At 47.9% G+C, this 140992-nt stretch overlaps 5 protein-coding genes and 1 long non-coding RNA gene across 8 annotated transcripts; 2 read left to right on the top strand and 4 right to left on the bottom strand.

The window, feature by feature from the left end:
* Window positions 1–879: 879 nt before the first annotated feature.
* On the bottom strand, window positions 880–13006 carry GOT1L1 (glutamic-oxaloacetic transaminase 1 like 1). Of its 2 annotated transcripts, XM_070364144.1 has the most exons (10): window positions 12271–13006; window positions 6068–6157; window positions 4768–4949; window positions 3797–3908; window positions 3430–3539; window positions 3112–3204; window positions 2868–3018; window positions 1889–2054; window positions 1306–1448; window positions 880–1045 (listed from the first exon to the last, which is right to left on the bottom strand). In XM_070364144.1, exons 2-10 carry the CDS (start codon window positions 6147–6149, stop codon window positions 894–896), a joined length of 1191 nt encoding a protein of 396 aa, XP_070220245.1. In that variant the 5' UTR covers window positions 6150–6157; window positions 12271–13006; the 3' UTR covers window positions 880–893. The 2 variants fall into 2 exon arrangements, with proteins under 2 accessions (XP_070220245.1, XP_005906168.1); XM_005906106.3 differs by lacking the exon at window positions 12271–13006 and having other exon boundaries at window positions 6068–6182.
* A 14939-nt stretch (window positions 13007–27945) lies between these two features.
* Window positions 27946–31107, bottom strand: ADRB3 (adrenoceptor beta 3). 2 transcript variants are annotated; one of them, XM_070364426.1, is made up of 3 exons: window positions 29253–31107; window positions 28707–28768; window positions 27946–28525 (listed from the first exon to the last, which is right to left on the bottom strand). In XM_070364426.1, the coding sequence occupies exons 1-2, from the start codon at window positions 30521–30523 to the stop codon at window positions 28723–28725; spliced, it is 1317 nt and encodes a 438-aa protein (XP_070220527.1). In that variant the 5' UTR covers window positions 30524–31107; the 3' UTR covers window positions 27946–28525; window positions 28707–28722. The 2 variants fall into 2 exon arrangements, with proteins under 2 accessions (XP_070220527.1, XP_070220528.1); XM_070364427.1 differs by lacking the exon at window positions 28707–28768 and having other exon boundaries at window positions 27948–28525; window positions 29253–30679.
* A 35421-nt stretch (window positions 31108–66528) lies between these two features.
* EIF4EBP1 (eukaryotic translation initiation factor 4E binding protein 1) lies at window positions 66529–88997 on the top strand. Its single transcript, XM_005906105.3, has 3 exons — window positions 66529–66719; window positions 86103–86282; window positions 88529–88997. The coding sequence occupies exons 1-3, from the start codon at window positions 66575–66577 to the stop codon at window positions 88558–88560; spliced, it is 357 nt and encodes a 118-aa protein (XP_005906167.1). The 5' UTR covers window positions 66529–66574; the 3' UTR covers window positions 88561–88997.
* A 12020-nt stretch (window positions 88998–101017) lies between these two features.
* On the bottom strand, window positions 101018–105179 carry LOC138985976 (uncharacterized). The gene is made up of 3 exons (XR_011462910.1): window positions 104961–105179; window positions 102628–102842; window positions 101018–101457 (listed from the first exon to the last, which is right to left on the bottom strand). It is a non-coding gene; the product is annotated as an uncharacterized lncRNA (long non-coding RNA).
* A 145-nt stretch (window positions 105180–105324) lies between these two features.
* Window positions 105325–131195, top strand: ASH2L (ASH2 like, histone lysine methyltransferase complex subunit). Its single transcript, XM_070364385.1, has 16 exons — window positions 105325–105558; window positions 106211–106277; window positions 107275–107420; window positions 110656–110744; window positions 111007–111101; window positions 115048–115143; window positions 115844–115939; window positions 116609–116684; window positions 118836–118929; window positions 119626–119843; window positions 126672–126839; window positions 127132–127325; window positions 128157–128249; window positions 129520–129618; window positions 130302–130361; window positions 130463–131195. The coding sequence occupies exons 1-16, from the start codon at window positions 105368–105370 to the stop codon at window positions 130568–130570; spliced, it is 1890 nt and encodes a 629-aa protein (XP_070220486.1). The 5' UTR covers window positions 105325–105367; the 3' UTR covers window positions 130571–131195.
* Window positions 131196–133483: 2288 nt separating this feature from the next.
* On the bottom strand, window positions 133484–140746 carry STAR (steroidogenic acute regulatory protein). The gene is given in 8 exon segments (XM_005906101.3): window positions 133484–135137; window positions 135860–135953; window positions 136680–136864; window positions 136982–137140; window positions 139024–139151; window positions 139424–139537; window positions 140508–140543; window positions 140546–140746. Coding segments are annotated over 8 exon segments (855 nt in total). The 5' UTR covers window positions 140571–140746; the 3' UTR covers window positions 133484–135023.
* Window positions 140747–140992: the final 246 nt, after the last annotated feature.

Genomic DNA, 140992 nt, shown 5'->3' with positions numbered 1-140992 from the left:
CTGCAACTAGAGAAAGCAGCCAAAATAAACAAATAAATAAAAAGCATAAATAAAAATGTTGGAACCTAATCTCCAACGTGATGGCATTGGGATGTCATTAGGTCATGAAGGTGGGGCCCTCGTGAACAGGGTTAGTGCCCTCATAAAAGAGGCCCCTGGGATCCCTCACTCCTCCCACCATGTGAGGCTGCAGCCAGAGCTGCTTATGAACCAGGAGATAGGCTTTCAGTAGGCACCAAGTCTGTTGGTATAACTTGATCCCGGACTTCTCAGCTTCCAGAAATCTAAGAATCTTAATGAATTTCTGTTGTTAATAAGACACCCAGTCTATGATATTTTGTTACAGCAGCCCAAATGGACTAAGACACCAGATCAGGCCTCAGTATGGTATGTGAAAGTCACTCAGTCATGTCCAACTCTTTGCAACCCCATGGACTATACATGTCCTTGGAATTCTCCAGACCAGAGTACTGGAGTGGGTATTTCCCTTCTCCAGAGGAGCTTCCCAATCCAGGGATTGAACCCAGGTCTCCAGCATTGCAGATTCTTTACCAACTGAGCTACAAGGAAAGCCCAATATATGGTATGCCAGGTGCTCAACAAGGAGATACCAGGCAGAAGCTTCCAGTTTCCTCTCCAGCTGTCGTGTTCCAATTGCACAGACAGTGCTCAATTCTCAATGCTCAATATGAGATAGTCAATGAATGCAAACATTCCCTTCTTCTCTGGGTCTTTTTTACCCCTCTTTGCTGAGGCCAGGCCAATGCTTTATAGATAGATGGGGAGAGAGAGAGTGCTCTGCAGAGAAATGAACTATAGCAATGAATAATCAGCACAGGACTTTTGTAAAGACTAAAGCTTTATTCCAATCAGGGGTCATTTACTTTCAGAAGCTATCTCTCTGAGTCCTTTGTGAAGCAGACAGCCTCATTGATGCTCGAAGTGATGTAATCTATGTTGTAGGAATTGATACAGGTGAAGTTGATCCGACCATTCTTAGGGATATAGATATGCTTTTCACTGATCAGGTATTCCACCTGTTGGGCTGGTGACGACCATAGGGTCTCAGATCCTAGGGTGGTCCCATCCCGCTCCCCTCTAGCCCAGGGTGAATTATGGACAGTAGGAAGTGTCAGTATTTCTGGGGAGCCACAAGGGTCCCAAAGCAGCTCCACTTTCCTCAGGAAAGAATCAAAGTCTGAGGTGAAGCTAGGGACGGGTTACCTGGTCCATGAAGTTTATGCTCAAATACAAGCCCAAATCCAAGGTCAGAAACGAGAGAGCTGTCCCTTCCTAGGTACTTACAGTTGAGTCCAAGATAGCTGTGGGACCCTTTCTGCTCAGTGATGTGATCCCAGGAGCCAGGGGTTCCCAGAAGCCGGAGCTTCTCCTTCACCTTTTCCTTGGTCATCATGACGTTCTCTACAACCCCTTCCAGACTCTGTCTCCTGCCAAGGGAAGGACAGCAAGAAATGGAGAGCATAAGGTCTCCCCAGGCTCTCGACCCTTCATTGCCTTTCCCCTCTTCTCCCTTCAAGAGTAAGCACCCATCTGGGATGGTTATAAACAGGAGGGGGTTTCAGCCCATATTAATGTAAGCAAGGGAAGCAGACTCTCCGGCCAACTTTGCCAGAGAAGCAGGTCCTTGGTGCTTCCTCATCTCCTCTTGCCACCTGAGAGCATTCAAACAATTCAATAATAAGCTGACCTGTGCCCCCAAAGAGCATCCCGTTACCCACTCCCCCAACCTTCAGCATTGCCACTGGGGCTCCTCAGTGAAAGAGGCAACATAGGCAGGAAGGGAAGTAGCCGGGGCATCCTGTGAGTCAGCGGGTCTGTGGGAATGCGGAGCCTCTGCCCACCTGTCCTGCTCCTCTCCCTGCCTTACCATTCTCCCTGCATAGCAGGGTTACAGAGGACAGAGGTGATGATGCGAGCGCCCGTGGTGGGAGGGTTTAGCCACAGGGCCCGCGCAAAGTTCATCAGCTGGGAGAGGACGCGCAGCAGGAGCTGGTTGTTGAGGGCCACCACCACGAGAGTACCCACTCCTTCATCTGCAGCGATGGGACAGACGGCCTGTTTCAGCACCCCCACCGTTCCTGGGCAGTGCCCTCAGTCTCTGCCTCCAGCCTTGCAGAGGGGAGGGCTGGACGACAGGGCCCTCCACCCAGCCACACCAAGAAGGCCCCATCCAGGCCCCAAGAAGTAGGTGCAGGCTCTTCTTGCCAAGAAAAGTAGCTGCAAGTAAGAGTCTTAAAGGTGGAAGGCAGCCCCTCCCTGTGGTCCAGTGGTTAAGAATCCGCCTGCCAATGCAGGGGACACGGGTTCAATTCCTGGTCCAGGAAGATCCCACATGCCACGGAGCAACTAAGCCCCTGCACCACAACTACTGAGCCTGGACTCTAAAGCCCGGGAACCACGACTCCTGAGCCCCTGTGCCCTAGAGTCAGTGCTCTGCAACAAGGGAAACCACCGCAGTGAGAAGCCCGTGTACTGCAACTAGAGAAAGCCCAAGCACAGCAACAGAGACCCAGCACAGCCAAAAATAAACAGATTGCAAAAAGTCTTTTTTTTTTAAGGTGAAAGGGACTTGAAACATCGCTAAGTCCCAGCCCCTCATCTTCCAGTTGAAGAAACAGAAGCCTAAGGGGTATGAGATGATTTACCCAGAGTCAGCTTTAGCAGCTGAGCTGAGACCGTACCACAGACCCTGACGTGTAGCTCAGTACCCTTCCCTCTGCCTCCAAGGTGCCCTGGGGTGCTCCGGGGCTCTGGGCTCTCTCCAGAGGGCAGGAGACGTCAAACGTGTCCTGTGCCCCAGCTGTGGCGCCATCAGGCCCTCCCTGCTCCCCCTGCCCACGACGTACCATAAATGCCAAAATTCTTGGATAGAGACTGGCTGCAGAAAAACTCAAAGCCTTGAGACACAAAGTAGTGTAAGAATCTAGCATCCTCCTCCAGGTCACCAGTGGATAAACCTTGATAGGGAATGTCAAAAAATGGAAATATCTCCTTGCTCTGTCGGATAAAAAGAGAATGAGAAGTGGGAGGGACTCCTGGAGGCATGGGAGGTGCTGAGACGGAGGAGAGCCGGGCGGGAGGTGCACTCACCTTCATCAGGGTCATCAACTGTGTCCACTGACTAGGGGTCAGCTGACAGTTGCCCATACTCCCGATCACAAAGACGCAGCCATGCGGGGCATGCTGCAGGGAAAGACTGTCCTGTCGGTGCCTCCCGGACCACACAGGTCGTGACAGGGGGACGCTGGGAGAAGCCATCCTCCACGTGGGTTCCTACTAAAGGGCTGTGAATCTGAGCCTATAAAGGGTCTTGGATGACCAGAGTCGGGGTAGAGGGGGTGATTAGGAGAAAAGGGAAGCTGTAAACCAGGTCTGGGGAGACACTGCTGAGAGCGGGGGCACCTCTACCTTCACCACATCGAGGAGCATGTTAGGGTCCAAGCACAGATGCGCAGAGTCCCAGAAGGTGTGTTCATAAACTGTAAAGCCCATGTCCTGGAAGATGAGTCCATGAGGTTCTGTGGGAACACAGCACCCCCTGCCACCAGCTGGCATGCGAGAAGTGGAGAGATGGGAGGCAGACACACCAGAGAACGGGGTCCGGGGCAGGGGAGGGGGATGAGTCGCCAAAGGGAGGACAGGAACAGGAAAAGGACAAGGATACCGCAGCCCGGCGACCATTTTTCCCAGGACAGAGTGAGGAGGGAGAGCGGTGAAGACTGCAGGTGGTGGGGTGGGAATCAAAAACGGGGCGGGGCCAGGGGCTGCCACTCACCTTTTTGAGAAGAAACGATGTAAACTATCTGAGAACTCTGACACCAAGATTTGAGGAACTGAGCCCCGAGTTGGAAAGCGCCGCTGTCCCCGACGGTTTGCACACCCCCTGCCTGCCAGCAAAAAAACGTGCCAGTGTCTCCCAACACTGGGGAAGGAGGACCTTGCTCTAGGAGGTCAAGGCCACGTGCTCCCACACGTGCACCTCCACTGACTCATCCATCCGGGTTTACTGAGCCCCTACTGGGTGCCAGACACTGTGGTGGGCACTTGGGATACGTAAGGGAATGGAATGAACCCCCTCCACCCCTTGTGGTGCTCACGTTCATACCAGGCATGGGCAGCCTTTGTCTGCAAAGGACCAAACAGTCACTATTTCATGCTGAAATGGCAACCCACACTCCAGTATTCTTGCCTGGAGAATTCCAGGACAAAGGAGCCTGGTGGGGTACAGTCCATGGGGTCCCAAAGAGTTGGACACAACTGAGCTACGATCACTTGATCGCTCGCTCACTCAGGTCGTATAACTACTCAACGCTGCCCTTAGCACAGAGTGCCACTCTTGACAAGTAAATGATTGTGACCATGTTCCAATAACATTTTTCTGGACACCAAAATTTGAATTTCATGTCATTTTCATGGGTCCCCAAATATCACCCCTCTTTGATTTTTCAACCATTAAAAATCATAAAACCATTAAAAAAAAAAAAAGAGCGATGGTGATATCAGCACCACTTCAGGTTCGGATCATTCCCTTCTTGAAAGAGCTGGCACCGAAGCAGTGGGGGCTGGTGTGGAGACCCCCGGCTTTGGGTCTTGATCCCGGCTCTGTCCTCCAATGCAAGGACTTGGGTCACTCTGAACTTTGCGGGGCCCCTCTAAACTCTTTTCATGTTTGCGATTGTACAATCCCAGACCCCCAGTCTCTACTCCTCGTGTCTCAGTGAGCGAGAGAAGAGCCCTGCTTCTCACCCTGTTCTCCACAATGACTTGGCTGTTCTTTCCAAAGAGGAGGTTCAGGGAAGCCTGGACGAATGATTTCATGCCCATCACCGGCGTGTACTCATAGTTCAGGGAGGGATCTTGGGCAATCTGCATTCGAGTCTTGCGCACCACGGAGGACACCCAGGGTCTGCCTTTGCTGGTCATGCAGACTGTGACGGGAAGGGCAGAGGGGTCTCTGGAGGCCCACCGCGGTGCCTGCAAGCTTGTGGGCTCTGCAGACAGCCCACGAATACTGTCCTGGTTCTCCTGGGGCTTTGGGAAGTTGCCTAGGAAAAGACAACTTTCCTTTTCTTCCCTCAACCCCTTTATAAAAAACAATGTGTTGTTAGTGGGTATGTCTAATTTTCATCTTTTTGGAAAAGACAACAGAAACCTATGCCATTTTAAAGGGCAAAGATGATAGACAATGGGAGAGTTATAGGTTGGGCTTCCCTGGTGGTTCAGACGGTAAAGAATCTGCCTGCAATGCAGGAGACCCAGGTTCGATCCCTGGGTCGGGAAGATCCCCTGGAGAAAGAAATGGCAACTCACTTCAGTATTCTTGCCTGGAGAATCCCACGGGCAGAGGGGCCTGGTGGGCTATAGTCCATGGGGTTGCAAAGAGTCAGACATGACTGAGTGACTAACACTTTCACTTTTCATGTGGGACTGAACAAAGGTGACACTGACTTTCACCGTGGCAAGGGCTGGCTGCATCCCCGAACAGTCTAGGGGCCATTCCTGGTTCAGGAGCAGAGGAGGGAGAAGGGGAGAATGAAGAGGCTGTAGGAAAGGCAGTGTCCTCATAGGCTCGAGCACAGAGCTGGGGGAAAGGATACATGTGTGCTACATTGATTCAGTCGTGTCCAACTTTTTGAGACCCTATGGACAGTAGCCCGCCAGGCTCCTTTGTCCATGGGATGCTCCAAGCAAGAATACTGGAGTGGGTTGCCATGCCCTTCTCCAGGAGATCTTCCCAACGCAAGCATCGAATGAACCCTGGTCACTTACGTCTCCTGCATTGGCAGGTGGGTTCTTTAGCGCCACCTGGGAAGCCCGGGAGAGGATACAGCCCTTATCAAATGCCAGGAACCCGCAGAGAAGGGCAGAGGGCCCAGACCCACCCACGAGGTTTTCTGCTCCTTTCCCCTCTAGGCAATTCTGTTCACAGCAACAGACCTCTCTGTCTAGGGAGGTTTGTGCTCTCTCTACCCCTCTGTGGCAGTGGGAACACTGCCCTCCTAGAGGCGGTCATGGCACCCTGCGTCTCAAACGACGAGGCTTCTACCTTTATAGGCCAGGAACATCTTGTTAGGGTTGTCATCTTGCTTGTAGGTCTTGAGCAAGCTGCCCTCTAGCTTCTGGGCCATGGGCACATCTGTGAACACAGACAGAGTGGGCATCGCTGAGGGAAAATAGAACCAGGACTGTGCTTCTGCTCCTGAGTTTTTCTCCTGAAGGCTCCTGCCTGCAGCCTGCCTCCAAGTCTGGGCCACCCAGATCTGCCTCTTTCCAGAATCTTGGCGGCAACCGGTCACCAGAGCAACAGAACCCCATCACTCACTGTGTCCATGGTGGCCCTCCCCAAGGGCTATGGGAGTATTCCAAGACGCTTGGGAAGGACCCTCTGAGAGACTGGGCTGGAGGAAGTCACAGTGAGGACCTAGAATTCCCAGGCGCATCTCCCTAACTCACTGCCTCCTCTAGTCACCTAATCCACCAATACATTTTTTGGGGGGAGGGGGGCTGCACAGCATGTGGGATCTTAGTTTCCTGACCAGGGATCGAACCAGTGACCCTTGAAGTGGAAGCACAGAATCTTAACCACTGAACTGCTCATCTAAAATAACAGATCAGCCCCTTAGAAGACGTGGAAACACAAGCAGCCATGAGCCCGGACAGGACTTCTTCTGCAGACGTGAAACCTCAGACCCAGCAGTAATGTGAGTCTAGGGATACATTTAAAAAGCTTCTACTTTCATTTTACTCAGGAGTCCAGGTGTTTAAAAGAAAAGAAAAACAACACTGCTTTCTTCCACAATTATTTTCAAGAGTCCTATTTCTAGAAAGAGTGTAATTTGCCATTCCTGCTGTTGTCTTAGTCAGTCACGTCCGACTCTTTGCGACCCAATAGACTGTACCACACCAGGCTCCTCTGTCCATGGGATTCTCCAGGGAAGAATACTGGAGTAGGTTGCCATTTTCTCCTCCAGGGATCTTCCCGACCCAAGGATTGAATCTGAGGCTGCATTGCAGGTGGATTCTTTACCACTGAGTCACCAGGGATGCCCATTAAGACAATCCTATTTCTCTGTTATTTACAGTGAAGTCTTCTACATTTACTAACTCTTTCAATGGTGTCCCAGCAGCAAGTGTAGAAGGCAGAGATCAAGGGCAGAAAGCATTGGCCTCTGTAGGATGTCCTATATATATTCTTTTCTTTCAAATGACTCTGTGATTGTTACAGATGTAGTTGGTGTCTCACCCAGATACCTTTACCAGCCCTGCTGGTGGATAAGGATTTTCTTTCTCATCTACCTTCCAGATTGTTCTTGGCAACAGGACACCACCTGGCAGGTTACACTCCCACAGGCAGCAGCAGCCAATTACTACCTGATCTTGCATACAAAAAGCCAGCCGTGGGACTTCCCTGGCCGTCCAGTGGTTAAGATCTCAAGTTTCCACTTCAGAGAGCACAGGTTAGATCCCTGGTGGGGGAATTAAGATTCCCACATGCCTTGGTGTGGCCAAAAAGATTTAAAGATAACAATAATTTAATTTAAAAAGTCATTCCTCTTGACTTGGGGGATGCACGTGGCTCATTTTGCACTTCAGGGCCCATCCCCCAATCAGGCCATGGCTAGACTTGCCCCAGGGCCCCTTGTGTGGCCCCCTCCTCTTTACAATCCTGCTTCCTTCACTTCCTTGTGGGTTCCTCCTACAGAGCACTCCCTCTGCAAACCACATGCCCCAAATCCTTGTCTCAGCCTGTGTTTCCAGGGAACCTGCCTTGAGACAAATGATTGTGCAAGTTATCCCTATTACTGCAGAAACCTTTGGAAGCATTTATTTTTGGCTATGCTGGGTCTTCATTGCTGTGCTTGGGCTTTCTCGTGTGGCGAGCTGGGCTACTCTCGAGTCGTGGTGCGTGAGCTTCTCATTGCGGTGGCTTCTCCTGTTGCAGAGCACAGGCTCTAGGGCATGCGGGCTTCATTATTTGCATCACAGGGGCCTAGCAGTTGTGGCTCCAGGGCTCTAGAGCACGGGCTCAGTAATTGTGGCACACGGGCTGAGTGGCCTCTTGGCATGTGGAATCTTCCTGGACCAGGGATTGAACCCGTGTCCCCTGCATTGGCAGACAGATTCTTAACCACTGGACCACCCAGGAAGTCCTGTAGAAACCTTTAAAACTTAAATATATATAGAACACAGATGTCTACAAGCAACCTACAACCACAGTTAACCTTTTGGTGTACCCTTTCTGGTTTCTTCTCTAAGATGTTTATATTTTAAGATGATGGATATCAAAAGCACCATGTCATTTTTCATCATACTTTTTTCACTTCACATCTTGGTTGTGAGGATTTAATATCTGTGCCAATGAGAATTTTTTATGCGACAAGAAACAACAACAACAACAAAACCATCCCAAACTAGCATGAACAGGAGAAGGAATTCATTGCCTCTATAAGTGGGCAGGCTCAGGTACATCTGACTTCAAGCATCGTTCAGACCACAGTGTAACGACTCGTCAGGGTTCCAGCTTCATTTCCTGTAGTTCCCTTGGCTCTCCTTTTCTGGAGGCTTCCACTTTGTTCTTGGGGTGACTCTGGGCATGGGAGCAAAAGCGAACGTAGCACTGACGCAAAGGATACACATTTGAACAATTTCCATTGCAGCTCTATTTGCAAATAAGCTAAATGCTGATTACTGAAGGAATGTTTACACTGGAATATCCATATAATAGAATTCTGTGCAGCAGTTAAAGGCAGCCCTACAGATACAAATGTGTAATAATATCCAAGATACATCATTAGGAACAAGGAGGTACACGTGGAGAGCAAAGTAGAGACCACTTCGGGAGAAATAAAAGATCATTTGCATGTATATGCACAGAGAAGCTCTGGAGGGGTGCCAGAAGAAGCAGGTAACTGTGATCACCTCTGGAAAGTGGAACAGGCTGGCCGGTGGACGAGAACAGGAACTAACGCTGACTTGCTTTCCACGGCATCCTACTTCATCCCTTGGAAATGATAGACCACATGCAGATGACTGTTTATTTAGAAAGTGTTTTCAAACAATAGCTGCAGCACTATCCAGAGGAAGAGAGAGCATCTCTCCTCTTGGCTCCTTGCAAGAACCAGTAAGTTTCCCTCCCAGAACCCCCCACCTCCTTTCTCTCGACTGCACCAAGTCAGTCACTGGCCCATCCCTGACCTTATCATGGCCGAGGATGGGACACTCTGGTGAGTGTAACCCAACCACCTAGAGCTGAGGGGTGTGTTCCTCCCTCCCAAACTGCACAGCTAAGAATGGACAGAACTAGGCGAGCATGCTCAGTCGTGTCCAACCCTTTGCAACGCCATGAACTGTAGCCCACCAGATTCCTCTGTCCACGGGATTCTCCAGGCAAGAATACTAGAGTGGATTGCCATTTCTTTTTCCAGGGGATCTTCCTGACTCAGAAATCAAACCCATGCCTAGAAGAGTTCCCTAAAAGAGTTTCCACAAATTGTCAGAAATGAGAGAGGGGAGAAGGGGTGCTGGGAAGGAAGTCAGAGAGTGTTCACAGAATTATCCAAGTCTTAAGAATCACCATCTTGGAAATTCCCTGGCAGTCCAGTGGTTAGGGCTCCAAGCTTTAGGGCCTGGGTTCAATCACTGATCAGGGAACTAAGATCCCATAAGCCACGAGGCATGGCAAAAAAAAAAAAAAAAGCCACTCTCTTTTTATTATTTTTTTAATTATTTATTTATTTGGCCACATCAAGTTTTGGTTGCAGCACACAGGATCTTTAGTTGCTACATGTGGGATCTAGTTCCCTGACCAGGGATGGAACCTGGGCCCCCAGCAGTGGGAGCATAGGGTCTTAGCCAGCTGGACTACACAGAAGTCCCAAGAAGAAATACCATTTTTAATGTTTTTTTTTTAAAGACTATTTATTTTTTGGCTGCATTGAGTCTTAGTTGCAGCATGTGGGATCCTGGGGACTGAACCCTAGACTCCTGGGTTGGGAGCTTGGAGTCTTAACCACTGGACCACAAGGGAAATCCCAAGAAGAGCTGTCATCTTTAACGGCTATTTTTATGTTCGTTGGCCTTGTGCTTCCAAACCTGTCCAACATCCGTATCCCAGCAGAGGCAGTGGGGAAGTCTCCTCTCTGGACTCTCGCAGGCTACAGAGAGTGACAGCCAGCAGGGAGTAACGGAGGTGGTGGTTGGCTTGTGCCTTGAGGCTCTACCCTGAAGGTGATCAGCCAATAACTGGGGACAGAGTGCTCGTGGCCCAAGTTCCATCCCTCACCAGCCCAGGTACAGATGTGGTTACATAAACTAGAATATCCTGTCTTTTCCACAGACCACAGGACCACAGGCCTGTCTTAGTCTTTACCAGCTGTTTCTGGCCATTCCTGGGGTGTTCTCAAGTGACTCGGGGCTCACCCTCACATTCATCCAGTCTTACCCCCTCATTGACACTTGTTTCTTAGCCTGCCATTGGCTCCAGCACTTCCACATTGCACAGGGACTGGCAACCACGCTGACAATCACGCGGTATCAGTGTGGACGCCAAGGGTTCATTCTTCTGAAGCCTCTCAAGCCACAACACCCACCTACCAAAGCAGCCAGCACACGCCTGTCACCCTCAGCGTCCACTGAAAATCCTTCATTCCGTTTTTACCTGCCTCCCCTTTTTGGCCACAGAACCGAGACCCTAACTAGAGCTTCGTGGTGTTTGAATGGAGGAGGGTCTTTGGTCCTAGGCAGCCTGGCTTTCCATCTTACTTCTTCCCCTTAGTACCTACAGGGCCTTCGGTAAGTAATTTAAAATCTCTCCATCTCAGTATATGCATTTTTTTTTTTTTTTAAATTCGGCTCCACTGAATCTTAGTTGCAGAACGTGGGATCTTCGATCTTTGTTGGGGCATGCCAGATCTTTTCGTTGTGGCACATGGGATCCAGTTCCCCGACCAGGGATCAAATCTAGGCCCCTTGCACTGGAAGTCTCAGCCACTGGACCACTAGGGAAGTCCCACGATATTTATTTTTAAATCAGGAAAACAAACATTATAGAATTGCGTGACAGTTATTATGGAAAGGGATTTGTCCCCTGGGCCATCACAAGGAGAGAAGAACTATAAACATAAGACCTAAATGCAAGAATTTCTGATTATAGAGTTTATACTATAGAATTCTTGGGAGGTCTCTTGAAATAAAATGGACATTTGAACAAACTAGGGCTTTGACATTTCCCCCCAGAAAATTGCAGATTCCGGTAACCACACTCACAGAAGCTAGCTGCTAAAGCAGAACAGTCCCCTTTACCAACCCACTCCCTAAGCAATCTTTACTTAGCCACTCTCAGGCTCAGCCAGGGAGATCAAAGGATAAAGGAAATTCCTGATAGGAGGCTGGGGGAAAAGGACACCCTCATTAACTGACCTCAAACACTCACTCTAGTGCCAGGACACTTTATGTCCATGTCCACACAGTTGTGGGGTGTGCTGCTCTGGGACCAGGGACTGCTGTACGTCACTTCCCTTTCCTGCTTTTCTAAATGGGGGCCTTATAGCAGTTTTCCTCCAGGCACGGAACACTGGGTGTACTGAGGAGTGGGTAAATTCATTTTGGGTATGTAAGCTACAGTGTCATACGTAGCTACTTTCAGATGAAGAAAAGGCACCTCACCCGGAGATCCTAAACTCCACATTGGATGTTGGATGTGACCTGAGTTGTTCCCTTTAGGGAGAAGACCATGAGTTTCTTTGATGTAGAAAAACTGCATCATGTGAGGTGAGACCATTCCTGGAATTACATGTTGGAGGAAAAGAACACTGGCTGATGAGCTGCCAAAAGTAAGGTAGTGGTTTTTCACAAAGTTCGCCCAGAAACCCTCTTCCTACTCCTTCCAGTAAGGAACCCCACTCAGCTCCCCAGCCTTGGTTCCCAAATCCTGGGGGCTGCTCTGAGAAGAGGCATGTGACTGAGCCTGGCCTATTGGAGTCCCGTTAGAACTGGCAGAGAAGAGCCTTTTGTTACCCCTCTAGTCACGGAGTTCTCAGAAAATGACCTCAAAGTTTGAACCTACTGGCCCCTGACATGTAGGAAACCCTGACAAATGCTGCCAATCGAATGAAAAGAGAAGCATGTTACTGGCCTCCAGCCTTTCCTTCCTCTCAGTATCAATCTGGATTTCCGGTTGCAAGCGACAGAAACTGACTCTTGACCGAAGCATAAAAGGCGGGTTTATTGAAAGGATATCTGGTAACTCACATGCTGGATGGGGAGGCTGGAGATCTGGGGCCAAACAGACGAACAACAGACAGTGCTCTGACTAATTCCACCCTCACGTCCCTCTGTTGGCCCCGCTGCCCCTGCAGGTCCCAGGACCAGCTCTTGGCCGCCGCCATCTTTCCATCCTAACTTCACAGAGTTCCGGAAGCACAGACCCAGGAGCCTGTTCTGATTGGCTGAGCCCACTCACGTGACCCACTGGCCCCACCCTATTTTCCAGCCAAGGGGTTCAGTTCAGTTCAGTTGCTGAGTCGTGTCAGACTCTGCCACCCCGTGGACTGCAGCACGCCAGGCTTCCCTGTCCATCACCAACTCCCAGAGCTTGCTCAAACTCATGTCCGTCGAGTTGATGATGCCATCCAACCATCTCATGCTCTGTGAGAGAAGCGAAAGTCTGTTGGTTTCAGCTTCATTCCTGAGAGGTGGGCTCTGCCTCCTGCCAGACTGTGAAAGTGGAGACTTCTCTAAACCTTAGAATTGAAGTGAAGTGAACTCGCTCAGTCGTGTGTGACTCTCTGCGACCTCATGGACTGTACAGACCATAGAATTCTCCAGGCCAGATTACTGGAGTGGGTAGCCTTTCCCTTCTCCAGGGGATCTTCCCAACCCAGGGATGGAACCCAAGTCTCCTGCATTGCAGGCTGATTCTTTACCAGCTGAGCCACAAGAGCAGCCCCAAGAAGAGACAACGGTGGCCAAAAAAGACAGAGTGTCACAATTATATCACACTTTCTCCTTTCTCTTTAAATATCCCACCTTCCCCCCTGGTAGTCTCAACTACCGCTCTTACTTCTGTTCACAAGGACAATAAAAGTAATTGCAAGAGGCTCTCACATGTTCCCATCATAGCTACCAATCTCCTTCCATGGGTACCCACCCACAACTTAGCACCGTGCTTGAGCTCACCTCTCCTGAGCCCCTGTTGCCTCCAAGCCTTCCCTTCCTGCCCTGGGTCCCGGGCTCCATGGCCCGTGCTGTTGGGCTTTCTCCGCCCTTTCCTCCATCTCCCCTCTCTATTAGAACATCCTCTGGAGCATACAAACAGGTGCGAAACTTGAATCTTGAACACAAATACTCCCATGACCTCACATACCCTCTCCAGCTCTTACCCCATGTGTCCTGTAGGGTTCAGCCAAGGAAACAGGACTTCTGGGAGTGATGTGGGTGTTACAGGAACTAGAGCTTGCAGGAGTGGAAGAGAATCTGGGGGAGTGAAGGTCCAGAGGGAGCTGGAGAATGAGAATAATTATGCATCAGGCTGCCTGAAGCCCCTGTATGTGAACATCTTAGAATGTACAGGGAAATTCGAGAAACCAGACACATCCAGCTGTGTGGGGGGCTAGAAGAGAGGGTGCATGGAGGGGTCTATGAGAAGATGCTTAACCCCGTGTGGGGCGGCAGCCAAGTGTCTTGTCGTGGGGTTGAGTGCTGCGTCACTCAGCAGGGCATCGGTCTGTGAGCAGAGCTGGACATGAGCGGAGGAGTCTGAAGACAAGTCGGATCCCACCCAGCGCCTCTGCTTCCATATCTCACCCTGAAATCCTTCAGGTATTAGTGAACACTGCTTCATTTCCAGCTCTCAGATCTGAGGCAGGTTCCTCTTTTGGCCAACGCTCACCCGGAATCTAACAAGGATTCTGGGAAACAGGGGTCCCGGATTTAACCAAGGTGACAACAGGGTCATCAACCACACCATGTTCTCTGATCTTCAGTGCCACAGCTGTTGAAGCAGCATGTGTAGTCTGTCTCCTCTTCACTTTCCAAGGTCTGCTGAACCCACTCTGATCAGCACTTCATCACCTCCGTCAAAGCTGACTTTGGGGGCTTCTCTGGTGGCTCAGTGGTAAAGAATCCGCCTGCCAATGCAGAGGACACAGGTTCCATCCCTGATCTGGGAAGATCCCACCTGCCTCGGAGCAACTAAGCCTGTATGCTATAACTGCTGAGCCTGTGCTCTAGAGCCCAGGAACCGCAACTACTGAAGCCCTTCCGCCCTACAGCCCTTGCTCCACAAGAGAAGCCACCAAAAAGAGAAGCAATATGGATGAGCCAGACTCATCACAGCCAGAGGAAAGCCCGCCCAGCACCCAAGACCCAGCACAGCAGAAAATCAATCAATCAATCAAAATTATTTTTAAAAAGCCGCTCTTGTCAAGGTCACACATGACAGATCTCTGTACTGTCTAATCTAAGAGCACGTTCTCAGCACATGCACAGAGAAGGCCCTCCATGTGGGGGAAGGACCAAAGGAGAGAGAGATGCCAGTTGGAATCCGTCCTGACTGAGAGATGCTCACCCACACCAGGACCAAATCTGGAGACGATTGGCCAGAGACAACCCAGAAAATTGCCCCCATACAAGCAACCTAAGCCACTCCTGTGGCAGGTAACTCACTCTGAGTCTGCCCGTATGTTCTTCCACACGTACGCTGCCTCTAATAAATGCTTTTATCTTTTTCACAGTTTTGGTCTCTTTTCTGAACTCTTTCTTCAAAGAAGACAAGAATCGACATTTTTTTTTTCTTCCAGCCTTTCACTGCCAAAATCCATCTATCAAACTTACTGTTGGGCTGCACCCGAAGGCCTGAAAACCCTGTACTTGCCCAGCCTCAAAACCAAAGAAAGAGCCCAGAGTTGGCAAAAGAGACATCAGCAGCGTAACGGATGAGGGACCTTACATGTCTGAAGTGAGGTCCTGGAGCGACACCCCACGGTGTGGGGCAGACAGCGGGTAAGACAAGGTAGCAGTCTTTGCTCCCGGGGTAATAGAGAGATTGCAGTTCCAGGGGGAGCTAACATCAGGTTGGCTTATCAGTTATTGCAGAAACCAGCAGAAGAGCGTGCCCCGCCCCCCACTGGCCCCTTTGATGCACTATCATAGCTGAAATAGTTCTGATCTAGAGATTAGAACTATCGCTATCTGGGGCTGAGGCAGACACATAGGCATTTACTGATGAGGCTCCATGATTAAGAGGGAAGGTCAGTCAAGGGTGAAGTCTACAGGTGAAGCAGGTACTGGTCAAGGAGGGGAAGTACAGAAAGCAAGAGAACAGCCATCTTGGGTGGCCTGACAATACACCTATACATCCAACTTGGCTTCTTTCCTAAACTTTAGACTCGGGAATCCAAATACCTACTTAATATTCCAATAAATCTTGAACAGACTTTTCAAACGTACGGTGTTCAAAAGCTAACTGGTAGTTTCACATCCTCCATTATTTCCCCCCGTTTTAGTAAGTGGCAAGTCCCTTCTCCCAGGTTCTCAGGCCAAAACATCCATCCCAGACTTCTCTCTTTTCCTCTTTCACTCAACACCCAAGTCATCTGCAAACCCTGCAAGTTTTACTTTGTAACATATTTAGAGCCTGTTCACTTTAAGTTTATTATTTAATTTATTGCCGGGAGGGATGGATGTGTGCATGAGCAGAGGATACAGTCTGTGTGAAGGTACAGTGACAAAGTTGAGTTCTTTGGTCAATTTAAGTGTGGTTGTGGGACTTCCATGGCAGTCAGTGGTTCTGACTCTACACTTCCACTGCCAAGAGCCTGGTTCAATCTCTGATTGGGGAACTAAGATCCCAGAAGCTGCGCCCCCCAAAAAAAATTTTTTTTAAGTTCAAAAAAAATTAAATCTGTTTGGAATAAAAGTGTATAGGAGAGGGGAGTGGTATGAAATCAGATTGGGAAGGTAGGCACTTGTCCATCTGATGCTAAGCCCTTGCATTAAGGGGTCTGAATTCTGCCCCAAGCACTTGAAGATCATTGAATGATTTTAAGAAAGGGAATGACACTGTCAGATTTATGTTTTAGAAAAGTCTCTCTGAGGGCTGTGGAGGATGAACTGGAGAGGAGCCAGAACTAGGCAAGAAGGCCACGTGAAGACTATTTTAGTTAATTCGGTTAAGAAGTGATGAAGGCCTGAGATATGGCTGTGGGTACCGGGTAAACTTGCCAGATGTCCTCCATAAAAATACCAGGCACCACACCAACCCTGGAGGGAGATGTTAGTTCTGCAAAATATCTGCTTAATGTAAACAATATCTTATGTATCAGTGCTAATGTCTGCTTACTTGTGTTCAAGTTTTCTACCTTCTTTTATTATTAAGAAACAGATCTTTTTCATTACAACGACTTGCAAGAAATGGTAAAGGAACGCAAAGGCAAAGATTTTTAAAAACATTTCACTCTCTGAGGTCAGATGGGCAATGCCAGAGCAGGTGAAACCAACTAGCCAGCAAGCCTACTGAAGGGATGGGCATGAGGGTGGGTTGGGAAGGAAGAACTAGTTTGCTCTTAAGATGAGTTCTTCCCTCCAGGTGTTTGTTGCAGTGAAAAGGAAAAAGGAGGAATGAGTTTTTCTCTTTCCCTTTCCTGAGGACAAAGAGTATAAAGAGAACAGTGAGCAGGCCTGAACATTCCTAGTTTTTTTTTTTTCCTTTAACTGATCCTAACTGTGAATGTCTGTGACTAAGTTTGCATTTCTGCCCCCTAACTCTGCAGGAGCTACACTTCACACCTATTTTCCTTTGACTCTGTGCTAAATACATCCCCTATCTGATGTTTACCCCAACAACACCCTTCCCCTTGGAGTTACACGCAGAGCCACCCAACTGCCAGCCTCAATTACTGGGTTACTGACGCCAGTTTATGACTGTCTTTGAAACAATGCAAGAGGAAGGAATCAAGATCCTATCGGCTTCGGTCCTCATCACTGACTCCTGACAGCCAGCCCTTGCCTTATAAAAGCCCCTAGAGCTCCTTCTCATGGAGGTGGGGACATAGTTCTTGAGGCTTGACCGCACTGTGTTCCCCTCTCCACCCACTGAGGATAAAAGCCACCTTTCTATTTCCTCCAGTCTCTGTCTCTGTATTTTTCTTTTGGCTTCGGTGGGCAGAGTAGGCCAAGGTTTTGGCCAGCAACATCTTGACAACTGCAGTGATGTTTGCCATCAGCCCCGTGTGTTTCTCTTTCCCCCAAGATGGTCAGAATGTCTCCATTGGGAAAGCAGTTGCCTGTGGTTCTGGGACAGCATTCCAACGTCAATTAGATTCAGACCTGGGCCCAAGGGGAGCCCTCAGGGGAAGGGCTCGAGCACGTGATCCACTGACCGGGAGAGAAAACAGAGACACCGCAGGTGGCGCCCAGCTGATGCAAAGCTCTCCCATTCCCAGCAATCTCTTCTCTGGGAAGAAGTGGCCCATCCGCTCTCCCTCCTGGGAATACCAACAGCATAAGCTGGAAGACTGCATCTAGTTTCTTCCTGAAGAGGCTTTGAGAACTGTGTTCCCTGCGTTACAAAGTGTGTCTCCTCCCTAGTGAAGTCACTTAGTCGTGTCCAACTCTTTGTGACCCCATGGACTGTAGCCCACCTGGCTCCTCTGTCCAAGGGATTTTCCAGGCAAGAATACTGGAGTGGGTTGCCATTTCCTTCTCCAGGGGATCTTCCCAACCCAGGGATCAAACCCAGGTCTTCCGCATTGTAGGCAGATGCTTTACCATCTGAACCACCAGGGAAGCCTAGTCACTGTTCGGCTCCTCCCTAGCAACTCAGAAATGAAAACTGTAGTGAAATGGGTTCTTTAGTTCCTAATTTTCTTAAAAGATGGGGGAGGAGTCACAGAATGACTGGTCATTCTCTTAGGCGTGAAGGATGGAGGCTGGGATGCTCTTCCTGGACCAAGCAGACAAGAGGCTCCCAGAGTCCTTTGGAGAAGAGCAGACCACAGCAGATCTTAGGACCTTCCAGAGCTCAGAGTCCCATTGTATTCTGGTCTCTGATAGGAAATCTTTAAAAACAGGACCAGAACTGGATTCGTTTTTTGTTGTGTAACAAATTACCACAAAGCAGCTCAGAGCAACACACTTCTTTTTCTTTTTTCTTTCTTTTTTTTGAGGGGAGCCACAACTTACCACATGCAGGATCTTAGTTCCCCCCAACTATGGATCAAAACCTTGCCCCTTGCAGTGGAAGCATGAAGTCTTAACAACTGGACTGCTACGGAAGTCCCAGCACACATTTATTATCTCAGTTTCCATGGGTCAGGGATCTGGGTCTCCTGCTCAGGGTCTCAGCAGGCTACAGTGATGGTGTTGGCCAGGGATGCAGTCTTATCTAAGACACAGGGTCCTCTTCCAGGCTCACAGGGAACCCATTTCCTTGTAGCTGTAGAACTCATGGTGGTGGGCTTCCTCGAGGCCAGCAGGAGTGTCTCTCTTCTATCTTTGACCTTATCTTAAAGGGCTCACCTGATTAAGTCAGGCCCACCCAAGATCATCTCCCTTTCTGCGAAGTCAAATGATTAGGGACCTTAATTACATCTTCAAAATCCCTTCCCATCTGCCATATAATATAACATAATCACAACAATCACATCCCATCACCTTTGCCATTTTCTGTTTGTTAGAAGCAAGTTATGCCCCCACCCACATTCACGGGGGAGGGATTATGCAAGGACATGGGTGTTTGGAGGTCATCAGAAGCTTCTGGAGAGAACAGTCCTTCCATGAGAGGTGATTGGGTTGGATGATAATTTCAAAGATCAGAACTCTGTAGAGTTTACAAGGATCTCTCACTTTAATGGGATGAACAGTAACCCCCCTCCCCCAACAAAAGATATGCCACCCAGAACCTCAGAATGCGACCTTATTTGGAAGAAGGGTCTTTGCTGACATAATTAAGGCAAAGATCTTGAGATGAGATCATCCTGGTTTAGAACAGGCCCCAAATCCAAGTCTGATCTGTCTCTTACAAAGTCAGATCTGTGTCTTTAAAAGAGAGAAGGAGAGGCCACACAAGGACACAGGGAAAGTGATATAAGAGGTAGACATCAAAATGATGTATCTGTAAATCAACAAAAGCCAAGAATTGCTGTAGCCCGGGGCCTGGAACAGAGTCTCCTAGGGGGTTCTCTAGAAGGAACTAGCCCTGTCTACTTGATTTCAGATGTCCGGCCTCCAGAACTGTAAGAAAATAAATCTCTGTTGTCTTAAGTGACCATGGTTGTGGTCATATGTTGTGGTCGTCTCGGGAAACGAACACACTCATGGATCATTGTCCCCGTATGAATCAATGTCAAGGAGATGGACTTGGGGGCCACAGGCGTAATACAAACTCAGACTTTATGGAGATGCCAGTTCCCAGAGATCAGAAGTGCCCTAGGGGTGCCAAAGCAAGAGAGCATTGTAAGACAAGCCACATTCATTACAGAAGGTAGGAGATGCCCATTCATTGTTCTATCTTGTAGTCTCCCTTCACTGATGAATGTCTTTGATTCAGATGATGTTTAAAAAAAAAAGGCTAAAACAGCTGCAGCTTAAACAAGATAGAAGTTTATTTCTCTTTAAGAGTTGGTGATGGACAGGGAAGCCTTGCGTGCTACAGTCCATGGGGTTGCAAAGAGTCAGACACGACTGAGTGACTGAACTGAACTGAACTGAAGAGTCCTAAACATAAGCTATGGTTTTTCCTGTGGTCATGTATGGATGTGAGAGTTGGACTGTGAAGAAAGCTGAGTGCCGAAGAATTGATGCTTTTGAACTGTGGTGTTGGAGAAGACTCTTGAGAGTCCCTTGACTGCAAGGAGATCCAACCAGTCCATTCTGAAGGAGATCAGCCCTGGGATTTCTTTGGAAGGAATGATGCTAAAGCTGAAACTCCAGTACTTTGGCCACCTCTTGTGAAGAGTTGACTCACTGGAGAAGACTCTGATGCTGGGAGGGATTGGGGGCAGGAGGAGAAGGGGATGACAGAGGATGAGATGGCTGGATGGCATCACTGATTTGATGGACATGAGTCTCAGTGAACTCTGGGTGTTGGTGATGGACAGGGAGGCCTGGTGTGCTGCGATTCATGGGGTCACAAAGAGTCGGACATGACTGAGTGACTGAACTGAACTGAACTGAAACATAAGCAATTTAGGACTAAAATGGTAACTTCACACTGTGGGACCCACAGGCTCCCCCTGACTGGTTCTTCTGTCATCAGCAATATATGGTTTCCATCTCATGACCCAACACGGCTACTTCAGTCCTTACCATCACACCTGCATTCCAGCCAGTTGGAAAGGCGCAATCAAATGTGGAGGATATACCTTTTCCCTTTAAGACCCAGAAGCTTCACACTTCATTCAACTAGAATTTAGTCACTTAGTCACAGCAGGCTGCAGGGGAAGCTCCAATGTGTTTTTAGGTAGGCCATGTGCCTGGTAAAACTTAGGTGTTCTGTTACTCAAGGAAGGAAAGGAGAATGGACAGCAAATTCTGCCAACAGGAGAAAACAAACACAAGGTCTGACTTGATGAGGCCTGTGATCAGTCGTGTCCGACTCTTTGCAGCCCTGTGGCCTGTAGCCCACCAGGCTCCTCTGTCCATGGGATTCTCCAGGCAACAATACTGGAGTGGGTTGCCATTTCCTCCTCCAGGGGATCTTCCCCACCCAGGGATTGAACCCCTGTCTCTTGCATCTCCTGCACTGGCAGGGAGATTCTTTACCTTTGAGCCACCTGGGAATCTCCTGACTCGATGAATCACCTCTCAAATCTGGGACCCAGAGAAAAGGCTTAGAAGAACCCCACCGCCCTTCATTATAGATGAAATAGCCTGTGAAATGTGGGTTCGAAACAGCAGGAATAAGATGAGCATGCAGAGGCTGGAGTGAGAGTGTTCCTCCTTCCCCATTACACCCTCAGCTGTGGGTTGAATTGTGCCCCCCGAAAAGATATGCTGAAGTCCTAACCCCCAGAACTTGGGCATGTGACCTTATTTGGAGGTAGGGTCTTTGTACATGTAGTCAAGTTAAAATGAAGTCACACAGAATCAAGCTGGACCCCGATCCAATGGCTGGTGTCCTTACAAGAGGAGGGAACTTTGGTCACAGACACTCACAGTGGGAGAAGGCCAGGTGAAGATGGAGGCAGATGTCGCCCTGTGGCAGCTACAAGCAAACAACACCCAGGAAGCTGGAGGCAAAAAGGGGCTTCCCCCAGGGCTTTACCTTAGTCTTGGACCTCTAGCCTCTAGAACTGTGACGATACCTTTCTGTTTGGGATAATTCATTATGGAAGGTTTAACAAACTAAAATACCATCTCCCTCTTCTGGCTCTTTAGGGCCCCGTCCTCATGAAGATACCATAAGGCACTGACACCTGGAAGTGTCCTCGCTCTTAAACCTTCCATCCATCATTTTTTTTTCTTTTTGGCCACGCCACACAGCATGTGAGATCTCAGTTCCTCGTTCAGTTCAGTTCAGTCGCTCAGTCGTGTCTGACTCTTTGCGACCCCATGGACTGCAGCACACTAGGCTTCCCTGTCCATCACCAACTCCTGGAGCTTGCTCAAACTCATGTCCATCGAGTCGGCGATTCCAACCATCTCATCCTCTGTCATTCCTAAACCAGGGATCAAACCTAGGCCCCCTGCAGTGGAAGCTCAGAGTCCTAACCACTGGACAGCCAGGGAAGTCCCTCTCTGTCCTTAAAATTAGCTCATTATAGAGACTTCCCTGGTAGTCCAGTGGCTAAGACTCTGCACTCCCAATGCAGGATTCCCAGGCTTGATCCCTGGTCAGGGAACTAGATCCCATATGCCACAGCTAAGACTCAGTGCAGCCAAATAAGTAAATAAAACTGTTTTTGAAAAAAAAAATTAGATCATTATAAATGCTGCAACCCAAAGATAGGGTGAGCCAAACCATGACCAAACGGTCAGGCACAGGCTAGACCAGGGTCCGAACGTGAAAAGAGGGCCAGAGGGGGAGGTATACAGTGAAATGGGTGTGACACCAGCGGGATCGCTGACACCTGAGGTGGGGGTGAACCTGCAGAAGGAAGACCAGGCAGGACACACGCACAGTGACCAAAGGTCAGTGAGTCCAGGATCTGGGCTGTCGATGGAAGCAGGACCAAACAAGGGCTGCAGCCAGGAGCCCTGGGACTGAAGCCAGGAGCCCTGGGACTAGTCGGAGCCCCACACTCAAACGACACCCCTTACAACTGGAAGGACCCTTTCAGTTTCCAAATCTTTTCACATACAGTCTCTCATCTGAGCTTCAAAACCAGTCTGCAAGAATTGAGTAGAGCAATTATATCATCTCCATTTGATTCACAGGCCAAGAGAGAGGCTAAGTCCCTTGTTCTGTGTGACTGATGGTGAACAGTCAGTGCAAAGAAAGTGAACTTGGGAGTCTGGTAGACTGGGTTAAAAGCAGCACAGCAAGCTCTTTGATTTCTACACAGCTGTATTTTTTCCTTTTTTGTCACTGCAAGGTAACATTTGGAGAGCACCTCTTGCAAGGTTGGTATATTTATTGGTACTCCTAAAAAAGGTCACTTCCATCCTTATTTGTTTTTTCCAGCTCCAAATGCCATGCAATTTATACTGAAAACACAGTATTGCCAAGTAATCTTGGCTACTTACAATTCATCTTGCTAGAGATCAATTGCTTCATTTTATCAAGAAAGTGAAGTTGCTCGGTCATGTCCAGCTCTTTGTGACCCCATGGACTGTAGCCTACCAGGCTCTTCCATCCATGGGATTTTCCAGGCAAGAATACTGGAGTGGGTTGCCATTTCCTTCTCCAAGGGATCTTCTCCACCCAGGGATCAAACCCAGGTCTCCTGCATTATAGGCAGACGCTTGACTGTCTGAGCCACCAGGGAAGTCTCATTTTATCAAAGGACTAGGCTAAACCATTTCCAGTTGAGCTATTTCAAATCCTAAAAGATGATGCTGTTAAAATGCTGCACTCAATATGCCATCAAATTTGGAAAACTCAGCAGTGGTCACAGGACTGGAAAGGGCATTTTTCATTTCAATCCCAAAGAAAGGCAATGCCATAGAATGCTCAAACTACCGCACAATTGCACTCATCTCACTTGCTAGCAAAGTTATGCTCAAAATTCTCCAACTGAGGCTTCAACAGTACATGAACCAAGAACTTTCAGATGTTCAAGTTGGATTTAGAAAAGGCAGAGGAACCAGAGATCAAATTGCCAACATCTGTTGGATCACAGAAAAGCAAGAGAGTTCCAGAAAAACATCTACTTCTACCAAAGCCTTTGACTGTATGGATCAAAACAAACTGTGGAAAATTCTTAAAGAGATGGGAATACCAGACCACCTTACCTGCCTCCTGAGAAATCTGTATGCAGGTCAGGAAGCAACAGTTAGAAATGGACATGGAACAACAGACTGGTTCCAAATTGGGAAAGGAGTACATCAAGGCTGTATATTGTCACCTTGCTTATTTAACTTATATGCAGAGTACACCATGCAAATTGCTGGGCTGGATGAAACACAAGCTGGAATCAAGATTGCCGGAGAGATATCAATAACCTCAGATACGCAGAGACACCACCCTTATGGCAGAAAGCAAAGAGGAACTGAAGAGCTTCTTTTTTTTTTTTTTTAAGAGCTTCTTGATGAAAGTGAAAGAGGAGAGTGAAAAGGCTGGCTTAAAACTCAAAATTCAAAAAACAAAGATCCATCACTTCATGGCAAATAGATGGGGAAACAATGGAAACAGTGAGAGACTTTATTTTCTTGGGCTCCAAAATCACTGCAGACGGTGACTGCAGCCATGAAATTAAAAGGCACTTGCTCCTTGGAAGAAAAGCTATGACCAACCTAGACAGCATATCAAAAAGCAGAGACATTAACTTTGCCGACAAAGGTCCCTGTAGTTGAAGCTATGGTTTTTCCAGTAATCATGTACAGATGTGGGAATTGGACTATAAAGAAAGCTGAGCACAGAAGAACTGATGCTTTTGAACAGTGGTGTTGGAGAAGACTCTTGAGAGTCCCTTGGACTGTAAGGAGATCAAACCAGTCAATCCTAAAGGAAAGCAGTCCTCAATATTCATTGGAAGGACTGATGCTGAAGCTGAAACTCCAATACTTTAGCCACCTGATGCAAAGAACAGACTCATTGGAATAAGACCCTGATGCTGGGAAAGATTGAAGGTGGGAGGAGAAGGGGATGAGGATGAGATGGTTGGATGGCATCACCAACTCGACGGACATGAGTTTGAGCAAGCTCCGGGAGTTGGTGATGCACAGGGAAGCCTGGTATGCTGAAGTTCATAGGGTTGTAAAGAGTCAGACACGACTGAGCAATTCAAGTGAACTGAAACCATATCCATTTATTGAAACTTACTTATTTGGGGCCACACCACGGGCATGCGAGATCTTACTTCCCTGACCAGGGATCCAATCAGGGCCCCCTGCAGTGGAAGTGCGCAGTCTTAACCACCAGACCGCCAGGGAATTCCCCTGACCAAACCGCTTCTAGGGTCGCTTCAAGTTTTTCCAGCTCAGGCCAGCTTGTAAACTCGGTCTACACCTGTTGTACTTCAAACAGCCATCAGGGGGCGCTTCGCACCGCTTATGCCTTGAACGGAGCACAGCCGCTTGCAGAAACGCTGAAGAGGCAAAGCTCTGCCTAGGGCTTCCCAGAGGTTGATAAGAGCCAGCCATCCCAGTCACCTTCATTCCCCTTCTAAAGGCAAGAATGAAGAGAAAAATTTATCCTCCGTTTACTTTATAGAGGCTTCCCTAGTGGCTCAGAGGGTAAAGCGTCTGCCTGCAATGCAGGAGACCCAGGTTCGATCCCTGGGTCGGGAAGATCCCCTGGAGAAGGAAACGGCAACTCACTCCAGTATTCTTGCCTGGAGAATCCCATGGACAGAGGAGCCTGGTGGGCTACAGTGCACGGGGTTGCAAAGAGTTGGACACGACCGAGCGACTTCATTTTCACTTTCTTTCACTTACTTTATAGATGCGGAAACTTAGGAATGCGTTTTGATTTTCTTTCATCCCATAATAGGATGAACTATGAAAAAGCCGATGGCTTTCTGGAGTTGCTGCTAATCAAACAGTTTCACATCACACCTCAACTACTCACTAGCTGGCCTAAGGCAGACTATCCCCAGGGGGTTTGGCAGGGGGCTAGGGAGGCCATTGGCAGGTCTGTACAGCCTCTGCCAACTCCCGCTTCTCCGCTGGACAGACACACAAACACAGACATACTGCCCCTGCCCAGGGATCTGAGAAGGGAGCCTACATCTCTGGCTTTTAGGATGGAGCCATAAAGGGCACCATTTCCATGGCCTTTACCTGTGCCCGCAGGCCGAGAGAAAGAAACTGCTAGACGCCGTAAAGGCTGAGGAATGAAGCTGGTGTGGAATGTTCATCCCGTGACTGCCCACGAGGACCACAGACTGCATTTACCACTGTTCCCCAGAACAGGGGTGCCCAGCCTCTGGTATCTAAGGTCTGACTATCTGAGGTGGAGCCGATGTAATAATAATGGAAATAAAATGTACAATACATGTAATGCACCTGAGTCATCCCGAAATAACCACACACACCTCCCCCCCGACCAACCACCACTTTGTGAAAAAGTAGTCTTCCATGAAACCAGTCCCTGGTGCCAAAAAGGTTAGGGACTCTGCCGCTAGTGGTAAGGAACCCGCCTGCCAATGCAGGGACATAAGAGACGTGGGTTTGATCCTTGGGTCAGGAAGATCTGCCGGAGGAAAGCATGGCAACCCACTCCAGTATTCTTGCCTGGAGAATCCCATGGACAGAGGAACGTGGTGGGCTACAGTCCATGGGGTCGCAAAGAGTCGGACACGATTGAAGCAACTTAGCACACGTGCACATCACAGAAGAACCTACCACGGGAGAGTCCTAGGAAAGCGTGTTATCAACAACACCCTCCCCCTAACTCTGCCTGCTCCTCAGCGGTCTCAGAGGTTGCAGAAGGCAGGTTCCCTCTGAAAAAGCCAGTCACTCCTCATCCCGTTTCCTCCCACCTTGTCACTTCTGCTCAGGCAGAGCCAGCGGTTCCATGGACCCTTTTTCCCTCACTGGTCCCAGGTGGTGCCGTGGTAAAGCATCCACCTGCCATTGCAAGAGATGCAGGTTTGATCCCTGAGTCAGAAAGATCACCTGGAGGAGGAAAGAGCAAACCACTCCAGTATTCCTGCCTAGAAAATTCCAGAGGAACCTGGAGGGCTATACAGTTCATGGGGTCGCAAAGAGTCAGGCACCACTGAGCACACACCACCACTAGCACCATCTGCAAGTCTTCACATCTCTAGGTTCAGACGATGGTTGTTTGTCTTCCCCAGTTCAAGTGCTCCGGGCCCGTGCTACAGAGAGCAACCCACTCAACATCCAAGGGTATAAATCTCCCTTGGCCTGACACCTGACAGCAAGTTGCTGGAGAAATGACCGGAGTGGCTGGCTGCCTCTCCACCTGTCAGACACAGTGGTGACAATTGGCAGACAGAGTCCACAGCTCCAGCGCAAGTCTAAACACTCCAGAGGAACCTGACAGCTGGCACACGGGTGCGTATCGAGTAAGACTCAAGCCCTGTGAGCTCCTGGATGGCGTTCAAGGACCATTCTACAAACCAGAGCACCCTCCTGCCCCCAAATCATTCTTCTCCCCCGCCTAGCACCCTGGCACCGACTGGACAACTTCCCTCAGCGATGTTGGGAAAATATCCAGAGATGGGGAGAGAGAAGAGGCCCTCTTACTTATGCTCAGGCTAAAGCGAGACTTCCTTCTCCACTAAAGGTTCAACAGTTGAGTCTTTGCCAAGAAACCTTCCACACCTCAGACACCAGAGACCTCGTACTGCTGAGTGAAGGAGAAAGTCATCTTTGGTATGCAAACATCCTAAGAAATAAAACCTGGACTCCTAGACAGAAGAAAGCAGCTAAGGCCAGGACCAGTTCACAGGGAACACCCATATGTGGAAATCCACTGAGCTTATCCTCAGGGCCAATCAAAGTTTTATAACCCTGGAGCCCCTGAAGGTAGCCAATGCATTGTATGCTGCCGTCACCCAGCTCGTTCAACTTTTACTGATTTACTGTCTCTCCCGTAAATCAGCCTGGACAATGGTCTCTGCTCACGGAGTCTAAATAAGAACTCACAAATGACCCGGGGGGTTTCCATAGAAATTTTCTTTCCCTGGAAACTGCCTGATAAGATTCATAAAATTGGAATAAGGGGGGAAAAATATTATCAAGGAGCTCAAACTTGGAACTCCAGTTTTAGTTCAAGAAGATAATACAGATTTCTGCTGCCCAGGAAAGGGAGTGGGAAGGTAGAGGTTAATAGAGGTTATGGAAAGGATAAGAAATGTCAGAATATATTTATAACCCAAGAACATCTGCCCAACACAAACAATGGTCTGTGCTGCCACACACACGTACAGCACAGGACAAAGCTGGTTCCTGGTGGCAGCGGGATGTTATGAATCCACCTCTGGCTTGTAGCGCAAGAGCTCCATGTGCCCTGATCCCTGGCACAGCAAACCCCACCCTCCTGCGGGCACTTCAGTGAATCCCGAGGGCAGAACGGCCTCCAGGGTCGGGAGATCGGAGTGTCAAAGGCTCACTCTGCCTCCTTCACCCCAAAAGACTTTTCATTCTTTGTTTCAAGAGGATCAAGAAGAAAGGGACAAGGATTAGGCCTAATTTATTGCCTCTGTCACAGAGGCAGCTCTATGAAAGGATTAAGTGGATTACACAGAGAAAACAAAGGGAGAGAAAGAGGGCGATGGATAAACTGCATTCAGTAACATTTATTAATTTGATTTCAAAAGGAAAAGGGACCCATTCTAATGGTTCACCTTCCCAGGAAACCAGGAGCGCCCCCCCACCCCCACCCCAAAGGCTAAAGTAAAGTCCTGAAACTGCTGTGAGGTAGGTGTGTCTACAGTGAGGAAGCCAGGGACAGAAGCCCAAACCGTGACCTTCCCCACCTTCCTCTTCTCAGCCTGGGCCTCCAGCACCCCGGTGGGTTCCTTAGGGTCTGGGCGGCAGAAGGAACAGAATGAAGGTGCCCGCCTTGCCCCTGCGCACACAGCACCCGAGTGGGACAGGTGCGGGTTCCGGGGCTAAACGCAGCCCAGCTCCTGCCCGGGCACCTGGGCATGGGAAGCCAGACGCGGGAGCTGCTGAGGTAGCGGTGAAGTTCAGGGCTGGGGTGTAGAAAACTTCTCTCAGAAAGAGAGCGAAAACCCACTTGGTAAGGATTTCCCCTCCCCAGTCAGCCCCCGCGCCTCCTCCCAGGACCCAGTCGTCAGGCTGGGGAGGGCAGAGTTTTCCAGCTGGGAAACTCCACGGGGCTCATTCTGAACCGAGGCCGGCCAGAGGCTTTCCAAAGGTTCCGGATCAATGGAGTTGTTTCTTCAAGGCCTAAGAAAGTCCGCAGGAAGCCCTGAAAAAACGGAGATAACAGTACCTTGGGGTGAGGGGGCAAAGGGTGGGAACGAGGGTTGGGGGTGGGGGGGGGCGTTGGTCAGGGACCTTGGGAAGCCCCTCTGGGATCCACCGAGCCATAAAGCCCACCCCCAACTCCAACCCGACCCGCTTCCTACTGGGGAAGAATTTGCACTCACAGCTTCCTCAGCCCGCCTAGCCTTCATTCCGGAAGCGAATCCTCACCTTCAGGGCTATCAGACTTTTCAAAGAAACCAGAACTAAGCCCGAAGGCTTGGGGACGGGCGCGGGGGTGGGGTGGGGTGGGGTGGGGGATGGGGGGTTGCCCTCTAGTCTTCTCGGCAAGTCTAAGCCAGCCCGCGAGATGGTAAGAAATTTGGGCAGAGAAAGAACTAAGCTAGCAAACCAAAACTAGAGCTGACCGGTCGAGCCGGGTGCCCTCCGCACCGCGGCACCTTCGGGCGCACTGTTGTTCCTGGGCTGGAGAACCACCCGGCCGCCTCCTTTGCTTCCACCGCCCCCCTCGCCCCGCCCTGGCAGGGTGGGTAGGAAACGGGAAAGGAAAGGGCTCTGGGTTCCACTTTGATTCCCTACTCTGTGCCCCCCTTCTCTTGATTGCAAAGACCCTCCTCAGCCCCATCTTCTCCTCCCGAACCCCGAACTCAAAAAAAATTGACCAGCGGAGATACAGAAAGCTTCCTGATCCCTTCGCCTCGATTACCTACCCGTCGAGCTGTGGGGGCTGCATGGGGCCAGCGGGGCTGGTCAGGGCCGTGGGGGCGCCGGAGGGGGCTCGGGGCGGGGAGGCAGCGGCGAGGTGCTCCTCCGGCCGGCAGCGACACAGCAGGCGGCGGAAGGCGCTCCGAAAGTCCGGGCTGCGGCAGTAGATGAGCGGGTTGAAAGCAGAGTTGGCATAGCCCAGCCAGTTAAGGGCGAGGAAAGTGGGGCCGGACACCAGAGAGGGGCCCCCGAGGGCGCGCACCACGTTGACCACAAAGAAAGGCAACCAGCAGAGAGTGAAGGTTCCCATGATGAGCCCCAAGGTGCGCAGGGCGCGGTGTTCCCGCAGAGGCAGAAGGCGCGCCGGCCGCCGGCCGTAGGAGGGCACCCCTGCGGGCGAGGCGCACGGCCCCGCCAGGCCAGGGGATCCGGAGCGAGAAGGAGCCGGCGGAGACTCCTCTGGCGGGAAGCGACCCAGCTCCCGGCGCAGCAAGCGCAGCTGGCGCGTGGCCACCACGAAAACTCGTGCGTAGACGAAGAGCATCACCAGGAGCGGAAGATAGAACGAGACCGAGGAGGAGAGCAGCGCGTAGGGCATGTTGGAGGCGAAGGTGCAGCAGCGCGGGTTGGAGTGGCAACGCTGCGCCTCGGCATCGGCCCCGATGCGCCACCATTTGCTCATGATGGGCGCAAACGACACCGCGGCGGACACGACCCACACCAGGACCACGGCTGCTAGGGCGCGGCGTTTGGTGACCAGCGCGCCGTAGCGCAGCGGGTTGGTCACGGCCAGGTAGCGGTCCACCGCCAGGGCGCACAGGGTTTCGATGCTGGCGGTCACACACAGCACGTCCACCGAGGTCCACAGCTCGCAACCGGTGACGCCCAGGGGCCAGTGGCCGGTCAGCGCCAACGTGGCCCCCGGGGGCACGACCAGGAGCCCCACCACCAGGTCGGCTGTGGCCAGCGAAGTCACGAACACGTTGGTCATGGTCTGGAGTCTCGGCGTCCGGGCGATGGCCACGATTACCAGCAGGTTGCCTCCCACGGTGGCCAGCACCGCTAGCGCCAACAGCGCGCCCGCCAGCGCCACCGCCCAGGGCACCCCTGGCAGCCCACTCGCGTTGGCAGTATTGGGTGCCAGGGTGGGGATATCTGGCCACGGGGTCAGAGAGCTGTTCCCAGGAGGCCACGGAGCCATCCCCGCGTCGCGCGTGGGGCGGGAAGGAATGAGGGAAAGGGTCTCCCAGCTCACCCTGCTCAGCGGCGGGGGCATCGGGGCGTGGGAGCGATTTCCCTGGCCTGGGCCATCTTCCCCAGTTTGACCGGCCGAGAACGCACAGTCTCCCCGCCACCCCCACCCCTTGGGTGCCACCGCTGGGGAGGGGTGGGGGTGGGGGAGTGGCGGCTCTTAAAGGGGCCGCGGCCAATAGGCTCCACGCTGGGCCTCCGGAGCGGGAATCGAGCCGTGGGGACTGAAGCCAGATGGACGCCCGCCTTTCCTATTAGTCAAACCCTCAGTAAGATTCGTAAGAGTAAAGTCACGCCGTGTGTTTTCTGCTACGACGTGCCCCTCTCCTGCCGTGACAGCTCCCCGCTCTCTGGCGGCACTGGCTTTCTGGAACTCTGTATCAATTTCCCGGGAAGGTCCGGGAGCATCGCTCGGGGAAGGAAGAGCCCCCGCCCCCTTACCGCTTAGGAGGGAAAGGTAACCCCCTGGAGGCAAAGGAAAGGACCCACAGCAGCCCCTCCTCCACGCAGGCATCCTCCCCTGAGACTCTGTAAGTCATAGAGGACACCGGCTTCTTCCGTCTTCTCCCAAGACCTCCTTCCATGAGATCTGGCCTCTACCCTTCTATTCACTTACCTCCCCTGTCATTCTAGTCTTACTTTTCTTTCTCTTTCTTTTTTCCCTTTTCAGCTACTGGAAAAAAAAAAAATCTTCCATTTTCCAGGAGTCTTTATGATTGCCTGCTCATTTGAGTTTGGATTTGACCTCTGAACTGAGCCCAGGATGCTACGAGTTTCCATTTCTCTGTTTTCCCCACTCCATGTTGCCCCTTCCCCACACTTTCCACGGAGAAAACTTCTAGATGGACCCCTTCTCTTAAAACGCTTCTCTTATAGTTGTGCTGAAAATGAATGAATGGGGATTTCTCTGGTGGTACAGTCCATACCCTGGTAGCTCAGATGGTAAAGAATCTGCCTGCAATGCGGGAGTCCCGCGTTAGATCTCTGGGTCGGGAAGATCCCCTGGAGAAGGAAATGGCAACCCACTCCAGTATTGTTGCCTGGAAAATCCCATGGACAGAGGAGCCTGGCAGGCTACAGTCCATCGGGTCACAAAGAATTGGACACGACTGAGGGACTAACACACACAGTGGATAAGAATCTGCCTACCAATGCAAGGTATGCAAGTTCGATCCCTGGTCCGGGCAGATTTCCGCATGCAGGCAACTAAGCCCCTGGGCTGCAACTTTTGAGCCCATGCTCTGGAGCCCATGAGAGACAGCTAATGAGCCCCTGTGGTACAACGACTGAGCCCAAGTACTGCACCAAGCCACCATTTTGAGGAGCCTGTGCACGGCAAGGAACAGTAGCTCATGCTCACCACAACTAGAGAAAGCCCAGCAGCAATGAAGACTCAGCACAGCCAAAAGTAAAGAATGAAGGCGACTTCCTCGGTGGTTCAGTGGCTAAGACTCCACACTCCCAATGGAAGGGAGCCCAGGTTCGATCCCTGATCAGGGAACTAGATCCCACCTGCCACGACTGAGACCCAGGGAAGACATAAAAAGAACCAATGGCTTCCAGGTTGAGTCTTATCCACCATCACTCCCAGCTCTCCACAAATCTTCCATCACCGTGGCAAAGTCTTCTCTACTTCCCTGAAGATTTTATTCATGAACTTTTAAAAATTAGAAGACACTGAGGTGAGGACTTCACACATGGCATCTCGGAGTGTGTGGCACCGCAGGCCTGGCACTTGAATGCCTGCTGGAGTCTCTCCTACAATGACATCAAAGGTTCCCCGAACCTAAGAAGCCCAGGGCCTCCTCCCCCACCTCCCCTCCCCCAGACCGAAGACTGGTTCTCAGCCAAGCTCTGTCTCTAAGCCAGTTCCTCTCAAACTGGGTGTGGGGAGATGAAGCTGAAAAACACGCCCCTAGGTTAAAGTTGAAGGGCAGGAAGATCTGATACCCTTATTAAATCCTACCAGAACCTGATCCTCGAGCCATCTTGCTTCCTCTCCAGAAACAATGGGAGAAAAGGGGGAAAATATCATGGAAAAAGCCTCCAGGGCCATGCCTTAGCAAGTCTCTTTTGAAGAGCTCTATATTTCAACAGTACCCTGTCGAGTCACTGGTCTCAGCAATCCCTCTGGGAGGCCGAGCCAGGGGCTGGGAGTTGGAGAGACTGGAGGCGAAGTGAAGACCTAAAATTATCCCCAAGGAAAAAGAACCCGTGTCATCTCCCAGGGACCCTGTGCTCACCCGCGAGCAGGGCTGGTCAGTGGCTCCCAAGCAAATGCCTTCCGTGCCCAGGCTGTACCCCCGGCAGGCCCAGCCTCTCCTCCTCACCCCTCGCACAATCCTGCCGAGCAGCGCAGGTCACACTTGGCCGGAGTCTTAACCTCTTGACGGAGGCCTCTTGCCCACCGTCAGGGCAGTTCCCCCAAAGTCAGGTTTTGCAATACCCCAGAGTGTTGCCAGTTATCTCCAAGGGGTGTCAGAAGATTCTCAAAGAGTAACCTCTAAAACAAATCCCAGCCATTCAGCAAGGTTTGGGGTGTTTTTGTTTTCAGGACATCTGAGTTGGTTGGGGGGAAAGGAGAGGGGTGCCAGGAAGTCAAGTCGCTTCAAAGGCTGCCATGGCTTTAGGGGTGACCTTGTTAATCTGAGGAAGTGTGTTCCAATATTTACGTTCAAGAAAGACAAGATTTCCCAAACCACATGCGTGTGCCTGCCTTTAGGGAATGATTAGGCCTATAACCAACGGAGATTGTGGGGAGAGGAATTCTGGCCCCTGTTTTGAAGGCTTTTACGCGCCAGCAGACAGCAGTGCCCAGCACCTGGAGAGCTTTTCCTCTGCTCTGGCCCATCCCCTCAATGTTCTCAGTCTGGCCGGCCCATCCCCCACCCCACCCACCGTCCACCCCTGGCCTTGGGGCTCCCCGGCAGGAAGGAGTCCATCTTTCATCACTTGGGTCTCTTCTTCTTGTGCTTTTGTGTTTCTTCATTTTATGTTTTGAATCTGTAATGCATTCACGTTATTCAGCCATCAAAATACACGAAATCATTTACTAGAAAATTGCCATCTCAGTTTTCACCTCCCTAATAGTAGCCACCATTAGTCTCCTGTTTATCTTTCTGCTAATATTTTACGTAAGGTCAATAAAAAATATATATGCCTTTGTTCTTTATTTTCCTTTCTTTTCGACCCAAATAGTAGTAAAATATACCCACTGTCCTGAACCTTGCTTATCTTAATAATATATATCTGTGATTCTTCCATACCAATGTGCAGAAGCCTCCCATTTTCAGTATTCCATTGTGGGGATATACCATAATCTATGAAACCAGACAGCTACCGATAGACATCTCACTGACTTCCAATCGTTCCTAACAGATGATGTTGCAGCTCATCGCTTGTAATCATGTCATTTCACACCTGTGTAAGTATATTTGTAGAATAAATTCCTGTAGAATCACTGTATCATGCAGTATACACGTTTGCAAATTTAAAAGATACGGCCAAATTTCCCTCTCCAGGCGATGTACCCATTTACCCTCGTGCCAGTGTTTCTGACGGCCTGCCAAGGGTGGGAGGCGAGTGACCCACTGCCGGGAAGTCATCCTAATTGCTGGCCGCAGGGGAGTTAGGCTGCCCAGTCTATAGGGGTCATCCAACTGTGGACAGAAGTGTGCATTGCCCAGTGAGAGTTTACCCTGGCCCTGGGCCCCCAGATGACCTTTGTCCTGTGCCCTTGGAGGCAGACTGGGAATGTGGGCCTCTGAAGCTACTGAGTTCAGGCTGCTGCTGTTTCTGTACTGGGGGCTCTGAGGATGCAACAGGTCATCCTATCGTGTCAGGGGCCAGTTGTGTGATGGTCTGTGATTGGAGAACGCTGTCAGCAGAAGCAGAAGAGGCAGCCACTGCCTTGCTCTGTCGGCAGAAGTTCTAATAGCAGGACGTGCTCTCTGCCCTTGTTGATTGTAGCTCATGGTCAATCCCCTGAGCACCCCAGCTGGGTCCACATACGTGTGTGTCTGTGCGCGTGTTTGTAAGGATCCTAGCTCAGGAGGTTGAGCCTTGTGCTTTGTCCAAGACTACCTGTGTTCAAGCTTTCCCCCTCTGTCCTGTCTTTCTTCAAACATCATGTGTAGGTGTGACTTCTGAACAGCTGACCTTCTAATCTTTGCTTCTCCTTCCGTCATAATCAGTCTGGGAGGTTAGGATGATGGTGGCATCAAAGAAGAGCTAAAAGTTAGGAACTGAAAGATCCAGTCCAACACCAGCATTGGGAAGAATGAAAAAGTTGCGGTCTGGGGGACTTCCTGGATGGTTCAGCAGTTAAGAGTCTGCACTTCCACTGAAGGGGGTGAGGGTTTGCTCCCTGGTTGGGGAACTAAGATCCCACATGTCACAGGGCATGGCCAAAAACTAAAAAAAAAAAGAAAAAGCTGAGGTCCAGAGGGGAAACTGAGGCTGGACTGAGATCACACAGGAAAGGTTCACTCGGGGCATCCCAGGGTCAGGAGAGTGAGGGAGGGAGAGAGCAGGTGAGGGTGCCCACCAACCCCCAGATCCTGCAGTCATCCTGGAGACTGGCTGACTTCAGTGCAGCCCACGTCTCTGACTGGCCAAGGAGGCAACCAGGAAGAGGGCAGATCTGCTGTGCTGCTTGGATCCGTGGTTTCTTCCATCCCTCTCCCCGAGAGGGAAAGCTTGAACAAGGCAAGAGCCTGTCTGGTACTCGGGCCACACATTCTCTGGCCTTTCTCTCTCATCAGCCCATACTTTGCCTCCGGGAACAGGTGCTGAGTCAAAGGTGGCCGGTGCTTGGAAGGACAGGGAGCAAAACAAGAGGATGGCTTCTTCCCTAAACAGGAAACCCACGCCTCAAGTATGAGACCCTCCAATTAAGACAGAGCCTGGAGTTTTCTTTCCCATCTGGAAAGAGGAAGGAAGCTGAGCCTCACAGGGGTTCTGGGGTGGCCAAAGCCCATCAGAAAAGACCCCCGTCTGGGAGTGGTCAAGGTCCAGGTGTCAGTGGAGAGGCTATGACAAGGGAAAAATGTTTCTTGTTTTTAATAGGGAAATGCCACTTTTTTTTTTCCCCCAATCCCAAGGGGAGAGAAGGCATTTTGCTGCAACAGGAGGAGAAAGAGGAGGAAGAGGAGACTGCCTCCGGGCTGCCATGTGGACCCTGCTGGTGGGGGTGCGACAGCCTGGGGCTCACTGGGCACTTTCCTCTCTGCCAGTACCCACATGGCCATCTGATGCAAAGAACCGACTCATTGGGAAAGACCCTGATGCTGGGAAAGATTGAAGGCGGGAGGAGAAGGGGACGACAGAGGATGAGATGGTTGGATGGCATTGCCGACGTGAGGGACATGAGTTTGAGTAGTCTCCAGGAGTTGATGATGGACAGGGAAGCCTGGAATGTATAGTGCATGGGGTCACAAAGAGTCAGACATGACTGAGCAACTGAACTGATACAAAGGTGATCAGGACCAGTCCAAGCTCCTGGCAGGAACTCCCATCCCATAGAGAAAGTCGGGGTTCACTTCGTTCCACGGAAGCAGCACTACCAGTGTTTGACCGGCAGTTTTGGACACAGACATCAGGCAGGGCAGCTTTGTCCCGTGGTGGAGAAGGGAAAGAAAGCAAGGAAGAGAATCCCTTGGGGAAACCAAGGTGATACCATTGAGGACAGCCTGCTGTACCTCAGATCCCCCTCCCCCACAACAGACAGGTTCTTCCCACACTACTGGAAAGACAAAGGCATTTAACTCTTTCCTTCCAATTCTGGCCACACCTCCTGCCTCTCAGTGCCTGAGTCCCCTCACCCCCTCACCGCCCCGCGTCCAGGTTTCCTGGGCTCCTGTGAAAATGCTGCTTCGTGGATGTTCTGCGGGAGGCAGGAAGCAGAAGGAGGCTGGGGTGATCCTGTCTCCTTTACAAACCGCACTATTGGGATTTAGTAGGAGACTGTCCAGGGTCACAAAGGAAATGACCAGCCTGGCTATCTCCTCTGGCCGTGGCTGGCAGCTTGTTCCACCTTCTCAGCTGGACAGGGTTTGGGAGCTGAGGGCAGGGAGGTGGAGGTGCAGGGCAGGCTGGAGACTGGGGCCAGCCGTTAGCACTGACCTTCGCTTCCTGGAATCTGGGTTGCTCCCTGGTTCGTGGAAGGAGATGAAAGGGTTAATCCAGGGGTGCTGGAGGGTGTAGAAGAAGAAGGGGTGAAGAAAGGGTGGAAATCGGAGCTGGTGGCATCCCGACAAACTGGGGTAAGGCTGGGCATCCTCCCTTCCTCCCCAAGCAGGAAGGTAGTCTTGTCTCTAGGGGCACAGTCTGTCTGCCAGCCCAAAATAAGGAGGACCTAGAAGGGATGTGGGACGGGGCAGCAAGAAAAAGAAAAGAATGTAAACTGTGCTGGGAATGTCAGCTCTCTCCTGGGGCGGGGGCTGTGGAAGACAGCCCCAGATTTCTAAAGAGCATCCATCTTTCCTTTTTGGCTAAAAAGCATCTTCCTCTCTCCCTGTCAAGGTTCAGAGCTCCTCAAGGAGAGAGGATCACCCCAGCGTCCTTAGGTACTCCAGCCTCCCACGAAGCAGCATTTTCACAGGTGCGCAGGAACTGGGCAGACTCAGGCACGGGGAGGCAGGAGGTGTGGCCAGGATTGGGAGGAGAGTTAAATTCCTTCCTCCTTCCAGTAGTGGGGAAGAACCTTTTTATTTCCTATTCCAAATGGTGCCACAGACACTCAAGGTTCAGGGCTTCCATGGCTCTCAAAGCCGAATCAGAACCACAAAATACCAAAGAAATGACATGATCAAGGAAAAGAGTCCTAGCTAAAGGCACTGTGGTCTTCCTCCATTTCTTCATCCCCAACCCCGGAAGAAGGAAGAGCTAGCGAATGGATCAGGATCTATTTCACATTGTGCCGAGGTCGGGGTCTGGGGACAGGAGGGATCCATCAGTTCTTGGGAACCAGTTGGAGAAAGGCTCACATTCTTTGCATAGCCATCCACATGTGAAGGCAGGCGGCGCTGATGTACACAGTCAGCAAAGCATAAGCTCAGATGGGAGAGCACGCACACACAGGCCCACACAGACGGGCACAAGTGTAACACACACATACACACACCTGCAAATAGGCACACCCCATCGTGAGTCCTGCAGCGCTGGAGACGTGAACACACAATCCACAGAAAGTCAATCAGACGTGCACCCTCCCGGCCTGCAGTGAGTCACTGCATCCATATTTTTGGTCACGTGCACCCAGCCTAGGTCCACCCGCCCATGGATGCATGCCTCCACCCCCGAACCGAAGCCCAGAGCCTGTGCTCCACGTGGGCAGGCTCCAGCTGATGAGCTGGGAATGAAACAGCAAACATCAAGGCTGCAAAAAGCTTCAGCCCCATGCAGAAGCGGAACCAGGTCAGAGGCCGGCACCCCCGACAGCATCGTCCCTACTCGTCTCTCCATAGTGGTGCTAATGGCACAGAAGGCCAGGTTCCCAGTCTGTCGTGGGAAAGTCCTTTCAAAGCATGAAGGGCAGAGCAGCCTAAATTAAACCCAGCACCAGCCCAGCTTGTTCAGAGGGGACAAGTCCCTGACTGACCAACTGTCTGCTTTGCCTTGTCATTCATCCCAGGGAAACTGCTCAGGCCTGTCCTTTTTTTGGCAGATGATGGCTGAGAAAGAATGCCTGTGCAATGGCATCCATTACTCATTCATCAATCAACACCTACTATATACAGCCCTGGACTGGGCCCCCAGGAGAGATGCTGGGAGACCCCAAGAGGTATCAGACACGGTGGCCACCTTCACACAGAGTCCATTCTAGAAGGCAGGGCTTAAACACCAGAAAAGAAGTGTGGCTTGACAAGGACAGAGGAAGGGCAGTGAGCGCTGGGGTGTGCTGGATTCTGAGAAAGAAGAAATTACTTCCAGATGAGGGTGATTAGAAAGGAACTTCGTGAAGACAGGGATCGGATTGAGTGTGAACAAGTGATTAGGACTTGGAAAGGCATAGAAGAGGGACACGATGTCCGAGATGTAGGACGGCCATAAGCAAGACAGGAGAGATTCAGACTGGCGGCTTCTCGGAGCGGCCGTGCGCACCTCGTTTAACATGGCGGGCACCCTGGAAAAGGGCTCCACGGGCATTTATTCATCGTTCTCAGCCTCACTCCCAGGTGCCTTCATTACTTCACTCCTAGTTACACTCACAGAATTGATGTTCATTACATTTGGGCTCTTGTTTTAAATGTGACAAAAGCTAATATCTTCCTACTGAAAAGGTTTCTCTTTCCCAAGGCCAGAAATCCCACCAAGGTGTTCCTTGAACACTCTTTCCCCAACTGACTTGCTCTTAGCAACCTGGTCCACCATCATGTCCTCCCAGGGTAACTCTCTCACCTGATTCACCAGCCTAGGAAGAGGGTGGGAAGCCCCTGCTTCCCCCAGCACAACTCCTGAGAGGTTGTAGCACCCCAGGAAGAACAAAGCATCAAGAAATGTTGTTAGAGGGCGTTCCCTAGGGGTCCAGTGATTAAGAATCTGCCTGCTAATGCAGGCAACTGGGGTTCAATACCTGGTGAGGAATCTAAGATCCCACATGCCCTGGCATGCAGCGACTAAGCCTGTGAGTCACAGCTACTAAGCCCACACTCTAGACCCCATGAACTGTAACTACTGAGCCCCAGAACCACAACTACTGAAGCCCGAGCACCCTAGAGCCCTGCAAAAGAAGAGGCTACCACCATGAGGAGCCTGCAAACTGCAGCTAGAGAGTAGCTCCCACTCTCCACAACTAGAGAAAAGCTGCACGCGGTGGTGAAGACTCAGCGCAGGCAAAACTAAAAAGAGGGGAAAAAAGAAAGAAAGAAATGTTGTTAGAACCATTGCAGTGAACTGCTGCTTTAAGGATAGTACAGCATGTGGATTCGGGAGAGATAGAAAGATGCCCTCTCCAAGGGAAAACAAAATCCTGAAAATCCCCTCACTATAAATACATGCTTTTGACTGGTCTTACCTCTTTATTAAAATGAAAGGACCCCAAAAGAGAAAGTCTCTTGGTTGATTATACCTTAGGGCGATTGATTTTACAGGCTCCCCCAACCCCGAGAAGTTTGCCCAACTGGTAGAGCACGTTAGGAAACCTACATGCTCTTGGGGGAAATGGCAGGAATTTCTCTCTGTACCGCCCAGTCCCAAGTGTGGGCAGTGTTTGAGGGACTGAGCCCTTTGATAAGGGAGAGGTATGGTCCCTCTGAGCAACTTGGGTGGATGATGTCTCATGCGCTAAGCATAACCAGTAAGATACTATGGACTGGATCTGGATTCTTTCATAAAAGTTTGAGACAAGGGTCATTTTTGGTAATATAAGGGATAGGTGACCTGAAATCTACTGACCGGTCATAACAGTGATTACATGTTAAATTAAAATAATAGACCTCTGCAGAGTGCAACCGTGAGGTGCTTTGATGGGTCACCTGTGTTCTTTAAAACATCCACATCCCCGAGTGAAATCATTTCCCTCCCATTATAGTAAGTGGCAAATTGCTTCTGCCAGGTTTTCCAGCCAAAACTCTTGGTCCCATCCTGGACCTCTGTCTTTCTTATACTCTACACGGGAGGCATCAACAAACCCTGTAAGTTTTACTTTGTAACATATTTATAGTCTGTTCACTTTAAATTTATTATTTATTGCTAGGAGGGAAGGATTTGTGGGTGAACAGAGGGTGGGTGATAGAGGTATAGTCTGAAAGTACAGAGACAAATAAAGATGAGTTTTTTAGTGAATTTAAGTGTGGTTGGGGGAATTCCTTGGCGGTCCAGTGGTTAGGACTCTACTCTTTCACTGCAAAGGGCCTGAGTTCAACCTTTGGTCAGGGAACTAAGATCCCACAAGCCAATGCAAGGTAAAAAAAAGAAAAATATCAATACACAAAAATCCGTTGTATTCCTATACATTATCATTGATCAATCCTTCCCAAAAATTGAAAAAATAATTCCATCTCTAAGAGCATCAAAAAGAATAAAATATTTAGGAATAAATTTAACCAAAGAGACAAAAGACTGAAAGAAAACCCTAAATAAATGGGAAAATGTCCCACGCTCCTGAATTGGAAGACAATATTATTAAGATGATGATACAACTGTATAGCACAGAGAACTCTACTCAATAGTGTGTAATGAACTATATGGGAAAAGAGTCTAAAAAGAGTGTATATATGTACACATATAACTGATCCGCTTTGCTGCACACGAGAAACTAGCACAATATTGGAAATCAACTATACTCCAATTAAAAAATAACAATAAGAGAAACTTGAAAAAGCTGATGATACAACCCCAAACAATATGCAAATTCAGTGCAATCCGTATCAAAATTCCAGTGGTGTTTTTTGCAGAGATAGAAAAACTCATCTTAAAATTAAAATAAAATCCTTTGTATGAATTTTTTTGCAGTCTCAAGGGGCTGCAAATAGCAAAAAAAATAAAATAAAATAAAACAATCTTGAGAAAGACGAACAAAGTTAGGGGACTCATTCTCAATTTCAAAACTTACTACGAAGCCACACTAATGAAAACAGCACTGTGCCTGGTATAAGGATAAATGTATAGATCAAGGATTTATCAAACTAAGAACTCAGAAATAAACCCTGACATAGTCAACTGATTGTCAAAAAGGTAACACAGTCATTCAATAGGAAAAAATTCTCTTTAACGAATGGTGCTGGGAAAACTAGATATCCACGTGCAAAAGCATGAAGCTGGACCCTTACCTTACACCCTTAAAATCAAACAGAGACCAGACTTGAAAGTTCATTCCCTAAGCAGACAAAACCAGTTTTGTCAGAAAAACAAAGTTTAATTTAGCTTATTGTGCAAGACAAGCAAGACTAACTTGCCCTGGATCATCTCTTGCTTATGCCTCTGAAAATCATAAGTGAAACTTAAAGTCTTCCCCGAACTGATATGAAGTAACCATTCCCAATCATTTAAGAAAACTCTATAACCAAGCACTGTGAAGAATAAACAGTCACTGCCTCCCTACTGTATAAACTGCCATACAATGACGTATCTCTGCCCCTCATTCCATGCTACATTTGAATGCTCCCAGTTCAAAAACTCTCTTTTTCTGGTGTGTGCACAATGAACTTTTATTAATTACTGCCTTTGTGATTCACTTCTGCTATTTCTGAACTTTGGACACACTACAAAGAAAAATTAACTAACAATGGATCGAAGACCTAAATTTAAGACATAAAACTACAAAACTTACAAGAAAACATAGGGGAAACTCTTTGTGACCTAGATTTGGCAACAATTTCCTAAATATGACACCAAAAACACAGGCCTCAAATGGAAAAGTAGATAAGTTGAACCTCATTAACATTAAAAACTTTGTGTATCAAAAAACACTATTGAGAAAATGAAGTGACGATCCTCAGGATGGGAGAAATATTTGTAAATCATATCTGGTAAGAGTTTAATAACCTGAATATATTTTTTAAAACTCCTGCATCTCAACAACAAAAGATAAACAGCCCAGTTTTAAAATGGGCAAAGGACCTGAAAAGATGTTTGTCTGAAGAAGATATACAAATAGCCAATAAGCACAGCAAAAGACAACATCATAAGTCATCAGTAACGTGCAATGAGATATGACTTCACACCTACTAGAATGGCTGTACTTTTTAAAGTGGAAAATAACAAGTGTCGGACAGGATATGGAGAAATTGAAATCCTTCTGCGTTTCTGCTGCTGCTGCTAAGTCGCTTCAGTCGTGTCTGACTCTGTGCGACCCCATAGATGGCAGCCCACCAGGCTCCCCCGTCCCTGGGATTCTCTGCGTTTCTGGTGGGGATGTAAAATGGTGCAGCAGCAGTCCTCAGAAAGTGAAACATAGAGCTGCCATATGACCCAGCAATTCCTCTCTTAGATATGCATCCAAAAGAATTGAAAACAGGGACTCAAACAGATACGTGCACACCAATGTTCATCGCAGCATTAGTCACAATAGCCAAAGGTGTAAACAACTCAGTGTCCATCGACAGATGGACACCAGTGGATAAACAAAACTTGGTATATCCATTCAATGCAATACTATTCAGCCTTAAAAAGGAATGACGTTCTGATACAGGCTGAAACCTGGATGAAACTTAAAAACGTCGTCCAAGCAAAATAAGCCAGAAACAAAAAGATAAATATGGTAGGATTTCACTTACGTGAAATATCAAAAATAGGTAGATTCACAGAAACAGAAGTTAGATTAGAAATTACCAGGGTAAGGGAAAGGAAGAGTTATTGCTTATGGGTACAGAATTTCTGTTTGGGATGATGAAAAAAATTTTAGAAATAGTGGTGATAATTGCATAACATTGAGAATGTAATCACATAATTGCACATCTAAAAGTGATTAATGTGGCAAATTTTATTTATAGATGTTTTACAACCATAAAGATATCTTTAAAAATTCAGTAAGAAATACGAGACAATCCAAGAAATTTGAACACTGACAGCATGTTTGATAATACTGAGTTATTGTTGACTTTTTAAAGAATGACAATGTTATTGTTGTGTTTTTAAGATAAGAAGCCCTTCTCCTTTGGTAACAGAGACTATATAATTACAGAGGAAACGGTAGGATGGCTAGGAGAGAGCTTTAAAATCATCCAGTGGGTGAAAAAAGGCAGGGCATTGACCATTCCGGAAGCTGGGTGATGGGAACACGGGAGGGGAAACACTATTCTCTTCACTTTTGTATGTGTTTGAAACAAGACAAAAAGTAAAAAGACCCCAGTCATTGTGTTGTTACAATTGAGCTTAAAAGGAAAAGGTGTTTGTTAATTCCAGCCCAGCAGCTTTACGTGGGAATGGCCATGATGTTGGTGGTACAGGAGAGCTGCCTGGCCCCTCTGGGCTGGGCAGACAGAAGGTGGGATCCCAGAGGAAACAAGGAAAGGGCCAGGACCCTACACTGCAGGTGAAATACCGACTTCCTGCCAGCTTTACGCCTTTGACAGAAGGCACACCCACCCAGCTCCTCTCCCCCTACCCCTGGGGACTGGCTGCAAGAGTTTGTTTCACTCTCTCTCACTTCTAAAGATAACCTCTGTTTACTGCACCCTACACTCACCTTCCTTGTAAACTAAGCAGGGACGCTTACACACCATGGAAAGCTCAGGGCGATTTCCAGTTCATTGGGTTTTTAATATTTTCTGTATGCCAGGCACCTTGCTATGTGCTTAGGAAACAAAAAGATAGTTAAGATGTGCTTTGTGGAAAAAAGGAAACAAAAGTGTGCTTTCTACCCTTCAAGGGGCTTACAGTCCAGGACATCAAAAAACATATCCCTAAGTTAAAAAAAAAAATTGTTATGTATGAATCCTCTCTCTTGGAACCAGGACTCTAAGAGGCCCACGTTTGAAAAATCTATCTGGAGTCTTCGAGGCAGGCAGCCTTGCCCCAAGTCTGTCACAGCAGACTAGCGTGAGTCCAGCCTCAGGAATGCAAGTCCAATGGACCGTTCTGTTTTCTTGCTTGCTTCCAAATCCCCTCTTTCCTGTCTGCTCCCTTCCCCGCCATGTCCCCAGTGTCGTAAGTACATTTTGTAAAAATAGAGCGAGAAACAGAAAGTTCCCCCCTGACAACCCCGCAGCCTGTCCCCACCACTTCCCCAATTTCACGCCAGCAGACGATGGTGTCCAAGCTCTGTCCTGCTGGGGAGGTCATCCCCAGGGACCGCCCCCTCTCGGTTCCTTGTTGGTTCCCACGGGTGAAGGAGGAGGCCTGAGAGCCGAAAGGGAGCACGAGATCTAGGTGTGATCTGGCCGGTCCTCCTCTGGAGGCCCGTGTGAGTGCTGTGAGAAAGCTGGTGAGTGGGAAGGCGGAAGGGAGCCACCTGCAATGCCAGCAACTGCCCAGACGTGGGTGGGGAGCCTTTTCTGGGGGCCTCTGGCTAAGATGCCCAACTTGTAGGGAGTGCGGAAGGGACCAGAAGCCCAGCCCAAGGATCTAGGAGGGCCATGAGCGGCAAGAGCTATGAAAAACACATGGAGAGAGAAGAATTCTGACAAAGGCAGCCGCTCAGCCCCACGGTGTGCTGGGCTCTGGATACAAGCACATCCACCCAGGTCTTGCTTGACCCATTATGCATCACTTAGGACTCATTTCTTACTTGAGCTTCTTTGCTTGGTTTGGCTTACTCTCCGCTCACATGCCTGGACTCACATCTCCCTGCCCGCACCCTCCCCCCGCCCCCCCACAGATGAGAAAATTATTTCACTGCCATGATACCATTTAAGACCAAAGGCAGGAGCCCCAAGAGCCAGCAAGGCATTCCAGGATGCTCTGATCGGAGTGAGGAATTCCTGGGCTTGCAGGCAACAGGAAGTGCACACAGACACCATCTGTGGTCACCAGGGAAACAGGACAGGGCCGGAGCAGGGGTGTCATTTTAGCCACTTCTAGCATCTCTCTCCGGAGAAGGCAATGGCACCCCACTCCAGTACTCTTGCCTGGAAAATCCCATGGACAGAGGAGCCTGGTAGGCTGCAGTCCATGGGGTCGCATAGAGCCGGACACGACTGAGCGACTTCACTTTCACTTTTCACTTTCATGCATTGGAGAAGGAAATGGCAACCCACTCCAGTGTTCTTGCCTGGAGAATCCCAGGGACGGAGGAGCCTGGTGGCCTGCCGTCTATGGGGTCACACAGAGTCGGACACGACTGAAGCAATTTAGCAGCAGCAGCATCTGTCTCTCTCTTAATGTCGCTCAGTCTGTGTCCGACTCTGTGTGACCCCCTGGATTATAGCCCTCCAGGCTTCTCTGTCCATGGAATTCTCCAGGCAAGGATACTGGAATGGGTTGCCATTCTCTTCTCCAGGGGATCTTCCCAACACAGGGATCGAACCCTGGTCTCCTGCATTGCAGGGCAGGTTCTTTACCGTCTGAGTCCCCAGGGAAGCCCTCTAGCATCTGGAATCCTCTTTCCAGGCTGCAGGAAGGGCAGTCCCTCCAAAGTCATCCTGCCAGGCCCTCCACCACCTCCTCAATATAAAAATGAAACGCTGGACTCCCCTGGTGATTCAGTGATTAAGGATTTGTCTGCCAATGCAGGGGACGTGGGTTCCATCCCTGATCTAGGAAGATCGCACATGCCTTGGAGCAACGAAGCCCAGGCACCACAACTACTGACCCTGTGCTCCAGGGCCCACGAGCCGCAACAAGAGAAGCCACCGCAGTGAGAACCCCAAGCACTGCAATGACGAGCAATGAAGATCCAGCACGGCCAGGAAAAAAAAAGTAGAGATTCTGCCTCTTCCAAGTGCTTCCGGCCTGGAAACCAAAGAGTCACAGGCTCCTGCTTTTCATTGCACTGTTCCCATTTCCCCTGGCCCCAACCCAAGCCCTCCACCCCGTCATGAGCCATTGAGTACCGGAAGAGGAACTGCCACAGAATGGACAGCCTGGTGGCCCCAAGGGTTCCAAAGCAGAGCCTGGCGGAGGCCAGAGGAAGACTCTCCTGACATCATCAGTTTTCAGGAGACCTTGGGCGCTTCCTGCCCTGCTTTGGGTAATGGGATCAGCAGCTGGTGCTGGGAGGTGAGGAAGCCTCTGAGATCTAAGCTGCGATTTTGGATTCCTGATGCACCCTGGAGACAAGGTGCCAGGTGGGAGCCAGGAGGCCCTGAGAAGAGTAAGATGAGAATAATCATCTCAGTCTGTTCTGGCTGCAAAACAACTGAATGCCCACTAGGTTCAGAACGCCTTCCTGGGCCTGGTGAGAAAAGCAAAAAGGCAGAAGCCATTATAATGCCCTCACCAAGCTCTGTGTATGGCAGATTATTGAATACATAGCTGAGAAATAGGAATGCTCACCAATTCCCATATTAATAAAGGGAAAATAATTTGATACAGTTCAAGTAGGGTATATACCCAGGGGCCAGTGAAGTATAGGAGCTAATCCAGGAAGACTGTTTGGAGGAGATGCTATTTCTACTTTCAGGAAAGGGCTGGTCAGTGTTTGATCCTTCCTTTATTTCATCCTGGTCTCATACAATATCTTATATGGGGTAGTTCCTCACAGTTTATTCTTTTGTTTTTTAAAATTCCTTTAGTCATTTTAGGGCTTGTGCTTCTTCATGTAAATATTAGAATATGCTTATCTATGTCTACAGAATATCTTGTTGGGATTTTGATAGGAATTACATTAAACCTATAAATTGGGGAAGAATTGACATGTTTACTATGCTGTGTCTTCCAGTCCGTGACCGCAGTATATGTCTCCATTTATTTACATCTTCTTTGATTGACTTTATCAGTGTCAGTAATTTTCAGCATACAGATCCTATGCATGTTTTGTTAAATATGTAACTAGGTATCTCATTTTCTTTGAAACAATTAGTTTCTGCCTATTTGCTGTTGCTATATAGAAATGCAGTTGTTTATGCATCGATCTTGTATCCTGTGACCTTGCAGAACTTACATAGCAGTTACAGGAGCTCTTCTGTAGAGTCTTTGGGATTTTTTTAATAAACAATTGTAACATTTGCAAATAAGGACAGTTTTACTTCTTCCTTTCCACTCTGTATGCCTTTTTACTTCTTGTTCTTGCTTTACAGCGACTAGAACTTCCAGCACTGTATAAATAGGAGTAGTGAAAGCAAGTGAAAGCAAGTCTTCCGCAATGACTCAGTGTGAAAAGAGTCTGCCTGCAATGCAGGAGACCCAGGAGACTCGAATTCGACCCCTGGAAGAGGAAACGGCAACCCACTCCAGTATTCTTGACTGAAAAAAAACAAAAAAAATTCCGTGCACAGAGAAGCCTGGCAGCTTACAGCCCAAAGGGTCAAAAAGAGCTGGACTCGACTGAGCGAGCACGCATACAGTGAGAGCAGATATTCCTGCCTTGTTCCCAAACTTAGGGAGAAAGCATTCTGTCTTTCACCATCAATTATGAAGTTAGCAATAGACTTTTTGCAGATGTTCTTTATCAAACTGAGGTTAGTTCCCCTTTCTTCCTAGCTTGCTGAGAGTCTTAAATCATGAACAGATGTTGGATTTTGTCAAATGTTTTTTCTGTACTAGTTGATATGATTATGATTATCTTCATGAAGGACTTCCCTTGTGGCTCAGCTGGTAAAGAATCCACCTGCAATGCGGGAGACTTGGGTTCAGTCTCAGCGTTGGGACGATCCCCTGGAGAAGGGGAAGGCTACCCATTCCAGTACTCTGGCCTGGAGAATTCCGTTCAGGTATGACCTAAATCAAATCCCTTATGATTATACAGTGGAAGTGAGAAATAGATTCAAGGGATTAGATCTCATAGACAGAGTGCCTGAAGAACTATGGATAGAGGTTTATGACATTGTATAGGAGGCGTTGATCATGACCATCCCCAAGAAAAAGAAATGCAAAAAGGCAATGGTTGTCTGAGGAGGCCTTACAAATAGCTGAGAAAAGAAGAGAAGTGAAAGACAAAGGAGAAAAAGAAAGATATACCCATCTGAAGGCAGAGTTCCAAAGAACAGCAAGGAGAGATAAGAAAGTCTTCCTCAGTGACCAGTGCAAAGAAATAGAGGAAAACAACAGAATGGGAAAGACTAGAGATCTCTTCAAGAAAATTAGAGATACCAAGGGAACATGCACAGATGGGCACAATAAGGATAGAAATGGTATGGACCTATCAGAACCAGAAGATATTAAGAAGAGGTGGCAAGAATATGCAGAAGAACTATACAAAAAAGATCTTCATGACCCAGATAACCATGATGGTGTGATTACTCACCTAGAGCCAGACATCCTGGAATGTGAAGTCAAGTGGGCCTTAGGAAGCATCTCTACGAACAAAGCTAGAGGAGGCAATGGAATTCCAGTTGAGCTATTTCAAATCCTAAAAGATGATGCTGTGAAAGCGCTGCACTCAATATGTCAGCATATTTGGAAAACTCAGCAGTGGCCCCAGGAATGGAAAATGTCAGTTTTCATTCCAATCCCAAAGAAAGGCAATGCCAAAGAAAGCTCAAACTACCACACAATTGCACTCATCTCACATGCTAGCAAAGCAATGCTCAAAATTCTGCAAGTGAGGCTTCAACAGTACAGTGAACCAAGAACTTCCAGATGTTCAAGTTGGATTTAGAAAAGGCAGAGGAATCAGAGATCAAATTGCCAACATCTGTTGGATCATAGAAAAAGCAATAGAGTTTGAGAAAAACATCTGCTTCTGCTTTATTGACCACACTAAAGCCTTTGTGTGGATCACAACAAACTGTGGAAAAGTCTTAAAGAGACTGGTGGTCTTATCAGACCACCAGACCACCTTATCTACCTCCTGAGAAATCTGTATGCAGGTCAAGGAGCAACAGTTAGAACTGGACATGGAACAATAGACTGGTTCCAAATTGGGAAAGGAGTAAGTACATCAATGCTGTATATTGTCACCCTGCTTATTTAATTTATATGCAGAGTACATCATGCGAAATGCTGGGCTGGATGAAGCAGAAGCTGGAATCAAGATTGCCAGGAGAAATATCAATAACCTCAGATATGCAGATGACACCACCCTTATGGCAGAAAGTGAAGAGGAACTAAAGAGCCTCTTGATGAAAGTGAAAGAGGAGAGCGAAAAAGCTAGCTTAAAACTCAACATTCAGAAAACGAAGATCATGGCATCCGGTCCCATCACTTCATGGCAAATAGATGGGGAAACAATGGAAACAGTGACAGACTTTATTTTCTTGGGCTCCAAAATCACTGCAGATGGTGACTGCAACCATGAAATTAAAAGACACTTGCTCCTTATAAGAAAAGTTATGACCAACCTAGACAGCATATTAAAAAGCAGAGACATTACTTTGCCGACAAAGGTCCATCTAGTCAAGGCTATGGTTTTTCCAGTAGTCATGTATGGATGTGAGAGTTGGACTATAAAGAAAGCCGAGTGCCAAAGAATTGATGCTTTTGAACTGTGGTGTTGGAGAAGACTCTTGAGAGTCCCTTGGACCGCAAGGAGATCCAACCAGTCCATCCTAAAAGAAATCAGTCCTGAATATTCATTGGAAGGACTGATGCTGAAGCTGAAACTCCAATACTTTGGCCACCTGATGTGAAGAACTGACTCATTAGAAAAGACCCTGATGCTGGGAAAGATTGAAGCCGGGAGGAGAAGGGGATGACAGAGGATGAGATGGTTGGATGGCATCACTGACTCAATGGACATGAGTTTTAACAAGCTCCAGGAGTTGGTGATGGACAGGGAGGCCTGGCATGCTGCAGTCCATGGGGTCGCAAAGAGTCCAACACAGCTCTATAGCTTGATTATATTTAGCTTATTGCTATGATGGACTTTTTTAAACTCAACTTTATTAACCACTTGATATCCATGGAATTTTGAATAATGAATCAGACTACATATCTGGAATAAATCCTATGTGGTCCCTTTATATAATCCTTCTCATATTTATAATTATTTTAGAACAATTAATTAAATTTGCTAATATTTTATTGAGGATTTTGAGAGTTATTGGTCTAAGTTCATGAAAGATATTGGTTCCTAGTTGCTTTCTTTAGTACTATCTTTATCTGGTTTTGATATCAAAATAATACTGGCCTAAAAGTAAGTTGGGAAGTGTTCCCTCCTCGTTCATTTTCTGGAAGAATTTGTGTAAAATTGGTGTTTAGTCTTCTTCAGGTTTTGGAGTGAAACCATTTGAGCCAGGAGATTCCTCTTTGGGGAGGGGAGAATCTGTTCTATCTTGATAATAACTTGTTGTGCACTAGAATCACAAAGGCAGTGGCCAAGTTACAGACTCTAGAATTGCAGAAGACCTTGGAAATCATCAAGTCCCACATCCCTCATTACGTAGGAAGAAACTGAGACTTGGGGGTAAGAGAAAGGACTTGCCCATAGTCACAGAACAAGTTAGCCGCAGAAATGAGAAGAGCCTGTGTACCAGGATGCTCTGTCCAGCTTCCTCTGCTCCTAAGTTAATGGTAGCGGCTCAAGAAGTGGAGACTTTTAACTTTCAGACACTCGAGCATCCATTGCCCACTCGCTCTCTCGTTGGCGATCAGAGACTTCCCAGTATACAAGAGCTTGGTAAGAAGGTTCCCCAAGCCCCTTCCAGCCCACAGTTAGAACCAGAAAGGGCAGAGGTCAAGAGCAGAGCTGGCAACCCAGGACCAAGGGCACAGAGAGACAAACCTTTGGCAACTGAAGTCTCCCAAGAGAAAAGCAACCACAGGGTTGATCAGCCTGGGACCCAGCTCTCTCTGTTGGTCTGCTGTGCACTGGGGTTCGATCCCTGGTCAGAGAACTAAGATCCTGCAAGCCGTGCAGTGAGGCAGAAAGAAATGTTTGTAATAAATCGATAAGTAAAATTAAATTTTAAAAAAAGAAGAAGAAGAAGAAAGAAGGGGGCATATCTCCCAACTGGCTCAGCAAACAGTACAAAGTTAGGTCTTCTGGCTCACACCCCTCTGCTACCAGCCAGAGGCCACTGTCCAAACTGCAGATAAGAAGGTAGAAGGAGGGGACTTCCCTGGTGGGCCACTGGTTAAGAATCTGCCTGCCAATATGCAGGGGACACAGGTTCAATCCCTGGTCCAGGAACTAAGACCCCACATGCTGTGGGATAACTAATCCTGTGCACCGTAACTACTGAAGCCCACACACCCTAGAGCCCACACTTCGCAACAAGAGAAGCCACTGCAGTGAGAAGCCTGCTCACCACAACTAGAGGAAGCCTGTGCACTGCAACAAAGACCCAGCATGGGGAAAAGCAAACAAATAAATAAGAGCAATCCTTAAAAGAAAAGAAGCCAGAAGGAAGGAATGGGTAGATCATACCTTCACACTAACTCAACATTCCTCGAGCCAAATCCCCATCACGGCTACAGGGTCATCCAGTTGAACCTTCTGCATTGGAAATATTACATATCAGTGCTATTCAATGAGATAGCCGCCAGTCACACGTGGGGAATAAACACTGGAAATGTGAGTGGTGCAAATAAGAAACTACATTTTTAGTCTTATTAAATTTTTAAATTAATTTAATTTAAATAGTCATGGGTGACTAGTGGCTACCGTATTGGATAGCATAGATCTAGTAGAACCTCTGCAAGTGCTCTCATGAACAAACTTAAAAAGCAGGGGGAAAGCAAATTCTCAATCTATAATAAAGGAAAGAAGTGCTAAGAGACAGCAAGTCACTTAAAATTGAGCAAAATACCTCTCCCCTCAGATTTGCCCCCGTATTACCCAATGCTCTGGTTTCATCTTATTTGGAGGTCTATGCATGCTAGTTTCTTAAAATTTCATCTTTGGCAATACAAAAGGAGGAGCAGATAACAGCCTTCAGGGACCCAGATGGAAGTTGCTAAGCAAGTGAAGAATTAGTGTAGGAGTTTGTTTTGTTCTCTGCTAAATCTCCAGTGCCTAGACTATCTCCCCCCTGGCAAAGAACTCTCTCAGTAAAAACTTGAGTGGGGACCTCCCTGGTGGTCCACTGGTTAAAAATCCACCTGCCAAGGCAGGGGATGTGGGTTCGATCCCTGGTCCAGGAAGATGCCACGTGCCACGGAGCAAGTCAGCCCATGGGCCACAAGTACTGAACCTGTGCTTTAGAGCCTAGGGAGTCTCAGCTACTGAACCCACACTTTCTAGAGTGCTCTCTCTGCAACTAGAGAAGCCTCCACAATGAGAAGCCCATGAACTGCAAGTAAAGAGTAGCCCCGATCACTTCAACTAGAGAAAGCCTGCCTGCAGTAACGAAGACCCAGTGCAGCCATAATAAATAAATAAGTAAAAAGTCATATGCTTTTTAAAAATTGAGTGAACTTAAAGTAGGTCGCACAGAGTCGGACACGACTGAAGTGACTTAGCAGCAGCAGCGACTGAGCGACTTCACTTTGACTTTTCACTTTCATGCATTGGAGAAGGAAATGGCAACCCACTCCAGTGTTCTTGCCTGGAGAATCCCAGGGACGGGGGAGCCTGGTGGGCTGCCGTCTATGGTGTCGCACAGAGTCGGACACGACTGAAGCGACTTAGCAGCAGCAGCAGCTAAGTAGGACAGACTGCCAAAGAAACTGGTCTAATTAAAAAAGACATCAGGAGGACCACTAGAGGGCGCGCCAGCCCAGCAGCCGCGAAGCTGCGGATCAGCAGCGAGTAAATTGCTCACCGTGTTGGAGTCTTCGGGTTCTCAGCGCTTTCCACGCCCCGGAGTTGCTTCAAAAGGGTCAATTCAGCCACCTCGCTTCCATCACACGATAGATCTTCCTTTCCTTGTTATTCATCCCCACGTTTTCTCGTATGTGCAACCAGCCCACTGACTCCAAAATCAGGATGGCCAGCTACTGATGGACAGTGAAAGGCCCCCAGTCCCTGGAATGCTTAATAAATGCCACATTTTGCCCCTCGAATAAAGGAAATGGAAAGTCAAGGCAGAGCCCAGGCCTGGAAACCAAGAGGTTAGCTTCTAGACAGCTCTTTACACTCACTGGAAGTCCACCAAGTCCCAAAAATTGTGCTGCCCGTTTTAACCCAGGTGGCTAGTGTTGCTTCCATTTTGTTGCTGTGGTTTGGTCACTAAGTCTGACTCTTTGTGACCCCATGGGCTGTATAGCCTTCCAGGCTCCTCTGTCAGTGGAATTCTCCAGGCAAGAATACTGGAGTGGGTTGCCATTCCCTTTTCCAAGGGATCTTCCCCATTCAGGGATCAAATGGGATCTCCTGCATTGTGGCAGATTCTTTGCCATCTGAGCTACCAGGACAGCCATTCTACATATAAGAAAGTTGTACTTCCAGACTTCCCGGATGGAACAGTGGATAGGAATCCACCTAGCCTACCCAGAGGACCCCGGTTCGATCCCTGGTCCAGGAAGTTCCCACAGGCTGCAGAGAAACTAAGTCCTTGCACCTCTACTACTGAGCCGGCATGCCCTAGAGCTGGTCCTCCGCAACAAGAGAAGCCACCACAATGAGAAGTCCTCCAACCGCAACTACAGAGTGGCCCCTGCTCACCGCAACTAGAGAAAGCCCAGGCAAAAGCAATGGAGGCCTAGTGCACCCAAAAATAAAATAAATAAAATTAAAATTTATAAAAAGATGCTACAGAAAATTGCATTTCAGAGTGACTGACACAGGTCGCATAGATCATAAGTGGATTGTGAGCCCATGATATTTTCTTTACAAAACTTGTGGAATTAACACTATGCCATCAACTTTGAGTTCAAAGATGTTGCTACTGAAAGCACTGCTTTCTGTGGGGTCTACTGAGTTAGGAAGCATGAATGTCGAGTCCAGGGAGGGGAAAGAGAGGCAGTTATGTTGGATCCCTTCCCGTGGGGGCTGGAGGGAGGCACAGTCACCACCCAGAAAAGCAGGGTGAACCCACCCTGGGCAAAAGTCTTTAAGGTTCCTTTCTGATATGGATTGAATGTGTCTGGTCCCAAATTCATGTGTGATGGTAACTCCCCCCGTGGAGTGATGGGAGGTATTTAGTGGTATTTAGTGATTAGACCTTTGGGAGGTTATAGTTAGGCTTAGTTGGGGTCATAGGGTGTCCTGGAGAAGGCAATGGTACCCCACTCCAGTACTCTTGCCTGGAAAATCCCATGGACGGAGGAGCCTGGTAGGCTGCAGTCCATGGGGTCGCTACAAGTCGGACACGACTGAGCGACTTCACTTTGACTTTTCACTTTCATGCATTAGAGAAGGAAATGGCAACCCACTCCAGTGTTCTTGCCTGGAGAATCCCAGGGATGGGGGAGCCTGGTGGGCTGCTGTCTATGGGGTCGCACAGAGTCGGACACGACTGAAGTGACTTAGCAGCAGCAGCAGAAGGGTGTCCCACCCCCACTGTGATGGGAATGGTGTCCTTATAAGGAGAAAGGAGAGACAGAGTTCTCTTTCCCCGCACCATGTGATAATGTTATTCAGTCCAAGCTCACTTTGCTTGCCTCAAGTTAAGTCAATGAATCGGAGATGAGATGTTGGGATCAGGAAGGGACTTTATTTGGGAGCCAATTGACCGAGAAGACAGCAGGCTAGCGCCTCAAAATAACCAATTAGCCAACTAGTGGGAGCCTGGATGTCAGATTCTTTTATGGATTAGAGATGGCAGGAGGTGAAGAAATGAAGCCTCAGATAGGGGGGATATGTTAGTTTCATTTCCTACCAGTCATTTCATGGGTGGTGTGAAATGGAATATTCCCTGTCACATCCACAAACAAAGATGTCACATCTATCTGTGATTCTGGCCTCCCCAAATGTGAATTTCTGAGTCTCAAGCAGTGGGCACCGGGCCCAGAGCCATTTGCCACACAAAGGATTCAAGAATGTCACAGTCCATCACCGGTGGGCGGGGTCAGGTTATCTCCCTGAGGCAGGCCATTATGTATGCTTATAATAACAAAAAGAGTTAAAGTCCTGGAAGCAGATCCAGTGCAAATTCAAAATTAGCGCTTCCTGGTTGAAGGAACACACTGAGACAGCAGCTGTCTGCAAACCAGGAAGCCAGGTCTCACCCGGAGCTCTGTCTGCCGGCACCCTGATCTTGGACTCCCAGCCCCCAGAAATGAGAAGTCAATATCTGCTGCTTAAACACCACCCTTGCCTCCACTGCAGCCTTTCCTGTTCTCTGGGATGGTTCCCCCCTCCTCACGTCAAGACCAGCTCCTCAGCTCCTATGGAGTTTGGGGATCACAGGGGTGGTGGTGACCTGTATGGGCTTTGGACTAAGTGGGTTATAAAAACATCTAGATGTGGGCCGTGGTGTGGGGCTGGCTAGGCCCCCCAGCCCCACACGCCTCATGTGTGAATTAGTAACACTTGTCCTGCAAGGCCATGGGACCACGTACCTGTCTCATCAGCGTCAGATCTCTCTCACTCAGTGCAGGCCCAGAGTAAGGACACAGGAAGCGTCTGCTGCTCTTCTCCCTTGCTGCTGCTGTCTTGGAGGTCACTTCACAGTTAGCAGAACCTTTAGCTTGGAGCAGAGAGCTTTTCGTTTTATTATTTTATATATTTTTCATTTGCGGATCTTAGTTCCTCGACCCAGGGATTGAACCCGGGGCTCTCATCAGTGAAAGCTGGGAGTCTTAACCACTGGATCATCAGGGAATTCCCAGTTCCCTGCAAAAAGTTTTGTGTGTGTGTTTTTTTTTTTAATGAGGGGATTTCAGGTATCAAGCTGGGAGCAGAGAATATTTAAGGACTGAGAACCTTGAGCGTAAGGGTTCTGTGGTCCCCACTCTCACCCCAAAGCAAGAAGAGTGCATTGTGGGGCTACACACACACACACACACACACACACACACACACTTGCTCAGGACCTGCACTCGCTTTGGGCTGCCCCTCCTGCACCCTTCCTAAAGCCTTGTGCTGCCCCTTCCATCCACTCTCCACCTTCTTCTGCCCTGCTCGGTGCTCCAGGAGGCTAGCCCATAGGGCAGCATCAGTGGGCTCCCTTGTCCTCTGTCTTCCGGCTGGATGGGGCAGGTGGGTTGCCAGCAAGGGCAGGAGGGCAGGTCTACCTTCCAGCTCTTTCCAGCCTGGACAGCAGGTGACAGCTCCTGTGAGCCTCTCCTCTCCACCTCTGTCCATGTGTCTCTCTCTAGATTCCAGTAAACACGCCTGTCTTACTCCTTCAGGCCCAGCTCCCAGTTCCCACGACTTCCCTTTTGGTTTGCCAACCTCCCAGCCATACCTTTGCAGATCATCCCGCTATTAAACTCAATTACCCCATGTGAGTGACCCTGATGGATACATCTCTGAGGGCTGGTTAGGACCACGGATCTGACACTGGTCCCTCGTGGCCTCCAGGCCATGCTCCTTCAGCTGCCACCAAAGACTCTCAGCTGTCCCGCTCTCCTGGCTAACACATAAAACCTTCTAAGCCTGCATGGCCACAGCTCAGGTAAACACACAGAGGGTCATTCACAGAGGCCACCCCCAACCCTCTCCAGCGCCTTGCATTGTTCCCATACCCAGAAGAAGAGATCCCCAGGGATGCTCTCAAAGTCCAGGTAAAGATGGCAGAGCAAGTTCTGATGGCAGATGGCAGAGTGACTTTAAAAAAATAAAATGTTTTTTTGTAAACTCTTTAGCCCTGAAGTCATATTAAAACATTAAATTCATCATTGGGAACCCGTCATGTCAACTCCTGTGTCCTGTCCTCCCGGCCCTGTGTCCTTTAGAGGCTCCTTTGCTATATATTTCCTGCCTCAGATGGAGATACAACCATTGACAAAAGAGATGTTTAAAAACAAACAAGCCCAGAGACACAGAGAACAGATGGGTGGTTGTCAGAGGCAGGGAGTGGGGGTGGGAGAAATGGGTGAAGGAGGTCTAAAGGTACCAAAAAAAAAAAAAAGACATGTTGAAGAAAACAGGCAGGACATGCCTGGTGGCCCAATGGTTAAGACTCCACGCTTCCTCCCACCCGCCAGGACAAGGAGCTGCTCACAGAACCCCACCAGCCAGACCTCCTCTGCAGAAGGTGGGCGTTCAGTCCCTGGTTGGGGAACTAAGAGCCTGCATGCCCATGGTGTGGCCAAAAAAAAAAATAGTATACAAAGGAAAACAGGCAGATTCTCCACTGACAAGAGGATAACAGAGGGCCGTTGAAAAGAGCTCTTGGTGTAAGAAATAGTCTTGCCATTGAGTTTATCGGAGGCCAAGCATTGCTGAGAACCACGAGTACCAAAAAGGGGCTAAATCCTGGGGTGACCAGAGGCATGGCGTGGAGGCGTGCATCCGCCACCAGCTCAGGTTTGGCAGCGGGGCCATCCAAAAATGAAGCAGGAGACGGGGAGGACGAGAGACAGACAGAGGCCAGGCAGGATCAGGACCAGCAGCCACCAGGACAAGGAGCCTCCCACAGAAGCCCCACCAGCCAGGCACGCACAGATGTGTCTGGAATGGAAACCAGAGCTCTGGGAAGAAAGGCTGTGTCTACGCCTGGGGCAGGACGTACAGAACAGGGGCCGAGAATCCCGAACTGGACAAGAAAGGATAGGAGCCTCCCCAGGCCACTGGGGGCTTAGCAACAGAACATGCTCGCTAGTAGAACGGGCGCTTGTCTAACTCTTGGAGATGATTGGTCTCAGGAGACACATGTGCTGATAAAGCAAGAGACTTTGGCAGGGAGGGGGGCTCTGGGCGGAGTTGTAAGGGAACCCAGGAGAACAGCTCTGCCACGTGGCTCACAGTCTTGGGTTTTACGGGGATGGGATTAGTTTCTGGGTGGTCTCTGGCCAAGTCATGCTGACCCCGATGAGTCAGGGTCCACACATTGTCCAGCCAATATGGATCCCAGCGACAAGGATCCTGGGAGGTTGGTGAGACCACTGGCATCTCCTTTTGACCTCTCCCGAATTCTTCCAGTTGGTGGTGACTTGGGAGTCCCATGTATTCCCTGCCAGGACCTCTGGTCTTAAAACAGCTCAGGCAAATGGTTACACTGGTCCTAGCCAGGCTGGTGTGGTTTCAGTCGTGTTTCCCCTAACAAAGGGGGACCATTTTCAGCATCAAATAACATGAGGAGTGGATTCAAACAGACAAACATACCAGCTCCCTTCTCTCCCACTACTCCCCCACCCCCCAGGACCCCCTGGCTTCCACTGTGACTTCCCCCAGATTCTGGAAGCCTTACTTCCTCTTGTGGACCCTGCTCTGTCCTCCCCAGACAACCAGTCCCACGACCCTCTCCCAGCACCCCTTCCCCACTCTGGTCCAGCTCCACTCAGCCGGTGTTGAGATGGATGCTAGGGAGGGCCAGTGCCCTCTTAGGGCCATTCTTGATTACCCCAGATGTTATTTGGTAACCTCACAAAGCATTTCATCCTGGAAGGGCTGGGCCTGTGTGCCTGGTTGCTATTCAGAGAAATTCCACTTCCTTCAGCTGATAAGATGGGACCCTTGGCCTTTCCTGCCTATAGGTCAAGAAGAGCAAACTGGGATGGAAACTGTTTCCTCCCTCCCCCATTCCCCTCCTTATCTTTCTTCTAGAAAACAATCCTTGGCTCACTCTGTTTTCTTTCTTTTGACCTTCCCTTGCTCGAAGGGAAGATAGAAATAGATAAGTCTGGCTTTTGGTAGCAGCACCCAAAAGGATTCCAATGGCCTCTGTCAACATCGACAGCAGGAACCTCCCTCGTGGTCCAGTGGCTAAGACTTGGTGTTCCCAATGCAGGAGGCCCAGGTTCAATCCCTGGTCAGGAAACAAGCTCCAACACGCCTCAACTAAGAATTCACTTGCCACAGCGAAGATTCCACATGCTGGGATCTTATTTATTTGACCATGTGCCGTCAAATGAATAAATATTAAAAACAAAAACGAGTGGGGGTAAACCCTTGGTCCCTGCCTGTGGGAGCTTATACCTGATGACAAAACTTCCTCTAATCAAACCCCTGCTCCATGAAGAAGCAGAAATCACCAGAGGTGAACTGTCTGGGCAGGAAACAGAATTCAGCAGTGAGTTTATCAAAGACATAAAATATCATAAAACACTGAGGGTCCTCAGAGATGTTCAAACACTGGCCGCCTCTCCTGCCATCTGACAGGAGATGCTGGGGGAAGAAAGGCCCAGAGAGGGAAATAGCTCTTCAGTCTGGTCCAGGACTAAAGAGTTATTTGCTCTTGGCACCAGGCCCAGGTTGTGGCTTCCCAGGTAAGAACCCACCTGCCCATGCAGGCGACGTGGGTTCAATCCCTGGGTCGGGAAGATCTCCTGGAGGGGAGAATGGCAACCCTCTCCAGTATTCCTGCCTGGAGAATCCCCATGGACAGAGAAGCCTGGTGGGCTACAGTCCATGGGGTCGCAAAGAGTCGGACATGACTGAAACGACTTTGCACACAGCACACACACACACATGTGCACGAGCCCACCAGGCCCATGCTAGTGTTCTTCCTAGATCTTTGAGGGGCCCAGGTCTAGCCAGCCCCAGCCCTCTGACTCCGCTGCAGTCCTCCGACTCTCCTCTGCAGCTCCGACAGCCCTCGGGCAGAGAGGTCATAGTGAGTATGGAGTTCTCTAAGCAGGCCCCTTCCCTAAAGCTTCCACTGTAGCCAAACCTGCCCGTCTGATAAGGCAACCAAACAGATCTTCACAAAACAGTCCTCCCCAAGGGAGGGGGTGGGCCCCTGTGTTTTCTTGTGGGCTGAGAAGGGGGCTGGCCAGGAAGGGAGGAGAGTCCTGCTCCACCTCAAGCATTTCACAGCTGTGTGATCTTGAGCAAACCCCCATTCCTCTCTTGAGACAGGAAGGAAGCAGGGCACAACCCCTAAAAGAATGACACAGCCTGGGAACAAGATTCCCAGTTGGCTCAGTGGTAAGGAATCCACCTGCCAATGCAGGAGATGCAAGTTTGATCCCCACGTTGAGAAGATCCCCTGGAGGAGGAAATGGTAACTCACTCCAGTATTCTTGCTTGGAAAATTCCAGAGATAGAGGAGCCTGGCGGGCTATTGTTCATGGGGTCACAAAGTCGGACACGACTGAGCACGCACACACACACAGACACATGAGGAGGAGACATAAGCCAATAAGAGCAAAGTAGGTCCAAGATGTCATACGAGTTGACTTCCTCTAGACCTTGAGCCTCAGCACACGCTCATTGTAACACATCAGCAAACTGAAAGACACACCTACAGCTGCCATGACATCCCCAGGATAACCACAAAGAGTCAAAAAGTGGGCAGTGGCCCAAACCCGGGAAATTCCCATCCCTTCCCGCAAATAGCTGGAATACTGCTTCCACTCATTCAGTTCAGTTGCTCAGTCATGTCCGACTCTTTGCAACCCCATGGACTACAGCACGCCGGGCTTCCCTGTCCATCACCAACTCCCGGAGCTTACTAAAACTCATGTCCATCAGTGGCTGATGCCATCCAACCATCTCATCCTCTGTCATCCCCTTCTCCTCCTGCCCTCAATCTTCCCAGCATCGGGGTCTTTTCCAATGAGTCAGTTCTTCATATCAGGTAGCCAAAGTATCGGAGCTTCAGCTTCAGCATCAGTCCTTCCAATGAATATTCAGGACTGATTTCCTTTAGATGGGCTGGTTGGATCTCCTTGCAGTCCAAGGGACTCTCAAGAGTCTTCTCCAACACCAGAGTTCAACAGCATCAGTTCTTCGGTGCTCAGCTTTTTTTATGGTCCAACTTTCACATCCATACACAACTACTGAAAAACCATAGCTTTGACTAGACGGACCTTTGTAGGCAAAGTAATGTCTCTGCCTTTTAATATGCTGTCTAGGTTTGTCATAGCTTTTCTTCCAAGGAGCAAGCATCTTCTAATTTTATGGCTGCAGTCACCATCTGCAGTGATTTTGGAACCCAAGGAAAGGACGTCTGTCACTGTTTCCACTGTTTCCGCATCTATTTGCCATGAAGTGATGGGACCAGATGTCATGATCTTCGTTTTCTGAATATTGAGTTTTAAGCCAGTTTTTTCACTCTCCTCTTTCACCCTCATCAAGAGACTCTTTAATTCCTCTTCTCTTTCTGCCACAAGGGTGGTGTCATCTGCATATCCAAGGTTATTGATATTTCTCCTGGCAATCTTGATTCTAGCTTGTGATTCATCCAGCCAGGCATTTCTCATGATGTACCCTGCATATAAGTTAAATAAGCAGGGTGACAATATACAGCCTTGACGTACTCCTTTCCCAACTTGGAACCAGTCCATTGTTCCATGTCTGGTTCTAACTGTTGCTTCTTGCAGATTCTTGAGAATCTGCATACAGATTTCTCAGGAGGCAGGTAAGGTGGTCTGGTATTCCCACTTCTTGAAGAATTTTTCAGTTTGTTGTGATCCACACAGTCAAAGGCTTTGGCATAGTCAATAAAGCAGAAGTAGATGTTTTCCTGGAATTCACTTGCTTTTTCTATGATTCAACGGATGTTGGCAATTTGATGTCTGGTTCCTTTGCTTTTGTTAAACCCAGCTTGAACATCTGGAAGTTGTCGATTCACACACTGTTGAAGTCTCACTTGGAAAATTTTGAGCAATACCCACCCCTTTGCTTCTTACTGCAAAATTCAAGCTTTTATTGGAAAAGGAGGGAAAACCACTAGGCCATTCAGGTTTGACCTAAATCAAATCTCTTATGATTATACAGTTGTAGTGATGAATAGATTCACGAGATTAGATCTGGTAGACAGAGTGACTGAAGAACTATGGACTGAAGTTTGTAACAATGTATAGGAATCAATGACCAAAACCACTGTGTACAAAGGTTCATAACATAGTACAGGAGTCAGTGACCAAATCATTCCAAAGAAAAATAAATGCAAGAAGGTGAAGTGTTTGTTTGAAGAGGCTTTACACATAGCTAGGGAAAGAAGAGCAGACATTACTTTGTCAAAAAAGGTCCATCTAGTCAAGGCTATGATTTTTCCAGTAGTCATGTATGGATGTGAGAGTTGGACAGTGAAGAAAGCTGAGCGCTGAAGAATTGATGCTTTTGAACTGTGGTGTTGGAGAAGACTCTTGAGAGTCCCTTGGACTGCAAGGAGATCCAATCAGTCCATTCTAAAGGACATCAGTCCTGGGTGTTCTTTGGAAGGAATGATGCTAAAGCTGAAACTCCAGTACTTTGGCCACCTCATGTGAAGAGTTGACTCATTGGAGAAGACTCTGATGCTGGGAGGGATTGGGGGCAGGAGGAGAAGGGGATGACAGAGGATAAGATGGCTGGATGGCATCACCTACTCGATGGATGTGAGTTTGAGTGAACTCCGGGAGTTGGTGATGGACAGGGAGGCCTGGCGTGCTGCAATTCATGGGGTTGCAAAGAGTTGGACACGACTGAGCAACTGAACTGAACTGAACTGAAGGAAAGAAGAGAAGCAAAAAGCAAGGGAGAAAGGGAAAGATACACCCAACTGAATGCAGAGTTCCAGAGAATGGCAAGGACAGATAAGAAGGCCTTCTTAAATAAACAGTGCAAATAAGTAAAAGAAACAATAGAATGGGAAAGACTAGAGATTTATTCAAGAAAATTGGAGATAACAAGGGAATATTTCATGTAAGGATGGACACTATAAAGGACAGAAATGATAAGGACCTAACTGAAGTAGAAGAGATTAAAAAGAGGTGACAAGAATACACAGAAAGACCTATTCAGAAAAGGTCTTAATGACCCAGATAACCACCATGGTGTGGTTACTCAACATGAAATCTTGGAGTGTGAAGTCAAGTGGGTCTTTGGAAGCATCACTACAAACAAGGCCAGTGGAGGTGATGGAATTCCAGCTGAGCTATTTCAAATCTTAAAAGACGATGCTGTTAGAGTGTTGCACTCAATATGTCATCAAACTTGGAAAACTCAGCAGTGGCAACAGGACTGGAAAAAGTCAGTTTACATTCCATTTCCAAAGAAGGGCAGTGCCAAGCAAGGTTATGCTCAAAATCCTTCAAGCTAGGCTTCAGCAGTACCTGAATGAAGAACTTCCAGATTACAAGCTGAGTTTAGAAAAGGCAGAGGAACCAGAGATCAAATTGTTAACATTCGTTGGATCATAGAGAAAGCAAGGGAATCCCAGAAAAACATCTACCTCTGTTTCACTAACTCTGCTAAAGCTTTTGACTGTGGAAAATTCTTAAAGAGATGGGAATATCAGACCACCTTACCTATCCCCTGAGAAAACTCTGCAGGTCAAGAAGCAACAGTAGGAACCTTACATGGAACAACTGACTGGTTCCAAATTAGGAAAGGAGTACAGCAAGGCTGTATTTTGTCTCCCTGTTTATTTAACTTATATGCAGAGGACATCATGTGAAATGCTGGGCTGGATGAATCACAAGCTAGAATCAATATTGCTATGAGAAATACCCACAGACTCAAATGTGCAGATGATATCACTCTAATGGCAGAAAGTGAAGAGGAACTAAAGAGCCTCTTGATGAAGGGGAAAGAGGAGAATGAAAAAGCTGGCTTAAAACTCAACATTCAAAAAACTAAGATCATGGCATCCAGTCCCATCACTTCAAGGCAAATAGATGGAAGAAAAAGTGAAAACAGTGTCAGACTTTATTTTTCTGGGCTCCAAAATCACTGCAGACAGGGATGGCAGCCATGAAACTAAAAGACGCTTGCTCTTTGGAAGAAAAGCTATGACAAACCTAGACAGCATATTAAAAGGCAGAGACATTACTTTGCCTACAAAGGTCCGTCTAGTCAAAGCTATGTTTTTTCCAGTAGTCATGTATGGATGTGAGAGTTCCACAATAAAAAAGGCTGAGCGCCGAAGAACTGATGCTTTCAAATTGTGATGCTGGAGAAGACTCTTGAGAGTCCCTTGAACTGCAAGGAGATCAAACTAGTCAAATCTTAAAGGAAATCAACCCAGAATATTCATTGGAAAGACAGATGCTGAAGCTCCAATACTTTGGCCACCAGATACGAAGAGCTGACTCACTGGAAAAGACCCTGATGCTGGGAAAGATTGAAGGCAAAGAAGAGGGTGGCAGAGGATGAGATAGTTAGATAGCATCACTGACTCAATGGACATGAATCTGAGCAAACTCTGGAAGATAGTGAAGGACAGGGAAGCTTGGTGTGCTGCAGTCCATGGGGTTGCAAAGAGTTGGGCACGACTTAGTGACTGAACAACAGCAAAAATAAAAACTGACAACCCCATGCCCTGGGGCCTCACTTGCCCACATTCTCTCTAAGGAGTGTGTTTCCTTCCTAAATAGCCCTTTTTGAAAAAAAATAAAGAAATTGTGGTTGCACTGGGTCTTCATTCCTTTTTGGCGCGGGCTTTCTCTAGTGGCGGTGAGTGGGGGTTACTCTGTGGCTGGGTGTGGCCTCTAGGCTTGCAGGCTTGTAGCTGTGGCCCACGGGTTTAGTGTCTTCGAGACATGTGGAATCTTCCTGGACCAGGGATGGAACACACGTCCCCTGCACTGGCGGGTGATTCCTATCCACTGCGCCCCCAGGGAAGTCCCTGAGGAACTCTTCTTTCACTTTACTCTGACTCGCTCTTTAATTCTTTCCTGTGAGAAGCCAAGAACCCACACTTGGAGACCATCCCAGGGACTCGGATGTGACCTGGGGATGTGACCGTCCTCTTGGGCCCCACTTTCTTTCCTGTAACACTCTGGGCCTCTGTTTTATGTTTGTTCTGTTTTTCAGTATGATCGAGGTAAGTATCGTCCTGGATGAGCTATAATGTACCTGGCCAGAGCTAACATTTGATGAGTCCATAGTTTTCCGGGAAGAAGTTTTGAGAACTTAAGTATTGCTTTCATAACACCTCATTCTAGAGCAAGGTTGTCTAATAGCAATACATTATGATCCATATATATATATATTTCTTCTAGTCCTATCAAAAAAAACACAAACGGGTGAAATTAATTTTAGTAATAGATTTTACTTAGCCCAATATATTCAAAATATTATTTCATTATTCAATTAGTGTAAAAAAATTATTGAGATATTTTGCACTTGTGGCCAGTGGCTAGCATGCTGGACAGCGTAGGCCTAGGGTTTAGCTCAAGAGTGACCAAATCCAACCAGTCTTCCTACCTCAGGCCTCACTCTCCTGTAGTCCATTCTAAGATCTTGTGTCACTCCCCAGCTTAAAAGATCTCTGAGCGACTTCCCTGGTGGTCCAGTGGTTAAGTCTCCACCCTACCAATGCAGTGGGCATGAGTTTGATCCCCAGAGAGCTAAGATCCCACATGGCATGAAGAGTGGCCAATAAATAAATTAATTAATAATAATAAAGATCTCCAGCTGCTCTTGGAGGACAAGGTCTGCAACACACCGTCATGATGTGAAAGACCCTTCACAATCCGCCCAGATTTGCCTTTTAAACTTCTTTTCTTGGAGAAGGAAATGGCAACCCGCTCCAGTGTTCTTGCCTGGAGAATCCCAGGGACAGGGGAGCTTGGTGGGCTGCTGTCTATGGGGTCGCACAGAGTCGGACACGACTGAAGTGACTCAGCAGTAGTAGTAGTAGTTAATGGTGGGGAGAATGGCTGCAACGGAGGAAGGGGTCAACTGTATGATGATGGATGGTAATTATTAAAAAGTAATAATCACTTTGTAATGTACAGAGGACTAATTACAACGGTGTACATCTGAAACTTTTATAATGTTACATATTAATTTTACCTCAATAAAAAAGGGCAAAATAAATAAATAAATAAATAAACTTCTTTTCTCTCCCCTCCAAGAAGTGATCACTGCAGGCTTTTCTGTCCTTCACTTGGGGACCTCCTTGAAGATTCATTCGTTGGTTCATTCATTCAAGGAGCACCTACCAAACTTCAGGCAGCGCGGCGGGCTACGGACCCAACCCAAAGGGTGTCAAGAATCTTCTCTGACCAACTCTTAAGCCTCCCCGCAACACCCACCTCACCGAGGTCCAACCCCACCTCGCCCCACCTAGCTCCAAGGTTAGCTCTCAGTCAACCAACTGGGTGGTTGGTTCCCGGGTCCTTCTCCCCACCCTCGGGCAAAGGAATGTGCATTTTTCGCCATTTCTTCCACCCCTGCCACACGACCGATGTTCAACCAGTTGATGAATGACCTACCGACCAACGCCCACCTTCTGGTCTGAGGAACTAGAACACGGAACAGGGGCGGGCTGAAGGAGGACTTCCGCTGAGGTCCCAGTGTTGAAACTAGCCAGGGTGGGCTAGGATCCCCGCACAGCCTGAGATGCGCCCCCGACCCAGCAGCAAGGCATTAACCAGGGCAAGCTCGCGACCACCACCCCCGTTCGACCAGTCCCTGCCGGCGTGTCAACGGGGACCCGAAAGGACTAGGGACATGGCTGCGAGGGATCTGGAAGGCACTGGGGCCGGGCGCAGGCTCCGGCCGCCCGAGAGCAGGAGCCTGCGCTGGGGGCGAGGAGCCAGCGCTGGGGGCGAGGAGCGCCCGCGCCAGCAGCCCTGAGGAAAGGTAGGCGGCGCGGCGGCGCGGCGGGAACTACAAATCCCAAGGGTCGTCTGCCTGAGAGGCGGAAGGGGCGGTCTCGGGCGGGGCGGAGCGAGGCCCGAGGGGCTCTAGGGCCACGCCCCGGCTGCGGGCTCAGCGTGCGGGGCGACCATGTCCGGAGGTAGCAGCTGCAGCCAGACCCCGAGCCGGGCCATCCCCACCACTCGGAGGGTGGTCCTCGCCGACGGCGTGCAGCTGCCCCCTGGGGACTACAGCACCACCCCCGGCGGCACGCTCTTCAGCACCACCCCTGGAGGTAGGCGCGGGCTCCGGGGAGGTGGCCCGCTGCGCCCAGGCTCTGGGTGCGGGCGGTGGGGAGTCCGGACTCAACAGGAGCGGGGAGTGCTCGGGAGCCGCCAGCTGGACGGGGCGACCGAGTTCCGGGGCGCGATGACTGGGAAGAACGGAACGGGGTATCAGGAAGGCAGTAAGAGTCCGGGAGGTGGCCGCAGGGAGCGAGCATGGGGGTCGCCTGCGATCGCCAGCCCTCGGGCGCGAACTCCAGTGCAGCGTCTGCCAATGCCAGGAGTTTTCTTCTTTCTGAGAGACACCTGACTCCCCCGATCGTTGACAAACGCACAAACACACTCTTCCAAGACCACCACATGCTGAGGTGTGCTGCCCCTTGTGGGTATTGGGGGCAGTTCTGAGGCTGAATAGGGTGGGGTCAGGGTGGGCCACGCACCACGGAGAGGCCGGGCCAAGGGTTTTGTGGGATGGGATGTTGGGATCAATGACCCTCGCAGAACCCTTCTTCCTTCCCGAGGCCCCCGACCCCACCCGACCCCCAGCCCAGGTTTTGGGCTGAGGGTGCTCGCCTGCCCCTGCGGCGCCTCGGCGGCACGGGGAGCAGATGGTTCTTTCAGGCGCGCGGCGGTTCTCCGCGCAGGGACCTGGGGCCGCGAGGCGCGCTATGCAGAAAAACACGTTCTTCTGTCCGCGGGGGAGGGGAGGGAGGGAACCGTGTGACCTCCGGGAGCGTGGATGAGGAAGAGGAAGCTGAGCTGGCGCGGGTGGGGGCCCGCTTCGCGCTGCCCTCGGGAGCCTGGCATTCGCTCCCAGCTCCGGAGCCCGGGTGCTGATGAAACCTGCCAGCGCGTTTGAGTGATGAAATCCCCGAGCTTGTCGCTTTGCTCCCTCCCTCGCGCTGTCCTCACCCGCTCCTGCCCTTCTCCCCTTCCCTTTACGCCCTCTCCCGCTTCCCAAACTACTCGAGAAGAGCGCCGCACATTCTGGCGTCCGGCCTGAGACGCACGCACTCGGGCGGGGCTGCCCGCCTTGTCGCCTGGCAGCGTCGGGGGCCACTTGCTTCTTTTCTCAGGCAGCTGTCCCACCCCCGGCGAGCACAGCCAGATCCGAGGCCCTGGTTTTGTTTGACTCAAAACATACAGCGTGCGAGCTGTTAGCCAGCTAAGTGGTTCCTGGACAGCGGGGGCCGCCTTTTTTTATGGGACGCGGCACCGAGGCCCCCAAACACATGCCCATGGTCCAATCTAACACCCGATTTCCCAAACTGAACAAGAAAACAGCCGCCAAGCGCAGAGGGGAAGAAGTGCTGCCGCGTCTATTAAAAATGATCCAAGGGAAAGTTCGCAGTGACTCTTGCTGTCTCTCTTTCCATGCTGGACCTTATGTAGTCCATGCTACTCAGCTTTTTCTGTGCTACAATGTGTCTACTGGGACCTTTCGGGACAATTTTGGGGTCCCTTCTAGTGAAGGTGTAAGCCACTGCTTCATCTGTTCAGGGTGGGCACTGACTCAGGCCTGAAGGCTTAAGTGGCCCTATTTTGCACCCTTGTTGCTAGATGGGGTGGATCAGCTTGGAAGCAACAGCCGGCGGTGCTGTTTATGGGAAACTCTCTTCCACTTCTCCCTTTGCACTGGTAAATTGCGGTTTGGGGCAGACCTCAGCCAGTCTCCCTCCTTTTGAAGGTGTTCATTTGGGAGAGGGATAAGGGGCTTCTGCCTCAGTGTGACAGTTTCTGAGGCCAACTGGAAGGAAGCTAGCAGTGCCAGGAGCCTAGAGAGTGACTAGCCTAGTGACCAGCGAGGGAGACGCAGCTCACAGTCCATAACCCAGAGAATCCAGGCTTGCCTCTGTACAACCAAGGCGTAGAGTCTTCCTCCAAGGCCCACTTTAGCACAACCCTTTGCCTGGGCGGAGGAGCTTGACCTAACGAGTAAAGGTCATTCCTGGCCCCCTTCTGCTTCAGTCAAGAGTGCTGTTTCTCAGTCTTCTAGGGGGCACATGAATTACCTGGGGACCACATCTGATTCAGTAGGTTAGGGGTAGGGCCTAAGATTCCACATTTCTAACTAGCTCCCAGTGACTGGTATAAGGACTGTTCTCTGAGCTCTCAGGAATTGGTGGAATGTGACAGCCCTCACCAGGCTCTCCTCTGTGGTCTGACAAAAAAAGTGATGCATCCATCCAGGTAAACTTCTCGTGAGGTTGGGTTTGGCATCTGTCTTTAAACTAGACTCTGAAGAGCCAGGCTCTTGGCAGAGTCTGCGTGGTTGGATTGTGTCAGAAGCTACTGGAGTAAACTATCTGCTGGTCACTCTTGCTGGGAATGGCTCTGCAGTGTGTGTCTCAGGGGAGGATAAGAGCAGATGACTTGAGCCATCTCCAGTCCTCTGACTCCAGTTTGCTTTCCATGCTCATTAACCCTACACAGGCTGAACCACTGATCTGAAGAAGCTGGAGAACTGAAGAGAAATTTACTTAAGAAAATTACTTAAGAGAGTGTCACTGATGAACACTCAAGTTTGTAGAATCTTATGGTTTTGTTTTTTCCAATTTTATTGAAATATAGTGCATTGACAGTGTGTTCATTTCTGCTGTACAGCAAAATGATTCAGTTATATATTCTTTTTCATATTCTTTTCCATTAAGTTTTTTTTTTTTTCCTTTTTTGGTCGTGCCATGCTTCTTGCAGGATCTTAGTTTCCTGATGAGTGGTTGAGCCTGTCCCCCTTTCCTTGGAAGCGTGGAGTCCTATCCACTGGACCACCAGGGAAGTCCCTCTGTTGGGGTTTATCACATTGAATATAGTTCCCTGTGCTATACAGGAGAACCTTGTTCTCTATCCATTCTGTATATAATAGTTTGAATCTGCTAATCCCAAACTCCCAACCCTTACCTTCCCCACCCCAACCCCTTTCCTTTGGCAACAAGTCTATTCTCTGTATCTGTGAGTCTTAAAAGTCTTAAGTAACACCATAAACCACCAGAACCTTTGAGTGGGTCAGAACCCTTCATCCACCCTTCCCCCACCAACCTCTACATTCCCAGTTCCTTACTGGATGTTTGACCCAAAGCTACAGGAGTTGTGGCTTGGGTGGTAGTCGTACCTAAGCCCTGGGTCTGGATAAGGTTAATCAGAGGTAAGCAGCTAGGACTGCAGGTGTTACTGGCACCCTATTTGGTTAGACAAACAAAGCCTGTGCCCAGGAAGCTTACCTTGGGGCAGCTCCCGGGTCTGGCCCTGGAACAGAGAGTGCCAGGAAGAGGATAGGGTAGGCTGGGCACTGAAGCCGGAGCGCGGCCAGTGTCCTGAGGCCTCAGTTACACTGCCTCTTTATTACAGGTCAAGAGAACTTGACATTGACATTAAGGCAAAGAGGGAACTATAATGGGTCTCTTTTTATACTGACCCGACCTTCCTTTTAAAGCATTTAGAACATTCCATACTATGTGCTTCATTAAAGACTGGCAGGGACCCTGGTGTAGAGCACCCATAGCCTTCCTGATCTTACGGCCATGGCACTGGAAGACAAAGTGTGACCTCGAGGGCTTCCATTGCAAGCTAGAAAGATGAACACACCCGAAATAGAATTATAAGCATCAGAGTTGTATCTGAAGTAATTAGACAGACACTCACCCCACCCCTGAAAACTTACATGATATTAAATGAGACTTGCCCACTCCAAGTAGCCAGTGTGGTTGGCCTTACAGTCTAACAATGTAAACACAGCTGTTGGATATGAGTTGCCTTCAGACCTTACTTTTTTTTCCCAATATCCTCAAGGGTGGCAGGGCCTCATTATTGATAAAGGGGTTTGTTTGTTCTTTTCCTGAAAGAGCAAAAAAAAGTACTTCATTACCAAATTTGGAGAAAGGGCCAGCAGGATGGTGCCATATTGACTATTGGTATAAAGCAGCGAGGCATTTGCTTGTCAGGGTTTTTATTTGATGTCGAGTTAGGAAAAGGCAGCATTATTGAAACAAGGATTGCTTCCCAGGGTGAAATGAATGAAAAGTGTTCATTTGTACACATAGATTCTTGATTCTTGAGTGTTCAAACGTATGAACAAAAAACATGTTACTTTCTCGTTTTACTGAGATCCATGCCAGTGTTCTTCCTCTTTTGTGATTCACGACAATGATTCACATGTCTTTGTTTATGTATTTGTTCCCTGGATTAGACAGGAAGTTCTTTCAGAGATGGCTTACTCATGTTTGTAGTGCGGCCAGCCACATCAGATGTTTAAAAGGTGAAGAGTGAAAGACTCCCGTGATGAGAGTGTTCTCAGGGTGACCTGGTGTCTCTACGACTAGACCTGGGTCTGGGCTGGCTTAATAAGAAGGTTTAAATTTTCTTTTCTGTCCTCTTAGTTACAAGTATAACTATTTATCTTGGAATGTCCCAGAAGCAGAAGCTAACTTTCTCTGAACTTTCCCACTTATCCCAGTATTATTCCAAGTTATTATGAAGCAGACTGTGGAAGGAGGTGACTTTTTATACTGAACTAGTCAGTGTTGGGGCCCAGGTCTCAGACACTGGGATTCATAGTCTTCATTTACTTGTTTGTGGCCAGTATTGCTGACTCAGCAGAAATAGGTGACATCTGCCCGTGGCATTTGGATGCTTAGGATATGGGCCTTATAATCCACTGCCTATGCCCATGAGGGTTCACGGGGAGAGCTCAGATCCTAGGCCCAGAGATCTCGTCTTGATGAGAAGGATTGTATCAGCTACTGTTGTACACAGCTACTGCTGTGTCACAGGCAACCCCCAAACTTAGTAACTTCAACCACCACCACAGCAATCTGTTATTTCTCTTCATTCTTTGGGTAAATTGGACATTTTTGGATCATCTTGTCTGAGCCCACTCATCTGGCTGCATACAGTTGACCATTGGATTGCCCTGGGCTAGAAGTTTCAAGGTGGCCCTAGCCACCTGTCTGGGTATTGCTGGGGACAGCTGGAAGGTTGGGCTCTCTCCGTCCTCATGGCCTCACACCATTCAGAATATGAGTTACTTACATGGCAGCTTCCAAGGCCTCTTAAGGCCTTTATTCAGAAGTCACAGTATGGCACTTGCACAGTGTTCTGTCTGTCAGAGTAAGCCGCAAGGCTAGCCCAGATTCTAGAAGGGAAATGACTCCTTTGAATGAGAGAAGCTGGGTATAAACAGGGATAGGAGGATTTATGTGGGCCATGCTTTGAGACGATGTTCAACAAGGGTCAAGCCTCAAGGAACAGTCCTTTGAGGGGATTTAACTGCCTCTCCTGCTGAGTGGCCAACAGAGCCAGGGCCAGATGTTGATGTCCAGTCACTCAGTCATGTCCGACTCTGCAACTGCAGTATGCCAGGACTTCCATGTCCTTCACCATCTCTTGGTGCTTGCTCAAACTCATGTCCATTGAGTCAGTGATGCCATCCAACCATCGTGCCCTCTGTCATCCCCTTCCCCTCCTGCCACAGTCCTTCCCGGCATCAGGGTCTTTTCCAATGAGTCAGGGCTTCACATCAGGTGGCCAAAGTATTGGAGCTTTAGCTTCAGCATCATTCCTTCCAATGAACATTCAGGATTGATTTCCTTTCGGATTGACTGGTTTGTCCAAGGGACTTTCAAGAGTCTTGTCCAACACCACAGTTCAAAAGCATCAATTCTTTGGCGCTCGGCTTTCTTTATAGTCCAACTCTCACATCCATACATGACTACTGGAAAAACCATAGCTTTGACTAGATGGACCTTTGTCGGCAAAGTAATGTCTCTGCTTTTTAATATGCTGTCTAGGTTAGTCATAACTTTTCTTATAAGGAGCAAGTGTCTTTTAATTTCATGGTTGCAGTCACCATCTGCAGTGATTTTGGAGCCCAAGAAAATAAAGTCTGTCACTGTTTCCATTGTTTCCCCATTTATTTGCTATGAAGTGATGGGACTGGATGCCATGATCTTCGTTTTTTGAATGTTGAGTTTTAAGCCAACTTTTTCACTCTCCACTTTCACCTTTATCAAGAGGCACTTTGGTTCCTCTTCACTTTCTGCCATTAAGGGTGATGTCATCTGCATCTGAGGTTATTGATATTTCTCCCAGCAATCTTGATGCCAGCTTGTGCTTTATCCAGCCAGGTGTAGGAGACAGGAATCACGAGCCTGTGTGTTTATTGACTATTGGTTTAAGAACAGAGGACGCCTTCCTGAAAACATTGAGTCATGGACCCCATGTCCTGCTTTCAAGCCCTTCTACTCAGCTCCACAAGGCAAAACACACAGGTGGACATGGTGCCAGGGCTCTGGGCCATATATTCACTTGGTGTCACGCGTACTAACTGCCAGCCAGCCTACCTCCTCTTTCCCCTTCAAATGGCCAGGCTTCAGGTACTGGCCCCCTCTGCCCAGCACCTGCATTTGAATATCCTTGATTTTCTGGAGTACCGGCAAGAGGCAGGTGTCTGAGCCCAGGGGTCCACAGGTGAGTGGGAGGGAGACTACTGCTGGTGTGGCCAGGATCACACTCAGCACATGCACTGGGTCTCTTGCCTTAAGGAGTGTGAACAGGTTTCCCTCTTCTCTCTTCCGAACAAAAGGGGACAGTGAGCCTGTGCAGATGTGCTAGGTCTCCTGTAACCAAATCCACAGACCAGGTAGTTTAAACAACAGAAATTTATATTCTTCTTGGTCTGGAAGCCCAAGATCCAAGTGTGGTTTCTGCTGAGGCCCCCTCCGTGGCTTGCAGAGGCCACCTCCTGCTGCCCCTTTTCAAGGTGGTGGTCGTGGTCCTTCTGTGGAATGGCTCTCTCTCACAAGGACACCAGCACATTGTTTTAGGGCTCCACCCTAACGGCCTCCTTTTCACATAATAGCCTGGTTAAGAGACCTTATCTCCAAATACAGTTACACTGAGGTACTAGGAGTTGGGGCTTCAGCATGTGAATTTGGGGGTGTGCCATTCACACAAAAAAACAGGACTCCTTCACTTTCCAGCAGCAAGGGGGGTGGTGGATTTCGGAAGGGCACTCACTGTTCGTAGTGCATTTCAGGGGGCAGCCTTACTTGGCTATGCCAGGTGCAGAGGGAAAGGGGAGGAGCTTGGCCAGCCTTAGAAGTTGGTCAGCTGTTTTGTTCTGTCTCCGGAGAAACTTTGTCCCTTCTGCTTAATTTTCAAATCAGCCTACCTGTTCCCTCGTGGGACCTGAAGGAAGGGCCATTTGCCATTGGCTGATGGTCCCTTTGTTACTCCAGGGCCTTCATAAGACCCCTAAAGGGTCTTTTTCGGGGCGGGGCGGGGGGCGGTTATTTTATTTTATTTTTTAATATTTATTTATCTGGTTGTGGCAGGTCTTGGTTGTAAGATCTAGTTCTCTGACCAGGGATGGAACCCGGGTCCTCTGCATTGGGAGCCTGGAGTCTTAGCCACTAGACCATCAGGGAAGTCCAGAGATTGTAGGGGTCTTGGTTCTCCCCGGAGAGCTGGCAGGGTGGGAGGGGAAGGGCAGACTTGGAGTGAGCGAGCTTTGCTTCTTTACCAAACTACAACCCCGCCCCCTCGGCCAGTCAGCTGTGCTTGCCAAGCAGACTGTCCTGCAAGAAAGAGCCAGGCCCTGCTGCTGAGCTGAGCATACGCTCGTTCCAATGGGTTTCTCCCGGGCGGCTGGCCCACGTCCCAGCACAGGCGTTCAGCCCTCTGCCTGACCCTGTTATGAAATGCTCTCCCGCCCCTGGAAGGGGAACAGCAGTTCTAGGAATTCCGTGCTTGTACTCTTGCTGGGCCTCACGTCCTCGGCCCCTGGGAGGCGCATTCCTGCCGGTGGAGGCCTGGGAAGAAAGAGGGTCCAGCTTCTCAACTTACAGGAGCCGCATCCAGCCGCCTCTGGGCCCCCGGAGCTGGACCGCAGGGAGATGGAGGAGGAATGTAGGAGGCCTCCCTCCCAGGGAACATCCTGTCCTCAAACAGGCAGAAGAGGAGGCAGAAGTCTGAAGACCCTGGTGGCTTCCCCTTGGCCAGTGCCGGCTGGCGCGGGGGCCCGGGCTGCCTGGCTCATTGTAAACAGAGGCTGGTCTTTAGGGTGGGAGGCGAGACAAGCTGGGTCTGTCTTGGGATGGCTGCAAGGGGCTGGCCTTTCTGATCCTGTTTCCTGCCTATGAATTCAGAATAAGGTGTCTCCCTCGTGGGGGTCCACAGAGACCTAGCAGGTCAGGCTGTGGCAGGCAGGGCTCACATGGTGCTATGATTTTCACAACCTGACAGTCCTGTGAGGCTCGGGTTCTGTGCTCACCGAGTGAAGAACTGGGACTCGGAGGTGAGGGCTGGTGCAATGTCGCATCCAATTTTGAGCCCAGAACTGCTGCCTCCCGTTCCCAAGCTAGTTGCACCACTTTCAATTTAAAAGCACCTGCCCACAAGGGGATCCTAAAAATAAATGGTTGGTATCAGAACTGGAACACATCCGAGAGATTATCTCTAAAGCCTGGCCTAGGGTTGGGGCTTTAAAAATAGTTTGAATGAGCCCAGAACAAGCCCTTGTTTACAGGCGAGGAAACCAGACCCTGGGGCATGTGTGCCTTGCTTTATACGTTCAAGCAAGCTGTCCTCACCACCAAAGCCTGCCTGAAGAAAATATACAATTCTTGCATTCGGTACATACCTGGAGTGTAAAGTCCCAGATGACACTGGTTACCGAACAAGCCACAGCTCATGGTGCTGCTTGAAGCCCGTTTCTTTGTGGATGAAAATAGGAGGGAGAATGCCCTTACCCTCCCCCCCAACCCTGCCCCCTTCTCTCCAAGTCTCTTTTCAGGGTTCTTACCTCCCCTCTGGTTTATCCCAGCTTTTTTTTTTTACCTCCATATAACTGAAGTCACACTGGTCGTGGCAATACTGAGGACTTGCTTGTTTAGGGCTGACTTTGTGAGCCACGGTGCTAACCCACATGGTGACCCCAGGAGGCTTGAGCTGCCATCATCACCATCACCCCCATTCTTCAGGGGAAGAGATCTCAGCACAAGGACTTCTCTGGTGGGCCAGTGGTCAAGAATTTCCAGTGAAGGGGATGCAGATTCGAACCCTGGTTGGGAAACTAAGATCCCACACTTCAAGGGGCAGCTAAGCTCACAGGCACAACTACTGAGCCCTCGTGCCTCACCTAAGACCTGACGCAGCCAATAAATAAATAAAAGAGAAAGAAAAGAAATCGGGGCACAGCAATATGGAGCAATAATGCCCAGAGTGGATAGAACCAACAAGCCAGAGAGCTGGGTTTCTAGCCACTAGGCTGTAATAAGAACAGCAGGCATTCACATCCCGCCCCCCATCATGTTGTCCCCACCGCTCTCTCTCCGTAGCTGGGAACTCTGGCAGCCAGATGGACTCAGGGTGATGCATTTACATGGGCTTCCAGTTAGAAGACAGCCTCAGCTATTCTCTGCATGTAGTTCGAGACGCACACTTGAACTCAGAACCCAGTAGGATCTCAGCTACACAAATGGTTGGAAGGGTTGGGGGCAAGGTTCACCTCTGTTCTGCCCCCACCCTGTGGGAGGCAGGTTCTGGATTCCCTGGCTCTGCACCGGTAGTCCCTCCCGTCTGGATCATCCAAGGACCTCCCCCAACTCCGGGTCAGTGTAGAATTGGGGTAACAAGGATGCTTCCATGGCTCGGGTTGAGAGTCAGGGGGCTTGGATTCCCTGTTGCCAGTGGTACACGGGGTAGACCTCTCCCTGCCCCTCTGTGGTCCCCATCTATGTCTCTAGACTCCACACACTTGTTTCCAGGTCTTTCTCCGACTAAGTGTGTGTCTGAGATCAGGGGGCTGTTCCTGTATCTAATGGCCCCTTGCATCCGTCACACCTGGCTTGCTGTGGTCCAAAGGGGTTCAGTGATAGGGAATATATGACCCAGAACCCCTACTCTTGGGGCATGTGATTGAGCAAAGGTTGGCAGTTGTGTGGGTGGGTGTTAATGCTTGTCCCGATCCTTGAATACAGTTCCTGGGGATGCTAGAGGGGTGAGCTTACCACTCTTTCCCCAGCCCAGCAGAGATTCTTCAGGACATGGGGAATCTGTCTTGTTCCAACCACGGCAGTTTTAACTTGACTTACTAGGAAAGGAGAGTCTGACCCTATGTCCTTATTTATTTGTTTGTTTACTATCCCTGTATCTTTATTACATGTCAAAGAGTCAGACACAACTGAGCAACTAACACACAGATCGCTGTATTTTTTTATTTTGAAAGTATTCAGTATAAAAGGTGTATTCCTTGCTTTAATCCTTATCTCACCCCCAGAGATAAGTAAACAAAAAATACAGTTCTGTGATTTTTTTTTTTTGTGGCCAGTGTGGTGGTGGTTTAGTCGTTCATTCGTGTCCAACTCATTGTGACCCCGTGGACTGCAGCCTGCCAGGTTCCTTGTCCGTGGAATTTTCCAGGCAAGAATGCTGGAGTGGGTTGCTATTTCCTTCTCCAGGAGATCTTCCCAACCCAGGGATCAAACCCAGGTTCCTGCATTGCAGGCGGGTTCTTTGCCAACTGAGCCACAAAGGAAGCCCAGACAGTGTACACTTTATTCCAAGTAGTACCTGCACAGCATTGCACTGTATGTCTGATGCATAGTTCATTTAACCTGTCCCTTAGTTCTTTTTTTTTTTAAGTCAAAGTGTGTGTATATGTGTGTGTGTGTGCATGCACATGTGCGCACACGTGTGCTCAGTCATGTCTGACTCTTTGTGACCCCATGGACTGCAGCCTGCCAGGCCTCCCTATCCTTCACCATCTCCCGGAGCTTGCTCAAACTCAGGTCCATTGAGTCAATGATGTCATCCAACCATCTCATCCTCTTTCATTCCCTTCTCCACCTGCCTTCAATCTTTCCCAACATCAGGGTCTTTTCCAATGAGTCAGTTCTTTGCGTCAGATGGTCAAAGTATTGCAGCTTCAGCATCAGTCCTTCCAATGAATATTTAGGATTGATTTCCTTTAGGATGGACTGGTTTGATCTCCTTGCAGTCCAAGGGACTCTTAAGAGTCTTCTCCAGATGGAGAATCTCTATACAGTCCACAAAAACAAGATTTGGAACTGACTGTGGTTCAGATCATGAACTCCTTATTGCAAAATTCAGGCTTAAATTGAAGCAGGGAAAACCATTAGGCCATTCAGGTATAACCTAAATCAAATCACTTATGATTATACAGTGGAGGTGACAAATAGATTCAAGGGATCAGACAGGGTTCCTGAAGAAATATGAATGGAGATTTGTAACATTATACAGTGTAAAACATACTGACCCAATATTTTTATAGATCATACTACATTTAAAGTTATTACAAAATAATAGCTATGTTTCCCAAAGTTGTGCAATATATCCTTGTAGCTTATTTTATACATAGTAATTCATACCTATTAAATCCTCTACCGCCTTGCCCCCTTCCCTCTCCCCATTGGTAACCACAGGTTTGTTCTCTGTTTTCTGTGAGTCTGTTTCTGTGCTGTTATATTCATTTGTTTGTTTTATTTTTAGATTCCACACATAAGCTATTACAGAATATTTGTCTTTCTCTCTGATTTGTTTCACTAAGCATAATACCTTCCACATCTATCCACATTGTTGCAAATGGCACATTTTTCATTCTTTTTTATGACTGAGTAGTATTTCATTGTGTATATGTATTTCACATTTTCTTTATCCATTCATCTGTTGGTGGACACAGGTTGCTTCTATATTACATATTTATTGTTTTTAATACTATGATTTTTGATGAGCCGTGTAGATTTTAGTGATAGCATTTCCATTTTTTACAACCTTTTTTTTAAAAGTAGAATTACTAATTTCTTTAGTTTAAAATGTGCTCAGTACCAAATCCTGAAATCATGGAACTCTGCTCAACAGTCTTGTTCAGTCGCTAAGTCTGACTCTTTTCGACCCCATAGACTGCAGTTTGCTAGGCCTCCCTGTCCCTCGTTATTTCATGGAGTTTGCCCAAGTCCATATCCATTGAATCAGTGATGCTGTCCAACCATTTCATCCTGTGCTGCCCTCTTTCTTCAACAGTCTGTAATAGTCTCAGTATTCTGCAATAACCTAAATGGGGAAAGAATTTGAAAAAGAAGAGATACACGTGAATCACTTTGCTGTACACCTGAAGCTAATACAACGTGTTAATTAAATCTAAAAGAACAATTTTGAAAAGAAAAGTGTAACTATAAAAAAATAAAATGTGCTTAGTTTTCATTCAGGTAAGTCTTCCCATACCCGCCAGCCCCTCTGAAGTGCCTCTCTGTATGGTTTCACATGCAGACCTCTGCATTTCTCCATACATTTTCCCTCTTTTCTGAGCAGTTTGGAGACTCTGGACCTGCCACACAGCTGCGGGCATGGGAGTCCCAGGAGCCTCTGGTCTTTCTCTGATTTTATACACTCCATCTTCCTGGCACTTTCTGCAGATGGCTCTGTTCTCCTTCTATTTGGTTAGCGACCCCATGGACTGCAGCCTGCCAGGCTCTGCACCCTCTATCCTATGGCTAGGGCACTTATTTAAAAATAAAAATCCTCATTTGAGCTAATAAAATCCATAATCTAAATGCCGGTAGGGGTGGCACCTTAAACACCCACCCACAGACTTCCCTGGTGGTCCAGTGACTAAGACTGGACTCTGAGCACAGGGGTCAGGGTTCAATCCCTGCTCATCGTTTGGCTGGGTATAAAACTAGGTCAGGATGACTTTTGCCCCAGGATAGTGAAGGCATTTGACCCACTGTCTTCAGGCTGCCTGTGTAACCACTGAAAAATTGGATACATTCTTACTCCCAATCCTCAGTGGGCACCTGTTGTCTTTCAACTCTTTCTGGAAGATTTCATGATTTACAATGAATCTTAAGCTGGTGGTTTTTTAATTCATTGCAGTGGATAGTCAAGTAGTCTTTCAAGACTCATCTCTCTCAACTCAGCAAAAGTATCTTTTCTTTTTTTTGTATTTAATTAATTCTTTTGATCTTTTAAGTAATTCTTTTGATCAAGTTCTCTTGTCTCTTTTTCTTGATTTCCTTTTATCCAGGATTTGGGTACTGTCTTACTGGAGTGGGGTGCCATTGCCTTCTCCATCTAATTGGTTATCTTTTTGTCTTCTGTTCCCTTTATTATTTAAGAGTGAGGAGTTGCTCAAGAGCTGGCCTTGTCTGTTCCAGAGACTGAAGTGCTCAATCTAGTGGCTAGTTGGGTTTTTTTTTTTCATGTGAGATAACCCCCTCCCAAAATCTGTCTCTGTAGGTCTTTATCTTTGCTCTTTATTCTGAAGCCGAGGAGCGCAAAGGGTTTGAAGCCACTATTCAGAAGGTCAGCTTATTTTGCCTGCCTGGCCTCCTCCTGGGTGACAGATGGGTGGCACCTGTCCCTGTTCTCAGCCCCCAGCCCCGTTTTCCTCAATGCCTCTAATTTCTCAAAACTTCCTGGGTTCGACCCCGCTTGCTTGCTGTTACAACCTCAACCGCCACCTTCCTACCTTTAGCTGTCCCCCTTTTCCTCCCTGTTAGAACCATTCCTGGGACTTGCCTGGTGGTCCAGTGATTAAGACTCTGTGCTTCCACTGCAGGGGACCTGGGTTCCATCCCCTGGTTGGGGAACTAAGATCCCACATGCCACAGAGGGAGGCTCCCCTCAAAAAAAAAAAGAAAAAGGAAAGGGGAAAAAAGAGCCATTCCTCCCTTCACTTTCTGTCTTCATATATCGTGATGTGGAGAACAGTCAGAGCCCCGTTGGCATCCAGGTGGGCACAGGCGCTTCTGTTTCTAGTTCTCGGTGTTTTGTATGACTTGCGAGAGAAGCAGGAGGAAGAACCGTCTTGTTTCTGCCTCCTGGAAGCTACCTGCTGCTGCTAAGTCGCTTCAGTCGTGTCCGACTCTGTGCGACCCCATAGACGGAAGCCCACCAGGTTCCCCCGTCTCTGGGATTCTCCAGGCAAGATCCTCAAAAGCTCTCAATTATAGACCCTTGTGGAGGGGGCTTGTTTTCCCTTGCACGGAGAGGAAGTGGGTCCTCAGCTAAAGAGTGTTATGGGGTGCCGCCTGGTGTGACACCCACGCACCCCAGAGGACCACAGCAGACCAGCACCCCCAGCTGCCGCTGTTCAGCCTCACAGGGTCCTGAGCATCCCTGCCGGTCCCCACTTCCTGTCCCTGTGTGCAGACCAGGTCCCAACTCCAGGGCTGCACTGCAGCTTCAGCGGCCAGGGGTTCCTATTTTCGACAATACGGGACTGTGTGTGTTTTGTTAGGTTTGCCTCATCTGTGGGAGGCTTTGGGAGTTTTCAGATCACTGGCCATGGAGGTGGATCCCATGAAGGCTTAGAAGAAGAAAGAGTTAAAACGCCAAAGCGGTTCCATCTCCAGCTCCTATTCCTCACAGGCCCCAAATGAGCCAGTCAGTGGTGACTTTGTGGTCTTATCCCAGGCTCACTACCTTGTCAGCTGACTTTCTGGACACCACTGCTTACCCCTTTGTCTATCCCACACACACACCCTCCCTCTCTGGCTGAATTACTCTGATGGTGGGTATTGGTGTTTTTTTTTTTTTAATATATATTTATTGGGCTGTGCTGGGTCTTAATTGTGGCATGCAGAACCTTTCAGATGCAGCATATGGGATCTAGTTCCCTGAGCAGGGATCGAACCCCGGCCCCCTGTGCTCAGAGTGCAGTTTTACTTAGTCAATGGACCGCCAGAGAAGTCCAGGGGTGGGTGTTTATGGTGCCACCCCTACTGGCATTTAGATTATGGATTTTATTAGCTCAAATGAGGATTTTTATTTTTAAATAAGTGCCCTAGCCATAGGATAGAGGGTGCAGAGGCTATTTCTTTTTCTCTTTTAAGTGTAATTACTGACTTTTAAAATGCTGGGGGCCACTTCAGTGTATGTACCCCAAAGAATTGAAAGGAGAGTATCAAGATATTTGCACACTATGTTCCTAGCAGCATGATTCACAATAACCAAAAGGTGGATGTAACCTGAATGTCTGTGGATAAACAAAATTGGTATATCCATACACTGGAGTATTGTTGTTTAGCCACTAAGTCATGTCCGACTGTTGCGACCCCATGGACTGTAGCCCGCCAGGCTCCTCTGTCCATGGGATTTCCCAGGCAAGAATACTGGAGTGGGTTTCCATTTCCTTCTCTAGGGGATCTTCTCTACCCAGGGACTGAACTCAAGTCTCCTGCATTGGCAGGCAGATTCTTTACCACTGAGCCACCAGGGAAGCCCATGATGGAATATTATTTAGCTTTAAATGGAAGGAAATTCCCACATGGAGTTCAACCATGTAGATGAACCTTGAGGACATTATGCTAAGTGAAACAAGCCAATTGAAAGAAGACAGATACTATAAGATTCCACTTACAGGAGGTACCTGGAGCAGTCCAGGCTTCCCTGGTGGCTCAGATAGTAAACAGTCTGCCTGCAATGCAGGAGACCCAGGTTCCATCCCTAGGTCGGGAGGATCCCCTAGAGAAGGAAATGGCAACCCACTACAGTATTCTTGCCTGGAGAATTCCATGGATGGAAGAGCCTGGCGAGCTACGGTCCATGGGTCGCAAAGAGTCGGACACAACTGAGCTACTAACATACAACAGAGCACCCCAACTCGGACAGAAGCCGAGTGGTGGTTGCCCCTGGCTGGGGTAGGAGGGATTGTTTCCTGGATGGAGTTTTAGTTCGGCAGGATGAAAACAGGCCCGGAGATGAGTTGTATGACAATGTGGGTGTACTTAAACAACTCAGCTGTACATTTAAGATTATTTCAGATGCTAAGTTTCATGTTATTTGTTTTACCACACTTGTTAAAAAACAACAAAACCACTGGGGGCTCGTGACCTTTAAAGAACCTCAGAAGCTGCTGACCTCCAAGTTCTTTTTTTGAGATGACTGAATCTCTAGCTCTCAGGTTCAGCTCTGATAGGGTCAGTTGCTCTACCCCGCGGTGAACAAAGAAACAAAAAAACCCAAGGTGGTATTAGGAGTTTGGGATCAGTCGATACAAATTTGTATACATAAAATAGATAAATAGGGTATTCCCTGCAGGTCCAGTGGTTAGGACTCTGCTTTCACTGCTGAGGGCCAGTGTTCCATCCCTGATTAGGGAACTTAGATCCCACGAGCTGTGTGGTGCAGCCAACACAAAACAGACAAAAGTCCTACTTGTATAGCACCAGGAGCTATTTTCAATAACCTGTAATAAACCATAATGGGAAAAAATATGAGGCATATGATATATATTCAGAAATACATATATTACTGAATCACTCTGCTGGACACCAGAAAGTAACACAGTATGGTAAGTCAACTATACTTCAATAAAAATAAATAAAATTTTTAAAAATGTCAAGGTGGCGGGTGGGAAGGAGATAAGGGGGTAGGGTGCCCAGGCCATGATGACTAAGAAACAGAGAAAAATGGGCCCATCTCTGAAGCCAGGATGCCCTCCCTCCAGAGAGGGCACGGATGCTCTCCATTTGGAGCCCGCTGGGCGTGTCGGCACACAGCCCTTCATGTTACAGGTGAGGAAACTGCCCTTACAGGTGAGGCTCAAAGGTGGAAGGGGCACAGGGCCACCCGGCTGGTGGGTAAAAGTGATCGTCTCAGTCGTGTCAGACTCTGCCACCCCATGGACTGTAACCCACCAGGCTCCACTGTCCATGGGATTCTCCAGGCAAGAATGCTGGAGTAGGTTGCCATTTCCTTCTCCAGGGGATGTTCCTGACCCAGGGATCGAACTCGGGTCTCCTGCACTGCAGGCAGATTCTTTACCATCTGAGCCACCAGAGAGGGCTGGGTGGTAGCAGGACCTAAAATACAGCCCCAGGTCTGTGTCCTTTGCTGTTCACCCCTCCCCTTTAGAAACGTGAGCTCTGAACTGTAGTCCTCCTGATGATGAGGGGCAGGGCTCCCAACCTCAGCATTATTTGCCCCAGACCAGGAGAGCAAGGCCGGGTGGCTGCCTGGCCCAGGCCGAGGTCAGACCAGGCCAACACAAGCAAGGAGGCAAAGTTCATCCTGGATCTTTCTCACCACCCCCTGCTCTTCCTCATCCCAGGTCCTCCTCTGCACCGGGAGCCCAATCTTAACTCACATCAGAGCTCAGAGATGCAAGCCCATCCCTCTCCTGTCTCCGGGGTTAGTAGACAGGCAGTGCTCAACATCGAGAAACGAACGTCAGCTGTTGGAATGTTGCTCAGCACAGCCCTTAAGTGAGGGACATATTTCAGAGCTGTTGATGAGGATGGGCATTCCTGGAGTCCCTGCATCCTGGTTTCTAAACTGAGGCCGTTCACCATCCGCCTATAGTCTTCATTTTTTAATTGATGTATAGTTGATTGTGTTAGTTTCAGATAGTTCAGTTCAGTTCAGTCACTCAGTCGTGTCCGACTTTGCAACTGGACTGCAGCACGCCAGGCCTCCCTGTCCATCACCAACTCCCAGAGTTTACTCAAACTCATGTCCATTGAGTCGGTGATGCCATCTAACCATCTCATCCTCTGTCATCCCCTTCTCCTCCCACCTTCAATCTTTCCCTGCATCAGGGTCTTTTCCAATGAGTCAGTTTTTCGCATCAGGTAGCCAAAATATTGGAATTTCAGCTTCAGCATCAGTCCTTCCAATGAATATTCAGGACTGAATATAAGTTTCAGGTATACTGCAGAGTAATTCAATTATACATATGTATGAATCTATTGTTTTTCAGATTCTCGATCTTCTGGAGGAGGAAATGGCAACCCACTCCAGTATTCTTGCCTGGAAAATCATTCTTATGGGGTCATAAGAGTCGGAAAGGACTTAGCGACTAAACAACAGTAGGTGATTATAAGACATTGAGTATAGCTCTTCCTGTACAGTAGGTCCTGGTTGGTTATCTATCTGTTTTCTATATAGTAGTGTGTATGTGTTAATCCCAAACTCCTCATTATCCCTCCCCCTCTTCTGCAGTCTTTATCATACTTTGCATTCTACTTGTATGTATATTTAATATTTATCTTTGTATCACCTCTCCTTTAAAATTTATTGTTTTTTATTTTTTTGGCCGAGCCCCATAGCTTGTGGGATCTTTCGTTCCCCTTCTGGGGATTGAACCCACACCCCCTGGGCAGTGAAAGGTCAGAGACCTAACCACTGGACTGCCGGGGAATTCCCTAGCTTTTATTATGTAGATTATAGCTTATGTGATATATAACATGTACCATTACCATATTCAATTACATCCTGTTGTATATATTAAAAGGGAGTTTGCTATCACAGCTATATATGGAAAACCAGAGTCATTTGCCATAAAGAGAAGTAGCTATAAAAAGAACATAATGACAACAAGACAGTTTTAAATTCTAGCTAGATGCCTCTGCCTGTTGAAGGCTGAGCCTGGAGCCTGCTCCTTGTGGAGAAGGGAGCCACTAGCGAATGTTCTGGAGGTGTTATGTTACTAAGACCACAGTGGGTCTGCAGAGATGATCAGGATTTAGACAGGGTCCCAATGGGAGTCACCTTCTCACTCTTCACTGTTATTTGTGAATCAGCAGCCCTCCTCCCTGGCTCCTGTGCTTGAGAACATGCTCCTTTTTTTTTAAGGAATCTCTCAGGCAGCTGCCCTCATAGGAGGGCTCTTGGGAGGCTTAAGGTCAGTGAATGATTCTATAAGACGTGGTCCCTCACCCTGGGGTGACACTTGAGAAAGCAGAGTGAAAATTAAAGGAATGGAGGGCAGACTGAGGAGAAACCCTGAAGTCGGGTGACACGTGAACAGAGGATGGGTAACCGGACGCTGGGCGGAGTGGGGGCGTCTCCGGGGAGGTGGACTGAGTTAAGAGAGCCGCGGTGAGGCTGGGGTGCTCCCTGTTACTCTTTTCCACAAAGTCCAGACAGGAGGAGTTCTCATATTTAACTGGTGGGGAGTGGTTATTGGATCGGTAGAGTGCAGAAATCACTTACTTTTCTCTTTGCTCCTTTGTCAAATGGAGTTAAAAGATGCTGGATATTCCCCAAGGGTGTGTAAGGACAGAATTGAAAAACGCATAAAAAACCCACTTTGGGGACTTATCTGGGGATCCTGTGGTTAAGACTATGCCTTCCAATGCAGAGGGCAGGAGTGAGTTCCATCCTTGATCAGGGTCAGGGAATTAACCACATGCCACTGGTAGGGTGTGGCCAAAAATTTAAAAAAAAATTCTCCGTTGAGCACCCACTGACCCCGGGGAGATGGGGCGGTTCGGCGACAGCAGAGTCCTGGGCTGCAGGAGGCAGTGAGTGAGCCTCACACCTCCGCCCGGGCTTTTGCAGGAAAGCCTGCCGCCTCTGCTGGAGCCAGGCCTCAGGGGGAAAAAGCAGGCCAGGGCCTTCTCCGTGGCTTTATCCGTGCCCCCGCCCCCTTGCAGGTACCAGGATCATCTATGACCGGAAGTTCCTGATGGAGTGTCGGAACTCACCTGTGACCAAGACGCCCCCGCGGGACCTGCCCACCATTCCCGGGGTCACTAGCCCTACAGGCGATGAGCCCCCCACGGAAGCCAGGCAGAATCACCTGCGCAGCAGCCCCGAGGACAAGCCGGCAGGCGGTGAGTGGCCGGGAACGGCTGGGCTCTCACTCCAGGAAGCGGAAGAGCGGGCGTGGGAGTGGGTGTTCCGGGAGCACGGGGATGCTCCTGCCCCGTGGAGCAGTACACAGGGCAAGGGAAGGGTCTGGGGTGCAGCACTTTCATCGGAACCCACTTTCCCCAGGAAAGGGGCCCAGGAAGCTCAGGCAAGGCCATTCAGCCTCATCAGATAGTCTCATTAGCGGGGAGCTTGTTTGAAAGGAGATGGCATCCAGGCGGCTGCTTTGATAAGCCCTTGGATAACCTTTATACAATTGTCCCTGAGGCATTTCTGTGTGTCTGCAGCAATTTGGAACACACCCAGGATGTTTTTGTGCAGGAAGCTACTTATCAAAAGCACAGCGTCCTCGCCCTCTAGGAAATTACACATCTGTGGGATTAGAAAGGCGACAGGGACATCTGGTGTCCTAGTTGATCAGGCCGTGGAAACAGTGCAACCAGCTGTTTCTGCAGTGGACAAGGGGAGGCTGGGTTCTTCCTCCCACCCCCAACTCCCTCCATCAATCAGAGCAGCCACCCCCACAGAGGTGCTTGAATACCATCTCCCAGGGACCGGCTGGCCAGAGCATCTGAGCTCTTACTACGGGAGGAGACTGGCAGAGCCTGGAAGCCACTGACCCTTCACCCGAAGGCAGCAGCCGAGCCCAGACAGGAAGCAGCTGGGCCCTCAAGCTTGGGTGGCCTTGCTGACAGCATGGAACCCAGCTCCCTGGGGCCTGCAGGCTGGGGTTCATCAGGAAGTCAGGAGCCCCACCTCCCAGAGCAGGCCGCACTTGGAGAGCCATGGGCAAAAGAGAGGTGGACACAGACCCACAGAGCCCAGCAGCAAGGACGGCCCAGGCAGCGAGGTTCCCTGCCCTGTGATAAGTGATGGACAGGGCTTCCCTGGTGGCTCAGTGGTAGAGAACCTGCCTGCCAACGCAGGACACCTGTGTTGATCCGTGGCCTGGGAGGATCCCACATGCCTCAGAACAAGTAAGCCTGTGCACCCCCAACTAGGCAGCCTGTGCTCTAGAGCCCAGGAACCACAACTAATGCCCCAACGTGCTTCAGCTCCTGAAGCCCGTGTGCGCAGAGCCGCAACAAGAGAAGCCACTGCAGTGAAAAGCCTGAGCCCTGCAACCAGAGAGGAGCTCCCGCTGGCTGCAACTAGCAGCAACACAGACCCAGCACAGCCAAAAATAAAGAAATTATTATTTTTTAAAAGGATAGAAAGATGGACAGAGTCGTGTGGTTGGTCCTCCACTCCTCTTTCGCCTTCAACCAAAGACTGGCCGTTGCGGATGGAGGCTGTCAACACAACAGCGGCTCGGTCACCGCAACCTGAAGGCTGTCCACCGCCTGCACTTGAATACCCTCGCCCCTCCCGGCCTCTCGAGCCGCGCTGGCCCACAACAAAGGCTCTGACCCCACCATGGCAGCCTCATAGTCCGCACGGTTGTTGGGATGGGGTGGGCTGAAGGAGGAGGCACTGGTTTTTCATGTTGCTTCACTGGATATAAGAAGCCAAGGCTCCTGCCCTTGGACACACATATTTGTGTCAACAAAACCAGAAGTCAAGGGTGGTTGTTCCCCCGTGGGGGTCAGAGCAGGCCTTCTGCCCTCCAGAACCTTGGAGCAGCCTTGGCCAGGAGGTCAGGCACAAGGCAGTTCCATTAAAAAGGAAAACAATGTGTCACTGCGTGAATTACTTGGAAATTTTAATGGTGAGAGTTGGGCGAGGGCAACGAGCAGCTGAATTCCCCAAATAGCTGCCGTATCGCAGGGTCAGGCTCTTCTCTGGGGAATCGGGTGTAGGCAGAGGAGGTTACGGTCCCATGTCCTAACCCAGAAGTTGGGACACATGCTCAGAAAGGTTTTATGTTTTAAGGAGTATGTGTCTGTGAAATTGTATTCATTTCAAATCATAAGGAGCCATTCACTCTTCTTAAAGAAAATACAAGTGATCCAGAACACAGGGCTGTCAGCTGTCCGGTGGGGAGACGTGGTCTCTGCTCTGGGATCAGGGGAGTGAGCACAGCTGGACGTGTGTCTCAGGAATTCCTGGGCCTGCCCTCTGTCCGCTGTCCTCAGCAGCATACCCCCTGGCCCCTGCTCTCCCTGTTGGAACAACAGAATGGGAAACAGCACCCCCTCCCGGCCTCTCGAAGGTTCAACCGTGCCATTTGCCCATGGCTCACCTGGTCCTCTGCCCCTTCTCTCCCCAGGTGAAGAGTCACAGTTTGAGATGGACATTTAAAGGGCCAGCCATCGGAGCGAGCCATGCCTCCAGGCCTCAGCGGCCCCTCTTGGGAGAAGCACACCAGCCAGGCCTTATGCAAGCGACCATCTTGGGCAGGCAGTGGGCATGGGGCCAGCCGCCCCAGCCCTCTGCTCCCTCACTCAGGGCCCCTGCTCCCCCTTCTTCTTCGTGGACACCAGCACATACCTCCGTGTGCCTCCAACTCTGCAGGAACTAGTACCCGGAGGGCAGTGACCTCGGGCGCATCCCGCAGCCCAGGGCCGGCAAGTGGACACAGAAGAGGCCTTCTGAACGGTCCTCCGGCTCTCCCGGCCCCTCCTCTGGGGGAGCACCCACGCGCCCCCCCCTCACTTAGATTGGTGTGTGGGGAAAGCTCCCCACCCCCTCCCTTCCTGAGAAAGGAAATAAAAGCCACCTTCGCCCTAGGGCCAAGAGTTGGCCCCTGTCTGAGCTCTTTTCAACTCTGTATGGATGGCTAATGCTTCTCAAGCACTGCCTGTTGGCCTCTCAAATTGATGGTCGACTGACCCTTGGTGGGGCGGGGGGTGGTGAACATGGGTTACCCTTGCCGTTCGGCTCAGGAAGTGAACCACACACACTCCATCACAGGTGTCGTCCTGGCAAGAGCTGAGCTGTGCTACTCTCATCTCCTGTTTTTTGGTGCTGGGGGCTGCCTCTTTTCTGGGCTGGGTCCCCCCGAAACGTGTCCAGTGGCACAGTCCCCTTTGCTCTGCAGCCCCCACCCTGCAAGCATCAAAGGCCTGACCCCTGGTGTTTGTCATCAAGTGTCCCTTGTGTGACTGCTAGCGGGCCACAGACCCCTGAAAAAGCTCCCTGCCTTGGGGATTTCATTGAAATGTAAGATTTGCCCATAGAAAAGGTAGCATGAAAGAGACTGCATAGGAATTGGTTTCCAGCGAGTGGTCCACATAGGGGAGGCTTCATGGAGCTGATGCTACAGCTGGGTCCTGAGAATGCCTGGCTGGGAGGAGGCCGGGGCCTGGGTGGCCAAGGGCAGGTGGTCCTGGAGAAACAGGCTGTACCAGGACAGGGCATCAAGTTGCCTGCTTTGGCCAGAGCAGGCAGTTTGTGAGGTTGGGGGTGCCTTTCATAAATGACAAAGGGGTTCAGATTTCTAAGGGCTTCAAATACCAGGCAGAGGGGCCCACTGAGAAGCAGCAAGTGTTTCTCATCTCATACACAGGATGTGCTGAAGGGCGGATGGCCCTTGTCCAAGAGGCCACGGCCAACCTGGAGCTCACCAGTTCTGGACTCGGAGCACTTATCAGCCTGCTGTTTGGGGAGCAGAAGGCCTTAATGGCTGAGTCCCTTGCCTGTTTTTTCCTTTTTTCTTTTTCCCTACAGTTGAGTTGGAATCTCCTTCCCTCCCTGGACTGCAATGGCAGCTGGATTCCTTGTGCCTGGTGACAGAGTGTGGGAGGATCCAGGGCAGATTGACTCAGGCATGCAGCATGTACTTTTCCTATGGATAGGAAGTGAGACTGTGGAGGGGCCACCACCAGAGCAAAGACAATAGCTAAAGCCCCAGCTAGGGGACTTCCCTGATGGTCCAGTGATTAAGACTCTGCAGTGCCAATTCAGGGGGCAGGAGTTCAAGCCCTGGTCAGGGAACTAAGATCCCACGTGCTGCATGGCATGGCCAAAATAAAAAAAACATTAAAAAAATAAAACCAACCCAACAACAAATAAAGCCCCAACCAGGATCAAACTAGAGATTGGCACAACTTTCCCCTAAAAACCTCTTGCTCTCTCCCCTTCTGATGTCCAACCCGAGGCCATGATCACAAGTCCAGTCCCCTTCTTGGTCCCACATCTCAGTGTCCAAGGGTAAAAAGTTGGCCTCTCTGACAATAAGAAATTTGTTCACATGTTGTGAGCCTTTCCCACTGAACCGAAGTATCTCCTTGGGAAAACCCAGGTGTTTCTTGAGCATCACCCTGGCTGGGTTGCTGTGGAGTGTCAAAGGTCTGTGACACAGTCCTGTTCCTCAGGGAACTTAAAATCTTGTGCGGGAGATAAAGCTCCCACGGTCCAATTTAGCATCCATGGGAATATTCTAAGAAACCCTCACAGTTGGGTCTGCCCGCCTCGGGCATCACCCAAAGCTCTGATTTTGTAGTCAGGGAAAACCCAGTGACAGCTGTGGGGCAGAGACCACACGCTATGAGCCAGAAAAGGACAAGGAACTGTTTTAAGCTACCGTGTGTGTGTCCCAAGGATCTTTTGACTTGATCTGGAGACAAGCAGTACTCTGGAGAAGGACACCTGGAAATGTCTTAAAGCGTTCTTTACAGGATTGGCCGTTGCGTGGAAGCTGTGTCAATGCCCTGGCATTCCTGTGTGGTCAGACCAGAAACCTCCATGACTTCCTGCATCTCACCAAGTGATCAAAGACAGCACCTCTTCCCATGTCCACTGCCCTGGGGCAGCCTCTTCATTCATCTAGAAAATCCAACTGTTTCAACATTCCTCCGTCTTACATGCTCTCTTGGCGCCCCCTGTACCTCAGGTCATCCACCGTCCAGGAAGACCCTCCCTACATCAAAACCCTACCTGTCCAATCAAGTCCCTTCTCCCTGAAGTTTAGTTCCTAACTCATGGCATTGACACAGCTTCCATGCATCGGCCAATCCTGTAAATAACGACAAAATCAGTGCTTTGAGTTTCAGAATTTAGCATGTACAGCCCTCCCTGACTCCTCTAAGCAGAGGACTGTGCTCCTTGCCTCAGGGCAATTTATCTCGAGTGGAAGAGACAGCACCCCAATGACGGGCCATAGACACCTCAGTTTCTGGAATGAACTAGAATAAAGCCTCCCTTCTCTCTGCAGCCGATTAAACGCATATGAAAAGGTAAGTAAACTGCAGATTAACTGGGGAGAAGTACAGCCCTTACAGATTAGGTTCTCTTGATGCACACATTCCAAAGAGTAGGACTTGAATGTGTCCTGCAGAGACGAAGCCCCCTGGCCAAAGTGGAGGTGCAGCCATCTTCCCCCAACTGTTCAGAAGTCAGAGGACAGGGAGACAGATTTTTTTTTTTTTGGATGAGGTAAATCTAAGTAATTTATTAAAGTATGCTTTTAATAACAAATATAAAATAAAAATATCTTGAAAGTTTTCGTATTTTAAATAATAGAGTTCATTTCTCCAAAAAAAAAAAAAATCTGGGAAAGACCAGGAAACTGAAAAGCAGGACAAAACAAAAAATCCAAATCCTCCAGAAATATGCGTGTTAAATTTCTTGACTGGTAATTGTGAGTTAAAAGTTATTATGTGCAGGGAGACCATTCTAAAAGGAAGACTTGGAGCTGCTATTTTTGTTTCTCTAAGGGACTTCCCTGGTGTCTCAGAGGTTAAAGCGTCTGCCTCCAATGCGGGAGATCCGGGTTTGATCCCTGGAGATCCCCTGGAGAAGGAAATGGCAACCCACTCCAGTATTCTTGCCTGGAGAATCCCATGGATGGAGGAGCCTGGTAAGCTACAGTCCACGGGATCGAAAAGAGTTGGATAGGACTGAGCGACTTCACTCACTCAGTAAGGTTCTGAAGAGGAATGTTTTAGTTTCCAGTTGCTGTGTTTGACTCAGTGCTGCCTCCTGCTGGAAAGCTTTGTTAAAACAAGGGACCATTCCTCTCCAAGTGACTCCATTCCATTCCCTTAGATGAAAAGCCAAGAGTGGTTCAGTTCAGTCCAGTCGCTCAGTCGTCTCCGACTCTTTGCGACTCCGTGGACCGCAGCACGCCAGGCCTCCCTGTCCATCACCAACTCCCAGAACTTACTCAAACTCATGTCTGTTGAGTCGATATCAAAAGTGGTACCTGTGTTCAAGCTCCTGGTCCCTCCGCCCTAACCTGGGAGAAGCAAGTCTTAGTTGCTCAGTTGTGACCCCATGGACGGTAGCCCGCCAGGGTCCTCTGTCCATGGGATTCTCCAGGCAAGAATACTGGAGTGGGTTGCCATGCCCTCCTCCAGGGGATCTTTCCTGACCCAGGGATCAAACCCAGGTCTCCTACATTGCAGCCAGATTCTTTACCATATGAACCACCAGAGAAGCAAGGACAGTCAGAACTTGGAACTGTTGAAACTTCTTAGCCTCTACAACAGCGGTTCTGTTTTGCATTGGAACCGTGGGTACAAGTGTGATTGTCATTCAGGTTATCCCAGCTCCTGGGATAGTTTCTGCTTCTGAGCTCTCTGAGAACCACCCGGGAGCCCACCACCGCCCCCTCCCCCCCGCCCCTCCCCAGCTCCTGAGCTGAGCCCCTAACTCAGATGAGGAACCTTGACAGCGTGTTAGAAAGCTCCGTGTCCAACAGAGGTACACTGACACCCAAATATTCTGCACCCCGATGAACTTACCACACCTTTCTTTACTCAGTTCACTGACCGATTGTGCCAGTGTGGAGCTGATCTGATTTGGAGAGAGAGTAGTATGACTTCCTCTCTCGGTTAGCTCCATAGATGGCAGATCAGCCTTCTCCCGGCAAGGAGCCATCCCACTGCACAGAGAAAAAAGATCTTCGTGGGTGGGCGCTTTGTAGAGTGAGTGTCCTGGGGTTCACCCCTCCCGCTGTTCAGCCCTGTGTATGGAAGTGCGCCCCCTACAGGAACAAGACGGCACCACCACTCTCCGCTATCAGTTCAGTTCAGTTGCTCAGTCGTGTCCGACTCTTTGCGACCCCGTGGACTGCAGCATGCCAGGCCTCCCTGTCCATCACCAACTCCTGGTGCTTACTCAAATTCATGTCCATTGAGCCGGTGATGTCATCCAACCATCTCATCCTCTATCGTCCCCTTCTCCTCCCGCCTTCAATCTTTCCCAGCATCAAGGTCTTTTCAAATGAGTCTGTTCTTCAAATCAAGTGGCCAAAGTATTAGAGTTTCAGCTTCATCATCAGTCCTTCCAATGAATTATTCAGGACTGATTTCCTTTAGGATGGACTGGTTGGATCTCCTTGCTGTCCAAGGGACTCTCAAGAGTCTTTTGCAACACCACAGTTCAAAAGCATCAATTCTTTGGCACTCAGCTTTCTTTATAGTCCAGCTCTCACATCCATACATGACTACTGGAAAAACCATAGCTTTGACTAGATGGACTTTTGTTGGCAAAGTAATGTTTCTGCTTTTTAATATGCTGTCTAGTTTTGTCATAACTTTTCTTCCAAGGAGCAAGCATCTTTTAATTTCATGGCTGCAGTCACCATCTGCAGTGATTTTGGAGCCCAAGAAAATGAAGCCTGTCACTGTTTCCACTGTTTCCTCATCTATTTGCCATGAAGTGATGGGACCAAATGCCATCTAAGATGATGTTTCATCTAAGTTTTCTGAATGTTGAGTTTTAAGCCAACTTTTTCACTCTCCTCTTTTACTTTCATCAAGAGGCTCTTTAGTTCTTCGCTTTCTGCAAGATTTAATTGAGAACTTCCCTGGTGGTGTTGTGGTTAAGACTCTGTGCTTCCACTGCAAGGGGCATGGGTTCGTCCTTGGCCAGGGAACTGAGATCCTGCATGCTGCCCAGTGCAACTTAAAAAAAAAAAAAAAAAAGAATGTAATTGGAATTACTACTCAATAGTGACTGGATAGTCCCTCCCTTGACAAGATGTCCTGTTTAGCACCTCCAACCAGAACCTTCAGCCAATGCTTTCTGGAGACTTTAACTCCATCCCCGGACTTACAACTGCCTTCCTGCAGGGTTGAGCATGGGTTATTGAGAACAGGAGGGAAAATGTTGATCCTGACCCGTGAGACAGCTGACCTGGATGTGTGGAAATACACACGGATGCTACACACTGTACGTGACCAGAGGGGTATTTGGGTCTGGTGTGGGGTGGGTAGCAGAGGACCCTGGCCCTTGGGCCTGCATCATGAACATTTAAATCCTGGAGTAACTGCATGCAAGTTAATGGTTCATTCAGAAACTTCCTTTTGTCAAGGAGGGGAAAGGAAGGAGGTCAAGATTTCATCTCTTGGGACTTCCCTGGCCGTCCAGTGGTTAAGACTATGCTTCCAATGCAGAAGGCGTGGGATCAATCCCTGGTTGGCAAACTAAAATTCCACATGCCATGCAACACGGCCAAACAATGTTTTAAAAAAGTAATCCCTGGCAGTCCAGTGGTTAGGACTCTAAGTTTCTACTGCAGGGAGCACTGGTTCCATCCCTGGTTGAGGAACTGAGATTCCAAAAGCCAGGTCAAAAAAAAAAAAAGACTTAAAAAAAAAAAAAGGGAATTCCTTGGTAGTCCAGTGGTTAGGACTCTGAGCTTTCAGTGCTGTGGCCTGGATTCGATCCGTGGTCTGGGAACTAAAATCCCACAAACCGCACAGCATGGCTAAAAAAAAGACAAAAACAAACTTAGGTCTCTTCTTACCGCAGAATGAGGCCAGCTTGCTGTCAGGTATCCCCTACTGGAGTCTCCTCTGACAACTGCTGTCCTTCCCCAGGTAGACAGGGGCCCTGCACCGGGCAGCTTCCTTCACACTCAGCTCCTCACTGCATCCCCCTCAGTTCCAACAGAAGGAGCATCTGCCACGTCCTGGCAGAACTTGGTAGGGCTAGAGTGAGGGAAGGTAGTGTACCCTCACTCCCCCAGCCCACCTTCCTGGTCTCCCACAGAAAGCTCTCCATGAGGACTCCCCAGGGCCTGACCCAAGCATTCTCAACAGGCTCTTATCACGACTCCCAAGGATGCTGTAGGAGGAAGGATGCATCTTGCTTGGATGCTGTGATTTCGATAAATATAGGGGATTCCCTGGCGGTCCAGTGGTTAGGTCTCCCTCAGGGATGTCACTGTCATGGCCCATGTTCCGTTCCTGGTTGGGGGACTAAGATCCTGCAAGCTGTGCGATATGGCATAAATGAACAAATATTTGGTCTTTGCCCCAATCTTGACGCAGAATAACCTTGGAATTTCCTGTGATGAGAGTAATAAAGGTGTCTTCTGGGAAGTTAATGAGGAGACTTTGGGAAACCTAAAGATGCAAGGCCCAGGTCATCAGGGGAGCCAATCACATTAGAAGGTGAGTACTTTCAGTCTCACCCCCCACCCCCCACCCCCAAGCTGGGAGGGGAGAAGAGCTGGAACTCCATCATCAGCAAAAGTGAAAGTCACTCAGTCGTGTCCGACTCTTTGCGACCCCGTGGACTATAGAGTCCATGGAATTCTCCAGGCCAGAATCCTGGAGTGGGTAGCCGTTTCCTCCCTTCTCTGGGGGATCTTCCCAACCTGGGGATCAAACCCAGGTCTCCTGTATTGCAGGCTGAGACACAATGGAAGACCAAGAATACTGGAGTGGGTAGCCTATCCCTTCTCCAGTAGATCTTCCAACCCAGGAATCGAACCGGGTCTCCTGCATTACAGGTGGATACTTTACCAGCTGAGCTGCTAGGGAAGCCCATCCATCATCAATAGTCAATGATTAATCAGTCACCCCTATGTAATGAAGGCTCCATTAAAAACCCAAATGAGAGGGTTCAGAGAGTTTCCATGTCAGCGAGCACGTGGAGATCTGGGGATAGTGGGGTGCTTTGAGAGAGCATGGAAGCTGTGTCCTTTCCCCCACACCCTGCCCTGTGCATCCGTTCCATCCAGAAGTAAAGTGTTTCTCTGATTCTATGAGCTTCTCTTGCAAATCAATGGAACCTTCCCTGGAGGAGGAAGTGGCAACCCACTCCAGTATTTTTGCCTGGGAAATTCCACGGACAGAGGAGGCTGGCGGGCTATAGCCCATGGGGTCGCAGAGTCAGACATGACTGAGCACACACTCATCATTAACCCATGCCCTCTTAGCACTCAGGATGGGCCCTGAGCCTCCAACACTGTTCATCCTCTAGCTCAGGGGTTCCCAGCCTCCAGGATCTAATGCCTGATGCTCTGAGTGGAGCTGATGTAATAATAATGAAGTGCACAATAAAGGTACTGTGCCGAAATCATCCTGAAACCATTCCCCACTCCCTTCCCCGGGTCCATGGCAAAATCGTCTTCCAGGAAACCTGTCTCTGGTGCCAAAAAGGTTGTGGACCACTCCTCTAGCTCCTCACCTGGCTACATCAGCAGTTCTCAACTTTACTGGACATTGGAATGACCTGGAGGACTCGTTAGGGCACAGATTTCTGGGTGGGACTCCCTGAGTCTCTGATTCTAGGTCTGGTAGGGAGCCTGAGACTTCATTTCTAACAAGGCCCAAGGTGAGCCTGCTGCTGCCAGTCCTGGGACCACACTCTGAGAACTGCTGAGCCACATAATTTGACAGCAGTTTTATTCATCCAAGCTTACCACAGCAAGCCTACATCCACTACAAGGGCCAGAGTGGAGAGCTAGCCAGTCAGTGCCCCTGAGTCCCAGGACTGACAAGCACCAACTTGCTTCCAAAGTCGTCAGATGCACAGGAGCCCCTTACCAAGCCCTCTGGGCTGCTTTCCGTGGGGACTGGTGACAACTTTGACCTCACAGTGGGACAAGCCTCATTCCTAGGAAAGAAAGGCCGTACTGTTCATCAACAAGTGTTTCTTAGAATGCTTTCTATGTGCCAGCCCCGGGGCTAGGTGTCTGGGATACATCAATGAACAAAGCAGATAATCCCTGGAATTTGCTGGTGGTCTAGTGGTTGAGAATCTGCCTTGCAATGCAGGGAACGCAGGTTCCATCCCTGGTCAGGGAACTAAGATCCCACATGTCTTGGAACAACTGAATCTGCAACACAACTAGAGAGTCTGTGTGCTGAAATGAAAGAGCCCATATAATGCAGCGAAGATCCTGCGTGCTGCAACTAAGATCCGATATGGCCTATGTTTATTTATTTATTTATATAATTTATATATTATATATAAATTTAGATAATTCATTAAAACATATTAATATATTACATATTTATATATAAATAACATATCATTTGATATATATTAATTCTATAGAATTATATAATTCTATAGGATAATTATCATATTTTACTTAAATAATATATATTATAATATATAATTAATACATATTAATTACATAGAATTATATAATTATCTCTATATAGAATATATTATATATTAAATATTTTATTTGTATATAATTATATTAAATAATATATAATTATATAATATATATTGTATATTTAATATATTATTCACTATATAGTCACATATATAAATAATTTATTAATATTGTATATTATATTTATGTAAAATCCATGCCCACATGGAGATTTACCTCTTTCTAATAAAAGGAAGAGTAGAACTCTTTTTAAATAGTTGAGTAGGACCCAGGTACCTGGTTACTGGAAGTAATCATGAGTCTTTAGTCAACGCAGTTTATACACACTGGAGATTAAGGACCAAGAGCTCCAGCAGAGACTGAAGGAATGCCCCAGTGAGACAAAGCACCACAATAATTATCTCCATCTTTGTGACAATTATAATGAACACAAAATGCTTTGTTTTGCTTTATAGATGATAAAAACATTGGGGCATGGGGTGGTGTGGGGAGTGGGTGAGCAGTGGGAAACCCTAGGAATCTGTAGAGTTCTGGGCATCTAACCAGATGTTCTTTTTTAGGAAAGGGTCCAGAGACTCTTGGCCAAGGCTGGTACAGGGATGGGACATGCTTGAGTCCATACAATCTCTCTCTCTCTCTCAGATGCTGAAGCCTTCTGGGAGCCCAGGATCCTCTCTATAAAGTACAAATACAGTTCTTCTGGAGGCTAACACTTTCATCTTGGCCAGTGTCACAGATGAGATTCTTGGGCCACAGCTCAAGTTGGCAAGGAATTTATCTTTCTTTTTATAATTCTCAACTAAAAAAAAAAAAAGCACAACCTAAAAGCTGAGAATTATGTTCTATTTCGTGGACAAAACTCAAGCTCAAAAGATGGTCTCTTAGCTCTGAAAGGCTGCTCTGAAAAAAGTAAGGGAAGAGCCAGGATATAGGAGTTTTTGCAATGAAAACCAGGTAGTTGGAGCATGAAAAGATTACTATTAATGAAAGGAAAACAGACACCTCAAGTTAAGGAATTTAGCGCACTTTTCTGTGCATGGAAGGTGCAAGACTCTGGGCTCATGGAAAGGGCTTCCCAGGTGGCACTAATGGTAAAGATCCTGCTTGCCAATGCAGGAGACATAAAGAGACCAAGGTTCGATCCCTGGGTGGGGAAGATCCCCTGGAGGAGGAAATGGCCTCCACTCTAGTATTCTTGCCTGGAGAATCCCATGGACAGAGGAGCCTGACAGGTCACAGCCCTTAGGCTTGCAAAGAGTTGGATAAGATTGAAGCAATTCAGCACGGGCTCATTGAATTCATCCCTTCCATATGCATCTTAACTATCTAGGTTAGCATCCTGCTTTCTCATCCTGAGTCCCCTCAGGGTGCACCTTCATGGTGACTCTTGTAGCGATGGCTGGTGGTAGCGGCAATGTCCTTTGTTTACTGATATGGCAGGTGACATCTTTTCTTCTACATGATTGAACATAGTTTCTTCTTTACCTTCTCTTTACATTTCTTCATATAATCCCACACAGGATTTCTTGTGAACTGTGTTCTGTTGCGGGCTATATACCTGTCTCTTCCTAGGAGTTTGTGTTTAAGTCTCTAGGGACAGGGATTCCGGTGTTCAGGGTGGGGGCAGCTGGTGTTTGATGCTACCTACCCACTTGGGCATCCACCGAGCCTTCCCTCGCGCCACCTGGTGTCCAGTTATGGGCCCTTGTGCATCCTCGGAGCCTTGACCCTTGAGCTCCTGCTGCTCCCTCTGCTACATACGGACCAGGTTAGAGGACACAGGAGTCTTCCCGCCTCGTCTGGGCCACACCAGGGCAAAAAGGTGCCTGCAAGGCTGAGTCCCAGGCTACCTCCACCTAGACTTTACACAATCATGGCCCACCCCTTCTCATCTCCTGGGTAGTCTCTTCATGAGGAAGGAAAAGCATTTATCCCAAATATTCTACTTATGTCTGAGCCCTTTCTGGGCTTCTAAGGAACAGATATAATAGGCCATTTCTTTTTCCCTCTGCCCTGTCTCCTGGAGGCAGTGAGGCACAGTAGAACCATGTGGGAAGCTTTTTTAACTCTATCAGTTCCGGGACCCCTCTTTTACAGAGTTCAATCATACTGTCCAAAGGGCAGTGTCTTTTTTTAAGCTCCCAAGATGATTTTAATGCAAAGCCAGGGTTAAGCACTTTGTGGGGAGGGAGAGAGGGAGGGAAAGTGGTAGAAGACTAAACAGAGAGAAGAAGGGAAATTTACTATTTCAGAAACTCTTCCGCTACACCTGCTGTATTGTGAGCTTTATACAAAGCTCCGTGGTAGCCGAGCAGAAGCCCCTGGGGCCTTCTGGGGATTTGGGGGGCGGTGTGAGGGTGAACAGGCCTTCCCCATATCCTCTGCTTTAGCTCCTCTCTGAAGCACCTAGATCACAGTATCTGATGCACATTTCCTGAGTTCTTTTGCAGATGCTAAATCCACCACCCAGGGGAAGAAATGAACTGGTGACCAGGAACACACTGCACCCAGACCTACTGGAGCCTAAGAATTGTTAAGCCCTGACATCGCCCTATCACCTCACCAACCAATTAGAGAATTGTGCACGCACTGACCATATATCCTGGGACTTCCCGTCCCTCACCTTGCCTTTAAAAACGTTTTCCTGAAACTCATCACTTCCAAAGAGCAAAATTTGAATTTGTCGTGCACCAGCGACTATTAACATAGCATTGATGTTGTATTAGGTATGAGTAACCGAGATGACTTAAAGTGTATGGGAGGATCTGTGTAGTTATAAGCAAATATTACACTATTTTATTTAAGGGAACTTGAGCATCTGAAGACTTTGGTTTTCTCAGGGGTCCTGGAACCATCCCCGCCTCAGATTCTAAAGGATGACTCTATTTTGCTAAGGGCAGGCTCCTGGGAGGAAGAAGAAGGTCAAAAAGTGGGTTGTTAAGTTGTAGGACTTTCTGAAAACCTTCATTCATCTTTGAAGGCCCAGCAAGACAATATTCATGCAAGGGCTGAGTATGGGTACTGATGTGTGTGTGTGTATACGTGTATGCTCACACTAAAGCTGCTTCAGTTGTATCTGACTCTTTGCGACCCCATGACTAGAGCCCACCAGGCTCCTCTGTCCATGGGATTCTCCAGGCAAGAACACTGCAGTGGGTTGCCATGCCTTCCTGCAGGGGATTGTCCCTACCCAGGGATCAAACCCATGTCTCTTACGCCTCCTGCATTGGTAGGCGGGTTCATTATTACAAGCCCATGGGTGCTGATAGAGACATAAAATGGACACAGATTTGGGTCCATTTCTGCAGAATTGGAATCCATGTATCTTCTTTTCTGGACCATGCAGTTTGCAGGATCTCAGTTCCCCGACCAGGGATCAAACCTGTGTGCCCTTTAGTGGAAGCATGGAGTCCTAATCACCGGACCACCAGGGAATTCCCTGTTTTCTTTTTACATGAGAAAACTTTGGTTCCTTAAGGGTCTGAAACATCTTCTTTTCCTGCTCAAAAGATGATAGAAGTACTGTCATCGAACCCAAGTTCATGTGCCCGACACATAGTGAGACCACACAAGCCCAAACATCGGAGCAGAAAAGGTCTATCGCAGGGCCCAGCAAGGGAAAAGGTGGTTTGGGCTCAAAAGACCCAAACTCCCAGATGGTTTTCAGGAAGAAGTTTTTAAAGGCATCATTTGGAGTGATGGCAGCAGGGCTGAACACCACGGAGCACGCACATGCATACCAACAAATACGTACAAAAGTAGGATCACAGTATAATACTGCTTTTTAATTTTTATTTCCTTTTTCATTCTCAAGTCCAGAAATTTGGGGAATTCTCCAGTGGTCGAAGGTTCACACCTGGTTGGGGAACTAAGATCCTGTAAGGCATGCAGCACTGCCAAAAACAAAAACAAGTCCAGAAATGACATCAGTCAAAATAATTGCTTCTTAAACTTATTAATGTCATCTAAAATAATTAAATCTTATATTGTGAAACAATGGGCTTCCCTGGTGGCTGAAACAGTAAACAGTCTGCCTGCAACGTGGGAGACCTGGGTTTGATACTTGAGTCAGGAAGATCCCCTAGAGAAGGGAATGGCTTCCCACTCCTGTATTCTTGCCTGGAGAATTCCATGGACAGAGTAGCCTGGTGGGCTATAGTCCATGGGTCACAAAGAGTTGGACACAACTGAGCAACTCTCTCTCTCACATACACACACATACGCGTGTGCATGTGCTTGGTGAAACAATGGTCACAATACTATTTTAAAATGTGTTATCTAACATTTGCCATTCAAGTCAGAGACAACACCCCAAGCAAAGAAGAGGAGGCAAGAACGAACTGAATGTGGGTTGGGGAGCTGATCCTTTTGAACATTTTAGAAAAGTATATTATGAATAAGATATCATGGTTTAAGAGGGAAAGAATTCCCTGCATTAGACCTCATACCGAAGAGCCAAATGGGATTCTAGACTGTGGGCCCACCAGAAAATATGCTTCTTTTTAACCAGGACTACTGAATCATATGCACCCACATAAAAACTGCAGGAAGCAAGGTTTGCAGAGGAGACAACTTTGATGTGGGTCTTGATGTAATGCACGTGGATGTGAGATGGAGCAAAGGGCAAACAGGATGCAGGAAAGCAGAGCAAATGCAGGGAAGCAGGACCAAACCCAGGAAGCTGCAGATGGGGCAGGTCCTGCTGAGCGTGGTGGGCTCCCACAGGACAGGGAGACCACTTGCTGGGCGCTTTTGAGCACGGAGCTGAGTCTGACTTCTCTCTGAAAGGCAGTAAGTACCTTCCTCAGGCAAGAAGTGATTCAGTGGTGTATGGAAGGACTGGCCAAGATATACTGGAGTAGGAAAGCCTGAAATGGGGGAGATTCAGTTGAGAGTTTCCAAAACCGTGTTTCTGTGTGTGCATCCTAAACCTCCAACCCGGTGCTCTGTTAGTGATTTTAATTTTAATTAACCTTGAGGAGGTGCCCAGTTTGGTGGATGTCTTGCTTTCAAAGCCCAGAAGTTAGGTCTGGTTCCTCCTTGCCTCGTCTACCTTTACTCACAGGTGAGCCGGTCATGGAATTCTCCTCAAGTCTTGATGCTCAAGTGATCTTCAAGTACTCTCTTAACTTCTCACCATTCCAGTTCCTGCCTTCTCCAAACTTCGACACGGAATTCTTCATTTTTCCAGTTCTTCTGCTTTCTCAGGTGCCATGGTTAAATCATCTGAACAGCTTTTTATCGTCTTTGATTGTTCCCCAAACTGGCTCTGTTTTACCTACAAGGCAACAGTGAAAACTCCAAGGTTTCCATTCATCTTTGCTGTTATATGTATGTTGGAAGACAGCATGGAAGACAGAAATGGCAGCCACAGAAGATGTATAGGCTCAGAGCTCAGCCAACAATATTTCCCCTTGGTCTCCTGTTCCCCTATCAGTAACGGCATCTTTGTTCCACTGCCCCTTCTTTCCTCCAGTCTCACGAGATGGAGCCCCTCCTTGCCATCAAGAATAACCTCTCCATCTCTGCCAGTTCACTTAACTCCGCACCCACTTTCTTCACAAAGCTGCTCCATCAACCACCACGCCTCCTATATTTTCAACCTCTCCCTTCCTATTGATGCGTAAAGCTGTTTCATCAGTCTACCCTCTGCTCCAACTCTGCATTTCCTTCAGAAATTGTTCTCTCCATCCAATTGTTCTCTCACCTTCAGAGCCAAACATGTATTTAGAGACTATTTCAAAGCCACTGAGACAGAGCAGGGAATCGTGTAACACTCAAACGAATTTGACAGATGTTGACACTTTGCTGTATTAACTGAGGTCTCTTCTTTACAAAAATAAAATGCATCAGGAAAAAAGAGGAAATGTGCGTCTGCACACCTATGTCTACTTCTAGTCCTCTATTCATTTCTCAATCCATTGCAATGTGGATTCTGCCCCCACCAATTACCTTTTCATTTTTCAATTAATTTTAGAGTTGCAAAGATAGTTCAAAGAGGTCCCCCATATAATCCAGCTTCCCCTACAGTCAGTATCTTAAAGCACAGTACAGGGAACAAAATAAATTTGTTATAATATTTATCATTTAACTACAGACTTTATTATTCAGATTTCACCAATTTTTCCACTCGTGTCCCTTTTCAGTTCCAGAATACAATCCAGGACCCCACTTCAATATAATCGTCATGTTTCCTTGGTCTTCTCTAATCTGTGAGTTTCTCAGTTTTTCCTTGTCTTTCATGATGTTCACAGTTTTGAGGTGTACTGGTTACGTATTTTCAAGAAGGTCTCAATTTGTATTGGGCTAATGTTTTCTCTTGATTAGTCTGGGGTCGTGAATTTTTGCAAAGACTTCCATAGATGAAGTAGAGTTCTCCACTGCCTCACATCAGGGGATAACTGATAACAACATGACTTCACCCACTGGTATTAACCTTGACCACTTGGTTAAAGAGATGTTTGCCAGTTTCCCCACTGTAAAAACTACTATTCTCCTTTTCCACATTCTGTTTTAGAAGTAAGGCACTAATTCCCTCGCACACACTTGAGGGACTGGATAATTCAAATTCTACTTGCTGGAGCAAGGAGGTATCAAAGATTTTTGTGGCTATATGTTAAAATTGCCACTATAATAAATATTAGGGGGAGATACTTTGTGCAGTTATTGTTTCTTCTTAAAAGTTTCACCTATTTGAAGCATGTATCACCAACAATTTGAAAAATAATCTGTATCAGCCGGTAGTATCTACAAGCTACTCCTTCAATTTTGTTAAAAGCAAGAAATTGGGAAGAAATCAGAAATCAAATATCTATGTATTCCCAATCGTTCTTGTGTGTGGTGTCCCAGAGGTTTCACAGCCTGGGACAATACATCAGGGAGTCAGACTGGATTCCCCGTATGACTTTCTTTTGTAAAGTGGTAGAAGAGTGGAAGTGAAAGTGTAAAAAATAGGGGGAAAGGTGTATCTTTAGGCAGCTTTCTAGAAATTACGATGTAAACACTGATTTCCTGAAAGATGTCCTGGCTCTAATACTTCCAGGAGTTTGGATACCACGACTCCGAATGACTCCGCTCATTCCAACATCACCTCCCTGCACTGTCGTTGATTCCTCAAGTTCTTACCTTTGGCCTATTACCTGTCCCTTTCTCTAAGGACCAAATTTCTCTATATTCATAAGTCCTCCAGCACCTTAACACTCAGGCTTCATTTTCCTCCTCTTAACGGTATTACGCTGCTTGCAGCTTCAGGAACACAGTGCTTCCGACTTTTTCCGCCTGGAGACTCCATCCACGTCCCCTCCCCGGCGTAGATGGGGTTCTGGGATTCAGTCCAGGCGCCCATCTGCAGATGTCACTAACCTGCTCAAAGTGGCAGATCAGGAGGACAACTTACGATAACAAACTCCTGGGGTGGGAAGGCATGTTCCACCTCTAACGGTGAGAGGCGTTTGCAGAACACAACACAGCGTCCAGGGCCTCTAGGCCGCCAGCGCTCTCAGGGTGCCTCATCTGCACGGTGACTTGCAGTCTCCGCCACGAAAATGCGCTGCGTCCACTTTCATACGAACTGCGTCCTAGAAAAAACCCAGCAAGCCCCGACCACCTTCCGCGGGCTGCATTTGTAGCTCTGCAGTCTCCAGGTCCCGCCCGCCAGACCTTAAAGCGGACTTGGAGAGAGCCTTCCCCAGGCAGACGGCGGACCCACCGTGAGTCCTTTACTGTTTGAAGGTGAGCAGGCCGGCGAGCATCTCGCGCGAGAAAGAGGTAGTATTCTCGCGAGAAGTCTAGAAGGCGGCAGTGATGGCGGCGGCGGGAAGCGGACCAGGACTGGGAGTGAGCGCAGGACCAGGCCCGGCAGCAGCTGCTAATGCAACACCGGCAGAAGAAGGGGAGACGAAGCAGGCAGCAGCCGTAGCGGCCGCTCCAGCCGGAGAGGGGACGTCTGCTGCTCCAGCCTCCGCGGAGCCCGGCTCCGGAGAGGCCGAAAGCGGGTAAGGCACCCTGCGGCCCGAGGAAGACCGGGGTAGCGGGCGGGAGGCCGGTCCCTTCTGAATCCCGCCGCTCCCGTGAGCACTCCCATCATCCCTCCTCCGAACCTAGGCCTGGCGGCCAAAGGCTCACCCTGCCTTTACCGGGGCCTTCGTCCCGCCCGCCGCTATACCCGTCCTCTCTGAATCGTATCTCAGGCTACGCCCCTTTGCACACCTTTCCCGGTTTCTCGGCCTCCCTCCCAGCCCTAGGTCCCCCGGCAGGGGGTTGGTAGCTCCCCCGCCCGCTTTTTTTTAGCAGGAACCCTTCAGAATTCCCAGAGAGGGAAATCACTTTGTACTGCCAGGCTGGAAGGAGTATCGGTCCCTCTGAAAACAGAGATGGAGAGGTGCATCTCTGCGAACCTCCCCAGGGACTAGTTCTGTCCGCTGTAGACTTGTCTGCAAGGGCGGTTAAGGTTTCCTTGTGCCCCACGGGCTTGAGTTCATCTTGGCCGCCTTCTTCCTAATGCTGAGCATCCTGTCTGAGCATCGGCTTGGCTGAAAAAGAGTAGGGATGTGAAGTTCAGCTGTACTTGGATCATCATCTTTGGGAATAGGCGTTTTCAGGTTTTCTTCTGAAATTTCTTCCATGAATGCTCTCCTTATTTTACAGTGATGCAAACTCGGTTGATGTAAGTGGTGGCTTGGAGACAGAATCCTCTAATGGAAAAGATACACTTGTAAGTATTTGAGTGTTTCTACTGCACAGTCAATAGGATTGGTTTTTTAAAGAGTTTGTGTGTCCACCCCTGCCCTAGCCGCCCCTCCATTCAGGTCTTTTGTTTTCTTTACATCCGTGATGCTGTGAATTTGTAGGGAATGGGCTCCAACAGTTCAGACTCCTTTCCTTTGGTTCTCACACAGTGTGCTGCTCTGGGTGAAGCAGGCTGGCGCTTCAGTTGAGCCCAAATACATTTCAAGTACTTTTCTCTTTGACGTCCTTCTTTTTCTGATCCTTTTCCGTCATACGTTTCAGGAAGGTGTCTCAGCTGTTAGTGTTCTTAATATGCTCAATACACACATAAATTCTCTTGGCAAGAATCTTGCCCTTAACTTGATTGTTTACAATGATGCCAACGTGGTGGGTAACATTGTAGACCCTTCCAGTTTTGTTCTGCAGGGTATTCATTTTTGAACAGTGCCCATTTCTTTGAGGAGAAGGCAATGGCCTCCAGTACTCTTGCCTGGAAAATCCCATGGACGGAGGAGCCTGGTAGGGTGCAGTCCATGGGGTCGCTAAGAGTCAGACAGGACTGAGCGACTTCACTTTCACTTTCATGCATTGGAGAAGGAAATGGCAACCTACTCCAGTGTTCTTGCCTGGAGAATCCCAGGGACAGGGGAGCCTGGTGGGCTGTTGTCTGTGGGGTCGCACACAGTCGGACATGACTGAAGCAAGTTAGCAGCAGCAGCATTTCTTTAATATCTACAAGATTACCTTTCTTGTAGATTTGCATGTATGTGGCCAAAGGAGCAGCTCTTAAGTTTTCTAAAAGGCCTAGAGAACATGTGGGGGTACCCTTCTTCTCTCCCTTTGCACTGGTCATTTTGGCAAAGTACTGGAAAATAGCAATTCCAGGCAAAAGGGTTGTTTGTGTTTTTTTTTTAAGTTTTTAAGCGAATCAAAAATACAATCAGATCAACTGACACGATTCTCTGATGGTTCTGTGGACACAGGAAGGTGCTGGGGATACTTCAGAGGTGATGGATACTCAGGCAGGCTCCGTGGATGAAGAAAATGGCCGTCAGTTGGGAGAGGTAGAGCTGCAGTGTGGAATATGTACCAAATGGTTCACAGCAGACACCTTTGGTATAGATACCTCGTGAGTATTTTTCAAAGTCCTTTGTGAGAATTGCTGTGTTAAATAGTAGATCTCAACATGTCCAACAGATGGTCCCACTCCAAGGATCGAACCCAGGTCTCCCTCACTGCAGGTAAAGATACCATCTGAGCCACCAGGGAAGCCCAGTTAGGTGTGTGGGCAAATGTAAATGCATAGGATTTCCCATGACTCCTGATTCTGGTTCAGTGAGTAGTAGGATTTGAATCAGAAATTGTTTTAATAGTCTGAGCATGTTTTTAGTCTACTAAGGGCATTGCCCTTAATAGGTAGAATGGTAGGTATTATCTTTGTCTTTGTGCTTAGGAGACAAAACTGCAATTACAAAGCATTACATAAACAAATTTGAGACAGTACCATTTAAACCTTGTATTGGATATTGTGGATTTGGGGGAAAGGATTGGTGTACATGGTGGATAAACCCTGATGTCAAAAATTTGAGATGGCAGGTGCCTCTTCATGCCTGACATCCTTTTTCCTTTTGGTTTCTAACTCACTCCCTTTAGGTGTCCTGAATTCTCTGCTCAGCAAAATCAATTTCCAGTCTTTGCCTCTCTTCTAGTGAATTAAAATCATATTAAGAATTTGAGAATGAAAGGCTCCTTATTCAGGAGATTCAGTCAACAGCTAGCAAGAGAGCATTACTGACTCACTGTCTACCGAAATGACTATACTGCTGGCTCCCTTGGGTGTTCTTTCCATATTCAAATAAATTTATATAAGACTATCTCAAAAGAGGGCTGCATTGTTAGTTCTGAAACTAACGTCCCTTGGGTTGGTTTGTGAAGAAATACCTTCCTTTATAATCTGTTGAATGCCTTCTAGTTAAAAAGTTAAAAGTAGTGTTAATATACTAATTAACATGTGACTGTTGATATTGAAGGATTGAATGTTTTAAACAGAAAGAAAAATACTGAGTGGTCAGAAGAATTGATCTTGGTAGAAAGACCTAAGAGAAAATATACAAGCTGGTCAGTTAGGAAAGACCTTAAATTGGGCCACTTTCACAAGGAGAATTTATTTGGATAAACAGGGCCTAGGAAAGGAAATTTACCAGAGAGATAACTCGGAGGGATGCAGAGACGAATCAAACCGTAGTTCAGAGGTTTGCTGGTGACCAGTGTGTACCTGAACTTGAGAAGTTACACCTAAAACCCAGTGGGTTGGACAGATTATCTTTTATGGCAGATGGAGGGAGTGAGTGAGTGAGCTAGCAGGGTATGAAAAAAACTGCTCTAACCACCTGATCGTGTTTGTTAATAATTGTATACCTGCTTCTCTCTCCTGTAAATGAGCTTACCACAACAGGCTGTTTGTAGAAGGGGCTGTAGAGAGAGGTACAGGTGAGGGAACTTGATCTTAACATTCATAAGGATGTTTCTTACTTCCTTGAATGGTGGTGGTAGACACACACCTGGAAATATCTCTTTGAGGATACGTTAAATTAGTTTCGGCAGAACTGAGCTGAAGATAGTTGCACAGTCATGTCCGACTCTTTGTGATCCCTTGGACTGTAGCCCTCCAGGCTCCTCTGTCCATGGAATTCTCCAGGCAAGAGTACTGGAGCGGGTTGCCATTTCCTTCTCTAGGGGATCTTCCTGACCCAGGGATTGAACCTGGGTCTCCTGCGTTGCAGGCAGATTCTTTACCAACTGAGTTTCAGCAGAGTCCACGATAAACCTGTCTTTATTTTGATTTCTTCTTTTCCAACTTAAACCAGTCTTTGGTTTCTCTGTTGCTTTCTCCTTTGCAGGACCAAGCTTTTCCTATGCTTTTCCAGTCACCAGCACGGCCACCACGCTGCACTAAGGCACGGGTCCTGTTAGCCCCCAGTTCCTTCCACCGGCTTCTCTGCCTTCAAACAGTCAGGCCTGCCTTTGCCCCGAGCTCATCTCTTAGGAAGTGAGCTGACACCTACCAGGAGTCTCAGTGGTTAGGACTCCTTTCACTTCCTGCCCCCTCACATAAAATCATCCCCTAAGCTTAACCAGTTTCTTTTCTTCTTGTATACTTGCTTGTCCAATTTTGTTATTTCACTCTATGTGAGGCCTTTTTTTTTAACCTTCTGTAACTGCTGAAGAAGCTTCTCACATATTCCCTTTTCTAATCTCTTCCTCCCTTCAGACCTGTTCTATCACCAAACTTTCCGCTTTCACCACATGGCTTCCCCTTCAAGGTGTTCCTGTTACCCACAGAGAAAATTCACTTCCCCAGGCATGTGAGGCCTCTGCTACTTCCTACCTTTCAAGCCTTTCAGCATATCTCTGACAACTCCCCTCCCCTGGCCAAACTGGTGTGCACCAGATTGCCCCTTTGCCTCCAAATTTGCAGTTTCTCATCTATACATGAAATAGCTCACCTACAGAAAAGAAAAGCAACTTGTCTTTCCAAATCCAGTTCATAATTTGTGTCCTCAAAAAATCTTCCCTAACTCTTAAATCTGAAGTTACTACTTCAGTCCTTTAAATTCTTAAAAACAGGACTTTCCTGATGGCCCAGTGGCTAAGACTCCACACTCCCAATGCAGGGGGCCCAGGTTCAATCCCTGGTCAGGGAACTAGATCCCACATGCCTCAACAAAGATCCTGTGTGCCACAACCAAGACCCAGAGCAGCCAAATGAATAAATATTTAAGATAATAATAATGTGTTTCAGAAAAGAGAGTGAATGTTAAAAAATAAGTAAATAAAAAATAAATTCTTAAAGATGGTCATCTGTAGGATTCATTTGGTAATGAGGCAGGTAATGTTTTTTGACTTCTGTGTTGTTCTTGAATAATTATTTACATTTTGAAGTTAATCTTTTTATACCTCTGTCTGCCCTTTCCAACAATTTTATTGACACTTTACAAAGAGACTTAAATATAGATATTTCAGTGCAAAGATATTCAAAGAGACTGCTTTGTCTTCTTCCACAAGTGTTTTTAGGTGTTTAAAAACTGTAATAAACTAGCCTGGATAGGGGCTCCAGTCAGAGCCTGCCAGATGTTGAATCAACCGTGGTGGATAATGTCCTGCTAAATTTTTGTGACAGAAAAGTTCAGCTATTTGTAAAACTACAAAGGGCCCTGTTTTGGTACCCTTTTCAAGTTTTAAGAGTGTGCTACTATATTAGCATCATTATCTAACTTTCACTGAGGGAAAGGATCCCTGTTGATGTACTTCTTTGAAGCGTGTGTTCAGAGGTTCACTAATGTGCGGAATTTGGCGTTCTCCAGATCCTGCCTCCCTTTCATGACCAACTACAGTTTCCACTGCAACGTGTGCCATCATAGCGGGAACACCTACTTCCTCCGGAAGCAAGCAAGTAAGGACGAGCCCTGGAGGGCTGCATGGTGACCTCCTCTGGTAGCCGGCAGAGAAAAGGGATCTGGGCTCAGCCAAGTTGGGGAACCTCTGCCACGAGGCTGGTAGAATTTACCTTGGAGCTTAGCTCTGGATGCCTGCTCCTGTCCATTTTAGATCACATGATGCTGTAGTTGTTAATCTGTGGACCATCTGGTTGAATATTCCTCTGGTGGCAGGAATATATTACTACAGTAACTCTTTCTTCCTTTTTGCTTTTGTAGACTTAAAAGAAATGTGCCTTAGTGCTTTGGCCAACCTAACGTGGCAGTCCCGAACACAAGATGAGCATCCAAAAACCATGTTCTCCAAAGATAAGGTAGAGATAGAATTACTGTCATTGCAATCATGCCAGAGAAGCAGGAGGAACTTCTGAATACAGTGGACCCTTGAACAGCACAGGTGTGAACTTCACTGGTTCACTTACATGCGGATTTTTTCAGTATATACATACCACAGTTCTACACAACTCAAGGCTGGTTGAATCCTTGGGTGTAGAACCATGAATACAGAGAGCCAACTGTAAAACTCTAGGAGGATGTTTGACTGTGGACAGTCCAGTCCCCCTAACCCCATGATTTTTCAAGGGTCAACTGTACAGCCTGACAAGTTCTTTTCCCCCAGTTTCTATGAATATATGACTGTAGATTCAGTGATTCCATTTTTCTCATTTCGTGTGATTTACTAACTTCCTGGTGTGTGTTCATTATGTCATTGGCTTAGCTCTTAGAAGGATGAATCTTTAAATAGTTTTGATTGGCTTTACAGAAGCAAACAATTGTCTGTTCCACGATTAATAATCAGATTTTGAGGTGAACCTTCTCAGCTTAGTTTGAGCTGTTTTCATGGATGCCTATCATAGATTTTGTTAGGGAAAAGGTTGACTTATTAAAAAAATATATATATCCTTTATTGTTAAACCACATGACTAAAGTCAGTATTTAAAATTAGATGGTCAGCCCATCCGTGAGTCTTTCAAGACTGAAGCACCCTCTCACCTTCTCTCTCCACATGCTGATATTTTCTATTCTAGTCAATGCTAGCTTTGACCTACAAGATTGATTGTATACCCCACTAATTGACTGCAACCTACAGTTTGAAAGACACTGGCTGGGGACTCCCCCTTCCCTGGTGGTCTAATGGTTAGGACTCAGCTTCCACTGCCCGGGGCATGGGTTCAGTCCCTGATCGAGGAACTAAAATCCCACAAGCCGCATGACTTGACCAAAAGAAAAAGAACAGCACTGGTTGGTATAGGGTGTTTAGTTCAGTTCAGTTCAGTTCAGTTCAGTCGCTCAGTCGTGTCTGACTCTTTGCAGCCCCCTGAACTGCAGCTCGCCAGGCCTCCCTGTCCATCACCAACTCCCGGAGCCTACCCAAACCCATGTCCATTGAGTCAGTGATGCCATCCAACCATCTCGTCTTCTGTTGTCCCCTTCTCTTCCTGCCCTCAATCTTTCCCAGAATCAGGGTCTTTTCCAGTGAGTCAGCTGTTCGCATCAGGTGGCCAAAGTATTGGAGTTTCACCTTCAACATCAGTCCTTTCAAAGAACACCCAGAATTGATCTCCTTTCAGATGGACTGGTTGGATCTCTTTCCAGTCCAAGGGACTCGCAAGAGTCTTCTCCAACACCACAGTTCAAAAGCATCAATTCTTCGGCGCTCAGCCTTCTTCACAGTCCAGCTCTCACATCCATACCTGACCACTGGAAGAACCATAGCCTTGACTGGATGGACCTTTGTTGGCAAAGTGATGTCTCTGCTTTTCAATATGCTATCTAGGTTGGTCATAACTTTACTTGCAAAGAGTAAACGTCTTTTAATTTCATGGCTGCAATCACCATCTGCAATGATTTTGGAGCCCCAAAAATATAGTCAGCCACTGTTCCCACTGTTTCCACATCTATTTGCCATGAAGTGATGGGACCAGATGCCATGATCTTAGTTTTCTGAATTTTGAGCTTTAAGCTAACTTTGTCACTCTCCTCTTTCACTTTCATCAAGAGGCTCTTTAGTTCTTCTTCACTTTCTGCCATAAGGGTGGTGTCATCTGCATGTCTGAGATTATTGATATTTCTCCCAGCAATCTTGATTCCAGCTTGTGCTCCCTCCAGCCCAGCGTTTCTCATGATGTACTCTGCATATAAGTTAAATAAGCAGGGTGACAATATACACCCTTGACGTACTCCTTTTCCTATTTGGAACCAGTCAGTTGTTCCATTGTTTAGTGAGACCAGTATATTCGGGATCAGACTGAGTAAGGCCTTTTCTGCTAAACAAACAAGTTAGGGCTTAATCCTGAAAGCTGAGGGAGTCATCAGAGGGTCCACCTTGCCCCTGCCCAGCTTTTTTCCTACATTAAAAAGAATGCGTTTAAACAGAGGTGTGCTATGATTAGATTTGTTGCTTGGTTTTTTTCCTTCCAAATTGTTATTTTGAATTTTTCAAATATACAGAAAAATTCAGATACAACAATAAATGCCTGTTTATTCCTTATCTAGATGTGCCTGCTGTTAATATTTTGCTGTGTTTGCTTTATCTACCAATATGTATATTTTCCCGATAAGCTTATATGAGACTTAAGGCTTACAAGTATAATATCTATAAAATTGTAGATATTATACTTTATCCAGTGTTCTCTCATAACCACAATACAATGACCACACTCAAAAGAATTAATGTCAGTGCAGTTTTCTTATAGTTTGTGTATTTTGTGTATACAGTGTACATTTTCTCAACATTATTGTCTAAATAATGTCCGTCATAGCTTTTTCTTCCAGCCAGGACCTGATCAAGGATCACACATTGAATTTAGTTGTAATGTCCCTTTTATCTCTAGAGCAGTTCCTTTTTTCTTTTTGGTTTGCTATGACATTTGAAATTTTGAAGAGCCTAGACAGTTGTTTGCCATGATGTTCCTCAATTCGGATTTATCAACTTGTTTCCTTATGCCTAGGTTTAGCTTAAACATTTTTGGCAAGAATATTATGTAGGTAGTATGTGTTTTTCTCTGTATTCCATTAGGAGACATAAGACATTGCTCTGTTTTATTATTAGTGATCCCAAATGTGACCACTTGATTTCTCCACTGTAAAGAGACTCTTTTTCTTTGTAATCATTAAGTAATTTATGGTTAATACATGGAGTTCGTGTGAATATCTTGTTCTCGCTACCCTTTCAAGCAGTGGTAATTGTAACCACTGATTATCCTAACCTCAATCAGTTAATGGAGTGGTCCTTGTACAACAGAATATATTTATTGGTTACAGTTCTTTTGTAAAGAAGAGCCCCGCGCCGCCCCCTCCCCCGTCCTCCTCGGTCATTGTTGTTGCTATTGTTTGTCTTTAGTTTTAAGACTCGCTGATTTTTATAGTCCATCATGGGATTTCTGGATTTCTGATGCTCAGATCTGACCAGTGTAGCCCCATCCTGGCTGACTTCAGACACTTTTTGATATGTCCCTATCAGTCTGAACTCTTCTTACCTTCTCGAACAAGAAGACGTTCCAGTCTTCCCTTTTCCCTTATACTTCCCCTAATTCAGCCTGGCTCCTTTGAGTAAAGCTTCCATGTTCACGGAACTTAATCTGGTGAAAGACGTTAGTGGTAGGTTGGGGCAGGTGGCCTAGGGTGGGAGGATGTTGGTGACAGAGGATGAAGTTCAGACACTGTGTTAGTCGTGTAAACAGAGGCTGGCGAGGACCACAGTTGGAGCAGGAAGGAGGCCTGATTGGTGAACATTTTCTGGAATTTTAAAGTTCACTTGGTGACTGCTGAGATGTGCAGGTTGCATGAGAAGGATGAGGGTGACTCCGTGTGTCAAACCTGTGATTCTGGGTGATCCTGAGTGCGAAGAGCAAGAATAGAAATCTGCAGAGCAGATTTGTGAGGTGAGGTTCAAGGTCAGTCCTAGTCGCATGGAGTCTGAGGTGCGTGCAGGATGTCCAGGTAGAGATGTCCCCAGCGCGGAGGAGCAGGAGCTCAGGAGAGAGGACACCAGGAGACGAGGGCACATCTTTTCCCTTTAACCGGATCATAAGCCCTGTGTGGCTAAGAGTTGTATGTGCTTGTTTGAAATTCCCCACAACTTACATGTTGTTCACATGCAGTATATATTCATTCAGTTATTAAAAGATGAGAACCATGTATCTGTCTTTTGATTCTGATGAGATCTTTGAAAATGCAGCAGTTTTGTGTGTGTGTGTGTGTGAGCATAATTTTGAAAGCAGCTATAAAAGCTTTAATATATTTTGTTTTAAAAATCAGGATATCATACCGTTTATTGATAAATACTGGGAATGCATGACGACCAGACAAAGACCTGGGAAAATGACCTGGCCAAATAACATTGTGAAAACTATGGTAAGTCAGTTAAAATTGACTAGACTCAACATTTAGAAAACCAGTGTTCCTTGTAAGAATTTATACTAGAAATTATATATATGTATATAAATAAATGGATTTTGTTGGGTGTTTTTTTTTTGATGGTGTTCTCACTGAAATAACGTGATGACTAAGAACAGGAGAACAACAGTATTAAATCTTAGTAATTGTAAATTTTAATGGTTTTCACACTAAATCAGTAAGTCGCATGTAGTCTTAAGTGAAGATGTGGTAGTTTTATGTACACTGCTGAATGCTTTGTCCATTGCACTTTGGCAAGTATAGTTTTATGACTAAATTGGAGACAATTGTTTGATTTAAAAAAACAAACTTTATTCTGTACATTATTGTTGTTAGACTTAGAGCACCTGGGGAGACATCAGCGCAAGCTGTTACCACTGTGTATCTCTGTGAGGTGTGGGGATGAGTGAGTTATGAAGGATGGTGGCTCTCATTTTTTCAAGTTTCTCTACTGTTTGTATTTTTTGACGGTCATGCATTAGTTTTCTAATCAAAGAAAAACAGTACTGGTGTGTGTTGGTTTTTTTTTTTTTTCAAGGGGCAGGGTGTTGGTGTTGAGATTTGGAGATTACACCTAGGAATTGGGAGTTAGGGGTTAATCATCCATTCAGTGTAAATATAAAATTTCCAATAACACTAAAATACTGTTTCCTTTTAGAGTAAAGAAAGAGACGTGTTCTTAGTAAAGGAACACCCTGATCCAGGGAGTAAGGACCCAGAAGAAGATTACCCCAAATTTGGCCTTCTGGATCAGGTACGTTAATAGGCTTCACAGGCCCCCATTTGATTTTTAAGCCACGGGGACAGAATCAGGCTGTGCTTACATTTGTGTATTTGCCACTTAAAAATGCCTATGACCCAGTGGGCTCCAAATAAATGGTTCTTATTCCATGTGAAGGAAAGAGCGCTCACCTTAAACTGGGAGACCGGTGTGTTAGTTGCAGCTCTTCCTTAAAATGTTGTGACTTGACACATACCATTTGTATCTTTTTAAACTTCCATGTCCTCACTTGTAACACAAATACGCCATTGCAAGTTATTTCTGATTTTCTTTCCACCTCAGATTTCATAGAGATTCAGATTTCTGTCTTTTCTTGTAAAATGTGAAGCTCTAGCCACATTGGGCCTGGATTCCCACAGGGAGGTCTGCCCTTGGTCCTCTACCACCCCTCCTCATTCCCCCTCCACCACCCCCACCCTGGCTCAGCCTGATTCTGAAAGCACTTCCATCCTCACCCTTGGCTGCCTCACACATGTGACTTGCTGATCCCTGAAGCATCTAAGTTTGGGACCTCTGCAGGCTTCAGAGTCTAGGTTGCCATTCTATTAGAATTTCTCCTGGGTTTTTTTTTTTTTTTTTTTAGCATTGCCAGGCTGGTTTGATTAGGTAGCCACCCTCTACAATTGAATATTTTCCCTCTAGGATCTTAGTAACATCGGTCCTGCTTATGACAACCAAAAACAGAGTAGTGCCGTGTCTACCAGTGGGAATCTAAATGGTAAGTGTTTAAATATCTCATGGATGAAATGTTTGTAAGCTATTGAACCCACATGTGCCTAGAATTGGGCAGTTTTTGGGCTGACTCTTAACTAGGTATTTACTAAGATGCTTTAAAGTCCAAATCTCAGTTTTTAGGGGCTAGCCATGGATTTGAGCTATGGTAGTAGAGGAGAAATTTTTGTTACTTTACACCACAGTTTGGTCTTAAGTGAAACATTTAACATAAAGCAAAGTACAATTTTAAGGTCAGATTTACTAAGTTTATATTCGACTCCCCATCTGTATCTTTATAACTAACAATTTAGGTTCACATACTTTGCACTCAAATTTTCCTTAATTCTACTGTTATTTAACTTCCTACCCATCTTCTAATTTTTCTTGCCCTAAATCTTCAGCTTATGCACATGACACCATTTCTGTGTTGACCACCCACTGTAGCATGTTTTTCTGTCTGACCCATCTAAAAGCAGGACAGCCCTTTGCTACTAATGGCAACACATTGAAAGCAGACATAATGGGGAGGCAGCCAGCTCTTCATCTGACATATGGTGTCCTTACCTTCTCTTCTGGAGCCATAGGGTCTTAAATATGTAACCATTTCCACTGTTACTAATATAACTAAGTGTGCTGTTCATCTCTTTATGTTATTTTTCCCCTTTTTGTTACAAGTTGACAAATGAATACACGGTGCCACTTCTGTTCTTACAGGTGGAGCCTCTTTTGGAGGTGAATTCCTCCTCTGTCTTCTTTCAGCCTCTCAGACTTAAGTATTTTGTGGTTTGGAAAATGCTTTTTGCTGAGTTGTGATAGAAGCTGAAACTGAGTTAAGACTGTAAAGCCTTGTGGAGTTGGTGGCAGTAGCACTGGATATGAAACAGTAGTTCCGGTTTAATGTTAGTAATTGGAAGCTTGTACGTTGTCATATTCTGCCTGACACGGCCAGCAGCCCCCTTAGTGTTGCTTGTTTTTTTCAACGTGGATCTAAAACTTGTCTCAAAATTATTGAAATGCAACGCCAATAAAACCTTAATAGTTTTTTGATTACGGTAACAAACTATAGAGATGTTGATGTTTTAACAGTTCAACATTAAGCCTTTTATGAGGACAGGATGACACCTGATATGTTCATAAAAGGAAGTTCAGCATAAATCTGGTCCTGTCTGTGCAGAATATGACCTGCCTTCAACGTCTTGATCCTCTCTTTATTGCAGCAGAACTGCTGATAATTTCCCAGCTTGCCCCAAATTAAGATACAGTACTCCATGCAGTTGTTACATAAAGGTGTTTTCCTGCAGTTCAGGGATGTTTCCTGGAAGTTGGAAAAACAAACTAATTGAGAGGAATGACAACTGGACAGAAATTTCAAAGTACCTATTTAAATGCACAAGGTAGTCTTCCTTGTGGCTTTTAGTATGTAGCTCGTTTTTTTTTTAATTTATAAATTCTTTATTTTCCACAAGCCAGATTCGTCTAACCTAAATTTGATGTGTTGGCACAATTTTAATAATTGTAAAGATTGCTGACTAAATTTAAAGCCGCCTTTCCTGCTTGTGTCATGTACAACCACACCAGATGCCTAGCAGCACTGAAGAGAAACACCTTTTTAGTATTTCTGTTTTTTGTTTCCACGTTTGGTGTACTTCTGTTTTGCTGGAAGTTCAAGTTCAGCGCTTTAGCAGATCCTGTGCCTCTCTCATGTTTATGGACTATGCCGTGTGTAGTTCATGCAAGCGAGCATCCCTTCAGTGAGGATGTTCTCCTTATGGATGTTTGTATTGATTTGAGTGGGAAAAAACTATCCACGCAGTTACTTCCAGCTGTGGGTGTCTGCAGTCTGAATGAGTGAAAATGCATTTGTGTCACATCCTTGGAAAGTGTTCCAGGAGTTGCAGTTCATTTAAGAAGCGAAGGGCACAGCTGTAACCCAGGTTCATTAGTGCTGGGTTCACTGGAGTCGCTGCCAGAACCCAGTATTCTGTGCTGGGAGCCACCCAGCAGACTCAGGCGAACCAGGGTGAAGTCCAGTATGCTTCTGGGAAGGAAATCCTGTGGTGTCACACAAATGCACGCTGGGAGTGTTCGTCCCAGGGGAGAGTCCCACAGGGTGCCTGTCACAGCTCACTGAAAGGGATCTGCCTTCTCTTCAAAGGAGGAATTGCAGCAGGAAGCAGCGGGAAAGGCAGAGGAGCCAAGCGCAAACAGCAGGATGGCAGCACCGCGGGGACCACCAAGAAGGCCCGGAGGTGAACACCCCCCCCACCACGTCAGAGGGCTGCAGAGCCCCTCAGTGAGGCAAGAGATCAGCGTCTGCGGGCACAAGCCTGCCCCTTGTTCTCAAATCTAAACAGATTGAGGGGTCAAGTAGCCCCAGACTAGGTGCCCTGTTCGGGGAACTTGTCTCTAAATGAAACAGCCCCAGGGAAGCACCCTGTGGTGATTGACCTGGGAGTGAAGTTCCGCTAAGGCATCTTGAGAAAGGATAGATGGACCAAAGGCAGTGAAAGAAACCAGTATTGAAGGTCAGCTCTTATACAGTAAACTTTCTGCCTGTCCCCCTCATAGCTCTTCCCTTCACTTTGTTCAGTACTAGGGTGACGAAATCCAGGTCATTTCTTATTCAGACTGGAAACAGGTTGTGGGTGTTCATATCACTGAGTTTCTGTTCTTTAGTCGTAGTAATAAACATGCTGCAGGAAACCGCCCTTGTTCCTCTGCGCCCTGTCTCCCCTGGCTTAGATGCATATTCAGATAAAGTAGTTCTCATTTCCCCATCTTGCCTGCAGAGGGCAGAATGATCTATTTGAATAATGAAAAACATTTGAAGTTGCCGGTGTTCCAGTTGAAACCGAATACAGCAGAGGCCTGTCTGACAGAATTGAAGGCACGTGAGCTAGAGGAGGGGGTTGTAGTTTCTTGATTTTATTTTTTCCTTTCTGCAGTGACCCTTTGTTTTCTGCTCAGCGTCTTCCCCCTCATGGCTACCCCTTGGAACACCCGTTTAACAAAGATGGCTATCGCTATATTCTAGCTGAGCCCGATCCCCACGCCCCTGACCCTGAGAAGCTCGAACTCGACTGCTGGGCAGGAAAACCGATTCCGGGAGATCTCTACAGAGCCTGCTTATATGAACGGGTTTTGTTAGCCCTCCATGATCGAGGTGGGTAAGCTGTTAATGTTTGTGCTGGGCCCTGTGTTGCTCAGAACTACTATCGTCAGCTCTGTCCTGTCTAGAATTAGATGGACTTGCCAATCTAATCCTCACCCCGTCTCTAACTAGGCTCAGCCGGAATGCAGGAAGTCATTTCCTTCTTTGTCTGTCCTTATAAGCTCTAGCCATTTATATACAGATACTTTTTTGTTTTTAATTTTCTATTTTGAACTAATTTTAACTTACAATAAAGTTGCAAAAATAATAGAATTTCCATATTGAAAGTGAAAGTGTTAGTCGCTCAGTCATGTCCAACACTTTGTGACCCCATGGACCATATAGCCTGCCAGGCTCCTCTGTCAATGAAATTTTCCAGTCAGGAATACTGGAGTAGGTTGCCTTTTCCTTCTCCAGGGGGTCTTCCTGACCCAGGGATCGAACCTGCTTCTCCCGCATAGCAGGCAGATTCTTTACCGTCTGAGCCACCAGGCTGCAAAACACGAAATACTAGAACTTTCATATATCTGTCATCAAACTTCTCCTAAGGAGTTTCTCCTTAAACAGCCACAGTACAGTTATCAAAACCAGGAGATGGGACTTCCTTGAAGGTCCAGTGGTTACGAATCTGAGTTTCCACTGCAGGGGGCGAAGCTTCAATCCTTGGCTGCTCAGCGTAGCCAGAAAAACAACAAACCCAGGAGATTAACATTAGTAAATACCATGAATGAAGCTAAAGACTTTATAAATTTCACCAGTGTTCCACTAATGCCTCTTTTCTAGGATTTCACATTGCGTTCAATTATTTCTTCATAGTCCCTTGCAGTGTTAATCAACTACTTTTTGAGTGTTCCTCAGTGAGGGTCTGACTGACTTTTTTTTCACATTTAGACTGTGGTTGTACACTCCTGTAAGAGCAGTGCGCACATGGATCCTTCCTACTGCATCATCTCTATAGGCTTGTGATGTCCGTGTGTCTTGTTATCAATCGTGTGGGCACAGTCATTTGGCTAAGGTGGTTTCTGCTGGCTCTCTCTACTCTCTTTCCCTTTGTAGTTAATACATATCTTAGGGAAAGATCCTTCAAGGTTATACAAATATCCTGTTTCTCTAAAGTTTTGCCCACTAATTTTAGCATCCATTCGTGGATCTTGTTGTTAATGTGGTGTTTGCCTAATCGTTTGCTATTTCTTCTTTTCTCTATTTAATTATTTAATTGATTATTTGTATCACTGTGGACTTAACACATATTTATGTATTTTGTAGGCTATATTTTATTTTGTCATTCAAATTACTCCAGCTTTGGTCATTAGGAGCTTCTTCAGGTTGGTTCCTGTGGGGTTTTGTTTTTTGGAAGTATAATTGACTTAGGATATTAGTTTCAGGTTTATAACATAGTGGTTGGGTATTCTTAGAGATGATACTCAAAGTTATTACAAAGCAATGGCTGTGTTGTCTGATGCCGTACGGTGTATTCTCATAGCCCGTTGGGTTACACATGGTGGTTTGTGCCCCTTGGTCCTCTGCCTGTATCTTGCCCGTTCCCGCTTCCTGCATGCACCTCTGGTAAGCACTAGTATGTTCTCTCTATCTGTGAATCTCTTTCTTGTTTCACACATTCATTAGGTGTTTTAGATTCCACGTAAAAATGATAACAGAATACTTGTCTTTCTCTGACTTATTTCACTGAGCATAATACCCCCCGGGTCCATTTAACATTGTTGCCAGTGGAATCTCTTGTGTCCTGTTGATAAGCCCCCATCGTTTATTTTCCCTTACTTGCGTCACAAGTTGTTTGTTTCTGGTTCATCTCACGTTTTCTATGCTGCAGGCCAAGTATCAGCTTCTTCTCCAGGGAACCCAGATTCCTTTGATTGGGGAAGCAGCCTCAGAAGTGAAGATGTGAGCGTTCTGTATGCTCGCCGTTGCGGGGTGGTACTCCGGGCTCCCTCGGTGGATCCAGGTGGAAAATACGTGTCTGCGTCGTAACGGACACACGTACATGGCCTGTACCGAGTTTACTCTGCCACCTTGGATTTTAATCAAACACTGTAGGGTCTGCAGCCATAAAATTAAAAGACGCTTGCTCCTTGGAAGGAAAGCTGTGACAAACCTAAACAGTGTATTAAAAATCAGAGGCATCCCTTTGCCAACAAAGGTCCGTATAGTCAGAACTATGGTTTTTCTAGTAGTCATGTATGGATCTGAGCATTAGACTATAAAGAAAGCTGAGCACTGAAGAATTGATGGTTTTGAACTGTGGTACTGGCAGAGACTTTGTGAGTTCCTTGGACTGCAAGGAGATCAAAACCAGTCAATCCTAAAGGAAATCAGTCCTGAGTATTCATTGGAAACACATATGCTAAAGCTGAAGCTCCAATACTTTAGCCACGTGATGTGAAGAGCTAACTCATTGGAAAAGATCTGATGCTGGGAAAGATTGAGGAGAAGGGGACGAGAGAAGACCAGATGGTTGGATGGCATCATTGACTCAGTGGAAATGAGTGAGCAAACTCCTGGAGATAGTGAAGGACAGGGAAGCTTGGTGTGCTGCAGTCTCTGGGGTCACAGAGAGTCAGACATGACTGAGAGATTGGAAAACCACCATAGAGTCATCCAACCTCCCACCTTTCTGTTTGTAACTTCTTTCTGGAGCAGTGAGAAACCTGACTCTAATTATCTACAGCACATTTTCTTACTTATTCATGTCGAATGTGCACACAGGGTGGTTTGAGAATTGCAGACCACTGTAGGAAGCATTCACTAACGAGATTACAGCATGTGTGTACAGCTCTTTCGGTCTTGGCCTTGCACTGTCCCGTGTGGATACTGTTGGCTTAGTTCTTTTCCTCCTCACCTCCTTCAGCGTGGTCACAACTTTCATTTGTGATACAGGTAGGCTTACTTGTTAGTGTTGGTATGCCATTGGGGTTCTCCTGCACACTGGGGGCGTGTGTGTGTGTGTGAAGGGTACATGTGACATTACCGGGGTTCTGAGAATTACTGCTGTTCACTGAGGTTTGCTCAGTGTCACTGCCTCCTCAGCCCTGCTGCCTGCCCTCATTTCTTCCTTTTCCCCTGCTGCTTTCCCACCCACCTCTGCACTTAGCCAGGCTCTTTAGTTTCTAGTTCATCCTGGCTGTGTTTTTTCTGCACAGACGAGCACACACATGTATTTCCTTTGCTCCTTGTTTTTTTGTACAGAAAGGCAGCATACTGTAGGGAGTCTTGCATTTTGCTTCATGCAGTTACTCCAGACTATTTCAAAGAGCTCGTCCACTTTTTTTTTTTTTTTTTAGCTTTATGATATGCCATTATGTGGATGTACATGGTGTATTCAGCTGCTCTGAATATAGGCATTTAGGTTGTTGCTAGGATTTTGGATTGACAGAGAAGCAGTGGATAGCTTTGGGGTGTGTGTGTGTGTATTATTGGTGGTGTATTTTCCAAGGTAGAATTCTAGAAGTGGAATTGCTGAACCAAAATAAGTATATATGTAGTTTTGTTCAATATTGCCAAGTTTCCCTTCAAAAGGTTGTGCTGGTTTGCATTTCCACCAGCAATGTAGAGAATGTTTGTTTCCGTATAACCTCACAAACAGAAGATTTCCTAGGTATTAATTTTGTCCCATCTGAGAGGTGAGAAGTGGAGTCTCAGGATTTTGTGTTTCTTTGAATGTTATTTTCTTGTTTGAGTTGTTATCTTGTGCATTAGGTTTGTGTTTTTTTATTTCCCCTGTTTCTGTTGGGAGTTTGATATTTTGTCTCTTCATATGTTAGGGATGTTAGTTAGCCCTTTGTCTGTGGTGTATTTTCTCCCAGTTTGTCAGTTGTCTTTTGACTTTGTGTATGACTTTTTTGAAATGTGAAACTATTTTTTTAATGTATAATAGTTCTTTTAATGGCATAATTTATTCAGTTACTAGAATAGCATTCATTATCCTGTAGAATGGGAAAGTGAATTTAAAGAAACTACTGTTAGACAGGTGTACTTCATGAATTTTTTTTGCTGTTTTTCTGGAGTATTAATGCAAATTCCAGATAGCATATTATTTCACCCATAAATATCTCAGTATTTATCTCCAACAAGGATTTTTAAAAACATAACCACTATGCCATTGTGTTACCTAATGAAGGTGAATAATAGTTTCTTAATTATTCCATACTCAGTTCACATTTCCATGGTTGTGTAAAATATGCCTCTTTCACTTGTTTCTTTTAATTAAATCTGAACACATCCATATAGTTATTTCATTAGGAAGCCGTTCGTTCTTTCTTTCTGTTTTTTTTAACTTTCTAATTTTTTCAAAATTTATTTATTTGTTGGCCGTGCTGGGTCTTTGTTGTCGTGCGAAGGCTCCTTGTTGCAGTGGCCTCTCGTCCTGAAGCCTGGGCTGCAGAGCACGCGGGCTTCGGCCGTTGTGGTGCGCGGGCTTAGCTGCTCCGAGCATGTGAGATCCACCTGGACCAGAGATCGAATCCCTGTCCCCGGCATTTGCAGGCAGATTCTTAACCCCTGGACCACCAGGGAAGTCCCCTTCATTATTTCTTGAATTGATGCTAAAAGCTGTAACTCTTGTACTGATGCTTGTCAATCAAAAGTGAAGGAGACAGTGAAGTCACTGGGACGTAACCCCTTGGGGTGATGAACCGTTTAGGATTGACTCCTGCTAGTGACAAGCATGCTTTGAGAGTAGGGAAGGGCCAGATAAGCGACGTCCGGGTTTAAGCAGTGATCCTTGTCTTGTTTCACTATTAGCTGTAATTCTGGAGGGGAGAAAAAGAGAGACCATGGGCCCTTAGCAGTGACTTGTTAGAACTTAGTGCAGGGATAGTAGTGGCTCCTGCTGCCTGTGCTGAGCCTTTTAAAACTTAACCGTCTATATAGTATCTTTTAAACTTTATTTTGAAGTTATCTCAGATTTGTTTATTATTTTTTAAAGAAAGTGAAAGTGTTAGTTGCTCAGTCGTGTCCACCTCTTTGCGACCCCATGGACTGTAGCCCACCAGGCTCCTCTGTCCATGGAATTCTCCAGGCAAGAATGCTGGAGTGGGTTGCCGCTCCCTTCTCCAGGGGATCTTCCCAACCCAGGGGTCAAACCTGGATCTTTTGCATTGCAGGCAGATTCTTTACGATCTGCTCCACCAAGAGAGCCAAATTATTACTATTTAAAAAAAATATTTCTGTATTTATTTGGCTGTGTCAGGTCTTAGTTGTTGCGTGCTGGGTCTTCACTGCAGTGCCCGTGGGCTTAGTTGCTTCATGGCGAATGGGATCTTAGTTCCCTGACCAGGGATGGCACCTGCATCCCCTGCATTGCCAGGCAGATCCCCAGCCCCTGGACCACCAGGCAAGTCCCCTCAGATTTATTTCTTAAGAAAGTTGTAAGAACTATAGGAAACTTGTTGGTTTTTTTTCCCTGAACCGCTAGAGAGTAAATTGCCATGATGCCCTTTCAACCACTGAGAGGTTTATTTTGTGTTTCTTACAGACAGGACGTTCTCTCTGTGTCATCTAGTGCTGCACAGTGATCACTGTAACACTTAGCAGTCTAAAGCGACCAGTGTTCATCAGCCCACGGTTTCTGAGGGTCAGGAATCTGGGGGCAGCTTAGCTGTGTGGCCTGGCTCAGGAAAACTCAGGAGGTTGTCATCAAGCGCCTAGCTGGGGCCGACAGGTCTCTTTCCAAGACGGCTCAGTCACGCAGCTTTGACAAGACGCCCTCAGATCCTCACTTGTGGTCCATAGACTGCTAATTTGTCCTCATCCCTGGAAGCTATGGAGAATTCCATGGACTGTATAGTCCGTGGGGTCACAAAGAGTTGGACACAACTGAGCGACTTTCACTTTCACTGGAAGCTAACTTCTCCCAGAGCAGGTGATCAGGGAGCCATAATGCGTTTGACCCATCTTAAAGTCAGACAGTCAACTCTAACTTCGTTTTATTTGGAAATTGTCACTAAATTCATTCCACACTCAAGTGGAGAGAAATTAGACTGCATCCCTTGACAGGAAGAATATCAAATAACTAGTAGTTATTTTTACACTTACATTCCTATGGAACCAGTACACAACCGCCGAAGGCAGAAAGTCAGCGTCTGATTACTTCCATCCCATCCTCAGATGCAGTGCAGGTTTCTCCAGATGATCTGGTGTGTCCATTATAGCAGAAGCATCCAGTTGAAAGTAATTTGCTGCATTTAGTTGTGATTCTGAATTCTGCTTCAGCCTGGAACAGTTTCTTCACCTTTCCTAGACTTTGACCTTGACACTTCTGAAAATGAAGAGACCAGTTATTTTACAGAGTATCCCTCAGTTTAGTTTCATCTGGTTCCTCGTGATCCAGGTTCTGCATTCTCGACAGGAGAATCACAGAAATGGTCGCACGTACTGCGTCCTGTCAGTATGGTCCTCATATGTGGTCATAGATGGTGTTCACACTTGGGGAGCTGAGTGCAGGACATAGGACGATTCTACTATTTTTGAAAGTTTGAAATTGTTTCAAATAAAATGTCTTCTAAATCCTGATGATTTAGTCACATATCAGGTTCCAAACACAGTTGTATTTTAGGGAATAGTATAATTTAACCTGCCATCTTAAATAATCATATATAATAACAAGTGGCTGCTTGACAGCTTTTTTCCTTTTTCTTTCTTTCTCTGCCTTCATCTGTATCTTGAAGTTTTTAATTCCTAAACTAATATTTCAAATTCCTGGCTTGATATTTCTGGTTTTTAATTTTGCTTAACTGGAGGGTAAGAGACTGTGTTTTTGTGGCTATTGTCTCCAAAGTATTTCAAATAAGTTGCAGGCTTTTCTTTTCATCTCTATCACTGTAGCTCCCCAGTTAAAGATCTCCGATGACCGGCTGACTGTGGTTGGCGAGAAGGGCTACTCTATGGTTCGGGCTTCCCATGGGGTTCGGAAAGGTGCCTGGTACTTTGAAATCACAGTGGATGAGATGCCGCCAGACACTGCCGCCAGACTGGGCTGGTCCCAGCCGTTAGGTAAGCCAGGGCTGTGATACAGACATGGCGACAGGTGGAGAGGTGTCCACCATCTGGTTGACCGTCATGACTTTGGGGCTTATTGGATTTTGTGGGCATAATGTTCAATTCCTAAAGGTTTAGGTAGGTTGAAGTTCCTAGGAATATTTTTATAATTCATTGCTTGTGAGAAATAGTTTGTTAGCAGTTTGACAAAATTCGTAAAAAATTAAAAAGGAGTAGAATCTTTTCTTTCAGCAGGCCAGAGTAGACTTGCAGTCCTGACTTGCTGTGTATGTTCTTATTGGAACAGGTAACCTTCAGGCTCCCTTAGGTTATGATAAATTTAGTTATTCTTGGCGGAGCAAAAAGGGAACCAAATTCCACCAGTCCATTGGCAAACACTACTCTTCTGGCTACGGACAGGGAGACGTCCTGGGATTTTATATCAACCTTCCCGAAGATACAGAGACAGCCAAGTCACTGCCCGATACCTACAAAGATAAGGTGAGTCTGTCCTCCTGAGAGATCCCTGGGTTTGAAGACCAGTGGCAGCCAATACCTGCAGCTGCATGTTCTCTTGATGCTTATCTTTCCCAATATTTCATTTTGGAAATTTTAAGACATAACACAGTTCAAAGAATTTAAAAGTAGGTGTCCAAATGCCCAATACCTAGACTCTGCCATTATCGTATATTATCCAAGGACTTCCCTGGTGGTCCCATGGGTAAGAATCCACTTTGAAGTACAGGGAACAGGGTTTGATCCCTGGTTGGGGAACTGGGATCCCACATGCCGCAGAGCAACCAAGCCCGTGCTCCACAACGAAGATCCTGTGTGCCACAACTAAGAACTGATGCAGCCAAATCAGTATGCAAAAACCATGTTATCCATTCATTCCTCTACCGACCTGGTCACCCATTAATCCATGTTTTTTTAACCCCCACCAAGTAACCTCTGCCAAGTACTTCAGAGGGCTTCCCTTGTGTTTCAGCTAGTAAAGAATCCACCTGCAATGTGGGAGACCTAGGTTTGATTCGTGGGTTGGGAAGATCCCCTGGAGAAGGGAAAGGCTACCCACTCCAGTATTCTTGCCTGGAGAATCCCTTGGACAGAGGAGTCTTAGTAAGGGCCTTTTATGAAGATGTTTAATAAGTGTGTACCATCTGGTAATTCTTAAGATGCACGTGGTTCAAAGTATAACAAACCTGATTCTGCAGAGATACTAATTTTGTTCAAAACACAAAGACTCATGCTATTTATGTGAATCTGGCTGTTTTTTTTCATGATGATGTAGCTGCTGCTTCACTGTTCCTTTTCTCTCTCTCGGTTTTCAAGGCTTTAATAAAGTTCAAGAGTTATTTGTATTTTGAAGAAAAAGACTTTGTGGATAAAGCAGAGAAGAGCCTAAAGCAGACTCCTCACAGTGAGGTGAGTCATGGTCATTAAATGTCAGAAGTAGAAGAATTTGTTCTCTGGGCCCAAGCCCCTTGTTATGAAAGTGAGGGGACTGAGGCCCACGGCGCAGTGGAGGGATTTCTGCTGATACAACAACAGCAGGGCCAACACACTCTCCTGCCTGCTGTGCTTGGTTCTTCCTGGGGTGCCTGCTGCCACGAGAAGGCTGACCTGGGTTCTTGGAGAAAAGGATATAAAACAGCAGCTGAATAAGCAACGTCTGCAGGCAGTCGAGGAAGCAAGTCAGAGATAGCGGTCCTTTATCAAAGCAGGGAGCAAGTGCAGAGGGGTGAACCCTGGAGTAGGACATGCTGGCCTTGCTATGTGACCCGGGGCAATAGGAGCTCTGATGCCTTATTCATTGTCTTCTAGAACTTTCCCCACCTCCCTTCTCCAGGGTTGCTGGGAATATGTTTGTCCAAGGTTACAGCACAATCAAAGAAGGGCTGGTGCATCTGGACCAACCACAAGGGCCAAAAATAGAAGGTGGGAGAAAAGTCCTGAGCTGGGGACACTCCTCCATAAAAATGCTGTGAAGCCACCTGTGATTGACAGTAATAGAAGCAAATGTGGGGGAAAAAAAAAAAGAAGCAAATGTGGGAGAATACACTTAGGATTCCGCTTGTTTTAGGGAAAAGTAGTGAAGGCAAGCAGTTAATTGAGCCAGAAAATACAGCCAGGTGCAACATAGCTGTTCCTGGGAAGAAGAGATAGAGAACGGTACTTCAGAAAAAGCAGCTTTTCCTGAAGTCCATCTCAGGTGGTTAAGAGAGAAAATTCAGGATAGTTTCAAGAAAGAAAGGATAAAGGAGAATTCTAGGACCTTGACAGAAGACCTGCGAGATTTTCAAAGTAGAAGTGCAGAAGGGAGGACCTGAGTGAGGCAAGGGAAGGGGACAAATAAATAAGCTTAAAAGGGTGTTGCTCCAAGGGGCCAGTGGAAGACCAGCTACTTTTTATAAATATAATGAATAACAAAGTGGAACTATTTGGTGTAAGTAGCATAGGAATTCAGAAACAGATAAATGTAAGCACTTGCTACAACAATGCATGTAGATATGCAGTGAGAAAACCTAAGATATTGCATAATAAGTGTCAGCTATTGCTGTTAAATGAGCTATGCTATTCTTTGAATTCCGTAGTCGTGCTGCCCACAAACCGCTAGTAAAGTGTCCTCCAGCAGAGTTCATTTTAGTGTGTTCTTTTTTGAAATTCTGAAGTAAAACCATGGTTTTTGTTTCAGATAATTTTTTATAAAAATGGTGTCAATCAAGGTGTGGCTTACAAAGACATTTTTGAAGGGGTTTACTTTCCAGCCATCTCCCTGTATAAGAGCTGCACGGTACGTACCCTCTGTTCATCCTGCGAACATGGCTCGAGAGAGATCGGTGAGCCGCTGTGGTCAGAGAGCCATGAGCTGGGTTCTAGAAGGACGTGTGAAAGGCCTAGGAGTGAGCAGGCAGCGTAGCCCTCCTGTTGGTTCCAGAAATAGTTGGGCACTTTAGGAAGTGTCTGCTTGGGTAGATAAAGATCGCTTGGTTACTATGCTCCACACCTTTCCTCTGGATGTTGCTGCGTGGCCTGTGCTGTTCAGTGTAAAGGATATAAGGTGTGTACATGCATAAATTAATTTGCTGTTATGTGTCATGATAACCTACCATCATTAGTGACTATTGCTTATATTGATTTTTTTTTTTAATATGATCAGCATGAAGGAGACTGTCATTAGAGCCAGTTTAAAAAAATTTTGTAAAGGCAGTGCCTGGAAGTTTCCATGTCCTTTTACTTGTCAGTAACCACTGCTGAAGTCATACAAGGAAATCTTTAGGTTATAAACAGAAGTCAGCAAAGTCTGTTTACCTAATTCATGATGCCTTGACCACTTTGAGCAATTATTAATGTATACCCTCTGTTCCAGTTGTACCCTGAATATCACAGCTACATTTAAAAGCCTCCCTTGTCATGCTCAGGTTTTCACTACTTTCTTCCCTTTCTTCACGTCTGCCTGGATTGAATTTGTCCCAGGTCTCCATAAACTTTGGACCATGCTTCAAGTACCCTCCAAAGGATCTCACGTACCGCCCTGTGAGTACCACTGAACCCGCCTGCGGGCATCATCGTCTCTGTTACTTCCTGCCGCCGCTGCTCTCGTCTCACCTCACTCTCTGTCCCTTATTCCTCCACAGATGAGTGACATGGGCTGGGGCGCCGTGGTGGAGCACACTCTGGCTGATGTCTTGTATCACGTGGAGACGGAAGTGGATGGAAGGCGGAGCCCCCCGTGGGAGCCCTGACCAAGTCCCTTTCTCTTTGCAGATACAGACTTTCTGGGAAATTGTATTGGGGGGCGGGGGGGGGTTGTTTTTGTTTTTTAACTGTTGCAAGTTTTCCCGAAGACGCCACAGAACAGGGCCTCTGCTGTAGTAAGTTGAAGGCCGAGTGGGACTGGGAGAGATCCCTGCCCTTCGTTACTCGCCCTTCCGGGACGGCTTTCCCTGTGCACACCACACCGCAACAGCTGCCGCCCTGGGATCCCATAAGCGCCCCGTGCAAAGGGCTGTACCACATAGCCCACCAGCTGAGACATGCTGCTTCCTGTGTTTTCGGAGGACGGGGTCGTCTCGTCCAGTAGCTAACTTATTTAGAGACATTTCCTTCTGTGGGCACTGCCTGCCTCCCACCTGGTTCCCAGGAAGCAGTGGGCCCATTTCTGAGAAGAGCTGGAATCCACGACTACATTCCAAAGCAGTCTAAAAATGTTTTCCTTTTGGTGTGGGTGTGCTTTTAATTTTGAGATGAACTTTTGAACACTGGGATCTCTGAAACTACTAGGTCCATAGGACTGTCATTGTGAAAGGCACTTGCTTGCAGCTTTAACAGTGAGAAGCTCTTCCCAAATAAAACTTGTCTTCGAGTGTATGTGGCACTTTGCTTCCCTTTCAGGTTGGGGTCCACGTGCTGACTGTTGGAAAAGTGGGCGCCCTAAGGAGCCAGTATTGGTGAAGAGAGGCAGGTTTCTGTCTCCACCCGCCAGCTCAGCCACCCAGTCTGCCCTGTGAAACCAGACTCTTGAAGGCAGATGGAACTTCACAGGGCTCATGGTCTCCCTCCATCTCTTCCCTTTGAACTTGGCTGTTGATCTGTGTGGATTGTCTTCTTGCCTTGCTTCCCTTCCTTTGTATTAGCTGATGATTAAAGGGCAGGTTTCAAGGACTCCACTGGTGGCTAAGACTCCAAGCTCCCAAGGGAGGGGGCCCAGGTTCGGTCCTTGGTTAGGGAACTAGAGCTCACCTACCCCAACTATAAGATTCTCTGCCATAACTTAAGATCCTATGTGCTACAGTGAAGACCTGGCACAGCCAAGTAAATATTTAAAAGAGAAGGGGGGGCAGTTTTCAGAAGACTAAAAATTGAAATGTAAGAATGAACCTTTCCCCTGGGGCTGTGTGTGTTTCCCTATCTTCACTGCACCCGCCCCACAACGTTTTTGCTGGGAGCCACACCACAGCTTGCAGAACTTCCCTGACCAAGGATTGGACCCGTGCCCCCTGCAGTGGCAGCATGGAGTCCTAACCACTGGAGCACCAGGGACATCCCCCTCCCTCTTTTAATCAGTGGCAGAGCAGTCCTCCCAGGATTGCTGCAGACTCCCCTGCTTGTAACTTCCTACCTAGGTTAGTAGGTAGGGTGGTTCACCAAAAGGCCAGTAATACGTTGCCAAGGATCACCATATATTATGGCTGTTTAAGAAATTTCCCAAATTTCAAGTGACTTTGTATCAACGCAGAAGCTTTGATTATTTGTCTCTTAATGAATCACTGAGGTTCTTTGTTTTGGTCATTCTACCTCCTAACAGGAAACCCAACAGAATCAGGCTGAAGTCTATTCATCGGTGGTGGGTCTTACAGAGCAGAAGTGGTTTTAAAGCTTCTGGAGCAACAGAGTGTGAAGAACTCTGAGTAAATGAGGGTGGTGGTATTTAAGAGGAAGCTGGGGGTAAATTTTTTGTAATATAAGTGACCACTTAAATGACATATAAAAAGAAGTTGTGCACCTACTCCTGTTTAAATGATGAAATCAGGGTTTTGTACATTTCGCTTTCATAAATCAGAGGTTATGGAAATAATGGTTTTACCTGTTTATGCATCATATTGTGTGCATGTGGGACAGGGTTCATTTGAAGGGCTCTAGGAATACCCACTTTTCATACAGTTCTGTATAAAATGGTCTCTGTAAGCAGGTCATCACTGACAACTCATTTTATTCCAATGAAAAACAAGTGAGAAAAGATCTCCCCAGGCCCCTCAAAGACACAGTAGCATAGTTTGGAAAAGGCAAACATGGTGTGTGTTGAAAGCCCATTTCTCACTGTCAGCCTGTTCTCAAAACCAGAGCATGTGTTGCTGTACACACCTTTCAACAAGCAACCCTTTCTCTTAGCTGGGAGTGGAGAATTCTGTTCTTGAAATACTTCCACAGTTACTCCTTCTCACTCTGAAGCTTCCAGGCTGGAAAAACATAATTTCATCTATGCCAAAAATAGACTAATAAGAAACAATAAATATTAATATATACCTGTGTCAGTTGTACAGTCTCAATGCCTCAATAAATACCAGCATTTCTGCTACTGCTAATTTGTTTAATTAGCTAGCCTGACATTCCACATGGTGTAAATCATCAATGCTGTTAGCACTGGAATGGAAACACTTCAAGTGATAATGGTTGGGTTTTCATCCTGCATATGTATTTTAGCCAGATAACCCCATCTCAACTTAGATGTTTAGAGCACCAATTCTCAGACCTTGGAAAGGGATTTTGCTCTCATGCTATCACACCTTCTTCTAGCCATCTCCTCCAAGATAGTAAGACGTTGACCTGTTAAAGCAGAGAAATTGCAGCCCCGAGTCAAGCTAAGAGGACAGAATAGACTCCAGACTAAAGATTCAGTTCCTATTTCAGATCTAAAGCAACTAATGGGAAAGTAGTAAAATTTGCTTTTTGATTTTCTCAGTAATACCATTCAGTCCCTCGCTTTTGATTCTATCCTTTTAGGTAAATAAAAATCTTCAGTCAAAATCTTCATCTTCCAATGCCCATTAATCAGCTACCAGCTATAGAGTTCTTGTAAGAACTGATTTAGTCTTGTGCGTATTTTCCAAATTAAATTTTTATGAAAGATTCCAGTAACAGATCCTACATAATTGAAATTCTTTTTTTTTTTTTTTTTTCCCTCCTACTTGTAATAGGCACCTACTCTTTTATATCTCTGGACCTTCACATACTGCTCCCATATTTCTATTATTTGAGACAACTAGTTGTCATTCCCTTCCCCACCAATCCTGGCTGTAGTTGGGATGACCAATGAGTTGATTGAAACAGGAGATGGGCATGTGATCCAAACTCCTCCTCTTAAAAATTGGAACCAAACAAAGAAATTACATTCTTCTCTAGTGATGAAACTACGAGATGCAGGAACTGTCACAAGTCATGCCCAATGTTTGATGAAAACGAAGGCCCGCTCTGGCTGTGTTCTACATCCTATCTCTAATCACCCCTGAATCCTAGTGTACCCTTAAGTTCTCCAAAGATACATGAACTCAGATGTTCATTAAAAGGAAAAAGGAAGGGATAAACCATTTTGCCAGCAAAACAACACAGTTTAAAGGCTCAGTCCCATAGGACTGCTGCCCACTTCAGATGCTGGTTGCAAGTAGTAGGTCCCCAGGTTATTGATAGCTTCTGTCTGACGGTTACAAGTCAGAGGTTCCCAGAATCCCATCCTTGGGTTTATTAATTTGCTAGAGTGGCTCACAGAACTCAGGGAAACCCCTATTTACTTTAACCAGTTACGAAACTTTTTGGAAGCTCTAGGGAAGAAAGCTCTCTTGTCTTTCTAGCTTCTAGAGACCATCCGCATTCCTTGCCTCAATGATTCCTGCCTCCATCTACCAAGGCAGAAATGCTCCACCCATAATTGAAATTCTTAAGTTCCCTGGAGTTTTTCCTTTGAAGTAAGAGATTTAGTTTAATTAAAATCTTTATCCACGGCTCCTTTAGTATGAGGTTGCCGTTTACTAGCATGGATTTTTAAAGAGTAGAATTTTAAATCGGGTACAGACTAACTGAAAGTTTTTATGTTAGTTACAATTCTTTATTCTGACTCCTGTCATGGAAGAAGTACGGGAATCAGTATAACAGTTCTGTATTTTTTCCGTAAGGTCACTTGAACTAGAGTTCTAGAAGCCGTCTGCTGTGGGAGTTGCTTACTCTTTGGTGCAGCTGTCCACCCACTTGGTAGAGGAGCAGAGGGTTGTGGGAGGCCCTGTGCAAGACCTCGGTCTGCACACATTGCCCGCAGACCTCTTGACCTCCTCAAGCTTGACAACCTGATCCTTGGGTTCTGCACCCTCTGCACCCTGCATTCCTTAACTGGTAACATTTTCAAGATATTTTTAGGTAGACGCTGTCAGGACCCAGGAAAAAAAAGTTTCACAAGTGTTTTGAGACCCTTATGCTTCATTTTACAGCTCATCAGTGAATGAAGTTAGAAGAGCCTTGTCCGCATTCTCTTGGTACTAAAATGCTGCTGTAGTAGCTGAGCTGTAGTATCTTATTGAAAACGTGCCACCACCTTGTCCCACTGTCCTCAGATGAGATCTTTAACAGACTTGGAGGCTTCTAGCAGGGGCCTCCTTGTGAGCCCTCAAACCCATTCAGCCGGGAGCTGGTGGAGCCGCAAGTTGGCCTTCAACACCTGGCTTCAAGAGCAGGGCAGGACTCCAGGCGCTTGCGCAGGTGATTGGCAAAATCCACCTGGGTCTGCGAGAGGACCTGGTTGATGATGGTCTTCGGCAGCCATCCCTAGAGTCAAAGAAGAATTTGGCCGTCTTGTGGCTGGCGTCCCTTCCTAGACACCGCCGATCCCTGTCACACACCTGGTGGGTTGCCTGGGCTCGGTCTTGCAGCCCTGTTGGGAGGTGCACCCTCCCAGTTGTTCAGGGTCAGGGGCTGGAAGACTGCATTACTGCCCTGCTGTCAGGACCATGTCAGAAGCAAGGGATTTGTCCAGACAGGTTTCAGCCCTGTCTTCCCTACGGTGTGACCCTGAGCTAGCTACCATACCTTTGGGGGCCTAAGTTTCCTTCTTTCTAAAATAACTACCGAGTTGAAATTGGATATGAAAAGTAAGAGGGAGCCATTGCAGGCTTCTGAGATGATGGAATAGCAGGCCATCACTCAAGTTTGTTCCCACTGCAGCGGTCCACTTCTCTCAAAATGGAGGAGGGTCCTTCATGTTATTGTGGGCTGATATGGGAGGGCTGTGTTAGTTGCACAGTGGTGTCCTACTCTTTGCAAACTCATGGACTGGAGCCCACCAGACTCTGTCCATGGGATTCTCCAGGAAAGAATACTGGAGTGGGTTGACATTCCCTTCTCCAGGGGATCTTCCCCACCCAGGCACTGAATCCCGGTCTCCACATTGCAGGCGGATTCTGTAACATCTGAGCCACCAGGGAAGCCGGTGGGAGGGGTAAGAGCCTACTTTTTTCACCACCCCCGTGGCCCCCTCCCATCCGCCTTACCTTGAGGTCAATGCTGAGCAGCCAGGTGAGTTTGGTCCTTGAGGGACTTCCAGCCAAGGGGCGGAGCACCATGCAGGTGGGGCCGTGCTCAGCTCTGCCGGGTAAAGACACATCAGGTCAAGAGGACAAGCCCGAGTTCTTGAATGCTGGCTAGTTACATTACCCACATTCCTCCCGGACCTCGTCTTTTTTTAAGTCTCATCGGAGAATTGCTATTTGCCAAGGGTGAGATTTAACAGTTGGCAGGGTCACCAGCTCGTCAGAACAAATGCCAGTTGGAGCCTGGAGGCCTGCAGAGCCTCTCAGTTGGGATAACGGGGAGGCTGGAAAAGGGTCCAGGGTGGTGTTGGGGGCCCTGGGAAACTCCGATAGTAACTGTGTTCTAAGTGGTATGGACTCTGTTTTCATCAACATTACAGTTGGACCTGAGCATACCCGCTAAACCTAGCCCTACCTCTAGTTTTAGAAAATTACTAAGTTTCTTAAACTTGCTGGGAGGGTCAACGCAACCTGGCCCTAGAAGTGTGGCCCATCTTGTCTTCCTCCCCTGCTATGGAAAATAAGACGGAGGGTAGGAACCAAGGGTTGGATCCTTGAAGCTGGGGATTCATCACACACTTGGCAAGCATGTGTCCCCAGGCCGTGTTAGAAAAGAGAGATTTGGGGCTTCCCTGATGGTCCAGTGGCTAAGACTCCATGTTCCCAGTGCAGGGGGCCTGGGTTCATCCCTGGTCAGGGAATTAGTTCCCTCGTGCTGCAACTAAGACCCAGCCCAGCCAAATAAATGAATGGGAGCTTTGGGGGCTGCTGCCAGTATTACCTGATGACACCCTTCTGCTGGGGCATCTCCTCATAGAGTGTGGCCATGCCAGCCAGCACACACATGGAGCCCCGGCGCTTGGTACAGCGTACGCTCACAAAGTCTCGGGGCCCCACGAGGTTTCCTGCCGCCTCTGCAGCCAACTCGTGAGTGATGACCGTGTCTTTTCCAATCTTCTGCAGGACCTGCCAGGCCACAGGGAACCAGAGACACTCAGCCAGGTAGGGGGAGAGGCACCACCTCCAGCTCGCCGCCGCCCCCTTGTGACTACTGCAGCCACCCTTCCTACCGGCTCTCCCCACCTTGATCTCCTTGACATTGGGATTCCACTCGCCCATGGCCTCCATGCGCTCCACAAGCTCTTCATAAAGCCTCTCCATGGGCTGGTGCACCACCACCTCCAACCGGAACACCTTGCCCACGTCAGGGATCACTTTACTCAGCACCTCGTCCCCATTGGCCTGTTGGTGAGGAGAGAGGAGCCCCGGGGAAATGCTAAGAGGAAAAATATTCCCAGCGTAGGACACAGACAGTGCCTGGCAAGGCAGGAGGGGAACAGCCAGGGAACTCTAGGCTGAACCCGAGGAAGCCTGGAACCGTCTTTGATAAAGGCAGAGGAGGTCCTGTTTCCTGCCACCAGCCTTGTACATGTGCTGAGGACTGGAGAGGTAACCTGCCTGTCCCCTGGGCCCTTTTTTCTTGAGGATCAATGTATTTTCTTAAACATTGACATGTATTTATTCGTCCAGATAAAAATCAGAATTATTTTGTAAAATTTTCAACAAACCTGCATTGGGTTTTTGATTGAGATTAACTTGGAGAAAATGAACATGTTTCATTACAGAGTCTTCCCACATCCTGGGGGTAAATGTTGGCAGGGGTGGGTAGGTCCACCTGAGAAGGCCCTTACTTGACTTCAGAAGCTCAAAGATCCTGAGAGAGAGATTCATTTGGGAGTGAAGAAAGTGGTCTGCAACCAGCTAATTTCACACAGGTTTTTTTTTTGCAGTCCAATCCCTCATTTTACACCAGAAGGATGTATGGCCAGAGAAGGTCTGCGAGATGCCCCAGGACCCTTAGCAAGAGCAGTGCTGGGCCCAGGTCCCAGATTTCCTGACTCCCAAACTCGTAGTCTGTTAACTCAGAGAACCCGGAGAAGGAAAGACCTCGCCTGAACTTTGGCCAGTGGGCGGCTTGTGAACTGGCTACGGAAATAGAGCCAATTCTCAGCAGAGCCCTCGGCCTGTGACCTGCGCCTTGTTCCCAGTGTCCAGTGAAAGGGCAGTGCTCAGGAGCGGGGCATACCAGAGGGCCTTGCTGCTGCTAAGTCACTTCAGTTGTGTCCGACTCTGTGCGACCCCACAGACGGCAGCCCACCAGGCTCCCCCGTCCCTGGAATTCTCCAGCCAAGAACACTGGAGTGGGTTGCCATTTCCTTCTCCAATGCATGAAAGTGAAAAGTGAAAGTGAAGTCGCTCAGTCATGTCTGACTCTTAGCGACCCCATGGACTGCGGCCTACCAGGCTCCTCCGTCCATGGGATTTTCCAGGCAAGAGTACTGGAGTGGGGTGCCATTGCCTTCTCCCCAGAGGGCCTTGGCCCCCTGTATTCCAGACCAGCCCTGTCACAGGTGAACCCAGGTCACTCCTGCAAGGTCAGCCAGGAGGTGGGCTAAGGGTGCTTCAGCCCTGGCACTTCTGACCAGAGGATGAGGCCTCTCCTGACCCTAGAATCCCCACTGCATGGTCTGAATGGGTGTACAGCACATCCTGGAGGGGAGCTAAAGACACGGGGACAGCTTTTTTCAAACTCAAGTCTCCAGAACATCTTTGATGGGGGACAAGAGTATCTGGGGGTATATTCTTGGGAAAGAAGAATTCACACTGCTTACTGGGGCTTCCCTGGTGACTCAGCGGTAAAGAATCTACCTGCCAGTGCAGGAGACATGGGTTCAATCCCTGGTTTGGGAAGATCCCACATGCCGGGGCAACCAAGCCCGTGCACCACAACTATTGAGCCTGTGGCTCTACAGCGCAGTAGCTCCAACTACTGAAGCTCGCTCACCCTAGAGCCTGTGCTCTGCAATGAGAGACACCATGGCAATGAGAAGCCCTTGTACCGCAACTAGAGAGCAACCCCTGCTCGCTTTAACTAGAGAAAGCGAGGAGATGCTCCCAGCAATGAAGACTGAGGGCAGCCAAATTAAAAACAAAAACAAAAAACTGCTTGCTGTCCAGTGACTACTGCTCAAGGCTGGACTTCTGAGAGGAGCAGAGTCTGCAGCTGGCCTTGAGAATGGTACCGTAACAGCGAGGAGCTGTGGGTTCCTCCGTGGCCCCCTTACCTGCCGGCTCTCCTTCTTCCAGCCCTCCTGGTCTTTGAGGATGCCCAGGGCCCTCTGCATGGCCTCCTCTCCCTGCTGGATATAGGCCAGCTCTTGGTCACTGTAGAGAGGGTCTTCCAGCTGAGAACCTGGATGCAAAGCCAAGGAGACACTGAGCTTCTAGCCTCCCACCAGTTTCACCCTTTGGATCCCGGAAGAGCCCAGACCAAAGTCACAGGGTCCCAGCCGGCAGGTTGAGTTAGACACAGAGGTCTGGCTGTGAACAACGCCATTCCCATAGAGGGAGTGAGGGAGGTGGAGGGGTGGGGGGACGGGCTCTGGGGGACCACAGCCACACACACAGCGCTTGCACCCGGGAGCCCCCTGCTACTGGCAGAAGCCCAGAAACCTCAGCTCTTACCTAGGAGAGAGCCGCGATGCCGAACCTGGTTAATCCACGCAGCTGGGGCCGGGCCCCCTAGGGCCCTCCGGTTCAGCTCCTGGCCGATGGCCAGCACAGCCTGCTGCTGCAGCCCTGCCAAAAACGGAGGGAAATCATTGCTTAGGAGCAGGAAAGCTCCTCTTAGAGATGGACCCTTCCACCCTTCCTCTCATCACAGAGGAGGAAGCTGGCCTGGAGGGAAAGTGACTTGATCGGGAAGGATTCCCAGAGGGATGACTCCAGGGCCCAGAAACCTGCTTTCTGTCTCACTGGCCCCACCTGAAGGTGGGGGCCACACCCAGGCTGGCTGAAGTTGCCCAACCAAAACATCCCAGTGTTGCAGACACCCTGTCCCCTGAGGTCTGTGAGAATAACTGCTCCGTGTGCCTGGGGGGGTCTTGCTGAGAGAACAGTCCCATGCTGGTGCAGTTCTCCCAGTGCAGCTTCTATCTAAACAGTAGCCAGCCGAGCCCAATGTAATTGGAAAGGACTCATTTAGATTGCTCTGTGGCCCCTTGAGGGGATTGACTCAAATGACCCTGGGTCCTGCAGGCACTGATTTCCACCTCCAGCTGGAGGTATTTAAGGCGCATACTCCCAACTGTATGATGCTGATAAAGAGGCCCCCCAACGCCCCCCACGTGCTCTTGTCCTACTCCCCTTTCTTCTCTCCCTCTCCCCCACCCATCAGCTCTCAGGCTTGCCAACATGGGGGCTTGGAGTCGGGGCTCCCCCTACTGCCACTGTAGCCAGGATTTCCCTGGCACCCTTGGTACCCATCCTAGAGGAAGGCAAAGTCAGGTAGAAGCCAAGACGGCTTGGAGCCCTGCAGAGGATGCCAGGGATGACCGAGCCTGGAAGGCACCTTCGTGTCCAGCTCAATTCTTCAGTGAGGGGGTAGTTGGGGGCCGTTGAGGTGCAGAAGGTGAGAGGCTTGCCCAGGCTGCCTCAATGAGAGGCACAGCTGGGGCCAGACCCTGAGAGGCCTGCCCCCGAGGTGTGCCCTTTCCCCACTAGACACTGCAGAGCCCCTGGCCGCCCAGACAGGGTCCCGGGAGCTCACCCTTCATGCTGCGCACATGTCTGTAGGAGCTTCCGCACACAGCTTAAACGTCGCGAGAAGCATCTTTCCTGGCAGTAGGGGCAGGTGTGGAGTCTGGCGGGGATGCTGAGGGCTCCTGCTGTGGCCTCTGGTCCCGGAGGATGGCTGCTCCTGTGCTTCCTCAGCCTGACAGGGTTGTGGCCTCGGGCCCTGCAGCTGCGGCCAGATGATGTGTTTCTGAGCCTTAAATACCTCCAGCTGAAGGCTGTGTTTCATCATCGGGAGATAAAAAAGCCATCACTCAGCGTGGAAAGGAAGGCACCAAGGATAGAGAGATTGCCTCACCAGGAGTCTTTGGCCATTTGCGGGGAGCTGGGGTGGAGAGGGAGGGTGCAGAAAGGGGAAGGGAGGTTGATCCTGACCGGGATGGAGGGAGGGGAGAGAAAAGGGAGAAGCAGTGGTCAAGGCAATTTAGAAAAAAAGTGCGCACATGTGACATCGGTTGG

The sequence above is a fragment of the Bos mutus genome, chromosome 27 (genome assembly GCF_027580195.1).
Source record: "Bos mutus isolate GX-2022 chromosome 27, NWIPB_WYAK_1.1, whole genome shotgun sequence".
Taxonomy (NCBI): domain Eukaryota; kingdom Metazoa; phylum Chordata; class Mammalia; order Artiodactyla; family Bovidae; genus Bos; species Bos mutus.
This window is presented reverse-complemented; position numbering and strand designations above follow the sequence as displayed.

Coding starts and splice junctions, on each gene's coding strand:
- GOT1L1 (XM_005906106.3), bottom strand. CDS start 6,182: ATGCCCACTCTGTCTGTGTTCACAGATGTGCCCATGGCCCAGAAGCTA. Junction 3,909..4,767: donor AAGTCATTGTGGAGAACAGG/GTGAGAAGCAGG, acceptor TTTTGCTGGCAG/GCAGGGGGTGTGCAAACCGT. Junction 1,046..1,305: donor CAGCTATCTTGGACTCAACT/GTAAGTACCTAG, acceptor GGTCGTCACCAG/CCCAACAGGTGGAATACCTG.
- ADRB3 (XM_070364426.1), bottom strand. CDS start 30,523: ATGCCCCCGCCGCTGAGCAGGGTGAGCTGGGAGACCCTTTCCCTCATT. Junction 28,769..29,252: donor CAGCCCCCACAGCTCGACGG/GTAGGTAATCGA, acceptor TTCTTTGAAAAG/TCTGATAGCCCTGAAGGTGA.
- EIF4EBP1 (XM_005906105.3), top strand. CDS start 66,575: ATGTCCGGAGGTAGCAGCTGCAGCCAGACCCCGAGCCGGGCCATCCCC. Junction 66,720..86,102: donor CTTCAGCACCACCCCTGGAG/GTAGGCGCGGGC, acceptor GCCCCCTTGCAG/GTACCAGGATCATCTATGAC. Junction 86,283..88,528: donor CGAGGACAAGCCGGCAGGCG/GTGAGTGGCCGG, acceptor TTCTCTCCCCAG/GTGAAGAGTCACAGTTTGAG.
- ASH2L (XM_070364385.1), top strand. CDS start 105,368: ATGGCGGCGGCGGGAAGCGGACCAGGACTGGGAGTGAGCGCAGGACCA. Junction 111,102..115,047: donor CCATGTTCTCCAAAGATAAG/GTAGAGATAGAA, acceptor TTTAAAAATCAG/GATATCATACCGTTTATTGA. Junction 118,930..119,625: donor ACCACCAAGAAGGCCCGGAG/GTGAACACCCCC, acceptor TCCTTTCTGCAG/TGACCCTTTGTTTTCTGCTC.